General features: G+C 40.3%; 2 protein-coding genes and 3 long non-coding RNA genes across 10 annotated transcripts; 1 reads left to right on the forward strand and 4 right to left on the reverse strand.

Moving 5' to 3' along the window:
* Positions 1 to 16,192: 16,192 nt before the first annotated feature.
* LOC1275876 (calexcitin-1) lies at positions 16,193 to 30,627 on the reverse strand. 2 transcript variants are annotated; one of them, XM_061644012.1, is made up of 8 exons: positions 30,392 to 30,627; positions 29,459 to 29,648; positions 28,474 to 28,563; positions 25,707 to 25,759; positions 25,078 to 25,197; positions 22,295 to 22,371; positions 17,877 to 18,012; positions 16,193 to 16,730 (listed from the first exon to the last, which is right to left on the reverse strand). In XM_061644012.1, exons 3-8 carry the CDS (start codon positions 28,532 to 28,534, stop codon positions 16,620 to 16,622), a joined length of 558 nt encoding a protein of 185 aa, XP_061499996.1. In that variant the 5' UTR covers positions 28,535 to 28,563; positions 29,459 to 29,648; positions 30,392 to 30,627; the 3' UTR covers positions 16,193 to 16,619. The 2 variants fall into 2 exon arrangements, with proteins under 2 accessions (XP_061499996.1, XP_315158.3); XM_315158.4 differs by lacking the exon at positions 29,459 to 29,648 and having other exon boundaries at positions 30,392 to 30,626.
* Positions 30,628 to 42,436: 11,809 nt separating this feature from the next.
* Positions 42,437 to 46,188, reverse strand: LOC133391939 (uncharacterized). 4 transcript variants are annotated; one of them, XR_009765367.1, is made up of 4 exons: positions 45,468 to 46,188; positions 45,279 to 45,329; positions 42,715 to 44,100; positions 42,437 to 42,609 (listed from the first exon to the last, which is right to left on the reverse strand). It is a non-coding gene; the product is annotated as an uncharacterized LOC133391939 (long non-coding RNA). The 4 variants fall into 4 exon arrangements; XR_009765365.1 differs by having other exon boundaries at positions 42,715 to 43,701; positions 43,783 to 44,100; positions 45,279 to 46,186; XR_009765366.1 differs by having other exon boundaries at positions 42,715 to 42,951; positions 43,028 to 44,100; positions 45,279 to 46,172.
* Positions 46,189 to 71,034: 24,846 nt separating this feature from the next.
* Positions 71,035 to 78,972, forward strand: LOC1274395 (uncharacterized). The gene is made up of 5 exons (XM_061646850.1): positions 71,035 to 71,474; positions 77,043 to 77,078; positions 77,153 to 77,313; positions 77,400 to 77,563; positions 77,799 to 78,972. Exons 1-5 carry the CDS (start codon positions 71,405 to 71,407, stop codon positions 78,145 to 78,147), a joined length of 780 nt encoding a protein of 259 aa, XP_061502834.1. The 5' UTR covers positions 71,035 to 71,404; the 3' UTR covers positions 78,148 to 78,972.
* Positions 78,973 to 101,871: 22,899 nt separating this feature from the next.
* LOC133392061 (uncharacterized) lies at positions 101,872 to 106,728 on the reverse strand. Its single transcript, XR_009765423.1, has 3 exons — positions 102,390 to 106,728; positions 102,226 to 102,329; positions 101,872 to 102,147 (listed from the first exon to the last, which is right to left on the reverse strand). It is a non-coding gene; the product is annotated as an uncharacterized LOC133392061 (long non-coding RNA).
* Positions 106,729 to 108,985: 2,257 nt separating this feature from the next.
* Positions 108,986 to 111,442, reverse strand: LOC133392062 (uncharacterized). Of its 2 annotated transcripts, none has more exons than XR_009765425.1 (2): positions 111,299 to 111,442; positions 108,986 to 111,232 (listed from the first exon to the last, which is right to left on the reverse strand). It is a non-coding gene; the product is annotated as an uncharacterized LOC133392062 (long non-coding RNA). The 2 variants fall into 2 exon arrangements; XR_009765424.1 differs by having other exon boundaries at positions 108,986 to 111,238.
* Positions 111,443 to 138,967: the final 27,525 nt, after the last annotated feature.

Genomic DNA, 138,967 nt, shown 5'->3' on the forward strand with positions numbered 1-138,967 from the left:
GGACGGCAAAAGACGGGTGCACCGGAGATAATTATTTGGTGTGTTACGTTTGTACTGACAGGCTTGCATTTGTTATCGAGTATCATGATATCTTTGTATTCGTTTAATAGGTGTGAGAAGATATCGTTTGAACTACATGCGAATACGTGTGCTGGTAGTGTAGTAGTGATGTGTGTTTTGTTTTTGATTAGCTTGTTGCGTTTGATATCTACAAGTAGATCGAAGTGTTTTATAAAATCAGCTCCGATAATATCCGAGTCTACATCTGCTATTGTAAATGGCCATGTGAATGATTGGTTAAGACCGATGTCTAGGGTTAGGTTTTTATGCCGAGCGTACCGATTGAGCTGCAGTTTGCGGTGTTTAGCGTGGTGCTGGCTTGTAGTGGTACGCTGTCGCTGCTGCGTTGCTGTGGTGAGGATGCGTTGTAGCTGGTGCTCACGGTCTTGGCTGGGTTGATGAGAGTGTTTCTGCCAGGATAAGTGTGTGGGTGTAGAGGTTGCCGTACATCTCGTATAGCTCGTCATTATATCGGCTCCTCCATTGTCCTTCCACACATACGGGGCCAAGTATCCTTCTGAGCATCTTCCTCTCGAACGCGGCTAAGAGGGTTTCGTCAGATTTGGACAGTGTCCATGTCTCAGAGGCGTATGTGAGTACTGGTACTGTTCCTAGCTTGTGGAAAACATCTTCGTTAATCCCTATATTCAAGAAAGGTAATAAAAATGACGCAAGTAATTACAGAGGAGTCACCTCTCTTTCAGCATGTGCAAAACTGATTGAAATAATTGTCCACAATGCATTGATAGGACCTTTAAAAAACTATATTGCAATTGCGCAGCATGGCTTTATGCCAAATCGCTCGACATCCACAAATCTAATTGAATTTGTCTCGGAATGTACGAGTAATATCAGAAAAGGGATTCAAATAGACTGCATTTATACTGATCTAAAAGCTGCCTTCGACAGTGTATCCATTGATATACTGATAGCAAAACTCGACAGGCTAGGCTTTCAAGCACACTTACTGTCATGGCTTCGATCATATCTGATCAATAGGACTTACTACATAAAGTTTGGGAATGCTAGTTAAGATATCTTTACAAGCACATCTGGGGTTCCTCAGGGTAGCAACCTTGGCCCTTTATTGTTTTTAATATATGTAAATGATGTCTCTTTTGTTTTACTTGACAGCAGTTACTTAATGTATGCAGATGATGTAAAAATATTTCGTCCAGTTAACACTCACTCCGACCATAACGAACTGCAACGCGTGATTAAAATGTTTTCCGACTGGTACAATCGTAATTTTCTTGTCCTTTGTATCGATAAGTGTGCTATTATCTCGTTTACTCGTGCCCGGCAACCTATTTATTATAATTATGACATAGATGGACAAACGATTAACCATGTAGATACAATTCGCGATCTTGGTATCTTACTAGATCATAAATTAACTTTTACAAAACACATAGAAGACGTTGTTAGCAGAGCCAATAGGACCCTAGGTTTAGTACGGAAAATGACGAAAGAGTTCAATGATCCTTTGTGTATCAAAACACTGTTTAACAGTCTAGTCAGGTCGATTTTAGAATATGGATCAATTGTGTGGTGTCCTCATACCGACCGCTGGATCAAACGCATTGAAAGTGTACAAAGGAAAATGACTCGTTACGCGATTAAAAAGCTTAGATGGCCAAATGGTGACACGCTACCCTATAGGACAAGATGCTTATTGTTAGGTGAAGAATCATTAGAGAAGCGGCGTGAAAAGGCTAAAACAATCTTTATGGCCAAACTGATAAAAGGAGAAATTGACGCACCTCGCTTATTAAGCAAAGTGAACATACACGTTCCTCGCTCTAGTTGTAGAGTCATAGCCACGTTCCTCGTTCATCGTCCCTTTTGTATGTAGATAGGCATAACACTAATTATGCGGCAAATGAACCGATATCAGCAATGACACGCAGTTTTAATTCATTCTATGCAGGAGTTGATTTTCACACATCTATGTCTACTATTAGTGAAGGTCTGCGCTACATTAATCTATAATAACTAACGATATCTTGTGGGGCCATCATTGGTGGACAAGAATTTTACAATAAATAAATAAATAAATAAATAAATAAATAAATAAATATATGTACTTGTTGTATTTCACTCGTATATTTGTACTTCTGTATCTTTTCCGTTTGTACGCTTCTCCCGACGCTGCTCCAGTGGCGCACTTTTTTCCCGTTCCCCCTGTTGACAGCCGCTGTCAGCCAACCGCTACCAGGTTGGTCCATTTGGTGATGTTGACATTTCGATGGTTATGACAGCTCTTCCCTCCGAAATAGTTATTTACAGTAGTAGCCTTTGTGGTGTTTTGATACTCCTTGCTGATCGCCGCAGTTTTGCTTCCGGTGGTATTTCCGCTGAACATGGAGCCTCTGATGGAAAACTCATTGGTGGAGGGTTGGATGGTTGCGCTTGTACTATTGACCTAGATCCACAATCTGTCATTAGTTCTGGTGTACTGCTATTTTTCGGGATGGTATTAGTTTCTGATTCCAAATTATGCGAAGTAGTCTCTCTGCCTTGCCAAGAAGTGTTCCTATTTATGGGTTTTTGCATACTAATACCCACAGCGCGCATTTGATCGATGTGACGTCTCCAAGTTCGTCCATCATCTAACTCTATTTCATAATGCAGTTTACCTAATCTTGCTGTTACTTTTCCGAATTCCCATTTGTTATTTTTAATGTACTCCCTTGCAGCTACTCTTTGTCCTATTTCAAAATCTTTAGTTTTTATGATTTCTCTATTGTTCGAGTTTGGAGTTGGAATCATTATGTCAATACGGCTGCGTATTTGCCTTCCAAATACTAACAAAGAGGGCGAAAAACCAGTGCTAGGATGAATTATTTTTCTGTAAGACAATAGAATATTGCTCAACACTTCTGGAATTTCTGTACGATTACACTTTACTGCCTTCAGCTTTGATTTTAGTGTTTGAATAAAACGCTCGGCCTGTCCATTTGTCGCTGGATGGTAGGGTGCACTAAATTTATGAATCACCCCGTTTAGCTTTAAAAACCTGGTAAATTCCGTTGACGAAAATTGAGTGCCATTGTCGCTAACCAAAACCATAGGAATTACGAATGTACTGAATATTTCCCTGCAGGCATTAATTGTGGTTTCGGTAGTCATGTTGTTGACGACACGGACCTCAGGCCATTTAGAGAAAGCATCCACTAAAATAAAAAAGTAGCTTCCCATGAAAGGACCAGCATAATCCACATGCACCCTCTGAAAAGGCCCTTCTGCTTTCTCCCAGCAATGTATCGGTACTTTTGGTGGGTTTGCTCTTGTCTCTTGACAGGGTTGGCAGTTATTTACAATATTTTCAATTTCTTTGTCTATGTTGGGCCACCAACAATAACTTCTTGCCAAAGATTTGATTCTAGAGATCCCAAAATGAGAAGAGTGAAGCTCCTGTAATACCTTTTCTCTTAATAAAGGCGGAATGTAAACTCTACTCCCCCGCATAATACAATCACTTTGTAAATCGAATTCATTTTGATCAATACCAAAACAGTGTTTCGGTAAAATTATTTTACCCGTTCTGAGGGCACGCAGTAGTTCTTCAACATTTGGGTCTACAGCTGTGGCTTTTGCCAATTCAGGAACTGTTAAAGGCAATGTTTCGATTACGTTGATCTCAACTAAATCGGAATCCTCTATTCATCTATCAGAATCCTCTGACGGTAAAGGCAACCTTGACAATGCATCGGCGTTACAGTGGTTTACAGATTTCCGGTGACGAATGTTATAATCAAACCCTTGTAAAAAAGCTACATAGTGCTGCATTCGCATTGCCGACATCGTTGGTAATCCTTTGGATTCTGAAAATATCTGTGATAAGGGTTTGTTGTCCGTTACCAGAGTAAATTTCCGTCCATATAAATATTGGTGAAATTTATGCACTCCGAAAATGATTGCGTAGGCTTCTTTGTCGATCTGAGAATATCGCTGTTGAGTTTTGTTTAAAGTTTGCGATGCGTATTGTAATGGCCTTTCGGTTCCATCGGCAAATTTATGGCTAAGGACGGCACCTACAGTGGCCGGCAATATAAAGTGGCCACTACTTACAATTTTACATTTTTTACATTTTTTCCGTGAAAAATGAAATTTATTGTACTGCTTTATTTTTTGAAACATTGCTCGTGATATCCTTAAGAATGTGCAGTACCGTAGCATGACAAAAATGAGATGTTTGCTTCAAGAAAAAATATATTTTCCAAAAATGATCTAAATCACTGTGCCAAAATAAAGTGCCCACTTTATTCATTCTACAGAAAATATTTTTCTGAACAAATATAACACCAAACTTATAATTTATATGCGTTCCTCTCGCATTCTTTACACGTTCGAGGATCTTTAGCGTATTTTTTTCTAATTTTTAAAGGTTTATCTAGTTCTGCATCTAGTTTTTGCATCTGGTTCTTCTCAAGCGTTATCAAGAGCATTAAATTTAAATTTATTTGTTTGTGACACCAGTTTTATCCACCTTCGCACATAGAATCTGCCACAAATTCTCGATGGAACCAAGATTTAGACTTCATGGAGGACATGCAAGGTGTTTTATACGATACTAGTTGAGAAATGTTTTTCGTATTGATTGTGTTTGTTGAGATGTTAGCCTGTAGGAACATGTTCTTAGTTTTCAAACCCCATTTTTTTAAATAAATATCCCAAAGTATTGATGAAGAATGTTAAAAAATGTATAAGCCATAGTTGCACTTTCAATTCACACCAGTTTTCCTGCTACTCCTAAAGATAAACACCCCCTAGCTATCCCATTGTAATTTTCGGAATTTACTGCTCGTTAGATGTGGCGTCCTTCAAGTTCCTCGCCCGAGCTACAGCAAGACTAACAAAGCCAATTGGCTTCAATATGATCAAAAACATGCAGATATATCGTTAGATTGTTTAAAACCTGATATTTGGACTGATGAGTCCAAATTAGAACTGATGTTCAAAAATATCTAGACGCGATCCAACAAACCAATATGTATGAAGAGTGCAATGTGATGACCAGGGAGGGGATTTCTATACGAGAAGTGGGGAGCATGTTTTGAATCGACGGCATAATGAAAGCTAATACTTATAAAAGCATCCTGTGTGAATTTATCTGTTTTCTGTGAAAAATACGGAGTTAGTAAATAAATTGATGTTAAAACAGGAAGACGACTCAAGTTATACACGAAGATTTTTTTAATTATTTTTTTCAATCAAATCGAATAAAACTTCTTTAATGGCTCCCACTTAGACCTAACTTTAATCCTATCGAGATTTCGTGTGCAAATTTTGATGCAAATGTGGTGAGAATGACGTGATTAGGAAAAACAAAATATGTTAAAGCTCTGAAATACTCCTAGGAAGAACAAATGCCAAATACGTGCAAATAAAACAAAATAAATTATGTCAAAGGTCCTCGAACATGTAAAGAATGCGAGAGGAACGCATATAAATTATAAGTTTGGTGTTATATTTGTTCAGAAAAATATTTTCTGTAGAATGAATAAAGTGGGCACTTTATTTTGGCACAGTGATTTGGATCAATTTTGGAAAAAAATATTTTTTCTTGAAGCAAACATCTCATTTTTGTCATGCTATGGTACTGCGCATTCTTAAGCATATCACGAGCAATGTTTCAAAAAATAAAGCAGTACAATAACTTCATTTTTCACGGAAAAAATGTAAAAAATGTAAAATTGTAAGTAGTGGCCACTTTATATTGCCGGCCACTGTACCCCGTAGGGTGAGGCATCTGTAGCTAATATGAGAGGAAGGTTAGGATCATAGTGTACCAGTACTCTCTCCGTTTGCATTTCCCTTTTTACCTGAGCGAATGCCTTTTGGCAATGCTCGTCCCAAACGTATGGTATTCCATCTTTTAGAAGATTGTTTAAAGGATAGTTTACAGTACTTAAATTTGGGAAGAACCGTCCGTAATAATTTACCAAACCTAGAAAAGATCTTAATTCATCTACGGATTTCGGAGCCGGCATGTCCTGTATGGCCTTAATTTTTGTATGTAGTTTGTGTATGCCATGTTTATCAACTAGGTATCCACAATATTCTATTTGATCTGCGAAAAACTCGCATTTAGCTTTGTTTACTTTTAGATTGTACTTTCGTAATCTTTTTAGTACTTCTTCTAATCTTTTTAAATGGATTTCATCGTTTGGCCCTGTAATTCTAATATCATCAATAAAAGCAGTTACTCCTGGAATGTCCTGTAGAATCTGTTCGATTAACCTCTGAAATATTGCTGGTGCCGATGCCACCCCGTACATTAGTCTGGTAGGGCGGTACAATCCTTTGTGGGTTGCTAATGTTAAAATATCCCGACAATCGGGGCTTACCTCCAATTGCAGATAGGCTTGGGAAAGGTCTAATTTAGAAAATTTTTCCCCGCCTGCAATATTTGTGAACAATTCCTCAACTGTCGGTAGTGGGTGCTCGTCTACTAATAGGTTTGGATTAACCGTGATTTTATAGTCACCACATAATCTTACATTACCCCCTGATTTTTTTACTGGCACAATAGGTGTAGCCCATTCAGAATGATCCACTTTCTCTAGAACGTTTTCCTCAACTAACTTATTGATTTCATTGGTTACAGCATCTCGGACAGCAAATGCGACAGGCCGCGCTTTGATAAAAATAGGTTTTGTTTCTTTGCGAAGAGTTAATGAAGCTTGTAACCCTTCAATTTTGCCTATTCCTGCCTCAAATACTTCCGAATATTTTTTTAGTAGAGCTTCTAGTATTGAGCATGGAGTGAAATTTTCCTTTTCACAATATGAAACTTCTTGACTGGTATGCATAAATTTATTCAAATCTAACTTTATAGTTCTCATCCAGTTACGTCCAAGCAAAGGATTTCTGTCGGATTTTGTGACAAGCAATGGCAAAGGAATTTCTAAATTTTTAATTTTTGCTCTCACTTCGATCTCTCCAAGAACGTTGATAACACCGTTGCAGTAACTTTTCAATTTTACATTGCTTTTCTTCATCAATGTGTTAGGAAAACAATTTAATCTATCCCTGTTACTTATTAGTGATACTGGAGAACCCGTGTCCACCTCGAAAATAAGTTTTCTATCAGAGATTTCCATTTCCAGCAAAAACTTACCCGCCAGATTTTGCACTCTCAGGTTGAGCACATCCACAACGTCATCGTCACAGGCAGGAAGATCAGGCTCGTACTCCAGTGTGTGTACTCCTGCTCGTTGTAGTTTTGTACGACACACTTTATCGAAGTGTTCCATTTTCTTGCAGTAGTTGCAAATTGCATTCCGGTGTCGACACTTATCCGCAAAATGCTCTTCGTTTCCACACCGATAGCAAGCTGTTTTCCTTTGAACCGTTGTTGGCTTGCTCTTCTTCTTGCTCGTGGTGCTGATGTGCTGAACTGGATACGCTGCACCGGCGCCGTGTATTTCGTCTGCGCCTCGATTTGACATTTCCATACTAAAAGCTATGTCCTTCGCTTTAGCCAATGTTAAGTCGCGCACCTCGAGCAACCGCGATTGGATCGCACGGTTTTGGAGTCCGAATACAAATTGGTTTCTCAAGGCTTTGTCGAGGTAATCCCCAAAATTGCATGTTTGTGCTAGCTTCTCCAATTCCATTAGATACGTAGACAGTGTTTCGTTTTCAGCTTGCTTCCGATTTGCAAACTTGAAATTTTCCAAAATTTCTAAAGGATTTGGGTTGAAATGCTCTTGAAGAATGGAAACAATTTCCTGGAACGTTTTAGTTTGCGGTTCTGCATTCTTTAACTTGTTGCACAACACGTCATAAGTAGCACCACCCATATAATGGAGAAGGTAATCACGTTTGTCTTCTTCGGAAACTCGATGGATTTTGAAGGCAATTTGCAACCTTTCCAACCATCTCTGGATTTTGCAGTTTGTTGGATCAAACGGCTCAAATGAGAACATTGTAGACATATTCGTAACAGCAGTAGTTATCCCCCGGACCGAAACAGACAGAGCGGTACCTTCACCCACACTTGAGCCGGGCACCGATGTGCTGGATGTAGTAGAACTGGATGCCTTTGGTTTTACCGCAGCAGAATGGGCCGTAACAGGGCCTCTAGTAGAAGTGTTCGAAGAAATAGGCTTAGCAGTAGCAGAATTGTCCGTAGCAAGGACGCCAGTAGGAAGGTTTGAAGAAGAATCGGCCGTAGGTGTTCCGGTACTGGCAGATTTAGCAGCAGCCCGTGTGGTGACAGAAGCAGCAGGAATTTCGGTCTTCTTTGACGCCGGATCCATGAAAACAACACAAGCTTAGTTTGCTTAGGTATAATAACGTGGTTTTCGTACTTCCTCGTCGCCAATTTGTTGTATTTCACTCGTATATTTGTACTTCTGTATCTTTTCCGTTTGTACGCTTCTCCCGACGCTGCTCCAGTGGCGCACTTTTTTCCCGTTCCCCCTGTTGACAGCCGCTGTCAGCCAACCGCTACCAGGTTGGTCCATTTGGTGATGTTGACATTTCGATGGTTATGACAGTACTATATAGTCCCAGCTTCGTCCGTCGCGACAGGTTCTTTGAGGTGAACTGCTTTTTCAGGCTGTAGAATGACCTGTTGGCAGCCAGCATCCTTGCGCGCAACTCAGCTTCCATACTGTTGTCGTTCCTGACCTTTGACCCCAGATAGATGAATTCTGGGACGACTTCAAAAGTGCGTTCACCTATCTGTACATCACGCCTACTTAGATTTGGATTATTTATTGGTAGGTCCGCTGATGTTGCCACCATCAGTTTGCCTCGTTTATCTGCAATCCGAGGCTCTCTGCCGCCTGCTCAATCCCTTGGTAGGCTTCTGCTACATAGGAGAGCCGCAGACCAATGATGTCTATATCATCAGCGTATGCCAGGATCTGGGTAGACTTATAGAAGATGGTTCCCGTAGTCTCCACCCTCGAGTCGCGGATGGCCCTCTCTAGCGCAAAGTGGAATAGGAGACAGGCAAGCCCGTCCCCCTGGCGCAGACCTTTGGTGGTAGCAAAAGGTCCTGAGAGTGTTCCATCCATCCTCACCTGGCATGTGACGTTGGTCATAGTCATTCTAACTAGCCTTATCAGTTTGGCCGGGATTCCAAATGAGCTCATAGCGTCGTACAGTTTTACCCTGGCTATGCTATCATATCATGTCAATGCAATGTCAATGAAGAGATGGTATGTGTCGTGTCTGTATTCAGCCATCTTCTCCAAGATCTGTCGCATGGTGAAGATCTGATCAGTGGTTGATTTTCCGTTTCGAAATCCTCTTTGATAGTTTCCTACTATCTCTTCGACGTGCGGGGCAAGGCGATCCTGAAGGATCAGGGAGAATATTTTATAGGCGGTATTGAACACCGTAATACCCCTGTAGTTGTTGCAGTCCAACCTGTCTCCCTTCTTGTATACGGGGTAGATGATGCCGAGATTCCAATCACAATGCATCGATTCGCTATCCCACACTTCAGTAACAATTTGATGAATCTTGTTTTCTAGTCATGCACCTCCATTCTTGACCAGTTCAGCGGTAATTCCGTCGGTTCCGGGTGCCTTGTTATTTTTCAGCCGACGAATAGCCTTTCGTGTTTCTTCTATGCTAGGTGGCAGTAGCATGACACTATCTGCTAGTGGCGCTTCTAGCTGTTCGTTTAGCTGGTCGTTGAGTAATTCATCAAAGTACTGAGCCCACCGCGAGAGGACCTCTGGCTGGTTACTAACCAGATCTCCATCCTTGTTGCGACAGCAGGTTACCTTAGGTGTAACGTTGTTTCGGTGACCTGCTATCGCTTGGTAAAACTTTCGTGTCGGTCCGTACGCTTCTCTGGTTTGCTCGAGTTCCTGCATGTTTTGCTCTTCCAAAGCATGCTTCTTGGAGCGGTGAACTCGTTTCTCTTCGCGTCTGAGCCGTGAATATTCCGCTGCGCATGCCCGCGTTCTATGCCGTTGCTGCATTGCTCGGTATGCAGTATTCTTACGTTCGGTCACTTGTCTGCATTCATCGTCGAACCAGCCAGATTTGGTGTTGCCACGACGTGGTGGGAGTATATTTCTTGCACAGTTTATTATTTTTGTTTTTAGAGCGTTCCACCTCTCGCTCATAGTTTCATATCTGTTTTCTGGTAGTAGAACTCTTCTAAAGCGGCTTTGAATTCCTGTTGGACAGTAATGTCCCTTAGAGAGTCCGTGTTGAGCCGAGGCTGCGTGTTTTCTCCGCCCCCATTGTCGCGGGGGCGGGCGATTCTACAACGTATCACTAGGCCAACCAAGTAGTGATCGGAATCGATAATGGCTCCTCGATAAGTTCTGACGTTTAACAGGCTCGACTGTCGTCGGCGGCTTATTAACACGTAGTCGATCTGGTTTGAAGGATTCTCCATCCGGGTGCGCCCACGTCATTTTGTGGATGTCCCTCCGCACAAATTTGGTACTTCCTACAACCAGATTGTTCGCTGCGGCGAACTGGACCAATCTACTATCATTATCGTTACTGTGCTCATGCAGACTGTGACAGCCAGTGTATTGGCGGTACATTGGCTCTCTACCGACTTTTGCGTTGAAGTCCCCCAGGATGATTTTGAGGTCATGGCTGGGGCACGCATTTATAGTTCTAGCGAGGTGGCCGTAAAAAAGGTCCTTCTCCTCTACCTCTTTATCTTCGGTAGGAGCGTGAACGTTTATGAGGCTTATATTAAAGAATTTGCCTCGCATGCGCAGGGGGCATAGCCTATCGTTTATAGCCTTGAAATCTATGATTACGGATTTCAGCCGGGGACCTACGGCGAAACCCGTTCCGAGCACGTGGTGGCGGTCGTGGCAGCTGTAGTAAATGTCGTAGTAAATGGGCGCGCAAGGATGCTGTAATAAACAATGCTTACCACGCCTGTTGTGCACACCGTTCCCTAGCCACCGAATCTCTTGTAGAGCTACGAGGTCCATGCTCAGTGTGGCTAGGGCGTCATCAAGTTGTTTCAAGGCTCCGGCTTTGCTAAGAGTGCGTACGTTTTATTTAGCGTCGGGTTGCCCCCCCGACGTTCAGGCACCCAGTTTCCCGGGATATCCACCCCCCTCCTGGTTCGCCATAGGCCACCATCCGCCCAAGGGGTTGGATCTAGCCCGTGTACCCAAGCTAGGATATATGGAGGCACATATTACCACTCTGCACGACGAGGACGTGTCGGAATAGGAGTTGGATGGGAGAGCCTGTGTTATCCCTCGGAGGGCTTCGGATCCCATCCCATTACAGAGCAATGCGGATGGCATTGAAGCGATAATAGAACGAACGGTGGTTGGCAAGGCGCGTAACCAAATGTTCGATAGGATGCTATCGGAATATCCTTTTCCTCCCATTTTGCGCATCTCGGTAAGCACAAGTTTACTCGGTTTCCGGTCGCCTAGCGAAAAGTCCGAGAGTAAACTTGTAAGGCATTGATTTTCCGACGGCAGAAAAAAATCGATGATCAATTTTTTTATGGTATAGTATCTATCGGCCAAGGCCGACTTGTTGCATTTTGAAATGGCGGCTTGAAAGAATTTGGCGCGGGTACCGAGTGCAACGATCACTGCGTTAAACTTGTGCTTATCGGAAGAAACGTTGTTAACATAAAATACCGCTTCTAAGCAAACGAACCTTGTTTCCACATCTTCGGAGTCGAATTCAGGAAAGCGTATTTTGGCGTATGAGCTCGCGATCTCTGCCTCTTCTAGTTCCGGTTGTCGGATAATAGGCGCTGGCTGTAGCTATGCAGGCGAATGCTGGGCTGCCATCGCTGGGGCAACCATCACCGGTGCTGGTGCGGGGTCGGTCATTGTCATTCTCTCGCGATTATCATATAGTGAAACACTGAATTTGATAACGCGACGCGCGGAATATTTTCGATAAAATCAATAGCACTTTGCGGAGGTGGAGTACACGGTCGAACACTCGCGGTAATAAATTACACGATTGTAATTTTTGCGATTGAAACTAAACTTCTTCGGTTTTCGCTTTCGGGGTTACCAGGTATAGGGTTATGCGTGTCAACTACTACATACTTCGGATGTATGGATGAGCGGATTAATTTTTACTCAGGTATAGTTCAGCTCAGCTATCCGGTTCGGTACGATTACCGGTTTAAGCCGATTGCTTGCATGCTGTGTAACGCAAGTGTGGTGTGTTAGCCCAACTACACACCTGTGGTGTGGTGCAGCTTGCGTCCGAGGTACGCCACATACCCAACGAAGGATGATGATACTCCTTACTAATTTCTAGCCAGGAACATATCTTTATTTGATTTAGATAAACTCATTCGTCTGGACTTTTCGGACATGTTTTGTTTTGTATGTATGTAAGAAATGCGTAGAAAAATATATTTATCAATGAAATTTTAACTCAATTTACTAGACTTTAATTTTGCCTTGTGTACAATTAACATCATTAATGTTCCTTTTATTTTCATTATTTTATGTTCATGCATGGTTAAAATTTTTATGTCATTTTTTCCTTTTTTCAACCATGAAGAAAATATCTTACATACTTAAACACTTGAACACTTGAATAAAAACTTTCGGAAATTAATTTTATTATTTACTATCGGAATATAATATATCATTGATCAAACGCTTTGTATCTTTTTTCAATTGACATGAAATTGGTGTTAATATTTGACATCTCAATGTTTTGAAGATGATTTCCAACAGCTCACATTTGAAATGTGAACAAGATATGTTTAATTGACAGTCATGATGTAGAATTTCAAAACGTATACAGCAGTGAATTTTAGCCTTTGCTAATTGGAGTATTGTTTGTTTGTATTGTTTGATTCTTGCTCATCGTCTCGTCTTGCTTGTTGTTACAAATTACTATGATTTCGACATAGTTCGATCCGCTATAGCCTATTTTCACGTCGAATCACATCTGCCAGACGACGTTCATACATCGAATCAAGGTTTAAAATTGGTATCATTTTAGTTAACCAGATACTGTGAGAATTGTAACAAGTGAATAGATTTTTATTCTACAGTTAAAAATCGGTTTAAAGAGTAACATTAACAACTAAAACCTCTAATTGTACGGATCACGGATATATATATTTCTGTATTACATGAAATTGAATTGTTGACTTTTCCAATATAAAATGAAGTTTAATTCAATAATATTTGGAGAGCATGGCATCCTCGGTGAATATTGACAATTTTATGTTTTAATAATTATCTTTTAAAGATTAAATCCACTTCGTAAATAAAGACACAACATTTCTGTACATTCTTAAGATTAATTTGATTTTAATGGGTATATAATTTAGTTACCATCTTGACTGCTGTTAACATCTTTGCTTGTCGCATACACTATTTGTTTCAGTTTAAATCTATTAATATTCTTCTTAGATCAAGTTTGAAAAATCATTCCTCATTATCAACATATTGCCCTCAGGTTTATCTACTGAAAGATCTATATTTCATCGTAACGGAACATTATAACAAATCAACGCTCAAAGAAGCGTATGATGTATTTACGATTGTATACATTCTGTTAAAAATTGTTTGAATGTTTTTCAAAATTGGAACGTTTTTTTCCGTTTTCTCCCTCAGAAATTTCTGGCACAAGAACTGGTTTTATCATAATCTTGCCAGATCATTGTGAAGAAATATCCAATGTTACTGTTTTTTGTAGTTGTTGCTAGATAAACTAATTGATTTGTTTAATGTTTATTTGTTCCAATAGCATTATAGGACACATTCTCCAATCGTAAGAAGGAACAATTCGATACGATTCTTCTTTTAGTCATTTTGAACTATATACAGTCTGCTCCCGAGATAAGGAATTTATGCGTTCCTGGGCCATCCACGTAACCCGAATATCCGCGAAAGTAAAAGATCACGTTTCTCAGCCAAATACATTCGAAAACTTTATAAATTTGATTAAATTTAATACTTTTATACACTTTACTATTTATTTAATACGACTCATGCAGGAAATTTAGAAATTTACGGCTTTATAGCGGTTTAAACAAAGATAACTTTAAAGCTTTTGACAAAGAAGAAAATTAGTTCGCTTTGGGAAAATTCGAGAAGCAAATTGTACTGAATTGACTTATGGATTGTCAAATTTAGAAAACCGCGTATCTCCGAATCCACGTAGCTCGGGAACAGACCGTATACATCAAGGATGTTATAAGAGACCAGGTGGTGGAATAGCCCTTCTGGCAGCTATCCATTGGAGAACCCGTGTGTCACTTTTCTCAGGGTTTAAAAAGCAATTTTCAAAAATGCGTTCAATTTATAGAAATTAAATTAAAAAATCATAAGAATTTATTTGGAAAAATTGCAAATTGTTTTTCATATGACAATTGATGGAGATAATTGTACTGATTTGACATCTGAATTGTCAAAAATAAAAATTCGCGTAACTCGAATTCGCGCAACTCGGGGAAAGACTGTATATACGGGTTTTGAAGATGTATGGGATTTGACATAGTGACTCTTGCTGGATCGAGAATCCGCACGTCAAGAGACGGCGTGTCAAATGGTTCTGTATTCCACCACCTGGTCTCATATAACATCCTTGGTATACATGCTTAGTTTTTGGGATAAAAAATTCTGAACATGTTGTTATTAAACAAATGCTTCCGCAACATGTCCGTAGACCTAGTTCTAACGGATATACATGTACTACAATATTGATATTTAAGTAACAATACGAAATATCGTGCAACTTTTGAAATCTCAGAAGTACTTCACAATATCATTGGGACACATATCAATTATTGTATGCTGGAAATAACAACTACTCAGTTTTTCGAAAAATTATAGCAATCGATATTATAAAGTTTATATGAATTGTAGCATTCAACATGTTCCTATAGAACTTATATATATATATCAAACTGTTAAACATTGTTAATAAAGAATATGGAATGCATATATAGGCTAAATAATCGATATGCGAAGTAAGTATCTAGAGCCAAAATTATTAGGAGCCTGAGGAAAAAAAAATACTCGCTCTCAATAATCCTCTTTGCTCGACATTTCAGCAGAGTTCACTTTCGTGAGTCGTCTTCTCATAACAAAAAATAAAAAAATAAAAACTCCACTGTCACTAGTTCAATGGCTACCAATTGTTCGTTTCATGCCGGTCTCGAGGTACAATCGTTAACTAGTATGACTTGATAACTTTTAGCAGGAAATTCAGTACTAGAAAGTTGTTAACAACCCAAGCACCACAGATTAAGCTTAAACAACTGGAAAATCAAATATCCATTGAAAAAAAAAGAAGGCTCAATAGGCTTCACTGGTTTTTGCTCAATAGATGACGTTTTATATTACTTTCCTTTTCTTGCAATGTGTTTCGAAAAGTTTCATCTAACTATGACCTATATAGCCTTCTAACATTCTGAGCAAAAACCTATATGAATGTTCGTGTGGTCAGATATATGGGTATCAACACCAAGGACCATTATTCAAATTTTAATTGCTTCAGTACAAATGCTTTATAATTGAATTTAGTATTTAAACAATCGGATCGGATTAACAGATGGCGCCATTAGCTTTTTGCTAGTTTTAGAATGCATAAGTCGTTCACCGTCTGCTAAACGAAGTCTTTTTATATTCCGTTTAGGTTGAGAGCTTGAGGATTTAGAACCCGTTTGGTAGTCGTTAAGTGGATTTGTGGCACTTGGGAAGTCACTGAAGTCCTGGCCCACTAGTGGTATAGACAGGTCTTACCGACAACGATTTTTGTGCCAAATAAAAATAAGAAGAAATTGGTTTCACAACCAAGACAACGATATAAATAACCTGAAATTATTCGAGTTGGAGATGTTAAATTTAATAGTTCTGCTAGGGTTTCAATGGCGTATAGAGCATGTGTTGAATGCATACTTGTTTGGTTTATGTGTATCATATAAAACTATCTCTTTGCAATAATAAAGCTCGTTTGTCGTGATTAATTAATTAATTAGTTCGATGACCAACTGCCATATCTCAAATTCAGCGGGTTACTCATGAACTTATATTAACGCAAAAAACGACAGAAATCAGATTGACGAAAGTCATCGCCGCAGATAAATATATTTTATTTAGTCTAGCTCTAGTAATCCATATTAGCAACAGTCATTAGCAACATTAGCAATTCCATAAATTTAAAGAACATTCAATATTTTGTTATCAATTTTTTATTACATCGTTTTCCATGCTGCTATTGAGGCAGTGGTAATCGCTACTGCGGGCGTACGGGCGTGCGTGCGGAAAAATCAAATTTGTTTGTGTTATTACGTTATACTGTTACACACGTAACAACAGTTTGATTCTGACGCATGCGGTTGCAAACTGTCACCCGCTGCGGGTGTCAAATTCCATACATTTTCAGAAAACGCACGCACGCCCGCATCAGCGATTACCGCTGCCTGATTGACACATTTGGTTCGGTTGTTGACGTTTAGCTACACATTATTAATGCGTTGTCGCTAACGTCATCATTGCCAAAATCGTTTATTATGATACCCTTGCGCGTGAGTCAATTATTGTCGAATCGGTTATCCCAAAAGCCTTCAGTTATTCAAATATTTAAACACTGAAACTCCGTTAGAAGGATGTTTTGCCAAAAATGAAGTTGCCAGGAGAAGTTGTATCGTCTGAAGAAAAATACTCATGCCATAATTCACCAAACTGCTCGCGGTTTACCTCCAAAGCGCCCTAAATTTACAAAAAGAAAAAAAGAAAAATGTATTTGTTTGCAACACAAAAAAAAAAATTCCAGAAGAAAAGTTACGTCTGTAGCCAAATTCATACTACTTGCAATGTTCCCTACAACAACACTAGATCATTACCGCAGCACAAATAAATGACTAACCGCTAATATTCCCAACAATTTTTTTTTTTCATTTTCGCTATTATTGAAGTTTACCAATCTTGTGAATCTTTGTTTGTTAAATTTTTGCAAACCAACGTGAGAGCTTCAGACTACAGGCGGTCCCCGAGATACACGGTACCTCTTATACTCTTATAGGATTCGGAGATACGCGGTTTTCCAAATTTGACAGTTCTTTGAGCTAATTGCACTGATTTGAAACATCCATTGTGAAATACAAAATAATTTCCGTATTGATCGAATGTAAAATACCATTTAAAAAGGTTTAAACTGTTCAATTCAGTAGAAACATATGAAATAATTAATTTGGTGGCTCCAAACACCCCCTACTTGCAAAATTTCACGAAAATTAGTGATATTTTAGCTGGAAATCACGAGATTCGACTTACGCAGATATTCGAGATACGCGGTATTTTGCGGCCGTTTTCGGTCCCCACTAACCGTGTATCTCGGGGACCGCCTGCATCTCCTAATCCGCTTAAGTCGAGAACCGCGTAACTTGGGAACAGAATGTAGTTAGCCCCTAACATTGGAGGAGGAACACAGTTGCCCAGAAATATCTGTTTCCGATTCCGATTCTAGAATTGGAATCGGATTCGGAATCAAAATATCGGAATCGGCTCCAGAATTGGCCTTGATCCCGACCAAAACTTCAATTTTTCCATCACTAATAAGAATGACCATATTAACAATTTTGACGAATAAAAGGTGGAATTAGATATCGCATGTGTTTTGTTTTGACTCTATTGAATGTTTAATATATCTATAATGAAAAAATGTATATCTAATTGAATCTTCCATGTTACATATATTACGGAAGATTAATCATTAATTTGTAATTTGTTACCATGACCAAGCAGACTTTAAATATTCTTGCTTAGAGCTTCATTGTTGGATAATGCAGAAAACCTATTTTAGTTTAAATAGCAATGAACTATGAACAATTCAGTTGATCCGAATGATTGACAAACCTTTGACATCTTTTTAAACGCCTCTTGGCACTCGTTTTTGTCTACGCCGTAGCTTGAGCATACTATAGAGAATTCATCGCCATCGATAGTGCCATCGTGTGAGGCATCTTCCAGGTCGAACATAAAGTTCATGTATCTGTAATTTTTTTTTATAAAGATGTTAAATTAAACAAATATTCGATGGAAATCAAATATACTAATTATTATTATTATTACTATTCATTACAAGTATTCTTATTCATTCATTCATTCATTCATTCATTCATTGGACATAACGTCCAGTTGAACATTCATTATCCTCATCTTAATGTAGTTTGTTATTGGTATTTTATACATTACTAATGTTGCCTAATTTAGCCTTAATGTCCATGAGAATAATACAGTCTGCTCCCGAGATACGTGGTTTATGCGCTCCCGTGGCATTCACGTAACTCGAATATCCCCGTATATAGAAAATCACGTTTTTTTATAACGAAATGCATCTAATATAATTATGTATATCAGGGGTCTCCAAACTACGGCCCGCGGGCCGCATGCGGCCCTCAATACTTATAATGCGGCCCACGATGACTTTGCTAGAGTTCATATAAATATTACGTTATTATGACTTTTTCAAATAGAATTGTATTTTTTACTTTTCTTAGACAAAAATCAAGCTTTGGTTACTCGAAGCTGTACTAGTAACGTTAGTATTTTGTTATCAAAACGAGATTTAAACGTTCAATCACCATTTAAAGGTAGCGTCAAATGGCTCAACATAGTTATTTTTGAACCAATGCGGCCCACGAGCTGAAAAGTTCGTAGGCCTCTGATGTATATAGTCCGAACTCACTGGTTGAACTTCGATTCCCTGCCAACTATTGAATATGTGCTTTTTAGTTGGCACGTTTTTCCATACAAAAAAAAACTGAAATTTTTCTCGGCAAGCCATGTGATGTTTGTAATTTTTGCAAAAACCGGTTTTCCATACAAACGCAGCCAACTATCGTGCGTTCAATTCAAAAGAATGCCAACTAAAAAGCGTTCAACTCAAAGTCTTTGAAAGAGAACAGGTCGAAGCTTATAGAGTAAATTGACAGAAAGCCATGGGAAAATTTTTGACAGTTAAAGTGAACTTTGTTTATGTTTAGCGATGGACGTTGCTTTGGAGTGAACGTGAGTTTTGTCCAGCATTGTGCACTCATTTCCTTTTAGAATATTATAATAATTAGAATGCAATTAGAATATTACATGGCTGATTCAATCTCTTCTATCATTCGTCCCCGGGTTATAAGCAAAGGACGGTATGCATATTGTACCAGAGTGTGCCGATTGGATGTTTCATTTTACTTTCAGTGTTTAATTGAAAGTAAATAGGACTTCTTTTACCCAGTTGAAACATGTAGCGGAACTTGGGGCAAGTGTGCCACCTAAAGCATTTCAAGTTATAACTCACTAAAACGTGTTTTTTAAAAGCCGATTTAAATCTCATAACCATTTTACATCTATTTCCTCACTTATAAATGAGTTTCGCTTGAAAAAAGTGCAAATAAAACAGTTTTTGAAGCGTTTTAAAAAGGGTCCAAAAAGACGTTGTTTTTTGGGCTATGGGGCAAGAGTGCCACTCGTATGGGGCAAGACGGCCACCTGGTTAAAATAACCGTATTTCTTAGATAATTGGAAATTATTACGTTTGTACCACTAGTGTATGTATTCCTACATGTCTTGAGTCACCAATGAACCCCTTTTCATCACAAACTGTATCGCAATATGGGTTGTTGCTGGTCTGTTTTTCCGGAGTAGAAACCGCTCGTAAAAGCGCACCATACCGGTGAACGCTACAACAATGTTTACATTTTTGACAGCTCGCGCCTATGAAAGATGGTGGCACACTTGCCCCAAACAGAGATGGCACACTTGTCCCAAAAGTTGTAACTTTTTTGAAATTGAATTTTTCAGTGACAAAAAGAAAGTTTTTTTCAACTAACCCCACAAAAAATTTCACGTTTTCTCAGCTATACGGTGGTGTAAATATTTTCTCGGTTGATTGTTCGCATAATTTTTGAGAGCTTATTTGATTGGATTAAAAAATTATAATATTCTGCTCAATTTTGGAGTTCAATATAAATCAGTTCAAAACAACGGGGAATATCGATTAGTCTATATGAAATTCGGCTCAGTATACCTAGTCATTGGAAAGGAACCAACTGTATACACAATTGATCATTAAACTAAAGTTTTTAAGGAAAAATGCTTAGTGGCACTATTGCCCCGTATGGCACACTTGCCCCAAATTCCGCTACTGTGCTGTTTTATGCCTGTTAAACTTTTCGTTCTTCCAACCAATGCAGAACTGATGCAAACGGTAGTGCTTTGTCGTCACGGAATGGCAAACAGTGAAAAAAGATTATCAATGTTTATGAATACAGAACAGACTGCAATTATTTCTCCTATATTCTCCAGAAGTGGTTGACCGAAGAAATTTAACCAAAATGATATTCCTAATAGTAAATTTATCCACTTTTCCGCGTTAACTATTATCCGTTTGTTTGTTGTGAAAATTATGATATTTCTTGCTTTGAGATGATAGAAAAATTTTAGTAGATAAGCAATTTATTGCAACTAATTTGACAGATAAACTATCAAAGACCATTTCCTGGGTTTTCGCATTTGTGTACAAACAAAGATGCATTTTAAAATCATTTCGTTTTCTTTTTTGATTAAAATGGGTTAAAGTACTTTCAATAAATTTAAATGTATCGACTCATCTAGTTTGTAAACTTACTTGACCAAACATGCATGCTTCGGCAATAATTTTTTTTTAAATTTAAATAAAATTAAAATTAAAATTAAAATTAAAATTAAAATTAAATTTAAATAAAATAAATAAATAAATGTCTTGTTTTTTTCTGATTTTCAATAACACAATTGCATTTAAGTAATACAAAGTTTACTGAAAATCAGTAAAATCAAAGTCAAAAGAAGTCGTTTCATTGAATATAACTCACTGTAAAACAATTTACTGAAAATACAGCAATTAATTGCAATTAATTCTACCTTCAATGGCAATTATCAAATCTACCTGTCAATCAGAACATCAAAACAAAACAACGCACATGATGAGGAAAAAGATGATATGGTAGGCGCTTAGAGCCACGCCGATCAAAATTCAGGTGAGATTACGGCTTGCGGGATTAATTTGAACGAATTGGCGGTCGTGTTGGCGTTTAAAATCTTTGCTACAATTGTGCTTACTGAAACTTCGTGGTGCCTAGCACTTACTGAAACATTAAAACTTGTTGCGACAACATACAGTATACAAACAGTAACAAACAAAATAAAACATGGATGAATATGAACTGAGCGAGTGGCAATCTCTGAGTATCAATAAAAAACTAAATTAAAATGAAATATTTCGACACTTTTTTTCGCTACCAACTACTCAAAATGAGAATGGCTTTACTGAGATTTCAGTAATCGAGCTGTCATTTTGATGTGCACCGAACATTACTGAATGATTCAGTACACTTTTTTACTGCAAGTGCCACTGAATTTTTAGCTTAAAAAAGCAGATAAATTTTATTGAACTTCAGTAAAAATGTTTTATGTGAATACTATTTAAAATTCAATGGTCAATGTGATGGACCTTTACGTCTAGTTTTGTAGGGAGTTTTGAAATGATTTCAGCCGTCAACTGTCAAACTTCATGTAATAAAGCAGGCTGGAATCGTAAACCCCCCAAACAATTGATTTGGGGGTTTGAAGATAATAGAGTATTTCCATATCCATGCAAGTTGAGAATCGCATTACTCGGGAACAGACTGTACTTTATTTCTAAAAGTGGTGGCAGTGCCTCATCCGATGCGCTTTGATCGGAAGGCCTGTTAATATTTTATAAAAGATTTGACAGAAAACGTCGGACGTGCTATTTCGTCGTACGACGGAATTAAAATGTTTTGATTCCATCGGATCGTCACAACCGATTTTATCTATCAATGTAATTATGCAGGTCATGTAGGAACAACATCGAACTTTTTTTTCAATAATGTACCTGTGTTAAACTATTAAAATTAATTAAAATAATCGCAATATGAACCGAAATAGCGTTTGACAGCAGCGTCCGATAAAATTGCATCAGGTGAAGCACAGCCACAACCCTAAACAATGATGTGATTATGTTTATAAAACTCGCAAAACATTTTTTCACATTGCGGACACCGGTGTATTGTTAGCATAAACACTGGTAACGCGTAGAATTTGTTCTAAATATTTCTCCAATAAGAGTGTCCGTTCAAGTGCAAACAAAATTTCTAACAAAAATCATCAAGTTGATGATGAGGTCATATATGAATAATCGAGGATATTACTGTAATAACTGCAGCTTATCTTAGTGCATTGTTAAAAAATTAATGACATGGAACGCCATTTCTGATATTCACCTTATCTGCCAATCCATCACTGTACTAGGATCTTTGGCGTAAGCATCCCACATGTTGCACCATTCATCAACAGAAACCTGAAATAAAACAACATTGTAAAAACGTTATGATTGTAGAAAAATATCCAAGCCAAATTGTATGTACATTTGTACTGCAGTATAACCTATTTCTATCGCAATTGGAATAGCAATCGGATCGAAAGAAATATAATTTATTAGCTGGTTCAGAAAACACAGTTATTACCAAAAAACTAAAAAAAAATCAGTTTTGCTTTGTTACATAGGATAATTGGGTATAAGTAATAGGGACGTCACACGATGCGTAAACTGCATTTCAGCCATACATCCCTAAAATCATTTGACAGGAAGTTTACGCTCTCCCATACAAATCAAGCGTAAACTTATTGAGTTTACGCCTTGTGTGACAACCGTATAAGGCCGGAAATACAAGAAGCGAGATTTCCTCAGCCGCGGTTAGCTCGATAATAGTAGAACAGTTCAGTTGTCATACCTGGCTCGCCTGCAATCTCGCTCGCAATTCCTCAGAAGCAAGTTTCCTTGGTAGCAAGATCGAATGACGTTTCATTATATGTGTTATATGTGTATATGTGTGTTTGTTTACTACTTATTGGAAATGTTACTCCAATTTAAAGCTTTAACCGTGCAGGATAACCTCTATGATCGGCATATCCGGGTGTTCCATACATTTTGTATTAGAAATTATTCCTTTTCAAATTAAAACTTAAAGAAATTTTGTTGTATTGAAAATTCAAATTTGTAATGAAGGTACGGACATAAGTCTTATTTAGTTTAGTGAAGAAATGAGATTTTTCTAATCTAGGTTACTAGTTTTAAATATTTTTCAAGTTTGACATCCTGTCTTTTAAATGGAAGATGTTGCTGGTGTATGTAATATACATTGAAAGCATCTTTTTTATTCATTTTTAGGGTGATATTGATTTCAGGATACTTTTTTATTGTTTTTTATTGTTTTAAAGTCCATACTATAAACATATTTGCTTGATAAGTACAATTTCATGAGTATACAATAACATAAAGAATACAAATTCAGCAACACTTTTCTCTGTAGGCAATACGTTTTATAATTGAAATATGATAAAAAAGAGAACATATTTGAGGAAAAAGTTAAACATAACGCATATTTCAAACATTTAAAAAGTATTGTATACGTTTGATTTTTTGCATGAAATAAAATAAATAATGAAATATATGTTTAAAAACATATTTTTATGGAAAATTTCTGCTTTTCTATTCATATTCAATCAAAATAATCAGAATCATCCATAAGGCGCATAATTACTATTTCAATTAATATAGTGCAGCTTTGAATGCTTCTTCTTCTTCTTCTTCCTTGACACAAAAACCGTTGTCGGTCAAAGCCTGCCTGTGCCAGTAGGCATTGAAGGCTGCCCATAAAAAATTGGTGGTCATATATTACAAAATATTTAAAAATAGTAATTAAAACTTAAAAATTATAATTTTTTCAACGAAGTAAAAAATAATATAGTCTTTACCATTCAACCAAATCTAAGATTTTAATATTGATCGTATCAAAACTTAGATTAAACTCAAAGATTAAAATTACAAGCTATCACTCCCATAGGAAATGTAGTATATATATATATATATATATATATATATATATATATATATATATATATATATATATATATATATATATATATATATATATATATATATATGCAATGCATCATATGTCTGTTTGAAAATTTCCTTAAGATAAGCGGAAAATTAAACAGCAACCATTTTTCAATACAAAGTTAAATCAGTTTGAAAATGAAAATCATGATAATACATTATAGATAGAAAAAAAAACATGACTACATAATACAAAAATGTTGCATGAGTATGTTTAAAGACTTGTAGCGTTTAATGTAACGTAGAAAACTAAGGCCCGTGGCATTGCTTCTTCGGATGCGATTTAATCCGAATTTTTTACATCGGATTCGGAAGATAACATTTCATTGATGATTCAGGAGTATCATAAAAAGATCAAATATTTTAACTATCTTAATATAACCAACATCAACAGTTGTAACATTTTTAAGACCTACTATTATAACAACTTAATTAAGCATTATGGCCGAAGCCGTTCTTTCTGAAAAAAAGCTGCTTTAATCATAAAAAATCGTAGAATAATTTAAACAATGTTTTTTTTGCCCTCCTATTGTTATTGTTTAAAACGAGGATATTGAAATCAGAATCAATGTACAAATATATTTTTTTAACCTAATTCAGCGCCCCAATTATAACGCCTTCGCACCTAATGTATTTGTGATTAAACATGACCAAAATCATACTTGGAATAGCAAAATAATATATATACTTATACTTAACATATTTAAACATCTTAATAATAATATATTTTAATGTTTTTAATAATGTGCACATAGGATGTCAAATCCTGACGAAACAAAAGCCTGAGTGCCAGGTAACGCATCGACGTGGTTCCGCGCCATCTATTGGCGGAATTGCCAGTCAGTGGAGCTTTCCTCGCTTTGAAAGCTTTCACGTTTCCTGAGTACTGTTGTATTGTTCTAACGCAGTGGTTTTCAACCTCTTTGCAGCTTTTCCTCCATGTTGGGGCATGTAGGATTTCCCTCCCAAGTTCAATAGCGGGGGTAGAGTGTGGCAACCCAAGATATTTAGCAAAATTTTGATTGAAAAATTGCCCCCCTTGGGCAAAAGTCTATATTCATCCCTTGAGGAATTCGTAGTATAATAGTATGAAGTAGTATTTACCTGCCCATCGTTGTCCTTATCTGCCTTGGAGCGTAAGCCTTCCCAGATCTTGAACATACAGTCGTGCGTTTCTATGTTCTTTGGATTACCTGCAGGCCAACCACGCAATGTACAGATTTTCTAAAAATGTGAATGTGGTGATAAAAAAGATTATGAGAAAAAAACATCGGTATCCAAAACCTGTGTATTCACATAATAGCACAATCACATTTGTTTTATGAAATTTTACGCAATGTAACATAAATTTCCAAATTTATATACAGTCTTTCCCCGAGTTACGCGAAATTGAGTAACGCAAATTTCTATTTTTCACAGTTTATGTGTCAAATCAGTACAATTTTCTCCTACTGCAATGAAAAATAAATTACTATTTGTACAAAAACTTCAAAAAAAAAAAAAGAGACAGAAATAACCGAATTTTCTACACGAATCGAATTAAATAAGTAATAAAGTGCATAAAAGCACTAATTTTAATCAAAAATCATTATTAAACAAGAGTATTTTGGCTGCAAAATATGATATCCGACTTACGCGATAATCCGAGTGCGAATGCAAATGTCTCCGGGACGCATTATTCAAGTTACTCGGGGAAAAACTGTACCACAATAGTATTATGCTTAAGCCCTTACCTCAATAGCTAATTCAAAATCCTTCCGATCAATTTCCCCACTCTGGTTGACATCTGTAAGAAGTGTTATTGTTAAATTATGGTTTATTGAAACGACGCAAATGATTTACTTATTTTATAATTATTTGGTTTGTTGATTGATTGAGCGTAAACGAAACCGTCATAAGTTTTTCACTAATATGAGCAATGGTCCATTGCTAGTTTAAGCTTCCAAGCAGAAACTTTAGCCATTAGGTAATTAGGTAAATTAGGTAAAAGGGTAAAAGTAAGGCTCAGCCCTCTGCGTCACATTGGAGTAGCGTTAAGTTTCTTAAAACATTCCCAAGCACCATTTTTAATACACAGGCGTGCCCTGAGTTACGACCCCCTAGAGTTACGACGATTCGCAGATACGACGATTTCGATTTTGACAGTTAAAAGTTGTCATTGACAAAAAATTTATGTGTTATTTTTTTAATTTCTGGGCTGATAACCGTTATACACACACATTTTCAAAGATTACAAAATTACCCGATCTTGAATATCTATATTGTGTACGGCTTTTGGAATATAATTATTACATTGTCGAACATTACAAGGTTTCACACTTTATCTCAAGACCGCGGAACCCCTTCCCGAATCTGTCTTAGCCAATGCCAAGACTGCGGTATGATGCTTGAAAACGTTGATGATACCTGAATTCATCGAATGCAATGCTGAATCTGCGGCACATTTCTCGAACACACGGTTCCACGACCAGGACATGCGGTCGAATATTTTTTTACATATATATAAATGTTCGTGTAGTCAGATACATCGGTATCAACACCAACGACTATTATTCAAATCTTACTAGCTTCTGTGCCGGTGGTTTACATTAGAGTTTAGTACTTAAACAATCATATCGCCGTTCTAGTTCTAGAGATGCATAACATCAATGCGAAACGATACAACAGTACAGAGAAAATGAGAAAGATCTCCTCCAAGCGAGGAAGCTCCACTGGTTGGATCCAACCAACAGATGGCGCCATCAGCTTTTTGCTATTTTTAGAATGTATGAGTCGTTTGCCGTCTGCTAAATGAAGTCTTTTTATATTCCGTTTAGGTAGAGAGCTTGTGTCGTTTTTTGTGGGTGGTTAAGAGATAGAGCTATGGAGCTTTTTAACTAGCACTCAATTCTCTTTGGAATTTTACGGCTGATTAGCACTGTAGGGTTGACGATGGAACTTGAAGGCTTGTTAAGAAGATGTGCTGAAATTGGTGGTCTTTTATGTAAAAATGTCAAAGACAGACGCCGTCTCGTGGTTTGTGCTCCAGTTATTAGTTGTTATTGAAGTAGTAATATTAAGTGAAGTTATTTTGATTTAACGGTAAATAATTTACCGTTTACCGTGTGTTCGAGAAATGTGCCGCAGAACGTTATGAACATTTATAGTTCACAAATAAACATGCACATAAAGAAAGCTCAAATTTCTCAGATGTTCCCGGATATACGCTTTTAATGCGGACCGGAGACAATAGCATATCTGGAATATTAGCGTAAGTCGATTTTCAACGCTTTCTGTAAAATTATAGCTAATTTTAATATAATTTTGCTTGAAATGGTAGGTTTTAGCCAATGAATTAGTTGTTAAATCTGATTTCAACTGAAGATTACTATTTTGTACCTTTTAAATGGTTTTTATAATTCGACACAAAGGGTGTTTATTTTGCATTTTACATTGGATGTGTCAAATTATTACAATATGCTCCAAGAATTGTCAAATTTAGAAAGTAGCGTATAGCAAAATCGTACATATTGAGTATAGCATATATCGGGGAATACGTGTATTGTTTATTTAAATCATAACGCCTTGCTCGAAAATAAAACACAAAGAAAAATAATCCCCGGCCGTTGGCATACGGAAGCTGCTTAGGCGCTATTTAGAAGGACCACCTGGAACTTTGATGATGTTTATCTACTGCAAAAGGCGAATTCAAGCAGCGATCTTTAGCTTGCCAAAATTGGCTTACTTTAGCAATGAAAAAAAAACTTTCTTTCATAAAAAGCTTTTTATGAATATTTGTGTGCTTATTAGACTGTAAAAAGACTAACTTCAATTGATCGTTCACCATAAACAGCACCATAAAAATTCAAATTTTTCTCACCTCCATCGTTCTTTGCATGCCGAGGAGATTTCTCTCACCACAAATGCTGTCAGTCGCTTTCAAAGCATGCTGTCAGTTATTGTCTCAGCTGCTTTCTTGGTGTATGTAGAACCGCTCAGAGTTAAGCTAATCTTTTTTTGAATGACGCTAATACAGGATCGCAGAAATGCTAAAAGAGATTATCTCAGCGGATAAGCAAACGCGCTTGGAGGTGTTTATGATAACTTCAAGTTCTACGGTATCACAGTAATCTTGAATCAAGTATTTTTAACCTTGAAGTATATCAGCATGAATATAATACAGTGGGTAAAGTGGTGGGAACATTCTCGTAATAGGTATTGAACGAGAATTGATGGAGGCGCTGTGGCCAATAGGAGTCTGGATAACAGGACGCCACATCGTTCTTCCCTGGCCTCCTCCCTTCCTACACACATCAAATAAGAGCCACAACAGTTCTTGCCACTTGGAGCCATCGATACCCTAAACCCGCTGCTGTTAATAATTGTATAATTGTATTAATGTTATGCCTATGGCATTTAAGTCGAATGTTTATACCAATATAAAAACTGTGGTGAACCCCTATAGGAGTGGCGGGTTCGTTGTTGTATGTGTGTTTCATAAATTAGTTTCGGAACACTCACCGAAGAAAACGTTGAACAGGTACAATAGCTTCTTCTTGCGAAAATCTGAGATAGATGACATTGTTGATTATTTTTTAATTTCTAGCAGATCTGAAATTAAATGTAAGTATTGTCTAACTTTAAATACATTATCAAAAATACATAGAATTACTTTACCCAAGGGTATAAATACCAAGGTTTTATTTTTCAAACAAATTAAAGCTATCCTACAGTGGTATTAGCACTATTTGGCAGCTAGCCAAATACACTGTATATCAAATATCGATCCATTTCACATGCTCCTATTTTTAACTGTGTAATATCTGATAATACAATTAGCATTATATAGAACAGTGTTAAACTAGATACTACGGTCCGTGGGGCTGCATGCAGCCTTTGAGAACATATGATGTGGCCCTGACTTTGTAAAATATAAAATAAAAAGTTTTTCATTTGGACTACACAGTAAAAAAATAATTTACTTTATTAAGTTGAAAAAAGTTTTAGGAACCGGTTTGGTAGATTCAATAGGTAATTACTTATCGAAACCAGATTTAAATATTCGCAAACACCACATATTTTCACACTTTATTTATTTTAAGGCTCTCTGGACAGTTCCCTTTATCACGTATCGGAATACTACTTTCCTCACTTCATTGATAATATAAATATGATAATACTCAGTAATATTCCGCTGTGATGTAAAAATCAAACATATATCTTTAAAATTGTAGAAAAACTGTGCAAAAGTGTAAAACAATGCGTCTGATGTATAAATGGGACCCACTGCTAGTCAAATAGTCTGTTTTGCTTAACAAAATGATCACATTTCTGGCCAATATTAGGTAATGAAATGCTGAAATTGTATAGTTGTATTAGTTGTCATTAGTGTTTGTCGAAGGCTGCATGGGTACTTCGTGTGCCTAATTGAATGGCTATGCTCGATCATTCATCGATTCATCGATATGTGAACACGATATTCTTATACGAGGATTAAATAACTTACCAGAAAGCCTTATAGTTATTACACATCTGGTGAAATCCATATGGGGTTTCCCATAATTTTTTAGTTGTTTGGATTTGTTCAACGATTTATTCACAGTTTCCTGTGTATTATTTGATCATTTCTTCGATTTCTTGGAATCGACACATTGAAAACCAATGCAAAAGATTTAAACAGTTTTAACGAATAAGCCCTGATAAATCAAGGAATAACAAATGAGGGAATTAGTAAAAAACTGTAACAGTTACGAAAAATTTATAAGATAGAGCGACCACCACTGAAAGATGATATCATAAGGTGATTTATAGCTATTGAATTTTATTTCCATGCTCCCTTTTTCTTCTACATAGTCAAAGATTTATGACGAAGAGAATTTTAATTAATTTAAAAGATTTGTAATTTGTAAAGAAACAATGTAGATTAACTTATATATCCAAATATAAGTTCTGAGAGATTTTTCAAAAGCCCACGTAATGTAGTGGTTGAAGAAGAAACAAATTTGACCAAACATGCATATTCCCTTGTTCTTTAATTCATCACATCACGTTTTTAACACTTTCATTCGTTAAACATAATTCAGAAATTAAATTTGCTTTTTGTATATCTTATGCATGAGATTATGTTACTTATTTAAGGTCATATTGTATATAATAATAATAAAAAAACTATTTTCACTTAAACTTAATATCTTAATAGACTTTTGGTAATAACAACACTCAAAATGTACAATTGTCTCTATTTTAGAAAATAGCGGTTTTTCTCTGTTTTCAATTTTAGCTTCATTCACTCATTTCAATTATGGTCTTCAAAAATAGCTACTTTGAAAATAATAATTCATTTTGCCTAAAATGCACCAAAGCAGATTGTTCTTTGGAGCAATACCAGAAGTAAAGACAACACTTTTGTATAATTAAAAAAAAACTTTATAAAACCTACCGTATATTTATTTAATATTTGCTCAATTGTTAATTGTTGGTAAAACAATTTAAACTAATTCAGAATACCCGAACACACACACAAGGACACAAACAGAACGGTACAGCTTTAAAAGCACCAAAACGGAGTAGTGTTCTCGATGAACTACGCTGATGCACTAAGGAGCTTGCTTGAGGTTATAGACTTAGGTTGTGTGATCTGTTAACCAGGCACAAGTAAAATACGGTACTCTGTCGCATTGGAGTGGCGCTTTTATAGTTGGGACGAACGCCAACCCCGGCCAATAAAAAAACAGCGTGCTGTGACACTAACAGATAACATAATGCAACACACTGCATACAACGTAGGAGAGTACAAATAAAAGTAGAATCATATTTGTTTTAATATAATCTGCTTAACTTAAGGTTATCATTCATGTAAATATGTTTTAAACAGCATTCTATTACTGAGCAGTATTTAATTTTAAACTATCAACAAATTTCACTTGTAGAAAATTTCTCATTCTTGAATGCAAAGTAAAATTTGTTGAAAAAGTCAAAATATATGTTTATAATATATATGTTTATATATATCTGATAATATGCATTTTTAAGTATAGTTTATTTTTGATCGTTAGTGTACACATTGCTTTCCACGAACAAATAATAGGCTGCACACATGCAAGAGTGAAAAGATCCAGAGTATGGTAGGGAATTTGAGAGGAAAATGAGAGAACGATGCTAAAGAGTCCCAGGCATAATTGTCGAGCCCCAGCCGTTGACGCATAGGACAATCATTCTGGATAGAAGAATCTCTCGTCCGCATACTGATCAAACGGTTCCATGCCGTATTTATGCTCTCGCAAACATAAACTGGTGCTATCGTAGTCACTCAATCCTTTTGTAGGACGATGCTTCTCTGCAGTTTTTGGCACCGTTTGCCACATTTAACATATACTTCGGGTTTCGCATTGCCCCGAATTGGTCGTCTGGGACACAGTTCGGGATTTTGTTTTCGGGACCGATCCGTAATTCGGTTTCCAGATTTGAGTGTTTCAAACTACCCGCAAGAGAAAAAAAAGGTTTGTTATGGTTTGATTTCTTACAAAACCTCACAAACAATTCGTTGAACAACGAATTGATTAATCGTTCAACTAAATCAAATGGATCGATTATAAATACCCATATACACAATTTTCCAAAACAAATTCTCATTTATTACCGCGTATTACAGGGACTATATGTAGTTTATTTACAAAATAATAAACAATAAAATTATTATTTTCATCTTTGTGTAGAAACATCATATTATTTTTATTCTAGATCATATGTGAATATCAAGGTCATTTATACCTAGATTAAAAATATTTTTCGCATTACTAAATCACAACGCATCATTTTGTTAAAACGTGGCGCATGCAAATGAATTTTCAATTAACGTAAAAAAAACTGTCACCATCATCAACGTAATTTGACGCATCAAAAGTCTAATCAAGTTGAATAAACAGATGAAGAGAATTAAAGTATAATTGACCCACAATTATACTCATCTCGAATCTTAGTTTATCTCATGCATTACGCAACTATTCTTCACCAAACTTACCCAGTGAGAATATGCATCTTGTTTCTTTGGTAATATAAAATATAAACAAATATAAAAATATAAAATATACAATTTTGGTAAATATAAAATAAACAACAGCATTCTATGTCACAAAGAGTTGTGCATGTTAATTTGGGCGACTCATAAGCTCCTAATAAATACGGTTTTTTTTATTTGTTTCGAACTCACATTTGGTTCGAATGTATGTACGGATGTTTTGTGTAAGTCTAGTATACACCTAGCATACAAAGTATTTTCCTCTTGATGTGTTATGGTAGAAAACGGTATACAGATTAAAAGCATTAAAAAATGTGCTGCATTGTTATCTTTAAATTATAAACAGATAAGCGTCTATCTATAGCAGGCCCTCCACATACGTCTGTATTTGGGAACAGTATAAAGTCTCGGAGCAAGGTGTAAGTTGAAATACAGTCCGAACTCACTGGTTTAACTCCGATTTCCGATATGTGCTTTTTAGTTGGCACATTTTTCCATACAACAAAATTATGAAATTTTTCTCGGCAGGCTATGAGATTTTTGGGTAATTTTCAAAAACCAGTTTTCTGATACAAACGCATGTTTTTTAATTGTAATGTAATGTAATTGTAATTGCATGCTGACTGTATACTAAATTGTAATTCATAAATAATTTACATCTAAGAAATAAATACAAATGAATGAATTAATGAATGAATGGTCCACCGTTTTAAAACAAAATCTATACAATACAGAGCTTTGAAAATGGTGGACCAAAATCAAGCTATGCATCGCACCTCTGCATTATATAGACCAAAGTCGAGTCGTCCAGAACATTTGATCAAAAAGCGTGGGAAAGTTTTGACAGCTGGACGAAAAAGCTTCAATAGTTTCATCGTAGCATACATTGAGGTTTTAGTTGTTGTGCATGCAGTGGTCTGAAAGCATTTTTGGTCATTTTTACATCGTTTGTGTTGTATACTTAGTTGCCAGACTACGATTTGTTCAGATTAATAGCTTTATTCTAACTGACCATTCTATATGGTTGTACATGTATACTACGATCGAGCAATGGGGCTCTTTCCGTTTGAAGCTCGTAGGCTGAAATTTCAGCCTGTCAGCTGTTTGCATTGTATAGCAGTTTTCGAGCAGCTATCTATGTGAGTATAATATAAAGGTGGGTTTATCCCAAGGTGTATGAATTTAGAAGACTGATTTTTATCGCTTCTGCTTCTTAATGAAGATTTTAAGAGTGTTTCGAGTATTCGTCAAGCCTCCAGAAAGCTCGTTGGAGTAAAAGTTTTCACTCGTTCTGTCAAAAAGTGATATTCAAATTTGGTTATAAAAAAATACTATTAGACCACCTGGACTACATACACTTTGATTCCAGATTCGATCACCTGATTTCTTTAATGCACCTTGGGATAAATATAAACAAACCCGTGTTTTCGAGCAGGTACTCGAATTCTAGCTTTTTGGCTAGAATAATCTAGACTGAAAATTGCAGGCTAGTTTTTTGTGTGGTTTTGTATGGAGTGGTTTGGTGTGGTTTTGGATGTTTACATGATTTCAGTCTCCAACTGTCAAACTCCATACAAAAAACTAACTAGAATCGTGAAGGCCCCCAATAACTATTTTGTATGGTTGTACATGTGTACTGTGATATCCAACATCTCCCCTCTTATGCATTCGGCATCCAGTAAGATTTGAACCGTTCTGGTAATTTGATAACTCTTCGACTTCTTTGCAAATGGTTGATGGTTGCTGCTCTTGCTGTTGAATAACTGGTTCTTCTCCCTCGGATTCTTCTGCGTTGTCATTTTCGGAACTAATGTTGTCTGAGATGCTAATTCAGTATCGCTTCATTTTGTTACAGGTTCGTCACAGGAAACAAATTGTGAAGACGTTGATTGTTGGTCTGACGGTAAAGGTGTTTTCAAACTAAAATTATCAAGCACTACAGATAGTGGTGTTAAAAATTCTGCAATGTTTTGTCCGTTTGCCATTCGAGATTTCAGCTGGTTGGTGTGTGATCGTACTAACTGCTGTTTTTCTTTCAGGAAAACGTTATAATATCCATTGCCGATTTTTTCGATTACGGTTGCTGCTTCCCACTGCCAGGAGTTTCTACGATATACCTTGACATAAACAGCATCGCCCTGTTGATAACATCGTTTCACTGCCCCGTGCTTTTTGTTGAAAAATTTGGCTTCCTTCATTCTGTTCCTCAGCTCATCTTCTCCGTGCTCGCTTGGTTTGAGGAGCGACGAAATAGTTTGTAACGGTCTTGAAAATATACCTGCAGTCAGTGCTGCAAAATCAATGTTATAAAAAAATCTGACTGATACAACATCCATATCAGAGTCACGTACTCAATTGTGATAATCAGAGGTGATACTCAGAACGATTGGTGTGATTAATACATGCTCATGACATGTTTCCGACCAACGCTTGGTCAGTCACTATGTCACGACTTTTTTTTTGCTGTGATCAATTTTGCAAAATGTTACTGACATTGTTGCCTCAAGCAACAGAAGCAACAGAATTTTCTCAACTTGAAAAGTCCGCGAATAGTAAACGCAAAAAAGTTCTTTTAACACTTTATTTACACGAAGGGACTTTTCAAGGAATGTTCGCAAGTTCGCATGTTCGAAGGGAATGTTGCAAACTATTGCAACAGCACTCTTTCTTTCGCCCGTAGTAGTATTAAGTATTAAATAACAAGCGTTTTCTTAAGCAGTCTTATATTATTTTATTATTGCGACGTTAAAAATCAATCGCTTGACTCGGGCTACCGCGAAAGAGTGGCCTTCGGTCATTGCCTTAGCCACGCTGTTCGGGAGCCTTTGAGCGATCGGGAATATTCGGCTCGATCGGTATTGGATGCTTCCCACACTACGCGTTTGTACCGCGCTCTGTCGGGAATCACGGTAGATAACACCGACAGATCGAATCTAACGTTAATAATTATTAGCAGACATAGTCATGGCAAATTCTGGCTGAAACAAAATCATCTCAGCGTCACGAACTCTACTGTAATGATCCGAGGCGAGCCTCAAACAGTCAGTGCGACCATCACATGCTTGGTGACATTGTGTGAAACCAGCTTTTGGTCAGTCACTTGGTCGCGACATTTTCAGTCGGTGATCATCGGTTGACGCTATGAGCTCATTTGGAATCCCGGCCAAACTGATAAGGCTCGTTAGAATGACTTTGACCAACGTCATATGCCAGGTGAGGATGGATGGAACACTCTCAGGACCTTTTGCTACCACCAAAGGTCTGCGCCAGGGGGACGGGCTTGCCTGTCTCCTATTCAACTTGGCGCTAGAGAGGGCTATCCGCGACTCGAGGGTGGAGACTACGGGAACCATCTTCTATAAGTCTACCCAGATCCTGGCATACGCTGATGATATAGACATGATTGGTCTGCGGCTCTCCTATGTAGCAGAAGCCTACCAAGGGATCGAGCAGGCGGCAGAGAACCTCGGATTGCAAATAAACGAGGCAAACATCAAACTGATGGTGGCAACATCAGCAGGCCTACCAATAAATAATCCGAATCTACGTAGGCATGATGTACAGATAGGTGAGCGCACTTTTGAAGTCGTCCCACAATTCACCTATCTGGGGTCAAAGGTCAGCAACGACAACAGCATGGAATCTGAGTTGCGCGCAAGGATGCTGGCTGCCAACCGGTCATTCTACAGCCTGAAAAAGCAGTTCACCTCAAAGAACCTGTCGCGACGGACGAAGCTGGGGCTATATAGTACCTATATAGTACCAGTACTCACATACGCCTCTGAGACATGGACACTGTCCAAATCTGACGAAGCCCTCTTAGCCGCGTTCGAGAGGAAGATGCTCAGATAGATACTTGGCCCCGTATGTGTGGAAGGACAATGGAGGAGCCGATATAATGACGAGCTATACGAGATGTACGGCGACCTCATTGTCGTACAGCGTATTAAGCTCGCCAGGCTCCGGTGGGCTGGATAAGTTGTACGCATAGAAATGGACGACCCAGCCCGTAAAGTCTTTTTAGGCCGTCCACAAGGACAGAGGAGGCGTGGTAGGCCCAAATTGAAGTGGCAAGATGGCGTGGAGGCGTCCGCCATTAAGGCCGGGATAACGGACTGGCAGACGAAGGCGCGAGACCGTGAGCGATTTCGGACACTCCTGAGGCAGGCCAAGACCGCAAAGCGGTTGTAGCGCCGGATAAGTAAGTAAGTAGGGGAAAGTGGGGCAAAATTGTCATGTTAAGCAGTTTACTGAATATTCTTTTGAATATACCACAAAACACAATTTTTCTTTCATTATTGTATGTCTCCACCTTGTATCTATGGATTCAAATTGTCACATAGAATGAAAACAACTGAAAAACATAAAAATATTGTAAAATAAAAGTTGATGTTTTACGACAAGCTATTTTGACACTCGGGGTAAAATGGGCATAGCCCTGAGGCAAAATAGGCATATGTAAACAAACTGTGAAACGTCAAAACACTGGAGCAATACCCAACCCAAGCTCCCGACCACGCTGGTTTTCGCTGGTCTTTTCGGGGATAATTCGTTAACGAATTATCCCCGAAAAGACCAGCGAAATACAGATCATTTTCGGGGATAGTGAACACACGTGAAGGATGAACCCATGCAAAAAAGAGCTAAAAATAGAAATGAACATTTGGATTCACTCCCTTCTCTCATATTCCAATTCATGCTCATGCTTCATCCTTGATGCTACCAACCACATCGCTAATTCTACTTCAAATCACTTTGCCAGTTGCGCCACCATATTATTATTCATGATCGTGCTATTTGCTTGTTTTGTTGTATGAAGGGGTACTGATACTAAATGAATTAAAAGAAATAAATAAAACAATAAAAATAATACATTGACTATTAAACACGCATTTCTAACAATGAGTAAAGGGGTCTGAAGTTACTGGAGCTGCATGTTTTAAAAAGAAATCAAAACTTTAAATCATCAATGAAAACAATAAAAATGGAATTGAACTCATGTCGACCATGGTGCAAACATTACACCATTACCATTTGACCATTACTAGTTCATGAACATAAATCGTTATCTATCAGTTTTAAACCCTTCAAATATAGCACAATGAACAAAGAGATGAGTAAAAGTTCATCGATGCGTGTGAGAGAGTAGAGCTGATGAATTGATAGAGATGACCTGAGTTTATGTTCATTATCCCCGAAAAATTTCGCTTGGGTATTGCCCCAGTGTTTTGACGTTTCACAGTTTGTTTACATATGCCTATTTTGCCCCAGGGCTATGCCCATTTTACCCCGAGTGTCAAAATAGCTTGTCGTAAAACATCAACTTTTATTTTACAATATTTTTATGTTTTTTCAGTTGTTTTCATTCTATGTGACAATTTGAATCCATAGATATAAGGTGGAGGCATACAATAATGAAAGAAAAATTGTGTTTTGTGGTATATTCGAAAGAATATTCAGTAAACTGCTTAACATGACAATTTTGCCCCACTTTCCCCTACTTACTTACTTATCCGGCGCTACAACCGCTTTCCGGTCTTGGCCTGCCTCAGGAGTGTCCGAAATCGCTCACGGTCTCGCGCCTTCGTCTGCCAGTCCGTTATCCCGGCCTTAATGGCGGACGCCTCCACGCCATCTTGCCACTTCAATTTGGGCCTACCACGCCTCCTCTGTCCTTGTGGACGGCCTAAAAAGACTTTACGTCCTGGGTCGTCCGTTTCTATGCGTACAACTTATCCAGCCCACCGGAGCCTGGCGAGCTTAATACGCTGTACGACAATGAGGTCGCCGTACATCTCGTATAGCTCGTCATTATATCGGCTCCTCCATTGTCCTTCCACACATACGGGGCCAAGTATCTATCTGAGCATCTTCCTCTCGAACGCGGCTAAGAGGGCTTCGTCAGATTTGGACAGTGTCCAAGTCTCAGAGGCGTATGTGAGTACTGGTACTATATAGGTACTATATAGCCCCAGCTTCGTCCGTCGCGACAGGTTCTTTGAGGTGAACTGCTTTTTCAGGCTGTAGAATGACCGGTTGGCAGCCAGCATCCTTGCGCGCAACTCAGATTCCATGCTGTTGTCGTTGCTGACCTTTGACCCCAGATAGGTGAATTGTGGGACGACTTCAAAAGTGCGCTCACCTATCTGTACATCATGCCTACGTAGATTCGGATTATTTATTGGTTGGCCTGCTGATGTTGCCACCATCAGTTTGATGTTTGCCTCGTTTATTTGCATTCCGAGGTTCTCTGCCGCCTGCTCGATCCCTTGGTAGGCTTCTGCTACATAGGAGAGCCGCAGACCAATCATGTCTATATCATCAGCGTATGCCAGGATCTGGGTAGACTTATAGAAGATGGTTCCCGTAGTCTCCACCCTCGAGTCGCGGATAGCCCTCTCTAGCGCCAAGTTGAATAGGAGACAGGCAAGCCCGTCCCCCTGGCGCAGACCTTTGGTGGTAGCAAAAGGTCCTGAGAGTGTTCCATCCATCCTCACCTGGCATATGACGTTGGTCAAAGTCATTCTAACGAGCCTTATCAGTTTGGCCGGGATTCCAAATGAGCTCATAGCGTCAACCGATGATCACCGACTGAAAATGTCGCGACCAAGTGACTGACCAAAAGCTGGTTTCACACAATGTCACCAAGCATGTGATGGTCGCACTGACTGTTTGAGGCTCGCCTCGGATCATTACAGTAGAGTTCGTGACGAACTCGAATTATTGATGTTAACGAATGATTTGATTCGTTAACGAATTATCCCCGAAAAGACCAGCGAAAACCAGCGTGGTCGGGAGCTTGGGCATACTGTCATATATTTCTTGTCAAATTATGAGAGTGTATGAGCTATCGTCCGAAAATTTCCGCTTGGGTTGGAGCTAACCTGGACCAGATGCCCAAGCGATCCAAAACGCTGCGAAGTAGTAAGAAAAATAGTATATAATGTAGCCTTCTACATCCCGTTCTACTCTGGTTGCTTAGAGTCAGAAAAATGTAGAACATGTGGGTTCCAGGAAAGAGCAAAAAAATGAGTTCTCGAGAGAGTGTACAGGGTGGCATCGTAGAAGTGATACACCTATTCGAGTGCTCCTGTATTGTGTTTTTTGTCACTGTGTGTCAAACTCATGAGCATATTTTGACTGCTTACTTTGTTTACTATTTATCGTGAAAAACGTAAACTTAGTGTTCACTTCAGTTTTCTCATATATTATAACGGATTCAAGTCGCGAACAAATAAAAATCTTGCATTTGCATGGATTGACAAACATACAGATTAGGCAGAAACTGTCTCATCTCAATTTAAGTCGACTATTCGTCTACCGGACCATCAAGCGATACGAGGAGACAGGCACGGTTGTTCCAAATAAGAAACTGGGCAAAAAACGGAGTGTCCGGACTCCAGCGGTGATCAAAGCGGTAAAGGAACGTGTGGGGCAAAATCCAGCTCGCGCGGGAAGAAAAATGGCGCGTTAAATGAACGTGAGTCACTTTTCCATGCAAAGCATTCTGAAAAAGGACCTTGTTTACAGAGCGTTTAAAAAGCAAAAAAATCACGGCTTAACCAGCAAAACTATTACCGAAAGGGTGACTAGATCTCACTTGTTGCTGAAGATCAACAGATCAACAAGGAGTACTATTTAGAACACGTTTTTCAAGGCCACTTGAAACCATACGCTAAGAAGCTTTTTGGCAACGACAGCTTTTGCTTCCAACAGGATTCACCTCCAGCCCATAAGGCTTCGATCGTTCAGAAGTGGTGCAAGGAGCTTTTGTTATGTTTTATCAGTGCATCGGAATGGCCTGCGTCGTCTCCATATTTGAACCCGTTGGACTTCTGCATATGGGGATACATGCTTGAAAAGATGGGCGACGTCAAACATTTGCATTTGGACGGATTCAAAAAACGGTTGTTAAAGATATAGGACGAAATGCCGGATAAAGATGTGCGTGCGGCCTGCAACGATTGCCAAAAGCGCCTACGGGCGGTTATCAAGTGTAAAGGTGAAAGACTTGAAATAAATTAAGTGAAATGCAGGTTTAGTACCAAGAGAAGCTATTTCAATCGATTCCTAAGAGAAATCAAACCTGGTGTCAATTTCATTACAAAAACAAAGTAGGGGAAAGCGGGGCAAAATGGGCATGTTAAGCAGTTTACTGAATATTCCATTGAATATGCCACAAAACACAATTATTCATGCATTATTGTATGCCTCCACTATTTATCTATGGATTAAAATTGCCACATAGAATGAAAACAACTTAAAATCATGAAAACAGTGTAAAATAAAAGTTGATGTTTTACGAGAAGCTATTTTGACACGCGGGGTAAAATGGGCATAGCCCTGGGGCAAAATGGGCATATGTAAAGAAACAGTGAAACGTCAAAACACTGGGGTAAAATGGCAACAACAACAACTGCGCTTAGGTAATGGTCTATGCTTTTGCGCACCGTTTCGTGAATTGTATTTTCGTTCTATCTTTTGTTTTGCTGGTCAGGAAAGCCCTTAAAATTCTTCCAAAAATATGTTATCAAAATTAAAACAGTTTTTACACGTTCAAATCTACATAATCGATTCTTTTGAAGCTGTGTCTGTTATCATTTTGAGGCGACAAATACAACACCATAGCCTCACCAAGCGCCGTATGCCAAAAACATCTGGCCATTTTGCCCCAAGCGTAACTGCCCATTTTGCCCCACGTGAAGCATTTTTGTTATATTATGTTATTTTATGTTATATTAGTAAAAATACGCATTCGATCGCCTTGCTTTCTTCAGACAAATTGTATAGAAATATCATATCTTTAATAATATATAATGTAAAACTTCAACGCATCCCTGTGACACTGGGTTAAGCTTATTTTCGAAGTGACAAAAATTACATCAATATGCTACTAAACCTTATTTTGCACTTTTCTTGGTTATTTTTTGTGTTAGGGTTATGAAACTTACATGGTGTTCATAAAACACTCTAATGAATACATTTTGAGCATTGGAAAGTAGCTTTGTAGTCAAATAATGCTTAAATAGAGGGTGCCCATTTTGCCCCACATGCCCATTTTGCCCCGCTTTCCCCTATATCATCACTTCTACGATGCCACCCTGTACAACACACACACGCGACGACTCACTCACGCTTACGTTCTTCTGATCTACGCCCCCCCCCCCCCCCTTCTCACTCGCCTCACAAATCTATTTTTAGATCATCACTTCCCATCGACGGCGGTCGATGTGACGATGTGTGTCGTCGCGTGTGTGTTGTCGATTTGATCAGAAAAACTTTTTCTTCACACCAAAATCTGTGACTTGGAGTGTCGGCGTTCCGATTGGACCATCGCGACTTTGTTCAGTGCGCGCAGTTACGACTTTTGTATTTAGTTGTACGTAGCGTGCGCGCCAAAATATTAAGAGTGCGCGAAAAGTGTATGTGGATGTGTGGGGGTGAGGGAGTGAGATATAGAGACAAATTTCGCTGCACATTAACACATACATTCTCGCTGCACGGTTTGAACTGCGAATACAGGTGTTAATTATTATTAACGGTCGATTCGCTGGCACAGTGTTCCCGGCAGGCAATTGACAGCTAAACTGACGGCGCCGGAGGAGGAGAAACGGGCGCCCAACCGTGCATGGCTCAGGCGCCCAACGGAAGACATGATTGGGCGTGGGGGGGTACGGATGAAACGGACCTCCCGTTCTTTCGTGTATTGGTTACATTCGTTTATCCGTGTATTTCTTTCATTCGGGTTGTTTATCAACACAGTGTATTTCAAATTGACCGTTACTTTATTTAAAAATTAAATGTATTTAAAATACACTATTTTTCATACAAACCTAGTTCAGCGCACGAAAACGGTCATCACGGAGATTTCCAGCATTTACCTGTAATTAAATTAAAACATAAAACATAAAATTAGTAAGGAAAGTTATTTGCGTTTCATATAAATTAAGCGTTGAGAATGTAATACATTATCATTAATTATGAGAGGCCAAAACAACATGTTTGTTTCATTGAACATGTTCAAACAATTTGTTGTAGCCGCCTAAACAAACATGCCTCCAGTTGAAATGATAGTATGACGATGAACGTGCAGGAGTTGCGTCGTCATCAAGGTGGATTTAAAAATATCAGGTGGTGGACTCTAGTGCATTTTGACAATTCGTCACTTGACGTAAGATCCCCAGGATTCAAGCTTTGTTTACATTTATTAAATTTGTTCATATAATTTATCTACCCCATTTTTTCGATTAAATATTAAAAAAATATGTCGGATAATTATTTTGGACTTCGCGAGTTCTTATTTAACATTAAAACATGGATTAAAGTGTGTTATTTTGTGTTATTCTGTGAATTTATTCTATAATTCATTGTGTTTTCGACATTTTTGATGATAAAAATTCTCTCGGAACATTACCTCCGTGGCCCAAACATCTGTGCTAGCATTTTCAGAGAGCAGGTATCGCAATCATAACGTGTCTACCACGTCCATTCGTTCGGCGTACGTTTGCTGCAGGTGGTTGCTGTCCGCTTGGGCTTGCTTCAATATGCTGCGCTTCGTGCGGTGGTGATGATCTTGATGTTACCAAATCACTGCGACTTCCGGACGGTTGTGAGAGCCAGCTGTAATCCTCACAGCACAACTGAAATAGACAATATAAGAGAAAAATACTGTTAGTGGAGCGCAATCCATGTTAAGCATTAATTTTAATTATATTACTTTAATCGTCAATTTGTCTTTCTCTTACATTTTACACTGTCGCTAATTTTGCTAATAAGCTAACAGTACGACGATGATCGGGATGATCTCCATAACCGTCCGCCTCAGACGACGAAATTATTAGCAGTTGCGATCTGATACACGACGCCTAAACGCGATGAGAAAAAACACATCAAAAACGTTTTAGATAAAAAATATAATGTCGGTTTAGCTTAATAAACATTAACATTAAAGATTTATTTTGCTTTTTCGCACGGCATATTAGCTGAAATGAAATAACAAACATTGTTAACCAGTTTATCAAACTGTCTTTCTATTACTTTAGATACTGTCAGGCTTACTTCAACTTTGCTGCAATTTATCATGGGTCCAAGTTTCAGCCGATATGCATGTTGTTGGCCGGTGACCCACGGGGTGTTCCGCTGTTTCCAGTTTGTGGTAGTCCGGTGGTTTTTATAGAGCAGTGATTCCCACATTCTGCAGATGGTGCCGGAGGATGAGGAATAGGAACGCGTGCTCTAATTTTGTCTTTGCGTAGGCAATAATCGAAGCAGGACAGGTGCAGTATGATACGACTCCAGCGCGATGGCGAGTAACCCGGAAACACCAAGATTGGGTACATAACTACCACTCATTCATAAGTCTGCGCACCGGCAGCTCGAAATGCAGTATAAAAGGAAGTTGTGGAAGAGTCTCAAGTGCCACTTCCTTTACAAGTAATGCCTTCGGCCATTGCGGGTGTGAATCGTTTCGTCAGTCAGATGTACCAGTCCGTGTTGTTGGACAACTTCCGACGACAAGTGCAGTGCTGACGGTGGTTCCGGTTGCCGTTCCTCGTGCCATTCGTCCTCCCGGCTTTCCGGTCCGTGTTGTTGGACAACTCACGACAACAAGTGCAGTGCCTTCGGTGGTTTCAGTGGCCGGTCAGCGCGCACGGATCAGTCAACAAAGAATGCCAGTTCGTGTTGGTAATCATCATTGGTCAACATTACCTGGTGTTCACGTCGATGGAGCGCTAATGCTCAAATTAATAAATAAACGAATTAATGAATAATTAGATAAGCACATGCATTCATAAGCTATATATAAATGTTACCATCGATTGTTTACAACGATGTTCACAGTGTGCCGTAACTCTCTTCAATTCCCAAACTTGAGATAATATCCGCCTGGAACGAAATGCTCATCAGGTTGTTGTTCTGACCGCGCCCATAAGGCCCTCGCCGACGATCCAAGGTTGTTGTAAACAAAAATAAGGATAAGAAATCTAAAAGTAAAAAGAATCAAAGTTTCCTTACCATCATACCTACTTCTTTGATGGCTTTCCAAATCCTTCGCATGAAATCCGCTGGTTGCATACGAGGTGAATCGGATTTGTGTGTCTTCAGACAGCTTGGAACATTCCTGAAGAACACTGATAACATCGATTATTCATTATGGTTGACGGCAAATTTTTAGGGTAAATGTACCTATAGTGGTGGTATTGCACTAAAATGCGGGTCATTCGGCAAATTAAAAGCAATTAAGTTATTTACGTTAGTGTGAATTGTTCTTTAGCCTTTTACAAAGGGTTTAAAAGTTAAATGGGGCCATTCCGTTACTTTGTGACCGAAAAATCCATTATTTTATGAAATGTGTCAACATTTTTCCAAAATCCTTAGGATTTCATAACGAAACTCATATTTCTGTTAACGTTCTAAATGACCACATAACCACGCAATTACTAGTTTTTCAACATAACTGTTATGAAATGTTATTGTTTTACTAAAATTATTTGCCTTTTGACCATATTTATGCATTTTTAAGTGTTTTTACCATAGTACTATTATAGGTACACAAAACAGGCATGTTCCTATAGTGGTTATAGTTATAAAATCAATAAAAACAGGTCGTTTTCTGTTTATTCGAGGATATTTTCGACATGTCGTACTGTTTTCACTAAAATAAGCAACAGAAATGAGTTTTATGTAGGTAATTTACCAAAAACAGGCCAAAATTCGCTTATATGGCTGGATGAAAAATTGACTTCAAATGAAGCACACTCTTCCGGGTGTAGGTTGACGACAGGTGTGATGCAGTACTTTCGTCAATAGTTTCATCGATTAACATTATACATTTTTTTACGATCAAATTACGGAAAAAACCAATATTATGGCAGTAATCCTTGCTATTCATACGAAAACAGCTTCTAAACTAAGTTTCATTGATATTATACACCGTTTTTGATGCATCTTTGTTTACCACCACTATAGGAACACAATAAGACGACTATAGGAACCATACCACCATTATAGGTACAACGAAGCAGTCACAAAAATTTGTATTTTTTCGAAAATTTGATGTATTTCATGGTAAAAATGGTTGTGATTGCGAAGATAAAACATATAACAATTGCTATGTGTTCAAATATTCAGAAAATGTCCTTTCTGACACTTTAAATCCATTAAAACACATCGGTACCACTACAAATTCAATAGTGGTGCAATTTGTAGTGGTACCGATGTGTTTTAATGGATTTAAAGTACATTTACCCTAGTTATTTAATTTCAGCAAAATGAAAAATTACAAATACATCAACTTTAATTAACATACTTCCTGCGGAGACGAAATAGCTGCACGTATCTAATCTCCAATCTTTTTCTCCTGGTAAACGATAAGGACACCCAAAAATATGGAAAATTAGATGGGTACAACCGAACATTAGACGGATACGTATAAATATTTCTAATTTATAACTCTTTAGCACACATTTTTGCTTCACACTAAGCACAACAAACTAACATAGGAAGCTTCAATATTTCAACGCTTCAATATTTGCCAACAGCACACAAGTGAATAGCACCATTGGTCATTACTTTTAAGTTCACATTACAAACTTTAACACTGAAAATATGCAACTAAAATACATGTTTATCACAAAGACGCTTCTGCATCAAACTCTTTCACTTTGTTAACATAACCTCGATCCATCTTCGCTGCCTAAAATTACACACACACATCCACACACTGTACGTCGTCACATGCCGTTTGGTGCTGTTGCACGCACACAGTTGCAGTTCATCAGCGCTCGTCCGTGTTTCTTCCTGCTCTTCCATGCGTTTCAACACCCCTCACCCTAGTATGAAACGTCAATTGCCTGCCGGGTTATTTCTTGTGATTCCCTAAAGAGAGCGACACAGACAGTGTTCAGTGTGGTCAAAGTCTACTACTGATCGGGTTGAGCATTCCTGAAGGATCCCAATACCGGCTAAGCGAAAGATGCAAACTATTTTTCAGCCAAATTTCGTAAGCCAGTATTGCGTTCGTATAGAAATAGGAAGCACCGGCTGTTAAGATTGAACCAAACCAGGAAGAGTGTTCGTAGGGCTCACAAACACTGAAGGGTAATGTTAATAATAATTAACGTTAGATTCGATCTGTCGGTTTTATCTACCGTGATTCCCGACAGAGCGCGGTACAAACACGTAGTGTGGGAAGCATCCGATACCGATCGAGCCAAATATTCCCGATCGCTCAAAGGCTCCCGAACATCGTGGCTAAGGCAATGACCGAAGGCCAGACTCTTTCGCGATAGCCCGAGTCAAGCGATTGATTTTTTAGCGTCGCTATAAAATAATAATATAAGACTGCGTAAGAAAACGCTTGTTACTCAATACCTAATACTACTACGGGCGAAAGAAAGAGTGCTATTGCAATAGTTTGCAACAACAGGTGTCCTCCGAGCTAAGCAGCAATCGAACACGAAATCAAACATGAAAAATGTATGGGATTTGACATGTTCTATTTGTTGGTTATCAAATCGAACATGTGAAATCCCATATATTTTTCATATTCGATGTTGTGTTCGATTGCTGCTAGTAGTGATGGGCAAAACGGCTCCGAAGCCGGAGCCGGCTCCGACCGGCTCCAGGCAATTTCGGAGCCGGTTCCGGAGCCGGCTCCGCCCCGACGGCTCCGGAGCCGGCTCCGCTCCGACGGCTCCGGAGTCGGCTCCGCACCAACGGCTCCGGAGCCGGCTCCGCACCAACGGCTCCAGAGCCGGCTCCGCACGATTATTTTGCTCTCAAAGTGGGTAGAAAGGAGGTGTTGTCATGTAGAACAATTGGCCATCGAGGCTTTAGAAAAAAAGCACAAATTCAGGATCGACGCCCAATCCCAATGTGGGATACGGTTTTTGTGGTTTGCAACAGAGGGGGAGGGGGGGGGGAGTGTTAAGGAGTATTCGTTAAAGTGGAATATGAGGTCATTCTGTTTTACTCATAATTATATAACATTTCAATGCTTACATCATAATTAGTACAGGTAGTCCCTGAGATACGCACACATTTATTCAATATCAAATCAAATAATTTTGTTAGTGACTATAATTTATGATTGAACAAAACATTGCACGAACATTTGCTTTATTTTTACAGGATATTGTGTGATTCGACTTCGGAAATTCGAGACACGCGGTTTCTTCACGTTCAGTCCGGCAATGATTTCCATAAACTTTCCGTTCCGCCGGCATCTAGAACGCAAGCAGTGGAACCAAACAGGCATGTAGAAAAATAAGTTTTTTCGCTATAATTTAAACTCTACTCTGTACTCTATACTGTTGTGTGTTGGATGGGGTCTTTACCAACCACAATAATTCTTAGAACACCGTTCTTTTACTTGCTCACTGCTGCTATTCATGCGAGTAGAGTACAGTTGTTCGCAATGTTTCTTGTTTCCCTAACAAAAGACCAATGGCAGGCCCCAGGGCCTCCCACCGGCTTTCGGGAAAGTTTGGGGTCTGCCACTGGGCTCAACGTGTTAATAGCGCATCTCGGGGACAGCCTGTCCTAATTTCAATTAAATTGTTTATTGGTTTTGTAGATAATACGAGAATGTGAAAATATTTAAGTTAAAAACAGTGAACTCCCTCTAATCGGCAAATTCTCAAATCAGAAAAATCGCACTTATTTCGCAGTCCCACCAGTTCTCAAATAAAACACGGTTGACTGTAAAACATTGTGTATTGCTCTCCTTAAATATGTCAAAAAATAGTGTATTATACAATGTATTTACGGAATAAAACTGGTTTTATTATGGTAAACTGCAAGACCCTTGACTGTATGTATGTTTAATCCTTTGACAGTCCCACGGTTATGAAATAATGCCATAAAGTTAATAAAAGAAAATAATTTTGGCCCATTCTGCAAACCATTGCTTTACACAAAAGGTAATGTATAAAATGTGTCACTATCATTTTTTTATTTCCTTCCCCCTCTCCCTATGCTACGATTTAATTGAAACGAAGAACAAAAGCACTGCCCGAGTCGCACTCGTGCAATTAACACTGAATGGGTTAAACGTGAAATAATCAATCGTTAAGGCCAATATTAGTTTAACAAGTATTTATTTTTTTATTTTTTATTCAGGAGTAACGGTCCAAACAGGCCGTATTGCTTAAAAGTAGAGTATACAAATATATTTCATAGCGCTCCAATCCATACTGGCTGGGAGACATTTCCTTCTCTGAGCCATGGAAGGGCACCTTATCCCGGGTGTACTCGGACGGTTTGGTTTTAATCAATCCAGTCCATGATTTTGCGGTACTATGAGCGTGGCGAAGGTCTACATCATTCGGGTTTCGAGGTTGTCTATTCCAGTTCAGTGTTCCAAATGGCATTGCCGGGGTCTGGGTGACCCAAATGACATTGCGAGGGTCTGTATCGTTGTAGTCCTTTCCTTCAGTGGTCCGAGTGACGTGGCGGGGGTCTGTATCGTTCCAGGTATCTTGTAAATTCTTGCAAGAACATCGTACAAGTAAAGATCTTCTGTCTGCCGTCAATGCCGATTACTCAGCCATACATATTGCACTCATTCATTCTTACATTCATGCATACATTCATCCATCACAAACATACAAGCGATGTACAACATGTAACACATAGACAAACAAGAGGGAATAACATAGGATGCAAGATTGCTGTTGCCAATAATGTTGGTTGGTTCAAAGACATTTTGCTTAAGGAAAGTCACACAGTTAAGCCGTTTCTCTTACAGAAATCGAATATGGCCTTTAGGAATTCCCAGTCCGATGCCGCTAATATATCCCGAATCGGAATATCAGTACATTTTCCCAGTTTTTCGACCGCATTCAGCAAGGTAGGTCGAGCAGACTCGTATTCCACGCAGGACCACAAAAAATGATCCATGTCGTGGAATCCAAGCCCGCAGCCACATACCTTGGAGTCGACCAGTCCTATACGCTGGAGATGTGCACCCAATGCGAAATGATTAGACCTAAGTCTAGACATCATTCGAATGAACGCACGATCGCCAGGGATGTTATGGAACCAAGGCTTCAAGCATACACGAGGAGTGATTGAATATAGAAATCTTCCGAGTTCATCCGAGTCCCAAAGATTTTGCCAACGTGCCTTGCAAAACGCCTGAGGGGCCTGTAGGAACTCATGAGGAAGGCTAGGCCTATCAAAAAAGGACTCTTCTGCAGCTCCCCTTTTGGCCAAATGATCTGCCTGTTCATATCCTGGTATACCGCAATACCACCGGTAAATAAATAAATAAATAAATAAATAAATAAATAAATACCGGTATACCTTTCCTGCCAGTTGGAAATCTTCCTAGATGACACCCATCTACAAGAAGGGCTGTAAGAATGATGCTGTAAACTATCGTGGCATAACCTCACTCAGCATGTGTGCAAAGGTGTTCGAAATGCCAATCTACGAGCCATTGTTGGCCCCGGCCTGCAACTATATTAGTGTGAATCAACATGGTTTTGTTTCCAAGCGATCTACAATGACTAGTCTGCTAGAATTTGTTAGCAAATGCCATAAATCTATCGATACCGGTTTACAACTAGATGCTATTTATACGGATATCAAGGCAGCATTCGATAGTGTATCGCACTCCATCTTGCTAGCGAAACTCGACTTACTTGGTCTCCCAAACCCTATGATAATGTGGCTTAAATCGTACCTTACAGATCGTCAATATTCTGTGAAGTTAGGCCCGTACATGTCAAGTCCAGTGCATGCATCTTCTAGAGTCCCGCAGGGCAGCAACCTGGGTCCTTTGCTGTTCCTTCTTTTCATCAACGACGCGACGTTGATCCTTCCGGCTGATAATCATCTACTGTACGCTGATGACGCGAAAATTTTTCGTGAGTTCCAGTGTTGGTGCAACCGTAATGCTTTATCCCTATGCACAGATAAATTTGAAGCCATCATTTTCAGTGGTTCTCGCTGCCCATCGCTGTATGAATATGCGCTTGATGGACAGTCCTTGGCGCGAAAACAATGTGTTAAGGATCTAGGTATTTTGCTCGATACAAAACTATCATTTAAGGATCAGCTGGATCACGTAGTAGCCAGCAGCAATAGAATGCTAGGATTAGTTATCAATATGACTCGCGAGCTTAGTGATATACCTTGCACCAAGGCGCTCTATTGCTCACTTATCCGGTCGTTGATGGAATATGCAAATATCGTATGGTGGCCAACTGCAGCGCGTCCGTTAGCTCGATTGGAATCAATCCAGCACAAAATTTCACGATTTGCACTTCGCTCATGGAACCAAAGGCTCGATTACCGGACTAGGTGTTTACTACTCGGGTTACCCACCCTAAGTGAGCGAATACGAAAAGCCAGGTTGTCGTTCATCACGGGACTTCTCGACGGCCGTATTGACTCTCCGTCACTACTGGCTGCCATCAACCTGTACGTTCCGGCCAGGCCGCTCCGGACTCGGGCAATGTTGACCCTCGACGACCGTAGAACGCAATTTCGCCAACTGAGTTTAATGATCGTGTTTCTGTGTTAAATTTGGTTCCATAGTGCACATTTTTATGTTTTATGTTATTGTAATTCATTGTAAAACACTCATTGTAAAACATTGCTAAAATGGTTCGAGAGGGCATTATTGTCCATCGATAGACAAATAAACACAAACATAAACATAAACATTGAGCAGGCAACCATACCAGAGATATGCGAAACGACTTTTCAAACAGTGAGCTTAAAACCTTTACAATTTCTTTCACAAAGTGGTCTGAGCTCTTAGCAGCCTTTACGGATTTTAATGCTTCATTAGCACTTAGGCTGTCTGAAAAAATTACATATTGATCCGCAGGGCATGCACTTATCAATAATAAGGCTTAAAAGATTGCGACAAGCTCCGCTACATATACTGAGCATGGTTGGCGTAATTTAAAGAATGCTTCGGAGCACGTGTTGTATACACCAAATCCAATGCCCTGCTCTGATGAGGATCCGTCAGTATAAAAATGGTTACTGTTGGCATGGCCATGTTTCTCCACAAATTTGCTGGGAATTGTCATCCAGCGAAGGTTATCGGGGATACCTTTAATTTCCTCCTTCAATGAGGTATCTACACTTAAAATGGAACTGCAGGACTCTGGTAAGCTGGCACTAGTTATACTTTGAGAAGTACTAGGGTGCACCTGTAAGGAAACAAAAACATGATAGACCGTGATGATTTTGCATTTAGAACCTATGTTTAATATGTATTTAATATGTTTATTGATTATTCCATCGGGATCTTGAAGATCCTACATGAATGTACTTAAATTAGTGCTTATAGACTATGTAAGGTACATAAATCGATAGGGGAGAACAGGTGCACAAGAATAGAAAATGTATTTTAAAAATAAAATTATTACGTAAGTTGTGTCCTGAGTCTATCTCTAAAAACATTCTGTGGTATGTTGAAATCAAATAAATCAAAGTTATTTATGAAAGTTCGACACATAGCTGACATAGGATCAGACTGGCCAAAACGAGTTCTATAACGAGGGACGGATATGAATTGACGTGTACGTAGATTCCTAGATGGCGCGTTAAATTCTATCGTAGCTAATAAAGTAGGAGCATCAATATGGTGGTTAAGTAGTCCTGATATAAAAAGGCATTTAGCTATCTCACGGCGCTTTTTCAACGACTGAATCCCTAAAAGCAGACACTGGGAATGGTATGACGGTAACACATCGCCCTGTCGCCATGGTAAGAGTCTTACAGCATATCTAGTCGCTTTTCTTTGGATGGCCTCGATTTGATTACTCCATTGTTCGGTACAGGAGTCGCTAACAATACTGCCATATTCTAACACTGATCGAACGTAGGCACAGCAGATGGTTTTTATGGTCATAGGATTACGGAAACCTTGCGTTGATCGAATAATCCAACCCAGTAGTTGGTTCCCTCTGGACACTATATTCTCTAGGTGATCGTTAAATGTTAAACGTGTGTCGAGAATGATCCCAAGGTCGCGGAATGTATCGGTGCGTTCAACGGATATGTTATCGAGCTGATAGTTGAATCGTGTGCAAGACCGAGAACGGTAAAAGGACAAAACACGACATTTTTCGATACATAGCACCATTGTATTATCACGGCACCATATGCTAAATAGGTTGATGGCGTGTTGAAGATTGATGCAGTCATTGGTATCGTTGATAGGAGCGAACAGCTTAACGTCATCGGCGAACAGAAGAAAACGGTGTTCTGCTAGCAATAGTCCTACATCGTTTATATAAAGAATGAAGAGCAGCGGGCCCAAATTGCTGCCTTGAGGCACCCCTGAGGTTCCAAGCACCTCTCTAGAAATATGATCGTTTACCTTGATCTTGTATGAGCGTTCTGTGAGGTAGGAATTCAACCACTTAACTATTTGTTCCAAAAACCCTAACTTCTGCAATTTGACGATTAAAATGTCGTGTGAGATGAGGTCGAAAGCAGCTTTGAGTTCGGTGTAAATAGCATCCACTTGACCTCCGGAGTCGAGATTACGTTTGCAGAAACTAACGAATTCAGTGAGGTTCGTTAATGTTGAACGTTTGGGTACGAACCCGTGTTGGTTATCCATAATGTAATTCGATGTAGCGGAGAGCATAGGGCCGTAAAGCAGAAGCTCAAAAGCTTTTGATACCGCACAAAGTGATGTGATACCGCGATAGTTTGAAGCACATGAGCGATCCCCTTTTTTAAATATTGGAACCATCCACGAGGTCTTCCACAAGCGTGGGAAAATACCGGAACTCAGTGACGTGTTGTATATGTTTGTTAATACAGGTGCTAGCGACTGATATCATTTACTGATGATGTAACTCGGAATGCCATCGGGACCAGGAGCTGTAGAAAGTTTAAGGCTTTTGAGGCACTTTTCTACTGTGCGTATATCAAACGTAGGAATGGTATAATCAATCATGTTTAGAGGTGTGTAAGATGTGGCCCTTGAGATCACCGTTTGATCTACAATTGGGGTGGAGAAGGCATCGGAAAATCGTTCAGCGAAAATGTTGCAAATATCTTCGGGTGACGTGCCCACGGAATCATTATATTTGATTGTGCTTGGAACTACGTTTGAGCGTCGTCTGCTGTCGATGAAGCGCCAAAATTTTCGGGGATGTCGGAGAAGGTACCTTTCGATTGAAGATATATATTGCTTATATCTTGATCGGTCATACTGACGGTATGCGTGTATCGCATTGTTACGGTTTTCCCTAGTGATATTACTTCTCATAAAACGGTGTCGACTAATGGTTTTGTTTTTGGCTGGTTTGAGGATGATAAGTCTGTTATTACTCCATGCTGGAGAGCGTTTCTGCAGAGGCGGATTTATCCATCTCGGGGCCCTAAGCGGGGGATAAAATTGGGGCCCCTAATTTCCTTAAGGCTCGGGTCTATGAAAATGTTGCGGGAACATTTGTTACCAAATCGTATGGACGAACTGTCAAACTCATGTTTCGGAAACATTTTTGTTGCAAGAGAAATAAATAGATTTGTTTCATGTTTATGTGTTGTAGGAACATTTTCGGACTTGTTTGCATATCAAAACGGTAAAACATAATTTCAACTTACTTACTTACTTACTTATCCGGCGCTACAACCGCTTTGCGGTCTTGGCCTGCCTCAGGAGTGTCCGAAACCGCTCACGGTCTCGCGCCTTCGTCTGCCAGTCCGTTATCCCGGCCTTAATGGCGGACGCCTCCACGCCATCTTGCCACCTCAATTTGAGCCTACCACGCCTCCTCTGTCCTTGTGGACGGCCTAAAAAGACTTTATATGCTGGGTCGTCCGTTTCCATGCGTACAACATGGCCAGCCCACCGGAGCCTGGCGAGCTTTATACGCTGTACGACAGTGAGGTCGCCGTACATCTCGTATAGCTCGTCATTATAGCGGCTCCTCCATTGTCCTCCATTGTAGTACAGTCGTCAACTCGTACGACTTAACAACATGCCCGTCATGGGTTCAATCCCCAAATATACCGCGCCGTCATACGTAGGACTGATTATCCTGCTATGAGGGGAATCAATTAGTCACTGAAAGCCAAGCCCACAAGTGGGTACAGGCAGGCCTTGACCGACATCGGTTGTTGAGCCAAAAAAGAAGAGATTTTTAGAGCAAAGTTTGCAACACATTTGTTTGCTCATTCATGTACATGAGCAGTGAAAGCCACTACACGAAGCTTGTGTGATTACCTGTTTTACATATACAAAAATATGCCTGAAATCAAAGCGTCCGACAATGTTTATCCTGCACTTGCGTATTTGTAGTCTTTTCCTCCTTGCAATCGAGACCGTTTAGACCTTTTCTTAAAAAAATATAAATTAATCGTCCCACGAGCTTCTTAATGACTTATTGTCAGAAGAAGATTTATTGTTTTTAATATGGAAGAGTGCGAAAGTATGTAAAATTTGTTTTGGGCTTCAAAATTTATCTCCAAAGTTCGTAACAACTTTTAATTGCTATAAACGTTATCAACACATTCCACACACTTACTTTTAAGAATGTACTACTTTGAGAATGATTAAGTTTTCCGTTCATTTGTGCATTATTAACGAAACATCAATCGCTAATAAAAGTAAACTAACATATGGAGGTTTAGCTCGGGGCCCCCCTTAGGCCGGGGCCCCCCGCGGCCGCTCAGTCCGCTTATAGGAAAATCCGCCACTGCGTTTCTGGTGCATAATTGGTGTACAGGATTGTAGAGCATCTTTCATGAAAATCGTGAAGGCATGAAAAGCGTCGTCAACAGATGGAAAGTTGGAGCAGTTAAAAGTAGAACCGAATAGAATTATTCTTTCCTCCAGTTCGACGATATTAGCCTTTAAATAATTTAATCGTTGCTGATGTGTGTTGCTTGGATGGGAGCTAGACGCATGAGGATCATAGTGACGTATTGACCATTCGAGTGCAAGATGATAATTGTCGAGCTTGAGCAGGGCCGGTTCGAATTTAGACACGGCAGAACAGATCTCAGCGGCGTTGGAGTTAGCAAAAATTAGATCGAGTTGTCGGTCCATGGAATTTCTAACGTTGCTTAATTCATAAAGGCCGTTTGCTGCCATACCATCGATGAAAATATGATTATTTCGAGACTTAGATGACGGTTTATAGTGCATGAAAGTGGAGCGCAATGGTACATCCTCGACATCGTCTGGATTGAGTTTGGACCACGTAATGTCCCATTTGTTAAAATCTCCAGCGACAAGCAGGAGATCGTTATCTCTCATGCGTGATGAAATTTCGCGTATATTTTCTAGATGTTTGTTAACAATTATGTCGTTATATGCGTTGTACGGTGGAATATACATGGCACCGATATAAACAAAAATATTGTCCAATCGAATTTTGACCCATAACTGTTCCATAGTTCGATCCGTCGGTGTAATTTCGCAAGATGAAAGAGAGCGAGAGCAGGCTATTAGAACACCACCACCGATGGAGAAAGTGCTGTTGGTAGTGGTTCTATCGCATCGGTAAATAGAATAGCGATCGTCGTTGAATAACTCATTGTTTATGTTATTGTTCAACCAGGTTTCAGTTAATATTACGATTTTGTATTCAGTTTCGGAAAGTACTAGTCTTAGATCATTCAGTTTTCGCAAGCCTCGAACATTTTGGTAGTACATCGGTAGGTATGTTGTTGTTGTGTTGTTGATATTCAATTGCTATTCATCTGACGGACCGGCTTCCGCAGAATCATCAGTCCGTTTAGTGTTAACTCGTCGCGGTCTTTTTTTAGGAGCGGCTAAGCATTCTGGAGGAGATCTGGTAGGTGTAGTGGTGACAAGCATTCGCTCGTTGAGATCCTGCTGTGGTTCAGTTGTAAACAAACCTGCATCTGTAGTGGTCATAGCAGGAGAGGAAATCGGACCAGGCTGCGAGTGCATATCTGTAGTGGTGGTTGATATCGGAGCGCTTATTCCGGACCGTGAGAGTGGATTGTGATAGCTGTCTACAGCGAGAGTGGCAGGGTGATCGTGTGTGAGTTGATGTATCGAGTTAGTATCGATGACGGCGCGTGTGTTGGGATTATTATTGTTGTTGTTCCGGTAGTCACGAAACTCTCGGTATGTTAGAGCGGCGGGCCATGTCTCAGGTGATAGAGCCTTACTGCGTAAAGTGGCCGGTATGCCCACTTTGAATGAGATGAATGAGAGTGTACTAGTGTTAGCGCCGAATTTCGTCAGGCGGTGAACAAACACATCCCGCTTGTCAAGCGCTAAACGTACTTGCGCCATATGAGAAATTTGCTCAGTGGTAACTGATGGGGCGAAACGTGTAAAAAACAGCCACATAGGCGTATCAGTGTGTGGAATGATATCCAGTGTATCTGAAGCAAGCGGTGACCCCGATCCTCTTAGTAGTGGTGTTTGCGGGTTGTTAAATGGTGTTTTGTTGATGTAGGATGACGGTTTGATTGCACTTACACTAAGTGAGGCCGCCAAAGATGGGAACTGTGTTTGTATTGGTGTAATAGTATCGGGAATATTGTTAACTACTGAGTTAAACATTTCGGGGTATGATGTTGCTGGATTGCGATGAATGGGTTGTTGAGTGGGTAAATCGGTTGAGGTGTGTGATGAAAGCAAACAGGAACGCATCTCATCCTTCAGCACTTCGAGGAGATCGCATTTAATAACGGCAGTGATTTGTCTTGGCAGCTCACTATGGAGGCTCGCTTTAACACTTTAAGCGCCGTGTCATATAAATTCGCATTACGTTTTTGCTCACCGTTCAGCTTTGCATCTGACGCTCAGTGATTCTCTTGAGAACGAACGAGGTAGGAAAGAGAGAACGAGAACGACATGTGCTACGCAGCTTATCGCAATGAAACAAAAGTGTGATAACAATCGCACGAGAAACTGTCGCTCTTATCGCTCTCTTGCCATGCGCTACGTGCTCACTCAAAAACTGTGACGTCAGGCTGGCGGTCAAAGTGTTAAGGTCGGCAATGCTGGACGATAAGTCGACAGTGGTGTGGGTGTAAGGGGTAGACGACCTAAGCACAGCCGAACGCGGATCTCTATGAAACTTTACACAAGCCTTACATGCCCAAAAAAGTTGTGCACAGGACTCTATAATAGCATACAGTTCCTCAGAGAGTCCACTGCATGTGAAATGAAACTCGGCATTGCACCAACCCTGGCATTTCACAATTCGATCAGCAGGTACGATGTCGTTGGCACAAGCGGCGCAGATACCGGCCATTGTAAAATGGTACAGCAATAGTTGAAATGGGGTATTGATTGTAGAGCAGGAAAAATGATTGCAGGTGATTGCAGATGAGCAATTTGACTGTTGATGGAAACCAGGTTGAGGCAGGCAGCACAAGCAAGCAGGTTGCGTTAGGGATAAGTTTTCACTGAATAATTTTATAAAATATCGGAGCGCAAAGAATCTTCGACCAGTCACTATGACGTTTGACGTTATACTATCTCTTGCAGTGTTTCAAAGTTCTCGATTATCAAGGGATTTAATACTGTAGAGCGGACGAAAAGGCGAAGCAATAGTAGCCTAAAATCGTAGCTTTTGCGGCATCACTCCGGACATCACTTCGAGTGACATGTTATGAGTCGACTTCATGCTACCTAGCGCGATTCTAAGACAGCGATACCGAATCCTCTCAAGTCGGATTAAATGCGACTTGGCTGCCCAGTGGAAGCATATGCCACCATACTCCAAGACGGACAGTATCGTAGTCTTATATAGGTTAAGGACGTCTTTGGGGTGTGCACCCGACCAGAGTCCGGTAATCGTTCTGAGAAAATTGATTCTTCTTGTACACTTCTGTACCAGATAGTCAATATGTGTCCTACATACATTTTTGCTATCAAACCAAACCCCTAGGTATCGAAAAAATCTGGCAATGGATATCTTTTTACCATATCAAAGGATATCGACCTTTGGGTCAACCAAATTCAAGCATCTATTACTCTCAGTGTTGTAAAAGAAAGAGAATATCAGCATTTCCGTTTTCTCTGGAGAAAAATCGATAACTAGGTTTGTGGCCCACACTTCTAAATTGTTGAGTGTGGATTGCAAAGGACTTTGAAGGTCGGCGATGTTGTTGCTGGCGATTGATACAATACCGTCGTCCGACAATTGCCTAAGGCTACAGCCAGGTGCATGGCAAGTATCTATATCGTTGACATAAAAATTGTACAACAAGGGGCTTAAACAGGACCCTTGTAGTAGTCCATTAAAGCTGACTCTCCGAATTTTCATGAAGCCATTGTCGAAATTCATTGCCTTTTCCGAAAGGAGGTTGAATAAGACGTTATTCAGTCTTGGGGTTAAGCCCGCAGATTCTAACTTTTGACCCAGAACATTGACTGATCCTGAGTCAAAAGCCCCCTTGATGTGAAGAAATACAGATGCTATTTCTTTACGAGAATGAGCCATCTCGATTTCGGACACAAGCAGCACCAAGCAATCGTTGGTACCCTTGCCTTTGCGAAAGCCAAATTGGGTACTTGACAAGAGGCCTATGGATTCAAGCAAATTGTCCAATCTAAAAAGAATCATTTTCTCAAAAAAATTCGCAGACAAGATAACATTGCTATCGGTCGATATGAGTTGTATTCAGATGCCGGTTTACCAGGTTTCAAAAGGGTGACTACTTTCACTTCTCTCCACTCCAACGGGACAGTGTTATGTAAGCTCCAACATAATGTTGAATAATCTCAACAGGCGTTTCCTCGCCAGATCTGGCAGATTACGGAGCAATTTGTTCCGAATCTGATCCAATCCTGGAGACGAATTATTGCTGGAGTACAGAGCAAGCGATAGCTCAACCATTCAGCCGTACCGGCGAACTCGTTCGTTCCTGGGAATGTTCGCTGCGACGCTCATTTTCACTCATTTCATAGCCCTCTAGATCAAAAATTAGAAAACCGTGTAGATTTTGTACTGGCCAACCTAGCGGTACAACCCTGTCCACTCATGAGCGACGAATGTTTCTCGTCGAACGAGTTCGCCGGTACGGCTGGTTGTGAACGGTGAATCCATTTGAGGATCACTCCCATGAGCACTCTGTTCAAATGGTGATGCTTGAGCGAAATCAGGGCAGACTTTTTGTGCAAATGGCTCTAGCCATGCCCCAGAAACCCTTTCGCTCTCGTTAGTTGCTTTGCTGTTGCGCATCCTTTTCGCCATGCTGTGAAGCTCCGTTAGCGAAGTGGAAGGCTTGAGGTTTTTGACATACCTCGGCCAGTATGACCTTTTTTTGCTTTAAGCAAGTTTTTGCACCTACGCTCCAGGCCTCTATAATGGATGTATAGTTCCATGGAGCCGGTGTCTCTATACCTGGCAAAAGCCTTCCGCTTCGCTGAGAATGCCGCTTTACAATCCGCGTCCCACCAAGGAGTGGGTGGTTTTTAAAAAATCCTTGCCTGGGGGGCGGCCTCGTTTGGGCACCAATGGCGCACTCGTTTATCGCCATAACGAGATTTGTATACTCCTCAGAAAGAGAAACTGGGTTCTACGCGGTTTAGCAAAGCGGTCATTTGGTCGCCGTACTTCGTCCAGTCGATGTTCCTCGTTAAGTCACAATTAACGGGAACTTGATCGACTGTGCGACTCGTCTTGATAATGGAGATCTTTATTGGCAGATGGTCGCTGCCAAGCAGGTCTTGGATTACCTTCCACATAGAATCCAGCCCTAAAGACGATGAACAAAGAGATAGGTCTATTGCGCTGGGTCGTGCCATAGGTGAGGGCACCCTAGATGCTTCACCAGAGTTTAGAATTGTCAAACTGTGTGTGTCGCAGATATCCCTAATGATTGGTGCACGATTATCGTCATGCGTGCAACCCCAATCTGATCCATGGTCGTTAAAGTCGCGCAGGATGAAAAATGGTTTTGGTACTACCGTTACTACTGTCTCAAGATCCTTGTTGATCTTCTTTGGATCCAAATTGGCCCCCGGTGGGTTATAAATTGAGGCAATAGAAACGTCAGGATCCCCTAGCTTTGCCTGGATCGCGACGTTTTCGATTACCTCGGGTGTGATCGATATCTCATGTCGATCTTGACGAATAATATTATATCCCGGGAAGGTAATATTTTTATCGCGTGAGAGCCAAGATTCACTTAGGGCAAATACGTTACAATTGTGTTGCCCTATAAGTACTTTAAAAGAGTCAATTTTACCTCAAAAACTTCTGCAGTATAGTGGTCATTGGAGGCATTAATCATCCAAACGGACCATCATACTAAGACAAGGCCATTTTGATAACCACTGCTTGACCATTCCTCTTAGGAAAGGAAATGCCAAGGGAATCAATCCGGTAAGGGGTTGCGGGAGGTGGAGGGAGTCAAGGAGAGAGTGTAAAATCTCTGTCAGGCTTGGGAGGGATGGCCTGGAGAAAGATCTGGGTTCGCTAGGGAACGCCTTGCTGGGATTGGAAGGGTTACGGGAACGTGGATGGGTGCGAGCGTCACGGGGGGGTTTGGAGCCCTGGGGTTGGCGTGGGGTCGCGTTGTCGTGACGTCGAGGTGCCTTTTTAGGTGAAGCTTTAACATTTTTTTATCGTCTTTTTGTTTGGTACCCGTGTTGTATGCAATCTTTTAACTCCATTTAATGGTGCCAGATTGGGCAACGGTTCATTACCCTCCAATAGGGAAAGGTTATCGAACGGATTCACACTTGAGGTAGACTTCAAAACATCGGCGTACGATCCTCTTGTATTCTGCATGACGACCCGTTTGTGTTCTGATTGTTTTTTTCGGTACACAGAACACAACGACATTTCGTGCCATTCCTGCTTGCAGTGAATGCATTTCTGGGTTTCGGCCTTGCATTCGGATGTTGAATGCGATCCCTTGCATTTGCCACACTTCACGGAGTTTATGCAGTAAGGCTCTGAATGTCCAATCTGGCTATTTTTTGCACAAATGGTCGACGGATGGGCACTCTGAGCCCTTCAATGTACATCGTGTTTGGCAGGACTGTACCCTCGAAGGTGATCCGGAGTGAGGAAGTCTCACGGAACACCTTCTTTCCATCGACCGCACTTGAAGCGTAAAGTTTTTTTAACTTCAAGGACCTTTACTCGAGGGGAGGATTGGTGTAGAAAAGCCCCTTGTCCGTACTTTAGGATGTCCTCTAAGGGGTAATCTAAGTCATCAATGACACCGACGACTTCCACCAATCCACCGGGTATACATACCCGGTAATCCTCCGTATAGGACGAATCGGACGCAATAGCATTGGCTTGCATCCGGTCTTTTGCGGTGACCCGCAGCTTGTTTGGACGCGGGCGAATAATGTCTAAGACACCTGTATATTTTTTTATAAACGGATGCCGTAATTGCTCTTACATCGAGCTGTTTATTTTTCGGCATGAAAACACATCATGCCGGAATACATCATGTATCCCGTTATAAGATGCGGGATACGCTCGAAATCTGGGATTCCCTTTCAACGATTGACCCATGAATTGATCACGGGACGTTGGAGGTAAGCGCTCATCACTAGCCCTTTTATCGCATTCTGTCCTGGATCAGAACTTTTTCGCTTCACTGTAGTAAAGCCCTCCTCCGATTCATCCATCGGCTCCGCCTCCATGAGAGAGTCGGAGGGAGTGAAAGAAACCCAACTGTGTGACGAGAAAGGATATCCCTACAAACAACGAGCGGGATATTTTATCATGGTGTGTGTAAAAACCTAGAGTTAAGCGGAGAATCGGTGTGAAATACACGGAGGCGAGAGCGCGTTTTGGTTTCGACACAGTTTTGGCACTATCACAGTTACACATGTGGAAATGTGTGCGTTCACTTTCAGCCTGCGCGCTCAGTTTGATCTGCTCGCAGCGCTGTGCTGATGTTGGTGTCTCGCTTGTACAGCTGCACCGAAAGTTCCTCTGTGTGCTCTCGTTCTTGCTACCACATGAAATGGTCAGTACAGCGCAAGGATCGGCAGCGAGCGGCCGCACGTGCGTCAGCCTAAGTCCTGGACGATTGGTGTTATGATTTTGTAAAGTGTTCAAGTGTTCAAGTGTTGTGCGAATTCAAATGAAGCTGCGCGAATGATTCGTAATGCATGTTATGTACATCGCGCAGCTTCATTTCGTACCTTTTTACAGTAATCAACGTGTACAAAAGGATCTACGCAGATATTCGGCCATTTCAACGTTTGCATTGGAGCGATCAATTTTATTTCAGTCAAATATTGTGTATCAACTTACGTAAATGTGTGAAATCGTGTAAAGTTAAAATATAAATGTTTCAATAAAGTGATGAAAAAAAATCTACGCGTGTTTGTGTTTTTGTTTAGCTTTAGATAACAAAAAAATACGCAGCGAGTGTGAGCGATCGCTGAACGAAAGAAACGCACACAGCGCAACACGAAAGAAACAAACACATGCACACGAAAGGATGCTCGCGCATGGGCGCGAGCATTGAGAGAGCGCACCGTGTATTTTGTATGGGAGCGGGAGAGAACCGTGGTACCCGTTCCCGCCCCCTTTTTTAAGCCTAGGAAATCTTCCATCGGCTTAACTCTAGGTTTTTACGCACACCATGATAAAAATTACCCGCTCGTTGTCCGTAGGGTAGGCATGTGTAAAATGAACGAGAATCGCACCGTTCGAACAGTTCGGTAAAGTGCACGAACGAACGAGGTTCTTAACAAAAAGAACGACCAGGACTTTTGGAAGAAACTGACTACACCGAACGCGTTCGAACGTTCCGTTCAGTGTTCGACGGCACACATAAATGTGGTAATAAAACGTGCAAAATCATATTGCTTTCTCGCTCTTTCTCGCACCGTGCGAACGGGTCGTCAGAGATCAAAATGTACCCTGTTGGTGTTGAAATCGTACCCATACAACTCAATTCCTCGAACGCCGTCGAATTTGTCCAGCAGTGTTCGATACGTGTGCTGTTGGTGTGGAAATCGTATCTATACTACTGAATTCATCGAACGCGTTCGAACTGGTGTTCGATCTGTGTTCTGTTGGTGTGTAAATCGTACCTACACAACTGAATTCATCGAACGCGTTCGAACTGGTGTTCGATCTGTGTTCTGTTGGTGTGTAAATCGTACCTACACAACTGAATTCATCGAACGCGTTCGAACTGGTGTTCGATCTGTGTTCTGTTGGTGTATAAATCGTACCTACACAACTGAATTCATCGAACGCGTTCGAACTGGTGTTCGATCTGTGTTCTGATGGTGTATAAATCGTACCTACACAACTGAATTCATCGAACGCGTTCGAACTGGTGTTCGATCTGTGTTCTGTTGGTGTGTAAATCGTACCTACACAACTGAATTCATCGAACGCGTTCGAACTGGTGTTCGATCTATGTTCTGTTGGCATGGATATTATACCTATACAATTCAATAGATCGAGCCCGTTCAAACGGATTAGTCATTGTTCGCGAATGAACTGAACTGAATTGATTGCGCTCATCATGTTGATCCATATTTAAGTAGTTTTTTTTTTTTTAATAGAATCCTTAAGTGTGTATAAGGCATGGGGTACAATATATGCAGGAGACAGTTTTGCTCGTATTAGTTTTTTACATGCTAGTTTTTGGTCGGTTTTGCGATGGATTGTGTTGACCAGACAGCCGAGTGTTTAATGTTTTTAAATGATTGGTTTCAACCGCATAATGAGTACTTCTTTGGCTACAGTATGCGTCTATGGTGGGTAAATGAAAAAGATAACGAGCGTTCTTTGTGAATAAAAACCTCATGAAACAAAGAACGAAAGAATCGTCATTCGCGTTCGGTTCTTTTTGGTGAGCGAACTAGTTCGTTCGCGTTCGGTGAAAAGAATCGTTTTGCCCATGCCTAGTATACACTATAAGCACAGATCGCTTTCCGATCGTTCTCGCACGTATTCCTTTGCAGTGCGTATGGTCGAGGTCAGTGACTTGTTGTCCGGCAAAAAATCCATCCACTTGGAGCGCGTATCGATCACGTCGAATATTTGCTTCGTGGTTGGGGACAGGATGAACAAGTATTTTTAATCGGAAATAAATTTGCCATAAAATACATGAACAAGTACAAAAACACGTAAAAAAGGTTTGAATCCCGGAGACCTTATGTCAAGTAACGGATTTTCAAAATACTCTGGTTTCCATCACCTGATCTCTTTAATGCAGCTTGGTGAATCTTCTAATCGTCCAAATTCTGAATTTCTCAACACTAGTGGGCAGTGCGATCATCCGGTTCGTACCAACATGATGACCAACACTGTAAAGGGTTTTTGAGTCACACAGATTTTTTTTATTCATATAAATAATTTCATATAGATTGTACCGCCCTAAATCACTTATACAGTGCTAACGGGGTTTTCAGTTTTGGCTGTTTTTCCATGATTGAAGCACGGTAGTAAAACAGATTCATTGTCAGCGCCTACACGCGGGGTCCAAAACAGCCGAAGTCATACAAAATCATGAAAAAGTCTGCGCCCTTTTGTTCCGACGTCCTCGTGAAGTTTACCGAGCCGAACCGAATAGTTGTGTTCGATAAACATGTGTGCATATCATGTAGCAGCATTTGTACTGCTTCCCAAGTAGCAACCGAAGCCTGTTTCTCCCAGTTTCAACCCCCTCATGTCCATGCTCTTTTACATCCAGTGTGCTCTGAACCGTGAACATGAGAGTATGTGTTTGTGTGCTGCGTGAAGTATTTTTCCTGCGTAAAACACTTTCCTGTACTGCACCATTCGCGGTGTTCTTTTTGCTTTATCGGAGGACGAATTTTTATCTTCTAATTGTTTCGGTAAGTGTCCTTTTCTAAGTGTCTGAGAGTGCTATGTGATATTTATTCTAATTAAAACATTGCATTTTACAAGAGCTTACAGAGCTTTCGCTGTCGCTTTCGATGTGCTGGAGTGATGTGTGATTTGCACGCGCATATTAATCGACGGCTACCTGCTGGCCTTCCCAACTTCCCGCAAAATGATCGACGGAGGGAAAACGGTATCCGGCTTTAAAATGTTAAGGTAAGCGTTGCTATTATCCTATGTGCAAAATATTGTTTAGATGTTTTTTTTAACACATGGATTAATTATTGGTTAATTTTCATCAACAGATTTCAACACAGCTTTTTCGTAGAAGAGCGCACTTCAAGACAGGCAAGTTCATTTCTAGACAGGCGCCGTCTGAACATGCGCAGCATCAGGCGAGGATATTCTAGCGCAGTGGGTGGAAGATGGAACGAGAGAAAAAGGGTAACGGAAAGTTACCGCAATATTTGGAAACAGTGAAGGAAAGAGGAAGTCCAATAAATAGCATACGAAAGTGTGTATAAAGCTAAGGAAATAGCGTCACTACTGCAACCAGCAATTCGTAAATTCGATCCCTATTTTTAACCTAACCAGGTTCAAACTGAACCTATTTCTCCCACCGTTATTTGCGATCCGACATGAACCCACTGCTATCAACGTTCTTATCGATCCGATGTCAACCGGCTACTCTCAACGTTCTCTGCAGTCTGTGCTGGACCGGTTGCTCTCAGTGCTTTTTGCGATGCGGCCAAGAATGCTCAACGGAGAGAGTTGCTCTTTGATTTGATGGGCCGATTTGCTGCAAACAAAGCATCCAGGATCAGCCAGGAGCCTTCCGCAATAATTTACAACAACAACACCGTTTGTCGACCCATGGAATAGCGCTATTCTTATAACCAATTAAAGTGCACTACTGGACAAAGTATAATGTCAACCCTACGGAAAGAACTTAACACTCTATGCATTTGTTATAGACTAGTGTTGGGTCATATTATTCATTTCAGAAATCATAAGCGACTCTGACCCGTTGGTGCGGCGAGTTCGGGTCGAGTCGGGTCAAGGTAGGTTCAATCCGACCCAACCCGACCCGAACTCGCCGCACCAACGGGTCGGAGTCGCTTATGCTTTCTCGCACCTACCGGAGTCGTTGCACCCACTGAAACTACTTGTACCTTTAGGGTCGACCCGAACGACACCGGGTCGCTTACGGATGGCTCCGACCCGATAGGTTCGGGTCGACCCGCCCGTCACTATCATAGACCGATGACTTGATGCTAACTGCTTCTATTGAGAAATATTAATTCAATAAATGTAGTGTGAGTTGTAAAACGTGTCTAATTGAAATCATTAATTAGAAAAATAAAAAGAAAAAAAAAAAGATCAATTTTAGTTAAAAACAAAAACAACAAAATGTCTCGACCTTTTAATACAAAATGCACTGTATAGCGGGATACTTAAGTTAAGCGATTTTCTTTTAGCAGCAGAATAGTTTTACATATTCAATAAGCTATTATTTAGTTCTGCTTGAATTGAAACTGTGTGATTATTGTACATAAAAGATGTTACACAGTATTAAATGAATAATTTACAGTTATCCATATATAAAGTGAGCAACTAAAAAACGCGTAAACATGATAGGTTATCTTCAATTTTCTGAACTATTCCTATCACTAGTTACGATTAGCCGTATTCGATTGTGGGCTCTAAACCATCAAAACACGCATGCCACTATTATTGCAATTAATGCATGCCACTAGAAGCAATGCATAAAACAACTAATTTTATGCTCCTAAAGATTGCAGGACATATTTAAAAACTTCAATAGACGTGGGAAAGGAAAAATAAAATTTAGCTGGTGTACAAATGTGGTGCAAAGGAATAGCGAAATCTCTGAAACGTTTGTTATAATGTATTTGTTTATTACAGCACTACTCCGGATCCCGTTGATTCATTTGAATTGAATATTTCTATGGATGATATTCCTCTGCATAATAGCGGAACTACCCGGTTATGGCCTATTTTGATGCAGCTACATGGTGTTCCTGAAGTTTCAATAATTACTATTGGAATATTTTGTGGAACCTTTGAACCGGACAATGCAGAGGATTATCTTTGCCGCCTGGTATCAAATTAAATGATGTCCTGGACAACGAAGTTATCATAAATGGAAAACGGATATCCATCTTACTTAGAGCGATAATTGCAGACGCCGCAGCTAGAGTACTGAAGGGTAGAAGCGGATATTCCTATAAGCGGACTGAGCGGCCGCGGTGGGGCCGCTAGCTAAACCTCATATTAGTTCGCTTTTATAATTGTTTATTTTTCGAAAGCACTTATGAACGGATAACTAAATCCTTCTTAAGAAGTACATTCTTACAAGCAATTGTGTGGAATGTGTTGATAACGTTTAGAGAATTCAAAGGTTTTTACGAATTTTGGAGATAATTTTGGAAGGCCTAGACAAACTTAACATAGTTTCGCATTCTTCCATATTTAGCCCGGATTACGATTCCAGTGAAATTTAAAAAGAGATTTTTGGTTTTTCTGCTATACTTTTTTAAATATTTATAAGAATATGGCTTATCATACACCGGGCTACAGCTCCAGTGAAATTGAACGTAAAATGTTGGGTTTTCTGCTATACAGTCTTTTTCCGAGTTACACGGTTCTCGACTTACGTGGATTCGGAGATACGCGGTTTTCTAAATTTGACAGATTAAATGTCATATCAGTAAAATTTGCTTCAAGTTCTGTATTCAGGTGGTCCCCGAGATACACGGTACCTCTTATACGCGGATTCGGAGATACACGGTTTTCTATATTTGACAATTCTTTAAGCAAATTGTACTGATTTGACACATCAATTGTAAATTGCAAAATAATTTCCGTTTTGATCGAATGTGAAGATTTATTTCAAAAGGTTTTAAACTATTAGAATCAGTCAGACTCATATCAAATAATTCATAAAGTGACTAAAACTGCCCCCTACTTGCAAAATTACACGAATATTAGTGATATTTTAGCTGCAAATCACGAGATTCGACTTACGCGGATATTCGAGATACGCGGTATTTTGCGGCCGTTTGGCCGATGGGGACTGATCCCCATGAACCGTGTATCTCGGGGACCGCCTGTACATTGCATTTTTGTAACAAATTGAAACCGCCAGAAATATTAGAATTTTCTGCTCGAATCTTATCAAATAAACGACGAAGTGTGTGAAAGTACTAAATTAAATAAAAAACTCCGAGTAATCAAAAGTATTTTAGTAGAAAATGTAAAATTCGACTTACGCGGATATTCGAGTTACGCGGAGTCGACGGGAACGCAAAAACCGCGTAACTCGTGAACAGACTGTATTTCATTACATATTTAACAGAAGATGCACACCAAAAGATAGGAAATTCCCCAACTATTGAGACTATAAAACATATTGAAACAATTAATTTAATGCATTTCCTTGTGATTCCCAGATAACCTTTTTTCACCGTTAACAAAGCAGATGCCGTTAACTTGGAAATGCCTTTAGTTTCGGTTTTTTCGGTTTTTTTTGTTAGGTAAAATTCATTTTTTGTAGGCTTTCAAAATATGCCTTTTAGGTGTATCAGACCAATTATCAAGTTGTTACAATGGTTAAATTGGCCAAGGTTAGGACAACTGAATCAATACCAACTATATCAGTACTGCAATTTGGAAAATCTGAAGTATAAAAACGACAGTTCATCATTTGATTGTTTGACTTCTGTAGAAAATGAAAGTTTTCTTATCCAAAACACTAGTATTTGAATGCAGTTTTGAAAAATTTTCGCTACGGGAAACATCCAGGACAACCTAAAAATATGTAAAATATGTAAGCCTGATTACACAAAGACTATAAATGTTTTTGAAATAATACAATAACTTCCATATAAAAGGACAGAAGAAAATTAATTCCTAACGAATTCAGAGTTATGTATTTGATTTTTGTAAAAACTATTCTTAAAAAGTGTGAACAGTGTGACGTTTGTTGATATTGATATATGTGGGGGACTTTTATGGAAACTATGGGCCATATTTCGACCCCCGCTCAGGGCCCTGAGATGGATAAATCCGCCTCTGCTCGTCGATTTCTCGAATTCACTCCAACCGCTTTATTTGTGCTTAACCAATCCTCCTAATTGAAGATTTAATGCAGTGGAATAGCCGTTCGATCAAACGCTCTCGCGGTACATGCTCGTCCTCGTTAAATAAGTGCTCGGCTATAAAATAAAGTGAAAAAATGGACACTGCTAAGCAAAGCTTCTCGTCCAAGATACTTCCCTAGGCAAACCAAATATTTGCACAGCACGCATAAAATGTATTCGAACAGCGTTAAAATCATGCCCATCAGTACCGTTTGCCAGTGAAATTACACATACGCAACCTCGTCATCCGCTTTTAGCATTCGTTAGTACCATATAATGTATGATGATTGACATGACTGATATATCATTACAAATATTGACCCTGCACTAGTCACACTTGCCTTGTTCATTTAAGTAGCGTTTAATTGTCCATTAAATACCAGCTTTCCTGTAAATTAACACTATTTAAATTTGCATTCACAAACATAGCATGACATAGCTTAAACCGAACACAATTTATACAACAATATAAGAATAAAAAAATCTGTTTTACTAAGAAACCTGTATTTATTTTTATGTTTTATGAATTTAAAAAAGCAATACGGCCTCTTCGGGCCATTCCTCCAGAGTAAAAAAAAGATACTGCAATAAAACATTTGCTTATAGCAAAAGTAAATAGTGTACATTAAATCTGCTACATACAGAGCACATAGTTTTGAAACCGGCACATGCATTTAGTTGACATAGCAAAACAAATCATGTCGCAGGTGTTTCAGGTTTCTTCTTTTTAAAGGTCCTTTTGAATTGAAATTTGTGTCAGAGCTATTTGTGTGAACGTTCTTCAAGCATATTCTTAAAAAGCATAACCAGATGTCAACCAGATAACCAGATGCTCAGCCACGTATACGGCAATCACGTGGCGCGTATTTATAATTTGAAATGAAGAAATGAATAATAAATAAATAAGAACTATTGCTATCGTGAACTATGACACTATAAAGATTTAAGTACGTGATACACATGTAAAACTGCTTAAAAATATTATAACATTTATTTCTTCTACTAGCCACATGCCTCACGCCTCATGGTTAGCATAAGGATACCTCAATGCTAGCCTTCTCCGCCATATAGAATTGTTTGAACCAGTTCTTGCCTTCACATGACCTACGTTCACCTCAGCGTCAAAAATAATCACAATGAATCTCTTATCATACCTTCACCGATAGGAAATGCACCTGGTATGCAGTTATTCTCGATTAGTTGTAGACTATGGTAAATTTATGATCAAACCTGATCATGCAATATTTTATACAATACAAGCTGTAATATAGTTACGGTTTCAAAGCACACACACACACACACACACACACACACACACACACACACACACACACACACACACACACACACACACACACACACACACACACACACACACACACACACACACACACACACACACACACACACACACACACACACACACACACACACACACACACACACACACACACACACACACACACACACACACACACACACACACACACACACACACACACATGTGACAGTTCGTGTTTATGCAGTTGGTATTTATACAGAACAAATTATGTTGTATAATTTATATATATATATATATATATATATATATATATATATATATATATATATATATATATATATATATATATATATATATATATATATATATATATATATACAAAAATTATTAATTATACAACATTTTTTGTTTTTTTTCTTTATTATTTCTATAAAGATATACTTTTACATATATGCAAATATACATACAGATATACAAATATACACACATACACAGATGAAATATAGATTAAAAATATTTACATTCACAAATTCTTTACATTAATATCACATAAGTTCAAATTTTTCATCGTTCACCCAATACTAAACAAAGCCAGATGTATACAAAATATTATCATTTTAAAACTCGACATAGCTACAACACCACGTTACATATCCACCAAAATAACTTTATTTTAACATCAAACTACATAATTTACCTCGCCATTAAGTGAAATAACGTTCTTCTTTCTATCCATCTTCTGCGCATGTTGAATACTTCGAAACCCGCGTATACCTTGTTATCAATGAGGAGAACGGGATGGATCATACGTCGGGTCGATAGGGTTGTAAATTTTCGGTTGTTCCTATATATACTGAAGCTGACGTGAGAAACTCGCAGTAGCTCCCGGTACTTTACCTCGATAACTCGTTTTAACAACTAAAAACAACCAACTTTACTGTTGAAGTGAAGATCTAGTGGATCCAGTGTGCCGCCGTAAATAGTCAGCGTTTGTTGTTGTATTTTTCTTTTAAGTGAAAGCATTACTCTTTAGTTGAACGGAGTTGCGTTGTTTTACTTTAGCTGTGCAGTGCGCTACATAATATAAGATAAAACGCAGCAGTGATGATGGTCTTTGCTAATTTAATTGAGTGACAAATTTTAAAAATTGCATATCACGAGTTTAAAGTATTTAGCAAAATTGATATTGTGCAAGCTGCATTATTTCCTGCTCACAGTAAAATCTAATATGGCCTATCAAATTCGAGGTTTCATTGTTTTTATTATACTCGTCAGTGTGTGTTCAAAACAAATCAAAGGTATGTTCATGTTAAAATATAAAATAGCAATGCGTGAAGCATCATATCCAAAAAATGAAGTAGTAGTAAGCAATTTTCGAAGGCATAAGTATAAACAAATAAGATACAGACTACACAGTCCATTAGAATTTTAAACAGAAAAATCCGATTGATTTTTTTATTCAGTAGGAACGGATCGGTATTGCTAAAAGCTGATTTTTATAAAATGAAAAATAGTTTCTAATGAAAATAAATAAAAACTATATTTCATGAACAGTTTTGCATAGAAATTAAAGAAATTTCAAAGAAATCCTTAAATCATTATTGAATGTCTATAAAGCTATCATCGAGCGGACTGATCCAGCTGTTCGTAACAATACAGTGGGCTAGCATATAAAAGTTTACACAGCTTAATCCGACATAAAGCATTTATGACTAAATAGATCGTTTTGCTCGTTAAAAAATATTAACAAGACACAAAATTGCTAAGGTAAGAACGGGGAAATGCCGATAATGAAAATATTTTAAATATGATACAGTTTGTTCGGCAATTCCTTAACAGTTATTGAAAAAATGAAGTAAACATAAAAAAAATGCATAATATTCAATGAAGTGTGAAACAATAAAGCTGGATGCATTATTTAAAAGCACATTTTTTCTTAAGCGCGATCCATGCAGATTCTTATGGCTTGTACTCGTCATACTACTAATTGGTCGTGTTGAGTGCGGTATGTCTTACCTGATTAATATTATAAATAATACATTTTGGAACATAGATTTGGTATCAATTTTGGTCCAACAGTTAAATGTAACAGAAAGTCTAACATCAAATAAATTACATGTGTTACACAAGTCGATTGGGCCGATCTGGTGGTACAGTCGACAACTCGTACGACTTAACAAATGCTGGTCATGGGTTCAAGCCCCGAACAGACCGTGTCCCCATACGTGTAGGACTGACTATCCTGCTATGGTAACAATAAGTTACTGAAAATCAAGCTCATTTCACTAGTTCACGGGTAGGCCTTACCCAACAACGGTTGTTGTGCCAAAGAAAAAAAAATACAAGTCGATAATTCTATCAAAAACGAAACGTAATTCAACTCTTAGGAATGAGTGAAAATATTTCTTATTTTTCAGTATTTGCTTTATTTCAGTTCTCTACAATTCAATAGCGCGGTAAATAAGCAGTTCCGTTTAGAGATATCACGATTGCTAATAATCAAAAACACAGCCCCTTCATTCATTCAATCAAAAACGAAAAAAACAATTTCTCAAAATTTCAAATTCTGTATCCCGATTTTTTTTCAGCTATACGCGTCTATGTGTATATTGTAGGTTGTCTACAGTTCAGAGTTTATCTAAATATATAGTTGGAAAGAACCTGCAATGATTTTTAAAATTGTTGTGTGATTTCCCCTGTGTTTTTTTCAATCCGTATGACTTGTTTTCTACGTATTTCAGGAAAACAAAAATGCTGTTTGATTAACCAACCAGCTTTTCCTATGTGAAAGAATTCCATTTTTCCGTAATCCTTTTGTTGCAAAGCATTTCCTCTGTTTAGAGATGAAGGGCCAAGCTGCAGGGCTGTGATGATAAGTTGCGCATCGTTGACATTGCATCAAGTACACAAAGTGCCAAAGCCTCCGTAAAACAATCGCTGAAAGGCATATTCGTTTCCATTTCCTTCTCCGAGCCAGAAACCAAGCTAAAAAACATGTTGACACACTGTTGCGTCACTCATTTTATACGTTGTTGTATTTAGAATTTCTGCTACCAACGATGGTATCGATCGATGACGTCACGATATATTGTTCTGAAAATTTAATAACATTATACATATTCGTCTTCACAAACGCTTTACTTCAATTATGCTAAAAAAATACCTTAAGGGGTACATAAAGTACACACATTTTTCGACCAATTTGTTGAAGGGACAGATAAACATGGTCACGTATAAGGCGAGCACAATCGCATTCGTTTATCATTTCACAGATTGAAGCAAATAAAATTATTTGCATTTCAGTTTACTTCTCCCATAAGAAAAACCCTTTTGTGTGTATCATAAACCTATAAGAAAAGGTAAATAACGAATCCTTTCTGAACCCATCTAGCATACTTTTGACATTAAGAAAAAGAACAATAAAAATGCCTGCCGCCTGAGGATTATTTATATTGCGACATTTTTCCGCCATACATTGTCCATTAAACCTTGGTTAAAAATTAATACAGCTTGAACAAACGCTATATTTTGTTTTATAAAATAACTTTTATTGAAAACAAAAATCATTATTTGATAAACTATTAGAAATTTAAATGGTAGAAGTAAGACTTTATAATAATTCGATGCTCAAACTATATTCCTCGACAATTATATTTTTGAAATATTCCTAACGATCTCTCCTATTAGTAATTTCACCATTCTCGAACATGTCACAAATAGACAAAATCATTTTTCTTCAGATATCTTCAACACATTACATTTTCTATAAAAAAATAAAATTGAAATAATATACGTGTTTTGGTTTTTGGATTGTTTTTTTTTCTTCTGTGTTTCATTTTTTTTTACTTTACCCGTTTACATGTGATAACTGATACACGCACACACAATCTAATAGTCCGTAACACCACACCGTCAATATTGTTTGTTAATTGATGACGGGTTCGTCATTCAACTGTCCATTAAACCTAACAATATGGACTCATGTGCGTCAGCTTTACAAAAGATTCTACAGACAACAATAAAAGGATACATATATCCATTCGTAATGCTGAACTTCCAAAATTTCAATTGGAGCAAATTTGCAGAAGCAGTTTCATACGTTTCATCAGATACTATTTCATACCCTTTGGCCTTTTTTCTCCTATACTAAGAATTTGCACAAGAAGTTCATTCGCTTGCCGGTGATACGATACTAAGATGAAAAATTTGCAAAGCAGACTCAATATGCATGAACAATTGATTGTTATTAGATTTATTTGACCCAAGACGCAGGTTATCGGTTTGTTGCCTTTAAAATTGACTATTTCCAGCTATAAAATTGACTATTCGTTATGACCTATCTGTAACAGCTATGGTTATTAGGTTGCTTCCTTTCAAAATTTAAACCAACGACAGTCCTGTTGTTAGGTCGTACGCTTTGATGCCTATCGTAACCGTGAGATTTGGTAAGATATAACCTTGAATCATTAACCAATATACGTAATATATTTACAATCCAAGCAAGGTAATCAACTCATTCGTAACCATTTTGATATAGCACAAAGCAGTTTTAAAAGAAACAGGTTCATCTCTTCAAAAAATCATGACAAAACCATAGTACTCTCTAGCGTTTTATTAGTTTACAGGTTATAATATATAATTATACTTACATTTAACTATACATAATGCTTCAAACTGTGTAACGCTTCAATTATTTCTCGTAGGAACGGTCGTAACTCTCTTAAGTTATGCCTGAAAAAATATACACTTTTGTTTTACTCATTTTATTACTAATACATTTATTTTATTTCTAATACAATACATTTACTCTGTAGGACATCAACGGACCGATGCGTCCTCTTGACGCGTTATCTTGACAATACTAACAAAACATTTAATTATTACTTTTCAAAGAAGAAAATCAAACTTCAATAATACGAATTTAATGAAAGAAATTTGATTAATTCAGTTTGTTTTTTTATTATCAACACAAAATTTTAACGTTCTCCCATCAGCAACAGGTAGTTTCAATGTTTCAAAGGCTGGACTGAATATTTGTTTACAGGATCGCGTAGATCCTTTCATCTACACTAAATATTAAATATTACTAAATATTACTAAATATTACGCGTATAACGCGGACACGATCAACGCGAAGTTGTTTATGCCACGGGAAGAAAATATTACAGATTTTTTTAATGGAACGCTACATGACAGTTTAAAATTAATTGTCGTGGAAAAATGTTTGATAAATACAAAATCATCACTATTTTAAATAACGCAGTAATTTCATGGAATCCATTCACTGTATCCGGCATTATATGACGATATATTTACAGGGCCATAGGATGCTTCAAATGACAGTCAACTTCAACGATAGCATTCTGTTTGAGAGCAAACAAGGCAAGAGGGATAGTGAGAAAATAAAATAAAAAGGCTACCAGACAGACCGGAAGACTGTTTACAAAAAACCCACAGAATTGAATTTTTTTTTTTAAATCCCACTAATAAAATCCACGGAGCCATTCTCGTGACACAGTTGTCAACTCGCACCCCTTAATAACATGCTCGTCATGGGTTTTAGCCCCGTATGGACGAATTACAGGTAGTCCCCGACATACACGGTATTTGTTATACGCGGATCGGAGATACGCGATTTTCCAAATTTGACAGTTCTTTGGGCAAATTATACTTATTTGACACATCAATTGTAAAATGCCAAATAATCCACCCCCTCCCCCCTCCCTTCCCCAATGTCTTGATCGAATGTTGAAAACCATTTCAAAAGGTTTAAAACCATTAGAATCAGTCATAATCATATCAAATAATTAATTAATCGGCTAAAACCACCCCCTACTTGCAAAATTATACGAAATTAGTGATATTTTTTCTAGAAATCTCGAGATTCGTCTTACGCGGAAATTCGAGATACACGGTTTTTTGTAGCCGTTTTCGGTCCCCATTAACCGTGTATCTCCGGACCGCCTGTAAACTACTTCTTCTTCTTCTATTCGGCGTAACGTCCAACGCGGACATGCCTGCATATAATGCTATCGATGCTTAATCCATACCACGCAGCCGCATAGTCAATCCTTGCTACGGGGGAAAGGTCCATTGTAGGCTTGAACCCACGACCGACACGTTATTAACTCGTCCGGTTTGACGACTGTACTACGGGACCACCCCGTAAATATCGTACTATGAGTAATCAATAAGTCACTGATAACTTTTAAAAAGAGTTCCATTAATTTAAAAAAAAACACACAAACACATATAATATATAGTAGGTATTTGTTGTTGTTCTTTTTTAATATTAAAGTCCTTTGACGGCCACATTCGGCTCTGAACAATATCTTCTTCTTCTTCTTCTTCTTCTTTGGCACAACAACAGTTGTCGATCCATAGCTGACTGAACCACTAGTGAGTTTGGCTTTCAGCGACTTATTGATTACCCGTAGCAGGATAGTTAATAATAAGTATGCGGGAACAGTCCATTTGGTACTCGAACCCATGACGAGCATGTTGTCTAATCGTTCTAGGTGACGACTGAATCTTATAGTGAATACTGTAGTTTAACAAACAAAGATCCTTGGACTTCTTTGACTTTCAATAATTTAAAATGAACTTCAATGTTCAACCATTTGAACTTTAAACTTGGTAAATAATCACATTCGGTCCCAAGAGGGCATACAATGGCTATAATGTAAAAAATTGATTTGGGATTTCCTATATGCGTGACTGTAAACTCGGTGGAATCGAACTTGAGCTTTCTAGCGTATCCAATCATATATCAATATTTTTGTACAGTCTGACGATCAAAACAGAAACCAATTAACCAATGTTTCACCTTTTTTTCTCATCCTACCATCACGCTATGCGCCCTGCAGGATCCTGCCTGAGCTACGGACATTCATGCTGGGGAGGTAAGTGTTAGACACAAAACTATGGTGCAACCGAGTGGCGCTGGACAACACACTCTTATGAACATTTCTTGCAGCTCATGGCAAACGCGCGGGCCAACCGGGGCATATGGCTTCCAGTGATGTGCCGGGAGCTGTACAATTTCAACCACAGCAGCAGCTGGACCAATCTCACCCACTCCCAGCTGCTTTAAATGGCGCGGAACGGTGGGCTTTGATAAGAGTTTTGCCAGAAAAGGTACGCTCTTTTCCAACCGCATACAAACATGCCAAGCACATGAATTCATTTCATAATGTGGCGTTTTAATTTTTGTAATCACACAGAATGCATACTACCCTTTTAACAAGATCATATACCCATCACCAGCTATGGAATCATCTACGTATGTATACAGCGACGGTTTAGGCTCATTTGAATCGGATTCCTTGAGGATTGGTTCAGAGTCACCCAGCAGTGCAGAAGGAAAATTAGCGGATAATAGCAATGAGTAAGAATAATTTGTTTCTTTTTAATTTTGTACAAAATTTTTATCATTGTTGGATAATTTAAACGTAACGAGTAACGTAAAATTATGTACATGTAACTTACTAAGAATATGGTTAAAATGCAGCTATTTTATAGCAAAAGAACCAACTATTACAGAAAAAATTAAGAGAAAACAAAAATGTACAGTTTTTTAATGTAAAAATGTATTCACTTTATTTTTTAACATCTATTTACAGTTTGAGATCCCTTGTATCAACGGAACAAAATGTACCACCTGAGGATGAGCAACTTCTAACGGCAGTTGCCGTCCCTAATATACTGCGTAAAGATCACCACCACAATAAAAAGACCCAATCTATTGCTGCAAATCATCGATATACTAGTTCAGATAATGGCTTCGAAGACAATGCGAACATTGCTCGATTTTTACCAAATTATAACGACGTGAGTCAAATATTGCTAACTAATGCAGCCGTAGCAGCTGCGGCAAGGTTGTCAGACAATGATGCATTTCTTAAAAATACGCAGTTCAATCGGAAGCTGTTGACTGATAACAATAAATCCTCGACCCTGCTAAACGCATAAATTATTTGCATAAAATGATTCCATCAATAATCTAACGTAACATTTCAATGATAACGTCAAGTTGCAAGCAGTCAAAGAGCGGCCATTGTCTGGGGTAAAGGGAAATCGGTCAAAAATTCAGTTAAAAACATATATATATATATATATATATATATATATATATATATATATATATATATATATATATATATATATATATATATATATATATATATATATATATAGATATATATATATATATATGTATATATATATATAATTTTTGTATTCAGCGACATACAACTCAGAGCGGGATCACAAGTTTGCGTTATCAAGTAGTGTATTTCGTGACACACAATACAAAGAGTATATTTTTTATGCCCTTGGATTAGGTGTAAGCCCATAATCGGGTACTATCGTTGAATTTTATCGCTTGTTCCACCATCTTCATGCGCCTGCAAAGCATGAATTGCTAGGAAAATGATAGTATTAACGTGTAAATGACGATCTTATCACCAGTGGATGAATATTGCCAAACTTTACTTCTGTTTGCACTAGAGCTCGAAATTTGGCAAGGTTCATCAGTGGCTGGTTTGGTGATAGATATTCATTTGCAAAATACTTATGTACGAAACAAAAATGCCAGAGCATATGAAGAACATTCATTAACGTGCTTTTATGGATGCGTTGTTGGCGTACGCCAACCGTTTATTCCGTGCATAATACGGGCACTGTTATTCCAAAACAAACCCTCACCAACACAATTAATATTGTAAATACACTTAGACAGTAAGCAGGGATTATAAAATAACAATATAAATGTAAAAATTATATTTCAAATTTAAATATCTAGTGATCATTTCAATCAAGAAAGAAATAAATGAATTAAATAAGAATGTCTTTCAGTTACTTTACCATTGAACATACTTGTTAAAAATTAAAATAAATTTTAACGGTCAATTCGATGGCACAGTGGTGTTTTCCTTCAATGAATTTTTAGCTACAATAAACTAACGTTGCTTAAAAAACGTTTGTGTATCTCATATTTATTGTACATTCGGGTGAAAGAAAGAATCCTGTTGATAATGTCTCAACATTCTAAAAATTCGTTCGTTTTCAAATAATTAATTTTCTCCACATTGTGATCCTTTGCTTCACCCGTTGCTGGCTAATAATGATTCCTGAGGCAAATCGGAATCACCGTGCTGAAGTGAAGAAAAGACAAATTACTGTGCAAGGAAATAGATTATAAGGATTACGCGCGTGTTTAAGAAAAGGACTACGGATTAAGTTAAGTAAATTGTGTTGTTTCCTTACGCATCTGATCCGTTGCCAGCGATATAAAGTTCCTGACGAAATTCGGAACATAGTTGTACTGAAGTGAACTTGCAGCAGAAGAAGTGAACCATACAGAGAACTGATTCGTAGTGCTTAAATAGTTTATGCGAATTTATTACGTTTCGCCAAGCGGATATGACATATGTTGTTTCAATAAGTGTTGTGTTGTTAAAGTTGTTTTGGATAATCATTGCAAATGATTTAGCGAGAAGTGAATCGCCATTTCTATCGGGGGAACAAAAAGGGCATGCAGTGCACTTCAACCAGGCAGGGGATGTAAACCTATTAGTGCGCAAGAAAATATTCAGGCGTAAAAGAGCTAGAAAAAAAAGTATTTACGGTCGTGAACAAAAAACTCAACAGCCATCATCGAATTGTACTATTAAGAATGTTTGCCTGGCTCGCAAACACTGGGCCAGTGTTAAATATTAAAATAAATATTAATGGTTAATTCGATGGCACATTGGTGTTTTCCTTCAATCCCAATAGAGGACACTATCGAAGTGTAGTCGTTCTGATAACGATCGAGCCGAGCAGTCCCGATAGCACGAAAATTCCCGAACGTGGCAAAGTTTACGATCTTTAGCCATTCTTTCACCGATCCCCGAGCCAAGCGACTGATTTTTTAGCTACAATAAACTAACGTTGCTTAAAAGACGCTTGTGTATCTCAAATTTATTGTACATTCGGGTGAAAGAAAGAATCTTGTTGATAACGTCTCAACAATACTAAAACATCATTTTATTTCATGTACTTTTTATGTCAGTTAATTTCAGAATCTTCAAGGCTTAGATTATCTGACAAATTATGGCCGAAATTATTTAATAAAATTTTAATTCCAAATTGAACAGAACATTGACATAGATCGAAAGATATATTTTTTATTCAGGAGGAACGGTACAAAACGACCGTATTGCTATAGATCAGCTGTGTCAAACTCATTTGATCAGTGGGCCGCAAGTACAGTTTTTCAGTCATGCGCGGGCCGCACAGTTGAGAATAAAAATTATACCACAATATTTATAAAAAAAAATGTTTAAAACATTATTGTTAAACAAATTGACTTCTAGTACTTCTCGCTTCAAATCTGGAATCGTTTCTTTTTTACAAATTTGCTATGTTTTATTTCATTGTGTTCTTTTTTAGTTAAAAAATGATTAATGTACTTTTAACGTCATATGCAATTTCTTTTATCCTTATTATTAAAATAGGATAAATAATTTTTTCATTAGTCGCGTTCTCACACGGCAGTTTTGTTAGAAAATATCGCTCAACCACACTTTTTTCATTTTGGTAGGGGAAGTCTAGCAGCCTGTTGCGAATCATTTTCAAGGAATCCAAGCTATCCATCGCAGGATGAATAACATAAATATTGGCCAGCAATTTTTCGGCAGATCAAGAGAAAATTTGTAATATAACGTGTTTAAACATTATTTTTCACTAATTTCCAAGTTCCAAGTGGTGGTATATTCATTTCTTATAACAAGAACTCGTATTATACGAAACTTTTTGGTAAATTACGATAATTTTATCTGACGAAGATTCGTGGTGTGTGATCGCATAAAGCTCGGCAAATATTTTTTAGCACTTGAAGTGTCTTGAATGATTCGCGAATTGAGGTATGGACTGTGTGAGCTAATCTATTAATAAGCTATCGATTATTTGAATCCTTAATCTAAACCCCTCTATCTTAAGCGTAATCATTTCATTTTGGTTTTGATTTGGGGAGGTTGGAAAGTACATTGATTCATCTTGTAGAAGGGGAGTGCAAATAATTTTAACTTGGCTACAATCGCTTTCAATGAGTTATAAATATTAGATATTAACATTTTATGATGGCATGGTTATGAAAAAAAAACAGAAATGGCTCCAATCGAATATCAAAAAATGTAATCGGTAGTCGTACGGAGCGGCTAGTCTGCAGTTATAAATGTCTCTGGTTGGTCTCACCGATGCTGGCAATCTCAATGCCTTCGACTGCCGAGTAAAGGCTTCGGCTCCGAATTGTTCTGTAACAGCGATCTTCTAAACCGTTCGACACCAAAGATTAACCTTCCCAATAGTTGCTCTCTCAAATAATTTGATTAGCCTATGCCGCAGAAGGGGGTGAAGAGGGAAGAGAGATTTCTTTCGTGATCCGAATATGCAAAATTAAAAAAGACGAGGTTTCTTAGAGTTGCAAAATCCAAATGGTTTGTTTATTAAAAGTTCGGTCCCTTATATGCCCCCGGAAGCCCATACATTTTAGGGTGTTAGTGTATCCTTTCTGAGGATAAATAGTACATAAGTGTACGTACGCGTGAGTGTCGCATGTTAGTATTTGTGTCGCATATTTATTACGCTTTTGCACACAGCGTACCCGGTTTCTAGATTAAGGTGATCGTACACCACACAAAATTACAGTTAGAAACATTTTGAATAATCGCACAGCGCTTACCCTATCTTCTCATTCACTTCTTTTTCCTTGGCAAAACAACCGTTGTCGGTCAACGCCTGCCTGTATCACTACAATATACCTCGAACAATCCGCAGTCATAAGTCATTTATATACTAATTACGATGTATATCATATCGAATTCTGCTTAAAATGGTCACTACCACGCAAACAATGAGACCCCAAATTTTGAGTTATTCTGGCCGAGGGGTATGAGGAAGCTTGAGGAAACAAGGAGAAACGCGCTGCGGTGAGAGCTCGCATTCTGTTTTACACGCGCGCTTCACTAACACCAATACAAATACCGTGCTTTGACGAGCCGTCTGTGAATGTGTGTGTGTGTGTCTTCTTTCAGCGAGCTCAACTTGGAGCTGCTCGTCACATTGTGTTGTCTCGCTTACACTACAGCATCGAACCATCGCGGGTCGAAGAGACACTGCCACGCAAACAATGAGACCCCAAATTTTGAGTGATTCAGGCCGAGGGATATGAGGAAGCTTGAGGAAGCAAGGAGAAACGCACTGCGGTGAGAGCGCGCTTTGCTTTTTGAGTGCGCTTGTCACTAACACAAAACGAACTCAGCGTATTGGAACACGCCGTGTGTGATTGTGTGCGTGCGTCGACGGCTATTTCAGTTGGAGAACTCGTTTTTTATTTGCACCCAATTTTTGCCGGTCAGTCTGTTTCATTCTTACTACCACATTTGTCTTCATACAAAGTGGCAAAGTTTGACGTTTCGAATGATGATGTTTTTAATCTCCTTGATTCTGCGTGATAATGTGTACAAAAACTTGTTATAGTGAAGTGTATTAATGTGTTTAGTGTTACTTCGACTTGCACAGTTAATTTAAATATGAAAAGTGTTGGAAAACAAAGTGTTGTAGTGATATTTATGCCTGTTTGTACCTCGGCCAAAGAGGTAAACATCATGTTAACAAAGTTAACAAAAAGGTAAATAACAACAAAATGCATCGAGGTATATGCTCTTTTTGCAAATGTAAAAGAATTATGCCATATGCAAATATTATGTTAGATTTGTGACAAAAGTGTTTTTACTATTATTTACCCGAGTTATTCGATTTCCCTCCCCCGCCTATCCACTTGTGTACCGGTAAAATAATAAAAATCGTGGCATATCGTTGTGCATATAATGTGTTTTATGTTTATATAGTTTAATATGCGGCTAGTTAATTTCGCTGCCGTGGCTAGCATACCGGACATGCAGATTATGGGGTTGCGGACGCCAAACGAAATCCGGGATGCAGCAATAACCTGGATCGCACGTGTACATCTTGGCTTGTACGTCGTGGCTTTGTGATGAGCGGGTCGATCCGAACTTACCGGGTCAGAGTCATCCGTAAGTGACCAGTAGTCGTTCGGGTCGACCCGAAAGGTACAAGTAGGTAAAGTAGGCCCAAGCACCGGGTCGGAAATGCTTATACTTTTACGTACCTACTGATTATTCGGGTTGGCCCAAACTCGCTGCACCCACAGGTCGAATTTGATTACTAAAGTGATCTAGCAACCCTTACTGCAACCATGGTTCGGGATCGATTCCGTGAGACTCCGGATCGTATCGTAAAATTAATCGTATGACCCACCCCAAGTATAGCTGAACCCACGAGAGCAGTAAAGGACAGTTAACACTTTTGTTAGAAACCCGGTTATGAATGCCCGCCTGGCTGGAGGAATTCAAGCGAGACCACCATACAATGCATGCATAAATTATATTATGACATAACATAAACGATCAAATTTTATTATGAGCGAGATTATTACAATCTAAATTAAAATTAATTAATTAATTAATTAATTAATTAATTAATTAATTAATTAATTAATTAAGCCTGTCTCGTGGTACAGTCGTCAACTCGTACGACTTAACAACATGCTCGTCATGGGTTCAAGCCCCAAAAAGACCGTGCCGCCATACGTAACACTGACTATCCTGCTATGGGGGGTTATCCAAAAGTCACTGAAAGCCAACACGACAAGTGGTACAGCCAGGCTTTGATCGACACCGGTTGTTGAGTCAAAAGAAAAAAAAAATAAAATAGTTCGATCTGGACTAGTCATAAGGTAAAATTTTAATAAATAATTTGAAATTTAACAAACCCTGTTTTCCATACAAACGCATGCTTTTAAATTGAACTGTCAACCAAGTATCAAGTGTTCAATTAAAAGCATGGAAACGAATAAGCGTTCAACTACAGTCAGAATTCAATAGTTTGTATCAGAATACCGGTTTTTTTTTTTATTTAACAAAAATCTCATGGCCTGCCGAGAATAATTTCATTTTTTTGCATGGAAAAACGTGCCAACAAAAACATAGTCAATAGTTGGGATGGAATCGAAGTTCAACCAATGAGTTCAGATTGTTCTGTTAATTTGTTCTTTTGATCAAATAGCCATTGCCCAAGAGAAATGTAATAATAATTTTCTTTACGTGTGTATCTGGCCTGCATAATTGTGTTGCTAAAAATCAAAGTATTACCCTGGTTTATACAAGGATTCAATGGGTAAATATCTAAACATTACACCTGCTAGTGTTTATCCTGTTACATAAGTACCTTAAAATAAAGGTACTAAATAGTCCGTTACATAAGAAAATATAAAATCCTACCTCTTTTCTATATATATATATATATATATATATATATATATATATATATATATATATATATATATATATATATATATATATATATATATATATATATATTTATATATATATATATATAAATATATATATATATTTATATATATATATATATATATATATATATATATATATATATATATATATATATATATATATATATATATAAATACATATATATATATATGTAGGATGAGAGGGCTACCCCCCGAAAACGACCGATGACAGCTAGGTAGCGAGGGCATGACAGCAGGCGATGAGCGCCACAATCTTACCGCGAGCGTCACCGTAAACAGAAGCAAGAATATACGAATTTCCTTTAATCACCTACACCGCTCGTTTCCTTATTTCTTACATGGGGGCTCGTCCGGGAACGGGCTAAGTACGGTGATAAAGTGAAACCGCGAAAAACCAAGAGTGAATAATGACGACAATCGAAGAGCTGTGCGAAAACCTTACGAAGATCGGCCTCGCACGCAAGTGCCAGCAGCTTGGTTTGGCGACGTCCGGCGGTAAGCAGGAGATGGCCAAAAGGATTATTGACCATACGACGATGGCCACAAACGACGAGAACGACGGTGATCATCAGAATCGTGAAATTCGTGAAGCCGTGAACGCTAGAGAGCAGAACGCCGTGCTGCAAAACGACGACGGTGTGAGTGAGAACGACGACTTACACACACACAACGACGACAACGACGATCGAGAAGATGGCGGCGCGCGTGCAAAATGTTCATGCAACGACGACGACGAACGATACGATGATGATGGTGTTGGTGACAACGACGACGGCGGCAACGATGATTACAACGATGATGACGACGATGAAGACAACGATGATGACGACGCATTATTGTTCCAAACGGCGATCAGAACTTCGACCCCAGCGGCAAGGAAGGAACGGAAATTTCATGGAACATCGATGGTTTATTCTTTCCGCGACATGGAAGAAAGCATCGACACTTTTGGTGCTGATGAAGGTGAGGACGTACGATTATGGCTAAAACAACTTGAAATGATTTCTAGGTCGGCACGATGGAACAATGAGCAAATGCTGATTATGTGTAGAAAAAAACTGACAGGTACGGCGAGACGTTTTGTGTTTTCCTTACGCGATGCTAGCAGTTATAGTGTTGTGAAGAAAGCGCTAATCAAAGAGTTCGCTCCTTTTGTTCGAGCAACTGACGTGCATAGGGCATTAGCTAATCGGAAGAAGAAGCCAACGGAGACGATGCGTGATTACGTATATGAAATGCAGCGCATTGCTTTGCCTATTGAGTTAGATGAACCTAGTTTATGTGAGTATATTGTGGATGGCGTTACTGACGACGAATTTTATCGCTCCACATTATATGAAGCCAATACGGTACAAAGGCTGAAAGAGAAATTAAGCATTTTTGAGAAGGCAACAAAGAATGCCAAGGTAGCTAAGAAGAATCGACACGATGACAATGCTGACGTTAAGAAAGAAAGGCAACGCTTTGAAGGGAAGTGTAAAGGTGAAGTGAAACGTAAATGTTTCAATTGCGGCGGTACCACACATGTTGCTTCAGAGTGTCCGAAGAAAAACGATGGTCCGAAGTGCTTTAGATGCAACGATTTTGGACATCTTTCCAAAGAGTGTCCCAAAGCACAAAAGACGAACAAGAAAGACAATGACGCACGAATCAATGTAGTGAAAGCGGCTGTGAATGAAAAACTCAGCGTATCAGTGGAATTGTTTGGACGGAAAATCAAAGCAGTTGTGGATACAGGTAGCGATATTTCTCTAATGAGATTTGATCTTTTTGAAGAATTGAAAAGTAACCACATTCAGATGCATGAATCGAACTTGAAGGTACGAGGATACGGTGGCGGCGTAAGCTCAGTACGTGGTAAAACGACGATATCTGCAACAATCGACGAAGAGATTTTTGATATTCAATTCTATGTCGTTCCATGTGAAGCTATTGATTCACCAATGTTGATCGGAATGGAATTTCTTAGTTCAGTTGACTATTCTATCACTCCAGAAGGAGTAACGATAAAGAAATATCGAACAGACGAGACAGTTGGTATAGAGACGAAATGGATTCGGCGTATTGCAGGATACATTGATGAAAATGAATTATTGGTTCCAACCAAGTATCGCGAAGAAGTAATGACGCTAATTGAAGACTATAAGCCACAAAAGAATATGACTGATAGAAATCAGCTGACGATTACTTTATCAGATTTGAATGTTGTTTGTGAGAACCCTCGACGATTGGCTCAGTTGGAGAAAGAGGTAGTTAGAAAGCAAATCGATGAATGGCTTGACGAAGGAATCATACAACCATCGCAAAGTGAATATGCAAGTCCTATCGTCGTTGTGCCAAAGAAGGATGGTTCGTACCGCGTTTGTGTTGACTACCGTGAATTGAATAAGAAGATCGTGCGTGACAAATTTCCGATGCCAAATGTTGAAGAGCAAGTCGATCAGCTCGCTGAAGCTCGAGTTTACACCACTCTCGACTTAAAGAATTCCTATTTTCACGTACCAGTTGATGAAAGTAGCAGGAAATATACGGCATTCGTGGCGGATAGTGGTCAGTATGAATTTTTAAGAGCACCATTTGGACTGTGCATTAGTGGAAGCGGTTTTGGTAGATTTATTAACGATGTGCTTCGAGAATTTATTCGAGATGGAACAGTTTTGGCGTTCGTTGACGACATAATCATTCCTTCTAAAACTGAAGAAGATGGGCTGAACGCGATGAAACGTGTATTTGAAGTAGCAGCGAAGGCTGGATTGATGTTTAACTGGAAAAAGTGTGTATTTCTACAGCGACGGGTAGAGTACTTGGGGTACACAATTTACGATGGAAAAATAGAACCAGCACCCGCGAAGATCGAAAAGTTGAAGCAGTTTCCACAACCGACGACCGTGAAGCAACTGCAACGATTCTATGGGTTAGCAAGCTATTTTCGAAAGTTTGTCCCATCATTTGCTGGTATCGCACGACCGTTATCGGAATTATTGAAGAAAGACCGTTTTACTGAATTGAACGACGAAGCGATGAATTCTTTCCTATGTTTAAAGGATATACTTGCAGCTTATCCAGTACTACGCATTTTTAGAGCTGACGGAGATGTAGAATTGCATACAGATGCTAGTAAAACAGTGATAGCAGGCATTTTAATGCAACGAGCAGAAGACGATGGTAAATTTCATCCGTGTTATTACTTTAGTCGACTCACAAGTAGTGCTGAGAAGAATTATCATTCGTTCGAGTTGGAGGCATTAGCTGTAGTGGAGTCAGTACGGAAGTTCAGATGCTATTTGCTTGGACGTACATTTAAGATCGTGACTGATTGCATGGCATTCAAGGACTCAGTTAAGAAGAAGAAGTTGAACGCAAGAATTGCCAAGTACGTATTAGCTCTTTCTGAATTCGATTACGTAATGGAACATCGACCAGGAGAAAAGATGCCACACGTTGACGCATTGTCAAGAGCTAATGTGATGATCATTTCAACAACCATCTTATCGAAGATACGAATGGCTCAGAATAAGGATGACCGAGCTAAGGCTATTATAGCAACATTGGAACGAGGAGATACGGTTGACAAATTTATTTTGAATAATGGCGTTATTTACGAAAACGATGGCGATAAACGACGACTTTACGTTCCAAAATCAATGGAGATAGACATCATAAGGTCTGCTCATGAACAAGGACATTTTGGGGTCCGCAAAACAAAAGAACGCATTAACGCAGATTATTTTATTGTTGGATTAGACGAAAAGATTAAGAGTTGCATTGACACGTGTGTTCCATGTATCATCGGCGAAAAGAAAAGAGGTAAACCAGAAGGTGAACTACAACCGATACCTAAAGGAGACGTACCATTGGATACGTTACACGTTGACCACTTAGGACCGATGCCGTCGACGAAGAAGTCATATGGATATATTCTTACAGTCATAGACGCTTTCACAAAGTTTGTCTGGTTGTTTACGACTAAATCAACAACTGCAGAAGAGGTCGTAAAGAAGTTTCAGGTGATCACGAGTACGTTTGGCAACCCACGACGAATCATCAGTGATCGAGGTTCTGCCTTCACGTCAGGACATTTCACCAGGTTTTGTGAAAACGAAGGCATTGAGCATCACACGATAGCAACAGGAGTTCCGCGAGGAAATGGACAAGTTGAGCGTCTCCATCGTATCATCATCCCAATGATTACGAAGTTGTCCATGGAGAATCCGGAGGAATGGTTTAAGCACGTAGCGCGAGTTCAAAAATGTTTGAACAATAGCTGGCAGAGAACAATTAACATGACACCGTTTGAGCTAATGACCGGTATCAAGATGCGTACAAAGGAAGATGCTGTACTACACGAACTACTATCACGCGAGATACAGAATGATTTCACTGAAGGAAGAGATGAGTTGCGCAGGACAGCGAAGCGTAATATTGAAAAAATGCAAGAGGAGAATTGTAAGTACTACAATCTGCGTAGAAGACCCTCACGACAGTTTAAGATCGGAGATCTTGTAGCTATACCGAAGACGCAGTATGGAGTAGGGCAAAAGTTTAAACCGCGCTTTTATGGTCCGTATGAAATCACGCGTATTTTAAATAACGATCGATATGAAGTAAAGAAGTTAGATGAGGAGACAGAAGGGCCTAAGAAAACATTAACAGCAGGAAGTTGTATTAAGACGTGGATACTTCCGGGGCGGAAGTAATGTCAGGAAAGGCCGTGTAGGATGAGAGGGCTACCCCCCGAAAACGTCAAAATGACAGCTAGGTAGCGAGGGCATGGCAGCAGGCGATGAGCGCCACAATCTTACCGCGAGCGTCACCGTGAACAGAAGCAAGAATATACGAATTTCCTTTAATCACCTACACCGCTCGTTTCCTTATTTCTTACATATATATATATATATATATATATATATATATATATATATATATATATATATATATATATATATATATATATATATATATATATATATATATATATACATGTAGGAAATAGGAGACAGTTGACAGTTGTCAGACAAGGGATGTAAGGCGAATGTCAAGGAATGAATTTAGGATCACCCTGTGCTGGTGTCAATCGAACTGACGACGCAGTAGGTTTAGCTAGAGCGAAACATTCACGCGGGAGAAGCCAAGCGAACCAGACGAAAGTGAATAAAGTGGATTGTAAAACCATCGCTTTCCGCGTATCCTCTTTTCTTCATCGTTCTACATGGGGGCTCGTCCGGGATGAGGCTAGGCGATGCAAAGTGATGAGTTTACAGTTATGAAAAGTTGCATAATGTGTTAAAGTTGATAAAGTTGTTCAAGTCGTAAAGTTGATAAAGCTGTAAAGTTGTTAAAGTCGTTCATGTCGTAAAGTTGATAAAGTTGTAAAGTTGTTAAAGTCGTTCAAGTCGTAAAGTTAGTAAAGTCGTTAAGTTGCAGTAGTGGTTCGAATTGGAAAAGTTGACTTAGTCGGTGTTTCACCTGATGTGAAAGTGTGAATTTGTGACGAAAAGTTGACATTGTGACGCATAAAGGATGTTAAAGTTGCGATTGTGACGTTGTAAAGTGTGTTTAAATAAAAGCTAAAGTTGTGCAAAACGTTAATGAGAAAATGGAGAACGCGTTGATTGCAGCGATGGTCGAAGACCATACGCGGTTGGATTTGGTGAAAAAATGTGAAGAGCGTGAATTAAGTACGGTCGGAACAAAAGAGGAGCTGGCCGCACGCGTCGTTGCGTATGATCGAACCGATGCAGCTGATTTTGCGGATGCTGAGTTGCCCACGGTTGACAGAGTGCAACCATACTCCTTCCGCGATGTCGAAGATGGTGTGGATGCATTTGGCGCCGGATCTACGCAAGACGTGCGCGCATGGATCAGAAGTTTTGAGGAGATTAGTACGATGGCTGGATGGAACGAGGATCAGAAATTGATCATGTGCCGTAAAAAGTTGACCGGAGTCGCACGTGGTTTTCTAAATACGCTGAAAGGTGTGACGACATATGCAAATCTACGTAGAGCGTTGATTAACGAGTTTGCTCCAAGTGTGCGTGCAAGCGACATACACAGGCAGCTATCGACGCGTCGCAAGAAAAAAGAGGAGACCGGGTTAGAATTTGTTTATGCCATGCAGCAAATTGCGCAGCAAATCGATTTAGACGAAGCCAGCCTCGTAGAATATGTGGCAGATGGAATAACTAACGACGAAAGGCAGAGGTCAATGTTCTACGAGGCAAAGAATATTAACGAACTTAAGGAGAAAATACGTTTGTTCGAGAGAGCGGCGGACAAGTTTCAACAGGAACGCCCAAAAGTTGTCGGGCAACGAATTCCGGATAAGTTAAAACAACGCCATTGTTTCAATTGTGGCAGCGCTTCTCATCGACTTATCGAATGTCCAACAAAACAAGAAGGTCCGACTTGTTTCAAATGTGGAACAAAAGGACATTGTGCAAAAGATTGTACGACAGCGCAAGGAAGAAGACCGCATTGTTATGCTTGCGGCGAAGTTGGGCATGTTGCAACACGATGCCCGAATAACAGTAATAATAATAGAGTTCAAACAATGACGAGCTCATTTCCAATTGTCTGTGTGTCAGTTGGAAACCAGTTGTGCGAAGCGGTGATCGATACGTGCAGTGATGTGACGCTCATGCGCTGGGATTTGTTCCAGGAATTAAAACTCAATTGTAATGAGTTGAAACCGTCTGCACGGGTAATAAAAGGCTATGGTGGAAAACAAAGCAACGTGTGTGGTGAGCTGACGATCCGTGCTACCATCGATGAAGTTGAGGAAATAATTCGTTTCGTGGTGGTACCTTCGAATTCTATCGACACCAAAATGCTGATAGGAATCGATGTGCTCAAAAGGGTTAACTACGTTATCACAAACGGTCATGCAAAGATAACAAAGCAACAGGAGGAAGAGGAAAAACCCACGGGTGTTGATGATCGTTGGGTGTATCGTATAGTTTGTGAAAGTCATCAAGAAATAGACGCACCGTCAAATTATCGTCGCGTGATTTGTGATATGGTGAATAATTATGAACCAGCAAAGATTTCTAACGTTGAAAGTGAGATGAAAATATTAGTGAACAACGAGGAGGTAGTGCGTACGTTGCCAAGAAGAATAGCTCCGCTAGAGAAAGAGGTGGTAAGGAAACAAGTTCGCGAATGGTTAAACGACGGAATAATTCAGCCATCGCGAAGCCCTTACGCTAGCGCAGTTGTGGTTGTACCGAAGAAGGATGGATCTCACCGTGTGTGTGTGGATTATCGTGAGATGAATAAGAGGATCGTGCGGGACTCTTATCCGATGCCCAATATCGAAGACCAGATTGATCAGTTGGCAGATGCTCGTGTGTACAGTGTATTAGATCTGAAAAATTCGTATTTTCACGTCAAGGTGGAGAAGGAAAGTCGCCAGTATACATCTTTCGTAACAACGGATGGGCAGTATGAGTTTTTACGTGCTCCGTTTGGATTGTGTCTCAGCGGCAATGCGTTTGGACGCTTCATCGATGCAGTACTTCATGAGTTGATCATAGACGGTACCGTGATGGCCTTCGTAGATGACATCATCATTCCGTCTCGAGACGAGGAGCATGGTTTGGCGTCTTTGCGGCGAGTTTTGGAAGTGGCACAGCGGGCAGGACTTCACTTCAATTGGAAAAAGTGTTCGTTCCTCAAACGGCGTGTAGAGTATTTGGGGTATACCGTCTATGAAGGTAAGATTGAACCAGCACCCCAAAAAATAGAAAAAGTTAAATATTACCCGCAGCCAAAAACGGTGAAACAGCTGCAATGTTTTATAGGGCTAGCTAGTTATTTTAGAAAGTTTATAGAAGGTTTTGCGCGTATTGCCAGGCCATTGACCACAATGTTAAAAAAAGAGAGTGTTTTTGAATTTAATGAAGAGGCAAGGGCAGCTTTTGAATCGATTAAAGAAAAATTAGTGGAATATCCTGTATTACATATTTTCAAGGCGAGTTTGGTTACCGAATTGCATACTGATGCGAGTAAAGATGCTCTGGCCGGCATATTGTTGCAGCGTTCTGAGGAGGATGGTTTATTACATCCTTGCTATTATTATAGTAGGTTGACAAATAAGGCCGAGAAAAATTATCACTCATTCGAATTAGAATCATTAGCCGTTGTGGAATCCATAAAGAAGTTCAGGTGTTACTTGCTAGGTAAGAAATTTAAAGTTGTGACCGATTGTATAGCGTTTAAACAATCCTTAAACAAAAAAGTTCCCAATGCGCGAGTGAGTCGTTGGTTTGTAACGTTGTCCGAGTTTGATTTTGAAGTAGAACATCGTTCAGGTGAAAAGATGAAACATGTTGACGCTCTTTCAAGAGCAAACGTATTGAAAATATCGGCAGGTGTATGTGAGAAAATAATACAAGGACAATTGCGCGATGAAGATCTTATGGCAATTAGGACGGCGCTTGATCAGGGCGAAGAAAGAAATGGTTTTTGTTTGATAAATGGAGTACTTTATAAAAATGAGAATGCTCATAACAAAATATGTGTACCTCGAGCAATGGAGACGGGTATGATAAGAGAAGTACACGAACGAGGACATTTTGGAATTAAGAAAGTGAAAGAACAACTAACAGAGGATTATTTTATTCCTGAAGTAGAAAAGAAGATAAAATATTGTATTGATAACTGTGTCCGATGCATAGTGAGTGATAGAAAACGAGGCAGGGCAGAGGGAGAACTTCATCCAATACCGAAAGGAGAGGTTCCGTTGGATACCTTTCATGTTGATCATATTGGCCCTATGCCATCTACTCGCAAATGTTACAATTACATTCTTACCGTTGTCGATGCGTTTACGAAGCATGTTTGGCTATTTGCTACAAAAACTACTAGTGCGGAAGAGGTTATAAAAAAATTGACGATTATATCTGATACGTTTGGAAATCCGCGAAGGATAATTTGCGATGGAGGATCTGCTTTTACCTCTAGTTTATTTACAAAATTTTGCGAAGAAGCCAATATAGAATTGCATCACATTGTTACAGGAGTCCCACGAGGGAATAGCCAAGTAGAGCGTGTACACCGCATAATTATCCCTACATTAGCGAAGTTGTCGTATGAAAATCGTAATGTCGTAATGTTCAAAAGGCGATAAATAATAGTTGGCAGCGATCGAATAGGATGACACCTTTTGAATTGATGATCGGAGTGAAAATGAAAGAGAAGGAAGATATTCGAATTAACGATATTTTGCAAGAAGAAATCCAAAAGATGTTTACAGATGATCGTAATGAAATAAGGAAAATAGCATGCAAAGGAATTGCCAGAATCCAAGATGAAAATCGTAGGACGTACAATTTGCGGCGTAAATCGATTCAAAAGTATAAGATAGGAGATATCGTAGCGATTCCAGTAACTCAGTTCGGAATAGGACGAAAAATTAAGAGGAAATTCTTTGGGCCGTATAAGATTGTCAAAACATTTTCAAATGAGCGTTGTGAGGTACTGAAGCTAGATGAGCAAACTGAGGGACCAATGAGAACGACAACTGCATTCGATCAAATAAAAATATGGGCAGATTCAGGAGAATCATGATGTCAGGAAAGGCCGTGTAGGAAATAGGAGACAGTTGACAGTTGTCAGACAAGGGATGTAAGGCGAATGTCAAGGAATGAATTTAGGATCACCCTGTGCTGGTGTCAATCGAACTGACGACGCAGTAGGTTTAGCTAGAGCGAAACATTCACGCGGGAGAAGCCAAGCGAACCAGACGAAAGTGAATAAAGTGGATTGTAAAACCATCGCTTTCCGCGTATCCTCTGTTCTTCATCGTTCTACATACATACATATATATATATATATATATATATATATATATATATATATATATATATATATATATATATATATATATATATATATATATATATATATATATATATATATATATTGTAGGAGGCGAGCTGAACGTAGGGACATAAGGACGTAAGGACAGCAGACACAGATTCACGTGTTTTTCTATTAACAGTTCAGCGTGAATTGAATTCTTTATTATTTTTGTTGACAGTTCACATCTTTTTTTGACATTTGTATAAATGCAAAGGTATGTACATATGTGTCATTTGACGTTTAATGCCTACTTATGACAGTTCGGATTCTGTTTGTCTACAACTCGGCTATCCTGAGTATTTAATTGCCCTCAATTAAATCTAATTTTAAGTGAATGTTGCCGTTAAGTTTCGTTGGTCTCCTATCCATTTTCTTAATTTATTAGCTTCTAAAACTCCATCGTATGGAATTTGGGTTATCTGACAACCTTCTATATCCTTAATAACATAGCGATCGTTGGGTAAAATCTTATGTACAATGTATGGCTCTTTAAATTTTGGAATCAACTTTTTGTTTTGGTTCACGGTGGTGTCAACGTTTCTTATTACAACAAAATCACCTATTTCGAATTCGGGAGCGGGTTTGTGGTTTTTACGGAAGTAGGTTTCATTAATTTCCTGAGATCTTTTTATATTTTCTGATGCTTTATTACGATTTTCAGCTAGGTCTCGAGCTATATCGGTATATTTTTTCTCATCAAGAAACTCGGTCAATTCATCAACATCATGACCTCTTTGTTCGACGCCAAAGAGGAGAATAGAAGGGGCAAAATTTGTAGATGCGTGCTTGGTATTATTCAATGCATATTCGGCTGCGCGTAAATGTGAACTCCAATCACAATGATCAGGACTATTTGAGAGTTTACTAAGAATTGGGCGAAGAATGCGGTTAACTCGTTCGACCTGTCCATTCGCTTCAGGTGAACATGTTGCATTTAAGACGTGTTTAATGCCATTATTTTCTAGAAAATTTTCAAAAAGATTGGAAGTAAAACATGTTGCTCGATCGGTAATAATTCGCTTCGGACGACTGTAATAAGACATATATTGATTGAGAATGTTACAGACTTCTTGAGCATTTGTAGAGCGAGTAGCATAAATTTTAGTAAATTTTGTAAAAGCGTCGATGACCACCAAAATATACTTTCTCTACGACCTCACTGATGGCAAGGGACCCAAATGGTCAATATGAAGTGTATCAAATGGTGTTCCTTCCTTGGGGATGCTATGCAGATTTCTATTATTGATGCGGGGAGGGGCGGAATATACAATACATTTCAAGCAATTTCTTATAAAATGTTCCACTCGAGGCTTCATACAAGGAAACCAGTAATGATTGCTTATTTTGTCACATGTCTTATCTACTGCTAAGTGGCCGATCTTTTCATGGGTATGTCGAATGATGTTATCTATCATCTCATGAGGCACATACAGTTGAAGTCCCTTGGTTGGAGATTCTCGATACACTAATCCATCTTGCAACGTATAACCATCAACAGCTCCTAGCTCCAACTTGGACTTCATCTGTTCAATAGCACGATCTCTCGCTTGAGCTAATTGCAATTGAAAATCTAAATCAATTTAATGAACAGCACAACTAGCTTGCAGTCTGCTCAGGGCATCGACATGACACATTGAAGCACCAGAACGATGTTGGATGGAGTATTCATAATTTTCGAGAAAAAGCGACCATCGAGCAATTTTTGCAGAGGAATTACGATTTTTAAGGGTTTCTACAAGTGAATTACAGTCTGTGATGATTTTTATCGGAATTCCGTGGACATAAACGTGAAATCGTTTTAATGCGTATATAATAGAAAGCGTTTCCAATGCATAACTGTGAAGCTTAGCTTCATCTTTTGTTGTGTTTTTAGAGAAAAAAGCTAGAGGATGGAATTTTCCATCATCTTGTTTTTGTAATAGAACTGCTCCAAAACCAGAAGAACTGGCATCGCAGTGTAGTTCCGTTTCACGCTTCGGATCAAAAATTGCCAAGACAGGAGACTGTATAAGTTTGTCACGTAGCGAACGGAATGCTTCTTCACATGATGAATCAAACTCAAAACGCTTATCATTTTGCAATAAATTGGTCAAGGGTTTTGCTATGTTGGAAAAGGAAGGGACAAATTTGCGAAAATAGGAGAAAAGTCCCAAGCACCTTCGTACTTGTTTGGTATTTGTTGGCATAGGATAATTTTTTATAGCCGTTATATGCCTATCGCTAGGGCGTATTCCACATGAATTTGCTCTATACCCCAAGTAATCCAGTTCTTGTTGAGCAAACTGACATTTGTCTAGTCGAAGCTCCAATCCGTTATGTCGTATTTTTCTAAGGACGGCACTAAGTGTGTTCAAATGGGACTTAAAATCCGTTGAAGCAATTATAATATCGTCTAGATATACAACTAGTTTATCTGCTTCGATAAATTCCCGGAGTATCGTGTTGATGAAACGTTGAAACTCAGAAGGAGCATTTTTCAATCCGAAAGGCATTTTTAGATACTCATACTGACCATCAGGAGTCACAAAGGAAGTATACTTGGTGGAATCCTCGTGCATTTTTACTTGGTGAAAGCCGCTTTTTAGATCCAGCAGAGAAAAAACTCGTTTATTACTCAAATGCTCTAGACATGTCTCGATCAACGGCAGGGGGAAATTATCTCGGATCGTAATTTTATTAAGAGGTCTGTAATCAATACACATACGGAATTCTCCGTTCTTCTTTCTAACTAAAACAAGTGCCGAGGCATATGGCGAATTACTGGGACGAATAATTTTTTTTTCTAAAAGATCATTTACTATTTCTCGTACTTGATTCCGTTCTCCGTAAGACAATCAGCGAGGTTTTGTATATAGAGGCATATCATGAATAAGACTGATTTTCATAGAACTGCTCCAAAACCAGAAGAACTGGCATCGCAGTGTAGTTCCGTTTCACGCTTCGGATCAAAAATTGCCAAGACAGGAGACTGTATAAGTTTGTCACGTAGCGAACGGAATGCTTCTTCACATGATGAATCAAACTCAAAACGCTTATCATTTTGCAATAAATTGGTCAAGGGTTTTGCTATGTTGGAAAAGGAAGGGACAAATTTGCGAAAATAGGAGAAAAGTCCCAAGCACCTTCGTACTTGTTTGGTATTTGTTGGCATAGGATAATTTTTTATAGCCGTTATAGCCGTTATGATCGGGTGAAATGATTTTATCAGGCGGGTAATTAATGTAATTTTGATGAATGGAACTTAATAGAGCAGTATTTTCATCGCTACTAATATGTTTGCCTATTTTTAATTCTTCCACGTCATTCACGTCAGGTAAATCAATAGCACAAATTTCTGCAAATGCCTCACTTTGACTGTCATGATACTCTTCAGGACATAGTCTTTCTAGCTTAGTCGGTTTTGATTCTAGTGTATATTGAGCCAACGAAATACTGTGAGCAGGTGAAGACATGCATACATCGCTATTAGGAGTGAGATTTTCTTTATTGAATTCATTGTTTAAATTGCGTTGACAAAGAAAAATATTAAATTTTTTTAATAGATCACGACCTATGATCATCGGCCAAGCAATACATTCACTGGGTAGGATAATAAATGGATGTTCTAATTGATTCTTCTGAAACTTGACTTGGCATAACACCTCACCACAGACGACTAATCTCTGGTTTCCGAGTCCCTGATATAGTGAAATTGAAGGTGGTTGCAAAAGAGTTTTGGGCACTACAGCAGAATCTATAAAGCTCACTGGGCTTCCTGTATCGAGAAGAGAACGTATGCATGTCATCACACTACTCTGACCTTTTTGATCTTTGAAGGCAACACTCACCTGTTGAAATTCTTCAAGATCCGTATTAAATGTTTCCTTCTGTACGTTATCCTGAACTGAGTGATGAGCTGCTGCCGATGGAATGATTATGTTGTTCGGGCAATTACGAGCAGCGTGTCCAGCTTGGTGACATTTGAAGCACGATCCTGGTGGTCTACGCGGCATTGGGCAGGAACTTTTATAATGCCCGAATTTCGAACAGTTGTAGCATCTTACTTCACTTTGTTGGTTGCTTGATGATCCTAACGGCTGGCAGATGGACCCTGATGATGATGGTGTGGCAGCATTACGTGGACGAATCTCCTCATATCTTTTCAGCAGTTGTTTTAAATCGCCCATACATTTTGCAGAAAATCTAATCCATGCCTCGTTGATGGGATCACCGATTCCATCGATGATAATATTAATTAAATCCATTTCTGGGATGGGTACATCGCATGCCATAGCTTGCATGTCCAAAATATACCTTATGACGGGTTCGTTTCGTGCAAGTCGTCGTCCTCTCAGTTGCTTGTACACACTCTCTAAAGATGTGGTTGTGCCGAAATTTTATATCAGATGGTCTTTCAACTCATGATATGTTGTAACGTCTAGGGATTTAGCAAACAAAGCAGCAGTACCGGTAAGCAATTGGCGTGTACTGTGGAACTTCATAGTATCATCCATGCGATAGGGAAGAAATGCACGCTCAAGTTCCTTGAACTATCGCATAACATGCTCTCTTTTATCACCGCTGCGTTGTATGTGTAACAACCGGAGCATCGAGGAGACTAATTCGCTGCTTTAGTTCAAGTATTTCGAGTTTTTTCTTGAGAAGTTCTATCTCTTCATGTACACTTGGAGCGGTGTTTATTGGGTTTGGAACCAAATGTGTGACGCTTTCTAGGGTTCCGACTAAAGTTGAATCATGCGATACCGCATTGTTCTCAGCATGCCTTACAGCACTTCGCAAAATTGCGGCGCCATTGTTCTCAGCATTGACCAGCTCGGTTGGCAATGCTAATTTGCCTTCTGCTTTCGGGGTTTCAATATCCGCGGGAACATCGCTTAACACGCCTGGTTCATCGATATTTCCAACGTTGCATTGTACAATTCACGTAATTGTGAAATTGTAGCAGTCGGTGGTACATTTACCTTGGCGTACTCGAGCGCGCACAGCATTTCCTCTTTCGTTGGCATTTCGAACCGCAGGCTTTCAAACACAATCACAAATACAGAAACTGCGTGGAATTTTATCTAGTTATCGTATCCCACTTCTGAGATGTAGGAGGCGAGCTGAACGTAGGGACATAAGGACGTAAGGACAGCAGACACAGATTCACGTGTTTTTCTATTAACAGTTCAGCGTGAATTGAATTCTTTATTATTTTTGTTGACAGTTCACATCTTTTTTGACATTTGTATAAATGCAAAGGTATGTACATATGTGTCATTTGACGTTTAATGCCTACTTATGACAGTTCGGATTCTGTTTGTCTACAATATATATATATATATATATATATATATATATATATATATATATATATATATATATATATATATATATATATATATATATATACATATACTACATATACTATATACTATATATATATATATATATATATATATATATATATATATATATATATATATATATATATATATATATATACACATATAAACACATTAATACACTTTACTATAACAAGGTTTTGTAAACATTATCACGCAGAATCAAGGAGATTAAAAACATCAACATTCGAAACGTCAAACTTTGCCACTTTGTATGAAGACAAATGTGGTAGTAAGGTATATATATAACGCATAACTCTGAGTCAGTAATTATCATTTCTTTCAAGTATCTTTCCTAAACCACTTAATACGAGATGTGTTGCATAAAGTAATTCATTGGTTTATTCATATTAATTCATAGTTCATAACGTCACAGCCAATCACTGTGTGGTGATATAAAAAACAAACTTGTCTGAACTAACTATATTTTTAATTTTTTTGTTACGCCGTCCTTTGGGCTTCCGTGTGAATGAACCACGAGTCACGCTTTTAATCACACCAGATATAGTTGAACTGTTTTTTTGCATTCTGAAGTTTTCCTTGAATAAATTTCTCAAGGAATGCTTTCTCAACGTTTTTTTCACCGACATCACCTATGCGACCAAATAGCCGCAACAGCTGATCGCACTTCCGAAAAGCTATTTTGCCTCCTCTTCCACTCCAACTACATTGTATTAGAAACAACCTATTGAAGATCAGATATAAGGCCTCATGAAGTCGTGCCTTCGTTATTGTGGCCTTTATTTTAGCCTCCAGCTTTAGCCTTTCATATCATTAAAATAATCCTCCATAGCTAAATTCTGCTGCAGATCATCCAACTCTTTCTTAGTAGCTATCAAGGGGATAATTTCCTCGTCGGCTTCCGTTACTTGTTGTTGTTCGGGTGTTTCTTGCTGAGGTACATTTGGTTGGTTTTGTTGTTGCCACTTGATTATCGTCTCATTTTGTATTATGACGTCAGTAATTATGTTCTTTAATGTATGTATGTCCTTGCTGTTTTCCAGGGCTATCGCTGCGCAATTGCATTGTCCCCCAGCAGCCGCGCAACAGGAGACAACGGAGACAATGAGTTACCCACTCACGCGAGCCCTCCCCCACCCCACCCGTAACGCACGGTGCGCTCTGCAGTTGTCAATGTGTTTGTGTTCTTTCGAGCCATGCTACGAACACATGTAAAGATAGTTGTTTCTTTCGTTTCTCGTTTTCTTTCATGAATAGACACGATCGCAAATGCGCACTTATTCTAAAAGCAAACACAAACACGGTCATTTTTGGTTACATTAAACACTTTATTGAAACATAAATTACACTTTCACAACACATTTGGAATCCTTCATACTCACGCATGGCGTCATACCGTAAAGTACCGGGAGCCAGGCTGCGGGAAACTTGTCGACAATCTGCGTTGCCTCTGTTCAGCAAATTCTTACCTGTCGATGCATGCACTGCATGTGCATCTGTACACACTGTTCACTTCACACTTCATCAAAACACACCGGCGCACGAAATGCGCATCAACGCACAAACACTGCGCGCGGGACTTAGAACGAAACGCGCACAACCATCTCCGACAAAGCGTCGCGCTGTACTGGTGGTTTTGCACGCGTAGGAGGGGGGGGACATACGGAGCGATGGTTCGATGCTGTAGTGTAAGCGAGACAACACGATGTGACGAGCAGATCCAAGTTGGTGAGCTCGCTGAAAGAAGACACACACATTCACAAACGGCTCGTCAAAGCACGGTATTTGTATTGGTGTTAGTGAAGCGCGCGTGTAAAATAGAATGCGAACTCTGTACTGTACACACTATTTTTTTACTTCACACTTCCCAAGGACGCAAAAACCGACGGCGGCCTGTGTAATCTGGGCTCCCTACAAAGCTCTCCACAAAGCTCTCGTTTGCAGGCTTGTCGAGAGCTTCGCCACAGGCGCCCGAACCATCCGTCACGCACACATCTAAACGTTCTGGTTTCTTCAGCCGCTCACGCATACCAATGTGTTTGCTCCACCCCCTTTTTCGGATTGCTTATAGAAATGATGAGGCTGTTCACATTTGCTTTATGCACACATTCGCATGCTGTTTATTGAATAATATCCCTCTCCCTTCCCACATGTGTTTTGGCATACTCCCGCTGTGTAGACGGCAGAACGCTTTCCCCCTTCCAAATTTACCGTTCTTCCTCCTCTCGTTCTTCCTTCCTCCTACTGCGTTCGGGGTACCATCTGTGCTGCGCGTGTTCAGCTGGCTTCAGTTTTATGATGACGACATGAACAGGAGCTGTGCGTGTTGAACCGGCTTCTGTTAAGTAATGACGTCCTCACCGGGGGCTGAATGAAGCAATAATGAATGTAAGTAGTATGTATTACTATGGAGAGTTTAGCGCAGAGAATTAGACCAAAACTTACCTTAATATTTTAAAACTGGAAAACGTTTTCTTTCCGTCGCTCACTTTGAAGATTGTTGACGAGGCTAGCATGTAGTCGTTGATAAATAGCGCACACACCTGTAACTTTTTAGACGCCAAGGGTTAGTTGAATGTACCTGCACAAGCACACAGCAAGAAACTTACCTCAACAATTTGCTAGGATAAATCATTTCATAACTGAGGAAGAAGGAACACGGCACAAAACGTAAATGAGCAAAGTACGTTGCACAAGAAATCGCACCTCACTTCAGTACATCCTTCCACAGGGAAAGTTCTGGACAGACTAAGGATGCCTAACACCCGGATGAGCGCGATAGCAGAAAAATCATGGTGGATCGAGAGAGATGGGTAGACTCGGTCCAGCGATATCCGCTGGTAAATGCATGTGTGTGTGACGAACGAAAGACTCCAGACCCCGCTTCCCCCGTATTTCATCCATAATTTTTCGGCACACGCGCACACCTCTGCACGGGCGGCGGTTTGCCGTTCAAAATCTAGAGAGAGAAGACAGAGCCTCTCGCTTTGGCTCACAAAAAAACCTCTCAATAACTTCGGCTCTGCTACTTGGGTTCACCAAAACACACCAGCGCACGAGACTTTGACGAAATGCGCACCAACGCACAAACACTGCGCGCGGGACTTAGAACGAAACGCGCACAACCACACATTTTACAATGTGTTTTGTCGTCAGTTTGTGGTTCAGTGCAATTGGAGAGGTGTTTCGCGAAATGGCTCGGAAAAGGTAGCGTTAGTGGCATACCGAAACATTCTGAATGTCTTCAAACGGGTAGGAGGTGCCCAGACAACAGAAAAAGATGTCGAGCAATTCTTAAAAAACAAAATTAGTAATGCAAAAAGTGCAAGCTTAACAAGAGGAATAACTAAAAGCGTAGTGCATAAAGCGCACAAGCGAAACAAAAAACAAACGAACTAGTTTAGTTATTTTAGTATTGTTGACTATTACTTTGTTAGGAACATATTAGTTTTATAAGAGATGGAATAGACCTAGGCTCTATAAATAATGTTTAGTTGAATATACGTGAACTATTAAAACATGTTCGTTCGTTTACTTTTACAGTTGGTACCCATAAGCTCTTTTCTATTTTGAGTTCGATGCGGTGCCGCAAAAACCAAAGTTATTTATTTAACTGAAATTTTAAATTAATAAAAATCATGTCATTTATTAAAGTTAAAATCACGATAAGTAAATAAATAAATGGCTTGTTTTTGTTGAATAATTTTTAATAAACTATTTTACATATTATGCGTTCCTAAACGTGTGTAACAAAGGAAATAAAACTATTGAATTTGGCTGGGGTGTTGTCCTTACAGGCATTTGCAATAAAGACCGCGATGGTTTAAAAATTGGAACAAGCTTACATAGCACAGATGTACAGGGGACCTCTACCCTTATTGTAGGAACATTAAGCTTAACTTTGTAGATACAAATTTCAGTCGATGATAAATGTATATCTGTTATCACATTGTCCTCATCAGACACTACATTAAAAAGTTCCTCACATGATTCGATTAAATCGCCAACAATTATAAAGGAATCACAAGCATCTTTCTTTGCTTTTACAAATTTAATAATATTACTTTCTTCAGTTAAAAACCATTGCTTCTGGAACTGTGTGTGAAGGGAAAAATCCTCGGTAATAAAGAAATGGCCGTTTGGTCTAAGTCTCTGGTATATAAGTTTCGCGATGTTTTTGGCTTTTACTACTTGACTGCGTTCGGTTAGACGACCACCTTCTTGTTCAACTATATTAGTGCCTGATTTTACGTCTTGCTTAATAAATCTTAAATTATTTTCATAATCGTATGCGGAATATAAATCCAGAGGCCCAAGCTTTTCAACTTCATGAGCAACATGCTGAAGGTTATGAACATTGCTAGTTATGTTAGACCGTCCATAATATTTCCCAAAGTGTCTAAAGAATTCGTCCAACATTATTTTTGCCAGAGACCAATATTGTTGATGGGCCCTTGAAGAAAATATTGTTATTGCAGAAAATAACATCAAAAAATGGTTAAATGAACCTTCATATTGATAAAAATCTTCTAGTATAACTACGCTTAAATAATGGAAGAAGATACGGTATTCAGTAGCTTTCCATTGCGCAATTTCATCAAGGGACCGGATTCTACGAGGTATTTCATAGGGAAGCCTAATTTTGATAATATAGGCAGATACTACTTCCTTCTGACGAAGATAAATATGGCCTAATAGTTGACTGTATTTCGACAGCGTCACTCAAATCACTCAAAAAATGCACTCATTTTGCCGAAAGGGATCACTCAAAAAATACACTCATTTTGCCGGACGGGCACCCGTCCGGCAAAATGAGTGTATTTTTTGAGTGATTTGAGTACCGTCCCCCGTTAGCAGTTACTCTTGGAGGAATGAGTTACACCCTCGCGCGAGCCCTCCCCCTCCCCACCCGTAACGCACGGTGCGCTTTGCAGTTGTCAATGTGTTTGTGTTCTTTCGAGCCATGCGTGGTATGCTTAGCAGTGTGCGTGACATTTCAACGCGGTGCCATAGTTGTTTATTTTTATTGACAGCGGTAAACGTTCACAGTTCAATTTTCATGTCGTGAACAACAAGCAAATTTATTTGTTTGTATACGGTTTACTTTAACAAAATATATAAAAATCCAATGAAATGCATTCACTTCCTTATACATCACAGATAGTTTTTCAAATACTTCCCGACAGTTTCTTCTAACAAAATGTTTGTATTTATGTTAGAAACTTACAGCCACAAAATTACTTTTAAAGCGTAGCAACCGCGTCATAATCTCTTAATTTTACAGATGTTAGTATCATGTTATGAAGCATTTAAGTAGTACTTTGATGGCACATTTAAAGTTAATATAAATTTGTGTATGTTAAGGCAAGAATTCATAATATTTATCATAATAGTTCATATTAGCTATGTCATAAAAAAAAACATTACTTATAATAATATGTACATGTTATAATGATAGTAGTGCAGTGCATAATTTTTCGACTAGAATTCAAATAAACTTTGGTATCAATATGATCATCTTATAATAACGCTACTTAAGCTCATAATGATAAGACTAAAGTTTGAATTATACGTTAATTTAAAAATATTCATATGTACATATGTGACAGCTTATAGACGTTTAGGAATACATAACATATGTAAACAGGTTAACTATCTTAATTAACTAAATTAACTAACTTAAAAATTTTCTATTGTGACAAGTCGATTTCCTTGAACCCTCCAAATTCAAGCGTTGAGTAGCATGCTCCAACTTTGATTTCATAAACTTTTCTACAAAAAGGTCATCGACTTCTATCCCTAAGTGATTTTTTCCGACAGCCCTAAGCAAACGTAATACATGCCGGTAATTACAAAACGGTATTTTTTCCAGATGATCCTTTCCAACTGCAAGAAGCGAAAAATGTTCTATCGAAAAGGATATCCAAAGCCTCATGTAACCTATTGAATGCATCCTGACTTGTAATATCGGCATCGATTCTTTGTACATAACAAAAAAAAAAAGAATTCATTATTTTCCAAATTAGCTTCCAGCTCATCTAGCTACTGCACGTTGGCCACTGCAGTAATATTAAATGTATTTACATTCCTTCGAAGTCCTTTCATAGGATTCATTGTTAAGGAAAGTCCATCTAACAGAGCAAGTATTTGTGCATTTCGAGCATCCTGTCTAATAAGCAGCTTTCGGCAAAGCGGACAGCAGCAAGACGGGTGGCTTTCTTCTTGCGGCTGTGTTGCAGCAGAAGCATCATCGCTGGAAACTTCCATCATTGATACAGCTGATGTTGGCTTGAGAACATCTGCGCTGACAATCCTTGCTTGCGGGCGTGTCGCAGCAGAAAAACCACCTCCGGATGCTGCAATAACAGTTGCAGACGACGATAACCGATGTCCTGCGGAGCATTTAGCCATTCCTGGCGGTTTTGCTGCAGCAGCGACAACACCTCCAGATGCTGTCACCACCGCTGAAGACGACGTCAACTGTTGCAATCCAGCATCAACAGCATTTCCTGGCGGGCGTTCCGTAGCAACAACAACGCCACTGGATGTTGCTTTTGGTGATGTAGACGGAAGCCGGTGTCCTCCAGTATGAACAGCAGCAACAACACCACAAGATGCTGTCCCCACTGTTGCAGCCGACGGCAACCGTTGTCCTCTGGCGTGTACAACACTTCCTGGCGGACGTGCAGTAACAGGAACAACACCGCTGGAAGTTGCGTTTGTTGATTCAGACGGCAACCGTTGACCTCCGGCGGCAGCGACAACACTCCTAGATGCTGTCACCACCGTTGCAGCCGACGGCAGCCGTTGTCCTCCAACATGGACAGCATTTCCTGGTGGGTGTGTTGCAGCAGCAACAACGCCTTTGGATGTTGTGTTCGCCAACGCAGATGACGGCAAACGTTGTCTTACGGCATGGGCAGAATATCCTTGCGGGCGTGTCGCAGCAGCAAAACCACCTCCAGATGCTGCAATCACTGTTGCAGACGACGACAACCGTTGTCCTCCGGTGCGTTTAACCCTTCCGGGCGGGTTTGCTGCAGCAGCGACACCTCCGGATGCTGTCACTATCGTTGAAGCCAACGGCAACCGTTGTCCTCCGGCGGCAGCGACAACACTCCTGGATGCTGTCTCCACCGTTGCAGCCGACGGAAGCCGTTGTCCTTCAGCATGAACAGCAGCTACAGCACCTCCAGATGCTGTCCCCACTGTTGCAGCCGACGGCAACCGTTGCCCTCCGGCGGCAGCGACAACACCTCTGGATGCGGTCACCATCGTTGCAGCCGACGGAAACCGTTGTGCTCCGGCATGCACAACACATCCTGGCGGGCGTGACACAACAACATTATCCGGACTAGAGGATGCCATCACCAATGAAGATGATGGAATTTGCTGTCCACCGGGGCAAACACTGTACCAGCTGGCATCATCATCGAAGATTTGGCTGCTGCATTGCAACACAAGTAACGTTTCTTGACAAACGTGCAAGTGCAGCAGCAACATCATCGGAAACGTTCAACGCCGACGACGGAACAGATGATATTGGTGGCTGTTCATTGGGGGCAGTATGAAACGTAACTGCCGAAACATTACCGCCGGAAGATGTCAACGTATCCCGTTCGGCAAAATGAGTGTATTTTTTGAGTGATTTGAGTACCGTCCCCCGTTAGCAGTTACTCTTGGAGGAATGAGTTACACCCTCGCGCGAGCCCTCCCCCTCCCCACCCGTAACGCACGGTGCGCTCTGCAGTTGTCAATGTGTTTGTGTTCTTTCGAGCCATGCTACGAACACATGTAAAGATAGTTGTTTCTTTCGTTTCTCGTTTTCTTTCATGAATAGACACGATCGCAAATGCGCACTTATTCTAAAAGCAAACACAAACACGGTCATTTTTGGTTACATTAAACACTTTATTGAAACATAAATTACACTTTCACAACACATTTGGAATCCTTCATACTCACGCATGGCGTCATACCGTAAAGTACCGGGAGCCAGGCTGCGGGAAACTTGTCGACAATCTGCGTTGCCTCTGTTCAGCAAATTCTTACCTGTCGATGCATGTACTGCATGTGCATCTGTACACACTGTTCACTTCACACTTCATCAAAACACACCGGCGCACGAAATGCGCATCAACGCACAAACACTGCGCGCGGGACTTAGAACGAAACGCGCACATCCATCTCCGGCAAAGCGTCGCGCTGTACTGTTGGTTTTGCACGCGTAGGAGGGGGGGACATACGGAGCGATGGTTCGATGCTGTAGTGTAAGCGAGACAACACGATGTGACGAGCAGATCCAAGTTGTTGAGCTCGCTGAAAGAAGACACACACATTCACAGACGGCTCGTCAAAGCACGGTATTTGTATTGGTGTTAGTGAAGCGCGCGTGTAAAACAGAATGCGAACTCTCATCGCAGCGCGTTTCTCCTTCCCAGATAGCAAAGCCGAAGGCCTTTGTATGGGAGCCATCGCGCTGATCAACCCAAGGACGCAAAAACCGACGGCGGCCTGTGTAATTTGAGCTCCCTACAAAGCTCTCCACAAAGCTCTCGTTTGCAGGCTTGTCGAGAGCTTCGCCACAGGCGCCCGAACCATCCGTCACGCACACATCTAAATGTTCTGGTTTCTTCAGCCGCTCACGCATACCAATGTGTTTGCTCCACCCCCTTTTTCGGATTGCTTATAGAAATGATGAGGCTGTTCACATTTGCTTTATGCACACATTCGCATGCTGTTTATTGAATAATATCCCTCTCCCTTCCCACATGTGTTTTGGCATACTCCCGCTGTGTAGACGGCAGAACGCTTCCCAACAGTCAAAAGCCGAAGATTTTATATTGACCTTTCACTTTTTCTATCTGTCTCTCGCTCTAATTTGAGCGATTTTCCCCTGATGAGTGTCCCCGAGCCTCCTCGTGTGGTTGTTGTTGTTGGAAGTTGAAACCGAACCCCCTTCGTGCGCTGCCAAAATCAGCGAAGAACGAAATCGAGTGGCTCCCCAACCAACCAAACCGTGCTCTTTCGAAGTAAATTTGCTTCGATATAGCTTCGATAGAAGTTCTCTACCGAAGGTGTACCAACTTTGATAGGCAGTTCCTACCGAAGTTAAGCTCGGGTGTTTAGCCGAAATGTTACAAAAGAGAAAGAAAAAATTCTCTCGTTTGCTGCCGCGTTTCGCTCACACGCGCGCCCTGCCCCCTTTTATTTACGTACGTGTTTATAGCCCCTCCTCCTCCTCCTCCTCCTCTCATCTATCTTCCTACCTTATGTGCAGTGGTTATGTGTTTTTAATTGAAATTGGAAGGAGATATATTCGATTTATTTATAACGTGCGATTTAATCAGAGAATTGAAACATGGTACATGGTGGATCTACTGTTCATCACAAGCGGGCCTAACACTTTAACTATTTGTGAATTCGCGCGTGAGGACGTAAAAGGCGCAATAATAATGGAGCGGTTCTAACGTAAACAGACAAAATCGCTCAGCTGAAAATTTGATAGAGCGGAATAGCATTTCATTGGAATAGCATTGCTAGTATATCATCCGCGCACCCTATGAACCGTACTTTTCCAAATATCTTAAAAAGTACGCATTGTATGAAAAACCCGTCTTTACAAGATCGATTCAGAATTTCAAAACACATTTGGAAAAAGTTTTTTGCTAAAAGTGACTTTTGAAATTTTACTCAGATTAATGTTTATTCCTTTAAATTAATTCATAAATGGGGTAAGGGAAATAATTTATACTAATACTAATAGACCACGACTCCATTGCCTGAAATATTTAGTGCCTCAAAGTAGTATATTCTCTTTGCCAAGCGTTTGAGTTGAACTGATTCTTCGCAAAATGTGAAGAGAGCGTTCGGCCCCCCTTCAAATGCTTCGAGAGAGTGAAGCTCCTCCCCTTCCTCCATTCGTCATCCATCAATTTTTCTCCGCGCACTCACACATCTACACGCGCAGCTGTTCGCATGGCAACACGTGAGATGCGTGACATGCTTTCTCGCTCATCACGAAGGATTTGCTTCGAAAGAGCTCGGCTTGGTTGGTTGGGATCAAGCGAAAAAACGAAAAAAAATGACGAACGAGTGTGCTGTGACAATAACACACACACGCACAAGGCGACACCCGAAATCTGGTGCGATACCGGCTTTCAGTGGAGCAAGTACACACATGCACACATTTGGCCACACCACGGTGATACAACACACAGCCACGCACTTGGCGATACACGCTGTGTGGTGCGGTGCGGCGGACGTTCAGAATTCAGTGGTGCAAATACACACATGCATACACTTGGCGACACACGCTCTGCTGTGCGGTGAGATTTGTGTTCTGTGTCCAGTAGTGCAAATATACACACACACGCACTTGGCTACACACACAGTACGGCGCGGTTGGCTTGGCAGAAGCGCATACACACATTCACGCAGTAGGCTTTACTTTCAGTCCAGTGAGGTTGGTGCTTGTGTGGTGTTTCAGCGCTTGGTAGTCAGCGGATAAACCCCGTAAAAAATAGAGTTTTGTTTAATTTGAGGTAAGTAAAAGTGATTAAAATTTTCAACCAACATCCCCCTTCTAATTAATATCATTTTTCTTCCATTTCATGTGTGTTTCACGGCGAACGGAGACAACAAAACCTGTGGCTGTGTCGTGGTGTTGGAGATGGTGGGCCGTACAGTGCAGCGAGAACTAGGCGCGACAGCGATGAGGAGCAGAAAGTGTTGTGTTAATTTTTCTCTGTGCGAGTGTAAAAAGTGTTTGTTAAATTATATGCGTTAATTTAGAATTAAGTGCAGTGGTTATTGTGCATGTGTTGTGTTTTTTTTTGTATTTATGTTATATAAAATATTCAATAAATCGAATCATATTGATATAATGGTTCGCACTGTATCATTTCGGAAAGAAATCCTGGCAAAAAAGGGAGAGGGGGCTATTTTAACGAAGGGTCGTGCTGAACCCCGTTCGGGTTTTGCTTCGGCTTCGGGTTTGCTTCGGCTTCGGGACCCGACGGATCGGTTGAATAATTTCGCCAACTCAGCTTCAAAGTCAGCTTCAATCTCAGCGGATCTCTGAGTGCTGGTGACCGGTGGGTTTCCCCCTTCCGAATTTACCGTTCTTCCTCCTCTCGTTCTTCCTTCCTCCTACCGCGCTCGGGGTACCCTCCGTGCTGCGCGTGTTCAGCTGGCTTGAGTTTAGTGATGACGTCATGAACAGGAGCTGCGCGTGTTGAACCGGCTTCTGTTAAGTAATGACGTCCTCACCGGAGGCTCAATGAAGCAATAATTAATGTATGTAGTATGTATTACTATGGAGAGTTTAGCGCATAGGATTAGATCAAAACTTACTTTAATATTTTAAAACTGGAAAATGTTTTCTTTCCGTCGCTCCTTTGAAGATTGTTGACGACGCCATCAGGTAGTCGTTGATAAATAGCGCACACACCTGTAACTTTTTAGACGCCAAGGGTTAGTTGAATGTACCTGCACAAGCACACAGGAAGAAACTTACCTCAACAATTTGCTAGGATAAATCATTCCATAACTGAGGAAGAAGGAACACGGCACAAAACGTAAATGAACAAAGTACGTCGCACAATAAATCGCACCTCACTTCAGTACATCCTTCCACAGGGAAAGTTCTGGACAGACTGAGGATGCCTAACACCCGGATGAGCGCGATAGCAGAAAAATCATGGTGGATCGAGAGAGATGGGTAGACTCGGTCCAGCGTTATCCGCTGGTAAATGCATGTGTGTGTGACGAACGAAAGACTTCAAACCCCGCTTGCCCCGTATTTTATCCATAATTTTTCGTCACACGCACACACCTCTGCACGGGCGGCGGTTTGCCGTCCAAAATCTAGAGAGAGAAGACAGGGCCTCTCGCTTTGGCACACAGAAAAACCTCTCAACAATTTCGGCTCTGCTACTTGGGAAGGCTCACTTTTTCGCGCGCGTAAAGCAAAATGTGCGCGAAGGCGAAAAAAAACCCGAAAGCGCTTCGTGTCCTCTCTCGTGTTTCTAGTTTTATTCTCTCTCGCATGTCATCACTCTCTCCCAGTTTTTCGGATTGAAATGAGAATTCACTCTCTTGATTTGGTTGCGGCAGTCTAGCTGCTTCACGCTCTTTATTCTCTTCTTTTTGCAGTTCCCACAAGAGGATTCACACATGTGTTCTCACATACTTACATACACACACACACGGTGGTTGGAAGCCTGATGCGGCTGTTTCCAATTCTGTCTTTTCTTCTTCCCTCTTCACACCGCGCTGGAGCCCGTGGTGGTGCGCGTGTTCAGCCTGCTTGGTTCAGGAAAGATGTCATCAGATTTGGCGCGCCTCAACCGCGGTGTTGTATGAAGGCTGTTGATGAAAGTACACAATTAATAGACACACTTTGTTAAAAAGATTACACTTCATTTAAAGATGTGACAAACTTACCTTTGTGCTTGAGGATCAATTGAAACTTGAACACCTGTGCACACAGTGTCACACTTTTTAGGTGTTGTATGAAGGCTGTTGATGAAAGTACACAATTAATAGACACACTTTGTTAAAAAGATTACACTTCATTTAAAGATGTGACAAACTAACCTTTGTGCTTGAGGATCAATTGAAACTTGAACACCTGTGCACACAGTGTCACACTTTTTAAGTAGTTTGAGGAACAGCTAGCGGTAGCAGCACACATCTGAAACTTGTAATATGCAAAACATTGCATATTAGAATAATATTAGAATTAGAATAAATGTCACATAGCACTACACACTTAGAAAAGGACACTTACCCAAACAATTAGATGATAAAAATTCGTCCTCCGATGAAGCAGAAAGAACACTGCGGATGGCGCAGTATGGAAAGTGTTTCACGCAGGAAAAATAGTTCACGCAGCACACAAACACACACTCTCACATCCACGGTTCAGAGCACACTGAAGTCGCTCTTTGGCTTGGATGGAAAAGAGCAAACACCCTGATGAGTGCAATGGAAGAAAATGACGTATGTTCAACAGGGATGGGTAGAATCCAACACACGAAGTGTGCAGGAGAATTCTCTTCGTGTGGCAAGAGAGAATTGACTAACACCCTGATGAGCGAGAACGCAACAAACGTTGTGGAATGTAGAAAAGAGATAGGAATAGTAAGCGAAGGCAGTTTGTGGACATGAGGGGGTTGAAACTGGGAGAAAAAAGCTTCGGTTGCTACTTGGGTTGCTTCCTCAAGCTTCCTCATACCCCTCGGCCTGAATCACTCAAAATTTGGGGTCTCATTGTTTGCGTGGATTGGTCGAAGGGACACTGTATTTCGACAGCGTCACTCAAATCACTCAAAAAATACACTCATTTTGCCGAACTGGATGAGTTACCCGCTCACCCGAGCCCTCCTCCACCCCACCCGCAACGCACGGTGCGCTCTGCAGCACGGTGTGTTTGTGTTCTTTCGAGCCATGCTACCAACACATCAAAAGCTTCTTGTTTTTCGCTTTCTTTCATGCACTTACTCTAAAACTAAACACAAACACGGTCATTTTTTATTACATTAAACACTTTATTGAAACATAAAGTACACACTAAAGTACACATTTAGAATCCTTCATACTCACGAATGACGTCATATTGCAAAGTACCGGGTCGAGCCAGGCTGCGGGAAACTTGTCGACAATCTGCGTTGACTCTGTTCAGCAAATTCTTACCTGTCGATCCACGCACTGCATGTGTGTCTGTGCACACTGTTTATTCACTGCACACTTCACCAAAAGACACCAGCGCACGAGACTTTGACGAAATGCGCACCAACGCACAAACACTGCGCGCGGGACTTAAAACGAAACGCGCACAACCATCTCCGACAAAGCGTCGCGCTGTACTGTTGGTTTTGTACGCGTAGGAGGGGGGACATACGGAGCGATGGTTCGATGCTGTAGTGTAAGCGAGACAACACGATGTGACGAGCAGTTCCAAGTTGGTGAGCTCGCTGAAAGAAGACACACACATTCACAGACGGCTCGTCAAAGCACGGTATTTGTATTGGTGTTTGTTGTGAACTGCACTATTCGCTCTTTATTTATACACTTAGAACTTTACATTTATAAATAATATACACGAAATACAAACACGTTAAAACGTACAACACTTTACAACGTAGGCCGCGCGCCATCCGCACCGAGCGCCCCTGCCGAGAGCTCCTGCTCGATCGGCCTTCGTGCACACTCTGCTCGGCGCTCGGCACACACTAAGCCTTGCGCGCTTAGTGTGTGCGACAGTGTGCGTGTACACACTGTCGTCCCCCTGGACGTTGACCGGTGGCAGCGCAACTGCCACGGCAAGTCCAGGGGTCGGCACGCACGGCTGCCCACAACATCTCCCCCTTTATTTATCCGGAGGGGTCGAACCGACACGGGATATTCCACTGAGGGAATACCGGTGTGGTGACACCCCCCCGGCCGATGCTGGTGTATTCGGTGGATGCTGTGGCGCGGACGCTTCTGCTTGCCCTACGGCTACCGGCACCCCTTTTCCACACTGCATCCAGGTCGGCGATGACGATCTTGTAGCGGCGGTGCTGAAGATGAACCACGGGCGGCATAGACTCTCGCCCTTCTCACGAACGAAGCTGTAGCCGGGGCGGCATGACCACCTCGCCCCCATTCCAACCTGCGATACTGCTGTTGTTGATCCTGGGCGGCATGGACCGTTGCCCTACCTTTACACGTTCCTGTTGCTGTTGCTGCTGCGCTTTGCTACTGATGCTGATGCTAGTGATGCTGCATCCAGGGCGGTATGACACCCTCGCCCTCTTGGTCACTATGCATCCAGGGCGGTATGACCCTTCGCCCTTCCTTTGCGCGTTGCTGTTGCTCATAGTGCTGTATCCAGGGCGGCATGACAACTTCGCCCTCTTTGGACACTGTGGCTGCCCCCGGGGCGGCATGACACCCTCGCCCCCATAGTACAGGGCAGCACCCGGGACGGCATGGGTCCTCGTCCCTTTTCCACACTGCATCCAGGGCGGCATAGATCCCTCGCCCTCTTAGGACACAGTGGCACGACTGCTGTTGTAACTGCAGGGCGGCATTGACCCTCGCCCGCTGAAGTTGGGGCTGCAGCCTGGCGGATGACGCTCTCGCCTATAGCCCGGCAGCAAGGCGGAAAGCTTCCTCGCCGATGACGCTGCCGGCGTTGCTTGGACTGCAGCCCGGCGACCTTCACATGTCGCCGAGAGTGTGCAGCGCTGCCTCTACGGTCCCCTTGATGGGACGGCAGCCGGGGGCCTCGGTCTTGGCGGTCGCGGCGGTCCAATCCTTCCAATCCTCCTGCTCGATCGGCCTTCGTGCACACTCTGCTCGGCGCTCGGCACACACTAAGCCTTGCGCGCTTAGTGTGTGCGACAGTGTGCGTGTACACACTGTCGTCCCCCTGGACGTTGACCGGTGGCAGCGCAACTGCCACGGCAAGTCCAGGGGTCGGCACGCACGGCTGCCCACAACAGTGTTAGTGAAGCGCGCGTGTAAAACAGAATGCGAACTCTCATCGCAGCGCGTTTCTCGTTGCTTCCTCAAGCTTCCTCATACAGTATCGGGCATAAAGATAGAACCCTGGTGTTTTCAACGCAGCATGCACCTGTTGGGACAGGTTTATGTGTGGTTTGTGTGTTTGTGTGTGTGTGTATGTGTGTGTATGTGTGTGAACATGTGTGTGTGTGCATGTGTGTGTGTGTATGTATGTTTGAATGTGTATTGGTGTGTGTGTTTGTTTCACAAGTATGTCGTTTCGTATAGATTTGTTAGTAGTTTTTTTTGTGTTTTGGGTAAGGTTTTTGATGTAATAAGCAGAACCACCGCCCTCGCGATCAGTGTTTTTTCGATCTATTAACAACTTTACGGTCTTCTTTCGCCGTGGTCTTCTGAGGACGTCCGGTTGACTTGCGCGTTTCGGTTGTCCAAGCGCGTTTCAGTTGTCCAAGCGCGTTTTGGTTGTCCAAACACATTTCGGATGTCCAAAGCGCGTTTGCGACAAAAGTGCGCGATCGTTCCATTACAAACTCGATCGTTTTGCGCTTAATGCCAGCAGCCGCCATTCGCTTTATTATATGGCGCTGATCATCGGTACAATGTTTACCTCGACCCATTGTTACTAACATTGCTTGCTTGGACCGTCAAGAACGCGCTGGTTAAAAACTTGGACACGGCTGATCCCGTGCTCAGCCTTCGTTCTGCTTCTACACGTGATGAATTACATCGTTGTAGAGCAGCAAAAAAAGCGTATGGATAAAAACTATCAATGAGTAAGCGAGTGAGTGTCTACAGTATCGGACAGAAAGATAGGGCATTGGGTTTTTAACGCACCGTGCACCCGTTGGGCCAAGTTTATGTGTGGTTTGTATGTGTTTGTGTTTTTGTGTGTGTGTATGTGTGTGTATGTGTGTGTGTATGTGTGTGTGCATGTGTGTGTGTGTGTGGATGTATGTTTGAATGTGTATTGATGTGTGTGTTTGTTTCACAAGTAGGTCGTTTCGGATAGATTTGTAAGTAGCTTTTTTGTGTTTTGGGTTAGGTTTTTGGTGTGATAAGCAGGACCACCGCCCTCGCGATCAGTGTGTTTTCGATATATTAACAATGTTACGGTCTTCTTTCGCCGTGGTCTTCTGAGGACGTCCGGTTGACTTGCGCGTTTCGGTTGTCCAAGCGCGTTTCAGTTGTCTAAGCACGTTTCGGTTGTCCGAAGCGCGTTTGCCACAAAAGTGCGCGATCGTTCCATTACGAACTCGATCCTTTTGCGCTTAATGCCAGCAGCAGCCATTCGCTTTTACATATGGCGCTGATAATCGGTACAACGTTTACCTCGACCCATTGTTACTAACATTGCTTGCTTGGACCGTCAAGAACGCGCTGGTTAAAAACTTGGACACGGCTGATCCCGTGCTCTGCCTGCGTTCTACTTCTATACGCGATGAATTACATCGTTGTCGAGCAGCGAAAACCTCGCATGGATAAAAACTATCAACGACTACGCGAGTAAGCGTCTTCCCTTCAAAATCGAGAACAGAATACTGCCGCGCTCATGAAACAAAACGCCCATTGAAAAGAACAACTGCGCGTCAGCTCAATGCACGCACAAAGTTTACCATTCGCACACAACGTGCAACGCAGAGATGCACGAAGGCCTTTCAATGGCGTGCACTGGAGAAACACCTGTGAGAGAATGCCGAGTTCATTGCTATTGTGCGTGTGTCCATTTCGCACCGGTGTCGCATTCACATTCATGAAACAGCACACCTGCGTTTTCGTCCGAGGAACAAGGGCTGCTGTCGATGCAAACTTTAGTTTTTATCCAAGTGTAAACGCACAATGTTTCACATGATAACACACATAATAAGAATAATTTCAACGCAATATGACATCATGGCAAGCTATGTTTTTCAGACACAAACACGCGCACTTGCAAATACACATTAAAAAGCACACTCACTTTCTACTACTACACACACACACACATGCACACACACACACACACACACATACACACACAAACACACACATACACACACACTCACACACATACACACACACATACACACATACACACACACAAACACGAGTAACGTGGCAAAACATGTGCACGGTGCATTGAAAAAAAGGGTCCTATCTTAATGTCCGATACTGTACCCATTTAAATCGAGAACCGAATACTGCCGCGCTCATGAAACAAAACGCCCATTGAAAAGAACAACTGCGCGCCAGCTCAATGCACGCACAAAGTTTAACATGCGCACACAACGTTCAACGCAGAGATGCACGCAGGCATTTCTATGGCGTGCACTGGAGAAACACCTGTAAGGGAATGCCGAGTTCATTGCTGTTGTGCGCGTGTCCATTTCACATCGCTGCGCATGCACATTCATCAACCAGCACTCCTGCGGTTTCTTCCGAGGAACAAGCGCTGCTGTCGATGCAAACTTTAGCTTTTATCCAAGTGCAAACGCACGCTGTCTCACATGATAACACACATTATCAGAATACTTTCCATGCAATATGAAACCATAGCAAGCTACGTTTTTCAGACACAAACCCGCGCACTTGCAAATACACATTAAAAAGCACACTCTCCTATTATATTAGTCACCTAAAGATATTAGTCAGTTTCAGTCATTTTTAGGTCTGTTAAACTACTACCACAGATTTTTGCAGAATTTGTCATCGGAGTTACATCTCACTATACATAAAATCGAAAATCGCCACAATGACGTGAGAGTAAACATTCAGCGAGAGAGAGAGAGAGAAAGCGGTGAGAGCAGAGCTCTCTTAGCAACGCGCGTTGCTGCGAAAGGTCTTGCTGCATGCCACACTGCCAGCCCGCGGGTAATGAGGGCAATGGTTACTTAGATTTTTTGTTTACACAAACCGATTTGAAAACACATGGTATTGGATATAATGATTTTTTTTTTAATTAAAGTTGCAAATTAGCCACCTGATGATAAAGTGTCCCATCTCATACCCCTTCCCATTATAAATCAAGATATTCAAGGCAATATTAAAAAAAAAAAAATTTGAAAACTGTGCAACATAGCTTATTTGTGACATGGCTGATATTCCAATTCATTCAATCATTAATAAAGCCAACCATACTCATTATTGGTGCTTAAGCACCTCGCATACTACATACACCGTCGTCATCGGCAGATAAGTGTGCTACAGAATATCCTGTAAAACGGGTTGCTATACCCAGGACGTCGAACATGTTCACTCCCTCAAATCTTTTTCTATTTGGCGTAACGTCCTGTGCGGACATGCCGCCCTGTATAGGCTTTCGAGACTTAATTCATTACCACGAAGCCGGATAGTCAATCCTTGCTACGGGGGGACGGTCCATGGGCTTGAACCCATGACGGGCATGTCATTGAGTCGTTCGAGTTGACGACCACGTACCACGGGACCGCCCAAAATCTACTACTCCCTCAAATCTACTACTTCGCAATATTGGCTGAGTCGGGACAAGGAAAACGCACGACAATTAGAGGTGGATGTAGCCGAAAGACCCTAAGCGGCCCATGCTAAAAAGCCTTGCTGAAATTCCGAGGAAAAAAAGCGGCGGATGTTGATGGCTTGAAAGTTAAAATTGAATTTGTAACGATTTGCTCGCGGGCGGGAAGAACTACTTATTTCAGGATGTCTTTCCGAAACAAAGCACTACAGGGAGAGATGATTCATTGCGCAACATGGCTGCAACATACTGCGCGTTAGGTGAGACAACCGTGCACACTGCATTTAGCCGGATCAGCATCAACTGCAGAATGATCCACAATGAAACTATGCTTACTGTAACGTGCCCAAGAGGGCTGAAAAGATTCTGACTGTATCTATCAAGAGTGATGGCGATATCTACCATGTGATGCTATCACCGTACTATGGTGTTGATTAAGAACAACCACGTTATATTCAAGGACACGTCAAATTAGAAGCAAAATCTGAAAAATGTGGGTCGTCAAGAGTAAATAAAGTAGTTTGCAAGTAAACGTGAATTTAGTTAATTGATGTGGAAAGGCTATAACAGTGTTGAACCAGTCTTTACTATAACAGTATAGATTGGAATATTAGAACTACACATTTGGAATGGTTATTTGAGGGGATATGTTCACTGTCGAAATCTGATATTTGGCACAACAATAACAATTGTCTCATACACATATACCCATTCCATTGAATACTTCAAACCCAGTTTCAGGATAATAAAATAAAATTTTGACGGCGTTTTTGGAAATGACCTTTTTGAAATTTAAGACTGGGAAAATTTACACTGAATATGTTCTAAGCATCTATTACTTATTACCTAACGTATGAAACATAAGTCGAAAAAAAGAGTAGAAATGGAATTCGAACCACGTGCAATATCATATTTTTATAGTTCAATCTTACATCTATGGGCACAAAAAACACAAAATGGATTGAAGCAGAAGTGAGCATTTCAAAAATTGTATGTTTTTAAGTACGCAATTGGGATTGGATCTAAACATGTTGTATATGTATTAGCGGCACCCTAATTTTTTTAAACCACTGCACATCAATACGTTATTCAATGAACGCGTTGTTGAGGTTACTACTTAGCTATGCTTTCCATAAAATCACGCCGATAACTAAAAACTAATAATCAAAAAATTATACATTTGTGTCAACAGAGGCATAGAACGTATCAGTTCGAAAATACAAAATTGCGTGACTTTGCTCAAAAGTAGCCTCATCGATATTTAACGTTTCTGCAAAGTACAGTAACTGTCCAAGAAGTTACAAGGTTAACACATTTGTGGTGTAACGCATAAGAACAAATAGGTCTTTGAGTTATGGTTGTTGCCACTGAACGTGTAGAGTTTGAAAATAATTCTTAATTTGAGGACATCCGGTAGATTTTACCGGGCCTTAACTAGTAAAATAAAATTTTGATGGCGTTTTTGGAAATGACCCTCATGAAATTAAAGACCAAGCAAATTTACATTGAAATTGTTATAAGCATCTATTACTTATTACCTAACGTATGAAACATAAGTCGAAAAAAAGAGTAGAAATGGAATTCGAACCACGTGCGATATCATATTTTTGTAGTTCAATCTTACATTTATGGGCACAAAAAACAGAAGGCACCCTAATTTTTTAATCCACTGCACATCAATACGTTATTCAATGAACACGTTGTTGAGGTTACTACTTAGCTATGCTTTCCAAAAAATCACGCCAATAACCAAACAATAATAATAAACAAATTATACATTTGTGTCAACAGAGGCATGGAACCTATCAGTTCGATTGAAAATAAGTAGGAATGCAGCTACTGAACTTTCTGTTTTATCAAAATGGCCACAAAACTCGCCAATCATGATTATCATTGTTATTACTTATAAGTGTAAGTAAATAAGATTCATTGGTACTTTACGTGCGTAACAAATAACCTTATTTTTGAACACCAGTTAAAAAAAATGACAAAATTGCGTGACTTGGTTTTTTATGGTTATTTAAGATTTAAGATTTACATTTAGCCTCATCGATATTTAACGGTTCTGCAATGTACAGTAAGAACTGTAACAACCAGGAAGTTACAAGATTAAAACAGTTGTAAGAACAAATAAGAACAAATAGGTGTTTGAGTTATGGTTGTTGCCACTGAACGTGTAGAGTTTGAAAATGATTCGAAATTTGAGGACATCCGGTAGATTTTACCGGGCCTTAACTAGTCCGTTATATAATTTGCTAAAGAGAGATAACAAATTCACATGGTCCAACGAGTGCGAGACAGCGTTTAAAAAATGTAAGGATCTCTTGGTTTCTAATCTAGGCGCTTTTGGAGTTATATGGACAAAAAACGAAAATCTGCTGGGCTACCAAGCATTATACGTTATGACGGTGACAGTGCCTGTTCCCTGCCAGAAATGTGTAAATTGTTTGCCTTGCGCTTCAAGGACAACTTCGCTTCTCAAACTACTGGTCCAGAAGATGTGGCCGATGCTCTCTCTAACACACCTGTTGGTGCACTGCTCCCTATGCTACCAGTCATCACTGTCGATACGATCACCTCTGCCATCAAACGTGTCAAATCCTCATATACGCCTGGCCCAGATGGTATACCGGCCGTTATCCTAAAGTGGTGTGCTTCTGCGCTTGCTCCCTCGCTGATGAAGATTTTTAAGGAGTCCCTGAAATGTGGAACCTTTCCTGCCACTTGGAAATTTTCCTGGATGACACCCATCTACAAGAAGGGCTGTAAGAATGATGCTGTAAATTATCGTGGCATAACCTCACTCAGCGTGTGTGCAAAGGTGTTCGAAATGCTAATCTACGAGCCACTGTTGGCCTCGGCCTGCAACTATATTAGTGTGAATCAACATGGTTTTGTACCCATGCGATCTACAACGACTAATCTACTAGAATTTGTTAGAAAATGCCATAAATCTATCGATACCGGTTTACAACTAGATGCTATTTATACGGATGTAGCGACCAGAGCGCCATCTGATGCGCACACCTAGAACTTAGGTGCAGGGTTAGGCAGGGACTGCACACAAAGCTAGAGCAGGACAAACAGTGGTAGCATGCTTCACCGCAGCTATAAAAACGGTGGCTTACTCCATACACGTGTTCTCCCGTCCTAAACGTTTCAATACCGCCACACGCATATCCGTCCGGCTTAACCAACACTAATTTTCGCGTATCTCCCGAACTCACCGTTCCGCGGCTTAAAAGAAAAAGGAATAAATCGAATTCTACCAAAACGTAGTTCGCAAAGCGTGTTGCATATCTTTAAAAAATAAAGGACCACATTTGTGGCGCCCCTAAAACTGGTGACCCCGACGTGATCCGCAACCGACGCCGCGAATTCGTACGTGAGTGTGTGTGTGTGTACTACGCATCGCAAACTTTTGTTCCGCGTTGAACGTGTTCAAACGTGCCACCGGCATCGGAGATCGACGCAGAGAAGACAACGCGTGTGTGTGTGTGTGTGCCTACGACCGGGAGTGAAGTGTGCAACGAGCGCCCTTTCATCATTCACAGGACGTTGAGTGTCGCCATGTTAGTGCGCCCGTAGCTACACGGAGCGTTCCTGCATTCGGCGAACAAAAGAATCGCCCGCACACGCGCGCCGCCTCGAAGCGCACACACACCATCATCGGCGCAGCCGAAATTTTCCATCGAGCTTTCGACGGCTGACGCAATCGACGCAATTCCTGGAAGCGGATCGACGACAATCTCCACTGGTGGTCTCCTCGACGCCGATAATGGCCTCGCAAGCGGTTCCTACACCTCGTGCTACTGGGAATTTTCCGTTTGTGTGCGCTTCCATCTACGGGTGCTATCAAGAAGGAAGACACCAACGTCGAGTTGCGCACGCAAATTACCCAGCCGTAGCAGTAGTGACACATTGCCGCCATCACGATTTTTTCGCTCGAAGGCGAACCCGCTTGGATCCAGCCGACAAAAAAACGACGCCGCCATTTTGTGTGCACCATTTCATCGCAAGTGAGAAGATGCCATTTGCTGCTCGCGAAAAAAGACGACGCTCGCCATCATGCGAACCGACGCTCTTCATCGTTCTCACCTCTACCCGTGCATGAATGTGGACACAACCAGGAGTGTTCGCGTCATCATCACCGCTGAACACCATAGACGAGAGAGCCGCTGCCGCCATCATCGTGTTCGCGTGGATCTACCCGACCGGGAGTGCCGCTGACAGCAGACCCCACGAAGACGCCACGACGCTGTCACCACCACAACGATCATACGTCATCATCATCGTACTACTAAGGTAAGATCCACCCTTTTACGACTAACTGCGAACATTCTGCAGCGATAAAAAATGATGTGCTACCCCAACGTCAATGAGAAACCGCCGCCGACCGCCGACCATACGGTACCTCGCAACCGACCGATAACCGACCTCGCATCCGGACCGCCGAAGACGACTACCTTCCAGTCCGCGCCAGGCATCCAAGCTTTCTATTAGCTTTCGAACAACCTACCGACCACTCCTATTCGGTCAGGAGGCGTTAACTGCCGGTGTCTTTGCTCGTGCCACCATGGACTGCAACGAGGCAGTACGCAATCGACCTAACCACGAATAATCGAAAACTTCCGACGATAAGTATCAACGGCAAACGATCGCCTTGGCACGTTTCCTCGTCACTACCGATACCGACATCTGAGCGATTAATTGAATCGATACCGAATCTGCCGCACAGCGGCCCGACCGAAAACGCTATGCGCTACGTATGTCGACTGTTGTGTTTGTACTTTTACTACTTTATTACACGTATTACAACTATAAAATAAATAATAAAACATAATGAACAAACAATACAATTTAAAATAACAAGTGCGGTGGCCGCGCACCAGCCGCACCGAGCGCCCCTGCCGAGAGCTCCTGCTCGTTCGGCTCGCAAACACACTCTAATTGTGCGCTCGGCACACACTAAGCCTTGCGCTGCTTAGTGTGTGCGACAGTGTGCGTGTACACTGTCGTCCTCCTGGACGTTGACCGGTGGCAGCGCAACTGCCACGGCAAGTCCAGGGGTCGGCACGGCTGCCCACAACATCTCCCCCTTTTAATAGCGAAGGGCTCAGAACCGACGCGGAGGTATTCCACTAAGGTAATACCGGCGTGGTGAACCCTTCCGGCCGATGCTGCCAAGATGTGGGTACCCCGATGTTGGTGCGCTGAGCAGCGCTTGCTGCTGCTCTCAGCCCTCACCGCGATGGCGATGACGCGGTGGTGATGCTGCTGCTGTGCCGCTCCCTGGGACGGCGGCGATGGTGTGACGGCGATGATGATGACGATGATGATAACGATGATGATGATGCCGCAATGTTAAAGATGCCACGATGATGATGATGCCGCAATGATAAAGATGCCACGATGATGATGATGATGCCGCGATGATGATGACGATGGCGATGATGCCGCGATGATGATTACGATGATGATGATGATCCTTGCCCCAGGGCAGCAGCGATGTATTTTTTTTTTTTTCGATGACGGGCGGCAGAGATGAAAATACTCGGGCGGCATGGTTCCTCGCCCTCCTAGGATGCTTTGGCTGCAGCCGGGGAAAAATGTGTGTCCCGTTGCAACTGGGCTGCAGCCAGGGCGGCATGGCTCATCGCCCTTCATTTATGTTGAGGCTGCAGTCGGGGCGCAATTTTCGACGCCCGTTCGACTACAGCCAGGTCGAAAACTTTCGCACCGATGAGGGGCTGCTGTGTTGCAGCCGATGCAACCTGTGCGTTGCTGATCCTTGTGTGCTGCCGAGGCGGAATATTACGTCGCCGTGGTGAGAGGCAGGGCTCGAGCCGCGGCGGAATTGCTGCCTCGCCGATGATGTGCTGAGCTCGAGCCGGGGCGGTATTGCTCGTCGCCGATGGATCCTTGTTGTGCTGCCGAGGCGGAATGTTACGTCGCCGTGATGTGAGGCAGGGCTCGAGCCGCGGCGGAATTTGTGCCTCGCCGATGATGTGCTGAGCTCGAGACGGGCGGTATTGCTCGTCGCCGATGAATCCTTGCACTGCTGCTGCTGCAGCTGGGCGGAATGCGTCCTCGCCCGATGAAGCTGGGGCTGCAGCATGGGCGAATGTGACGCCCATCTGATGTTCCAGCAGCAAGGCGGAAAGCTGTCTCGCCTGTGCACAGTGGGCAACGGCCATACAAACGCCGGGATGAAAATCAATTCCTCGTGCTATTGCAGTTTTTCTTCATTTAATACAATTGTTCTTACTATACAGGGTAGTCCTACACTAAAATCGTCAAGACAGCGAATAAAACTTAATAATTATCGCTCACAACATTGCATTCTTGCGTATCAGTTAACAGCATCAACAGTAAGTGTTAGGAATTAAAACGAAGGTGCAATAAGTTTCTGACTGAACATGAATTTTTAAAGTATTACGCACTTAAAAGTTGTGTTTTTTTATGGTTTGTTTGGAAAAGAGCTGATTCCTATCTTACGACCTTTTTTAAACTGTTTTTCCTCTCTTCAGCTTTGTTTTTTGCCTGTTTGTTTCAAATGCCCGTTTATGACAGGTAGTTGGATACTGGTGGTTAATGGCTCATACAACAACACGTCAAAATCGCTCGCGCTATTTTCAAGAAAAAGTTTAATAATTTTCGGGGTCGCAGATGGTCGCAGCTAATTTCAACGTCAAAACGTAGGAAAAATGTTGATCTTTCCTATGATATACGATACACGAGAGAAATCGAGTCGAATCATAAAAAAATTCACTCTCCAAAATGAAAATATCCAAAAATTCGGAAGTGATGTTTGGTTTTCAATCATTAATGAACTTTAACAACAAGTTTTTGCAAAATATTCAGACATTACATCAAAGTATGACAAAAAACCTTTCCAATGACACATTAATTATTAAAATCTAACCATCATATACTAAAATATGATGGTTTATGTTCGGTCGAAAAATAGCTCAAATTTGGGACAAAAAACACAAAGTTTACACTTTGATGGCCTATATCTCAGTAAGTTTAAGATAAAAACGTGAAATATTTTGGTTTCAACTAAGTTTAAGTATCTATTTTACGAAAATGATTATGGTGTTAACCTGCGATGAAGTTGGTTTTTCGATTTTTATACAGGCGTTTGCCCAATGTGCTGTGGTGCTGCTGGCGTTGCTGGGGCTGCAGCCCGACGACCTCCCTTGTCGCCGAGAGTGTGTGCTCGGCTGCCCATGTGGTCGCCAATGATGGGACGGCAGCCGGGGGTCTCGGTGTTGGCGGCGGTGGCGACCCAAACCGTTCGCGGTGTCCCGCAAGCACGGGGACCGGTGCCAACGCGATGGCCGCTGCGATGATGCAGCAAAAACGAGATGGGCCCGATCGCGATGGCGTCCGCGGGTTCTTGTTGTAGGATCCCCCTTACGCAGGAGGATCCCATCCTCGTCGCCACTGTTGTGTTTGTACTTTTACTACTTTATTACACGTATTACAACATATAAAATAAATAATAAAACACAATGAACAAACAATACACTTTAAAATAACAAGTGCGGTGGCCGCGCACCAGCCGCACCGAGCGCCCCTGCCGAGAGCTCCTGCTCGTTCGGCTCGCAAACACACTCTAATTGTGCGCTCGGCACACACTAAGCCTTGCGCTGCTTAGTGTGTGCAACAGTGTGCGTGTACACTGTCGTCCTCCTGGACGTTGACCGGTGGTAGCGCAACTGCCACGGCCAGTCCAGGGGTCGGCACGGCTGCCCACAACACCAACCTCAAAGCAGAATCCCCACACCGACCGCTACTCGAACCCTAAAGCGAGATCCTTCGCCAAACCGATGACTCTACGGTTCGGTTGGCAGGACCGTAAGGGGGAACAGGATTCGTCTGCTTTTATCATCCACTTGCCCAGACATCATCGGATACTTTTCCGCTCAACCAGGGACACCGTCTGGCACCTTGATCGATTGGAACAGTTGCTCGCCCATAGCAACATATCATTCGACCGTCGCCGCAACAAACGTACCACGCTTCATACCAAGCACTCACACGAATTTCCGAAGTCGTTTCAGATCTTTGTAACGGACAGCTACGCTAATCTCCGTCAACCGCCTGAAACCAACCCGAACAACGAACGACCACGACCTCGTGACACCGTCACTCGATCGCCCGCCGATGACCGGACGCGCACATAACTCCGATGTCCCAACTGCCATCGCCCGAACAACCGTTGACGAGCCGGCAAAACACGACTTCGATGTCTCCGCCGTCGACACCGACCTGAACGCCGAAAGCCCGAAAGTGCACTTAATCGATTTCGAATGCACCGTCGCTACCTGCAGCTACGTCGACCGCCAGCAGCATCGACCGCCAGCTGCACCAACCGCCAGCTGCACCCCACCACCACCTATCCTACGACATATGGAATCGATCGTATCGACCGGTGTTACCAGGGCTCAACGGAAACTCGCCTTCCTCTACGATACCAGTAACACCGCTCTAGGAGGGGAATCCTGTAGCGACCAGAGCGCCATCTGGTGCGCACACCTATAACTACCGACAGAAAATGTTTAACGGGCTAGTTAGGCAGGGACTGCACGCAAAGCTAGAGCAGGACAAACAGTGGTAGCAAAAACGGTGGCTTACTCCATACACGTTCTCTCTCGTCCTAAACGTTTCAACACCGACACGCGCATATCCGTCCGGCTTACCCAACACACACTTCTTCTCCGGCAACTCTCAAACGAACAACACTAATTTTCGCGTCTCTCCCGAACTCACCGTTCCGCGGCTTAAAAGAATAAAATAAATCGAATTCTACCAAAACGTAGTTCGCAAAGCGTGTTGCGTATCTCTTTAAAAAATTAGGGACCACTTTTGTGGCGCCCCTAAAGGGTTATAAGAATGAAAATGATTGGTCGATCATATTTTTGGTGGAAAGGTTTTGACAAAGATGTACTAAATACACTTAAATCTTGCCCTATTTGTCAAAAAACACAAAAGGTACCAAAAGAGACAGTTACGTCAAGTTGGCCTTCAGCTACATATGCCTTTCAACGCATTCATTTAAATTTATTCTATTTTGACGAAAATACTTTTTTGATAGTAGTGGATGCTTATTCAAAATTTATAGATGTTAAATCATTACGGAAAACGTGTACAGAAAGTGTATTGGAGCGTTTAGATGAAATTTATACGTATTTTGGGTTCCCAAATGAAGTGTGTTCAAACAATGCACAATGGGCAGTTTAGAACAAATTGCGGGATAAAATTATTTTTGCAGAAATTGTTAGTTTTTATCGTTTGTAGTAAAGTGTTATGATAGTAAATAACATTTTATATGTAGTTTGCATCCATACCACCAGGTGGCGCTACATAAAATAGTGTTTTAAGGGATCTTTGCTTTGTTTTTTTTTAATTTTGTGTGTTTTTTTCTTGTATTTGTTGTTTCTAATAGTATAAACCATTTTAAAATATACTGTGATGTTCCATAATATATGAACAAAGCATAATAATTTTGAATAAGATAATATTTTCTGCTTTGTATAGGACAATTGTAGCTAATTCTCATCACTTTTACTCACAGGCAGTACAAATATTAAAAATGTACATATACAACCTAGGTGGATGCTATTACAAGCTCCTAACGTCTAGTTCACATTTCTAAAGACATGAATAAAGGCATTTAAATACAGTGGAGCGCCGTTTATCCGGGTACCTTTTATCCGGCTTTCCGTTTATCCGTGCTGTTGAGAAATGACAGTTCAATACAAAAATGACATTGGGTTATGAGGAGGATATTTGAAATAGCGGTTATAAGAGCACATTGTCATAACAAAAAACACTATAATTCATAATTTTAAAAATTCTCTTTCGGAAAACATGAAGTTAATAAAAACTGGGTTGTTTTTATCAAAAAATAAGAAAAATTTCCAAAAAAATAACCAGGAATTGGTGATAAAATATATCATTTGACTCATTATCCGTGTTACTCGCTTATCCGGGCGAAGCTAAGTCCCGAGAAACCCGAATAAACGGCGCTCCACTGTAATTAGATAGAGCAGGTACATTGAAATAAAGTACAGGCGGTCCCCGAGATACACGGTACCTCTTATACGCGGATTCGGAGATACGCGGTTTTCTAAATTTGACAATTCTTTGAGCAAATTGTACTGATTTGACACATCAATTGCAAATTGCCAAATAATTTCCGTTTTGATCGAATGTTAAAAACTATTTCAAAAGGTTTAAAACAGTTATATTCAGTCAGAATCATATCAAATAATTCATAAAGTGACTAAAACCACCCCCTACTTGCAAAATTACACGAAAATTTGTGATATTTTAGCTGTAAATCACGAGATTCGACTTACGCGGAAATTCGAGATACGCGGTATTTTGCGGCCGTTTTCGGTCCCCATTAACCGTGTATCTCGGGGACCGCCTGTAGTTCTCAAATTCGTAATGAAAAGCTGCACATATTTTTTGTCTTTAAAGGTTAAAATTTTAAATCTGTTGTTTAAAAAAATAGGAATTACACATTTTTCTGGGCATTGATATCACACAATATTCATCCAATACTTTTCCAAGTCCTGAACTGCCTTCAGAAGGGATAATAAAAATAAAAATCTGATGTTCTTGGTTTTACAACTATCTGAAAAATCAGAATTCAACTATAGCTACAAACAAAGTATTTACTTAATTTGTAAAGTTAAACCCTGTCTTTGTTTTAGTGTGTGTAGCTACTGATATTGAACTGGTTAACGAATCAGAGTAATACAGCTCATTGTACAAAATGTCCTTCTGGATGCATTTTCTTTCTTGCAAAATATTCTTTGTAGCATATTCCCCTCTATCCTTATACTTAGTTTGTCATGACTTTTGGGAGTTTCTTTCCCCAAAACGGCAATAGATGCTCGAGTATTCATAATATTTTGCTGTTATGCGTATAGTTTTAACATTATTTTCCTTATATCCGTCTATAATCTGGAGCAGTACCAAAAGGTGTTTGGTTCTGATTTGCTTCATTATATTTAATAATAAAGTCAGCAATACGGCTGAAGCCGTTCTTTCTGAATAATAAATTTAATAATAAAGTTAGGTTAGAATAGAAATTTACATATTAGATAAGCACATGAGCTGAAACTAAGATACACAGCTTCGTAATGGAAATTAAAGGTAATCAAAAGCACGTAGAATATATTTTTGTAGAATACACACTAGGCACCTATGGAGCCGCCTAGTTACGCATGTGTCTGTTTTTAGAAAAGTTGATATGAAAAAACTTCAATAAAATTCGCGTTCGCAAACTTTCGCAGAATATTTCTTCACAGATTGATAGTATATATATTACACTATTATGCGACATATATGAGACAACGCCACTCTACGCCACTTCCATAATGGCATCAAGTCAAAAATTAAAATGATGAAAATTTTCGGGAAGTTTTTTCAGTTATTATCGTATATTTTTGCAAAAAAATAACATAACTCAAAATCTTTAATATATTTATAAAGCTGACTAAATATCCTTTTTAGAATGTCTAAACTTATCAAAATCGATTCATATTTGCAAAAGTTACAAAGGTTCAAAGTTATCCAAAAAAGTGAAAATTTTTCTGCGTTTTTTTTAACAATTCTCGACTTTGAGAGGTCTTTTCTAGAGAACCAGAAAAGATAAAGAGCTTATATTTGGTATTTTTCTTAGTTTAACCCTTAGTATTAAAACCTATTATTTGGAATTGCGCTATTACAAAGTTGATTTTTTGAATTTCATCCCGGCAAATGCCCATTGTGCAATGGTCCACCCTTCAACTCCTCAGGGATTATAGAAGTCTGTAAGGCAAATAATATAAAGGTATTGAAATTTCATCCTTATCACCCCCAGTCAAATGGATTAGCAGAGAGGGGAGTCCAGACAATTAAAAAAGTGTTGAAAAAGTATCTGATTGACAAGCGTTTGAAACAAATACCACTTCAGAAAAAAATAACAAAATACTATTTAATTATTGCAATACTCCATCTACATCTACTGGTAAACTCCTTCTTCATTATTTTTCAGCTATGTGCCACTCACATTATTAAATACGAGCAACCCGGTTAAGCTATCTATACAAAACGATAAAAGATGCGTAACTATACTTCCCAAAACGAATTGCATACCTAAACAAGTAAGTCCCACGCATACATATAGCCCAAGCGCCACAGATTAAGCTTAAACGACTGGAAAATTGAATATCCATAGAAAAAAATGAAAGCTCCACAGCTTCATTGGTTTGATCAATAGATGGCGTATTACAACTCATCATTATATTGCTATCCTTTTCTTGCAATGTGTTTCGACAAGTTTCATCTTATCATGACCTATATAGCCTTCTAACTTTCTGAGCAAAAATCTATATGAATGGTCGTGTGATCAGATACGTGGGTATCAACACCAACGACCATTACTCAAATCTCACTTGCTTCAGTGCTGGTGGTTTCCATTGGAGTTTAGTATTTAAACAATCGTATCGCCGTTCTAGTTCTAGCGATGCATAACTTCAATGCGAAACCATACAACAGTACAGAGGAAATGAGAAAGCTCTCCTCCCAGAGATGAAACTCAGCTGGTTGGGGTATCCCACCAACAGATAGCGCCACCAGCTTTTTTGCTATTTTTAGAATGCATGAGTCGTTTACCGAGTGCTAAACGAAGTCTTTCTATATTCCGTTTAGGTAGAGTGCTTGAGTCGTTTAGAAGCCGTTTAGTGGACGTTTAGTGGAATTGTGGCACTTGGAAGCCGCGGAGATAAGGTATTCTATAGAAACCATATGGAAGAATATGTTGGATGGATACCAGCGGTGGTATCCGAGAAAATAAGCCCAAACACTTATTTGATTAATTTACATGGCAATGTGAAAATGGTTCATACAAATCAGATTCGGTTTTCTGAGCTTGCAGATCAATACCATCCAACCCTTCCGTTAATAGAAAGTAATTCAGTTCCAGAGACAGTTCCAATCACTAATCAAGTACCAAGCATACCTTTAGCAAAACAAAAAATAAGAACTACAAAGAGAAAACGAAGTGAGTCTTCTTCACCCAAGTTACGCAGGTCAAAAAGAATCAAGGATAGGCAAAGAAGAAATAGCAAAGTATCTCTAAAATGTCATTTAAAGCTGGGAGAAGTGTTATATAGTGAACTACTACTAATATGATAGGAACTATCTATCTATATATATAAAAATCTCGTGTCACGGTGTTTGTTGCGAGCAACCTCCGAAACGCCTGGATCATTTTCAACGAAACTTCGCACACACCTTATGGTGGTATGAGAATAGGTTTTAAGATTTAAAAATCGTTCAGATGTTACACTAAACTTAATTTAATAATGATTTTCTAACTCCCATACAAAGAGCAGGATTGTTGTTGTGTTGTATACAGCACTTTGACACTTGGTGTAAGGTGCCTGGCGGTTTACACTCGATGATCGGATCCTGAGGGGATACGGGCACGATACAACAATCCCAAGTAACAAAGCAATAATGGAATATATTTTTTTTTTTTTGGAATTATTCAGTTTGTCGGGCCAGCTAGTATTAGTATAAGTTAGAGTAGTAATGTGAGTGCGGACTGTTTCTGGCTATTGTTGGAATTAGTATAAAAAGGGTTCAATCCTAATTTCGGGATCATTCCCCGACAGTACGTCGAATAAAACACATTAAACCATAACACTGAGCATGGTTTGTTATGATAGGAGGAACAAACTGGTGAAAAATTCGACCGGAATTGCCACAGGAAAGGGAAGGAATAGAACCTGACTGGTTGTTGGACGTGCCGAACTAACCAGGTCGAGGGAGGGGGAGGAAGCGACTGATCGTTGGACTAAGCCGAACTGATCAGGTCGAGGGTGGGAAAAGGAGAGGAAGCGACTGATCGTTGGACTATGCCGAACTGATCGAGTCAAGGTGAGAGGGTGAGGAGGGGCCAAGGGGGGAGTAAGCAAATTGACCAACTGCGCCAGAGAGCGCCCAAGAGTGTCCAGCTGTAGCTACCCGCCAAGGACTACCGAAGGATTCTAGGGCTGTGTCGAGTTGAGGATATGAAATAAATTTCGACTCCGAACAATTTGCCTTTTCTCTCTAATCTCGTTTGGATTTATTTCTGCGCATCCTATGGACTAAACACAGACATGCGCTTCTAGCGATTGTTACATTTGATTACAAGGTTACAAATTACATCATGGCTCCTTATCGAAGGAACAGTGGTAATCTGCCATGATGTTAAGTTTCGCATCTATTGGTAGTCCTGCAGGTTGCATATCTGCAGGCGGATATTTGTTACAAATCCAACATCCTGCCACCTAAAATTTCTAAATTTTACTATCGGTTGGATCTATATGGTCTATTTCAGGAATCAGACATATTTTGGTTATGGGTCTAGTCAGTTCCCTTTCTTTGCTAGTCTTGATAGTAGAGACGAGTGACACCATCCTTTCCTGGATGGATTTTAGTAATCCTAGCGAGCGGCCATCTAGAAGGTGGAACATTGTCTTCATGAACAATAACTAACTGCCCTTCCCTTATTTCATCATTCCCCTTAACGAACCACTTGCTTCGCGTTTGCAATTGCTGCAAGTATTCAGTATGCCAACGTTTCCAAAAACGTTGAAGTTGTTGTTGGATAAGCTGCCAGTGGTTGAGTCGATTGGATGGAATCTGCGAGACGTCAATCGAAGGTAGCAGCTGCATATGGGACCCAGTTAGGAAGTGCCCCGGGGTTAGAGCTGTCAGGTCGGATGGATTGTCGGACATCGGAGTAATAGGGCGCGAGTTGAGACATCCTTCTACCTCCGTCAGTATCGTCATCATATCTTCAAAGGTGTACGAAGTGGTGCCCATGGTACGGAGAAGATGGTACTTGGCTGATTTTACGGCTGACTCCCAGAGTCCGCCGAAATGGGGTGCGCGAGGAGGGATAAACGTCCAATCGATGCCACGCTCCAGGGTCCACGAGTGCATCTTGCGCTGATGTTCATCAGAATGAAGGAGACGGTAGAGGTTGTTGAGCTCGTTGGAAGCTCCCTTGAAATTGGTCCCGTTATCCGAATGGAGCTCGGACACCAGACCTCGACGGCCTATGAATCGACGTAAGGCTGCAAGAAAAGCTTCGGTAGTTAAATTGGAGACGAGTTCGATGTGAACTGCCTTTGTTGTAAAACAAATGAAGATAGCTACGAATGCTTTTGTGGGTACCGCTCGACGGTGTGCACCCTTGACAAAAACAGGCCCACAGTAGTCGATGCCGCTTATTGAGAACGGCCTGGAAGCAATCACCCTCGGCGGTGGTAAGTCACCCATGAGTGTGGTAAGCATCTTGGGTTTAGCTCGGAAGCAAGTTAAGCATTGGTGATAAACACGCTTTACCAAATTTCTGCCACCGATGATCCAGTATTGTTGCCGAATTGTATTTAGCATGTGCTGCGGTCCAGCATGGAAATATTTGAGATGATAATAATTGGCTAGCAACACTGAGTAGGGATGTTTGCTTGGTAGAATTATGGGATGTTTTTCGGTTTCGGGGAGAATCGAATGTGTGAGTCGACCTCCGACACGAATGAGGCCATCAGAAGATATGATACGATTAAACCATTTCATGCAGGACGATGACGGTACTGAGAGTCCTGCCTTTAATGCTTTCAGTTCTGCTTTGAAGTGGCTTTCTTGTACTAGACGACATAAATATAAATCAGCTTCTATTATGCTTTGCACTGATAGAAGCTTGCTGGGAGGAATTTGCTTGCGAAGTATTTTGTAATACTGAATCCAGTAGCCAATCATGCGTCTAAGGGTAAATAAAGATGAGTATTTAGTGAATAATTCATGCACTGGTGGCTCAACTGCTACGTGAGCTAGTACGGGTAGCGATCGTCTTTGTTGTTCAGCATCGACGTTTTCTTGTACCGTAGGAGTTAATGGCCAAACATTTTCTGAGCATGGTAGCCAGGTTGGACCCTCCCACCATTTTATGTCGTTGATTAATTCAGAACCAAAGCAACCGCGAGAAACTAAATCTGCCGGATTGTCGCATCCTGGAATGTGTCGCCAGGAAAATCCTTTGGTCACTTTTTGTATGTGAGAGACACGATTTGCGACAAAAGTTTTCCAGCTCTGTGGTGGAGATTGTAACCAGTGATAAACTATCATTGAATCGGTCCAAAAATAAACATTCGAAAATGTTGGAATTGCTTCCCTTACTTTCGCAAATAGATCGCTGCCTAACTTTGCTGCGCACAGCTCTAGTTGGGCAATAGTTAGTTTTTGGCTAAGTGGAGCTATTTTTGACTTAGAAGTCAATAGTTGTGAAGTGATGTTTTCTTCATCGTTGTCGTCACGGATGTAACAACAGGCGCCATACCCTTTTTCTGAAGCGTCACAAAAAACATGTAATTGAACATTATGAATGGATGTATGGACAGCTGCTCGAGGAATCTGAAGGTTACGAAGAGGTTCAAGGTGTTGTTGAAAGTGAACCCAAGCTTGTTGTAGATCCGACGGAAGTTCATCATCCCAATCCCAGTTCTTCCCATCTGTTTTCTTTAGCTCCCAAATCTGCTGCATTATTTGTTTTGCCAATGCCTTTACAGGATCGATGAGGCCTAATGGGTCATAAATTTTAGCAATTGAAGAAAGAACGAATCGTTTTGATAGGTGATGAATGGTTTCAGGAATGTGCACCTTCATGCTAAAAGTTTCCGCACGGGGTCGCCAAATAAGTCCTAGGGTAGTCACATGTCCATTGACGTCGTCCGCAGGCATTGTGACATTTTTTATGTTGCCGATTTCAATCAGCGCTTCAGGATCGTTTGAACACCATTTTCTGAGGGTGAATCCTCCCTTTGCCAACAGTGTTGTTGCTTCATTGTACAATTGTTGTACATCAGTAATCGAATCAGCTTCGGAAATAAAATCGTCCACATAGAAGTCGTCCATTCTTTCTGCCGCTTTTGGAAATTCTTTCCCATGATCAATTATTATCTGTTTCAATGCTCTTACAGCAAGGAATGGAGCTGATGCTGTTCCGTAGGTGACGGTGTTCAGTTGAAAAGTTCGAATTGGCTGATTTGGAGAATCTCTCCAAAATATACGTTGCAGTGGGCGATCTTCAGGGTGTACCCACACTTGCCTGTACATTTTTTCTACATCAGCGATGGCTGCAATGATATGGTAACGAAAACGTAGTAAGATTGTAAACGATTCCTGTTGAATGGTTGGTCCAACCATTAACGCATCATTTAGAGAATATCCAGAGGTGGTTTTGGCAGACGCATCGAACACTACTCTGCATTTCGTTGTCGTGCTTTCAGCTTTGAACACTGGATGATGTGGGATGTAATATTCCACCTGGTGTGATACAATTTCATGTTCGACAGGACTCATATGACCAAGTTGTTCGTATTCGGTCATAAATTGAACATAAGCTGCTCGTGTCTCTGGTTCGCGCTGCAATCTACGTTCAAGGGAAAGAAATCTACGAAGGGCCATCGATTTTGAATCGCCCAAAGCATGCGCTATGTCTGACTTTACTGGTAGTCGAACAACATAGCGACCTTGTTCGTCACGCGTTGTGCTATCCAAAAACGAAGTCTCGCAATGTGTTTCTTCTTCACTCCAGCCGGAGCTGGTTGCCGATAGTTCTTCTACTTCAAAGAATCTTGCCATAAGCTGTTCTATGGGTGTTATGCATACTGCACTTATAATAGGTGTGGACACATTTGTTGATGCCACCTTTCCGCTAACCAACCATCCTAGTTCGGACTCTTGAAGGGAAGGAAGTACGTCGTTGATTTTCAAGCGACCACCCTTAATGATTTCAGCGAAATGCTCGGCACCCAGTATAATATAAATTTTTCCTGAACAATAGAAATTAGGATCTGCAAGCGTGATGGCTGATGGTAATAGATTCTGATTGAAATTGACATTGTTACAAGGCAGATTAGCAGCGGGTTTTTTTAGCACTAAAAGTTCTGTTGTTGTTTTATAATTAGTGCAACAGGAGTGTATTGTAGTGCGGACTTTGCTTCGCACAAGGCTATCGATGCTGCCTCCTATACCAATCACTGGTATTTCTACTGATATTTTTTTAATGTTTAATAATTGAGCCAAATGGCTCGAAATGAAATTAGATTGCGAACCGCTATCTAAAAGTGCTCTAGCTGGATGTGTTTTTCCTGTTTTGTCTTCTACATAAACAACAGCAGTGGCGAGCAAAACAGTTGGCTGTGTTGTGGTGTTTTGCATGCTGATCGTTGTAGATGTAGTTGGATGTACAGGCTCTTTATGCAACAGAGTGTGATGTCTTTGCTTGCATTTGCGACATGTATATTTAGACTTGCATCTGTTTGCCGCGTGATTTTTTCCAAGGCAATTTTCGCACCGTGCTAATTGTTGAACACGATTTATTTTTTCGTGAACAGATAGCCCAATAAATACTGGACATTTATCCAGCCAATGGCGTTCTGAGCATAGCTCACATGCGGAGAAGGCTGAAGATACTGGTGTGTGTTGCGCTGGTACGGCAACGTGTGCCCGAGTCTCTTTATTGCTTTTGTAGTGGCTCTCAGGTTTGCACCTTTCCAGCACTTCACATTGAGTGGTGAGAAATCTTAATGTATTGTCAAGGTCTGGAAAGTCATGGTGAGGAAGTGTTCTTTCCCATAATTTGCGTGTTTCAGGATCAAATCGTGATGTTAATAGGTAGTTAATTATCAGCTTGCTTAGTGTATCAGGTGCCTTGTTCATATTTTTCAACCCATTAATATAGTGTGTGCACATTTTAAGGAGACTGTGTAATTCCTTTGCAGATTCACTGCGAACGTGTGGCATGTTGAGCAGTCCCTTAATGAGTTCGTCCACTATTACTCTTGGGTTGTCAAATCGGGCTTCGACAAATTTCCAAGCTTGATCGAATGTAATAGTTGTTGTTAAATGTGCATTTAATGTGCCTGCTGCTTGGCCCACTAGCGCTTTATCTAAATGATGGATCTTAACAGCATCACTGTCACTGCTTCTTTTTATTATATCAAGAAACATTGCCTTGGATTTTGGCCAGGCTTCATAATTCCCGTTAAAAGAGGGAAGCGATGCAGGAAGCGGATATTGCTGCACTATAACTGAAGCTGGTTGAACTTCTGTTATAGATGGAGAAGGTTTATTATTTATTTCGCAAATAGCCTCTTCCAATGCATTAGTTAATTTTCTATGTAGTGAGTTGTATTTTCGCTCGCGTTGCTTGTCTTCATTAGTATAATTTTTGCTATCATACAACTGTTCTTGAAGACCATTGTATTTCTCTGCCATTGTGTTTACTCTAAGTTTCACGGCAGGAACAATTGATGCAGACGGTTTTGTGACGAATTCGTTTAGTTCGTCTTCGAGTTGTTCGATCACCATTTGCATTTTTGTTCTTGCAGTGTCGAACTGCATTAAAGTGGTTTTCGATAACACGTCATCGACGAAGCCAGCAAACTCATCCACATCGTCCTCATGTTCTCCCTTCTTACTCGGTTGCGGTAATGGAGTGACTGGCATTGTGGTGGCTGGTAAAAAATTGCTTCACTTGTCCTTACACCCTTGCTTACCTGTGACTTTCTATACTCACCAACCGAGGGGATGCTGACGTCTTGATGGTCCGCTTCCCGGAATCGAGCAGGAACACAGCAAATACAGGAACGGGCCTTAATGCACCAACAGCATCCGACAGCACCAAGCAGGAACACAGGAACAAGCAGGAACAAGCAGGAGTAAACAGGATCAGGCAGAAACAACAGGAACAAGCAGGAACAAGCACTAACCAACTTCGCAAGAATTATTACTTTAATGTTAATGTTCACTCGCGGAGTAGGGTTGTACACTGAAATCGAGCGCAGTTTTCACTAATTGTTTCTCGGAAGGCAATTCGCGTTCACGGTGGCGGGTATGAAAAGAAACGTTCTTTGCAACTTGCAAATGTTAATATTGGTAAATTAGTACAAGCTGATACGCACTTGTACTCGCGAACTACCTACACTTGCACTTCACAGCACTGATTTTTGTAGGATCGTGTAAGCTGATGTGCACTTACACATGCGCACGGAAATTCACTTAGGCTGATACGCACCTAAGTAAAGTAAACGTAATTTGCAAAGCACTCTACACACACGTGAATTGTCTGCTTTACCCGCG

Source organism: Anopheles gambiae, chromosome 2 (assembly GCF_943734735.2).
Source record: "Anopheles gambiae chromosome 2, idAnoGambNW_F1_1, whole genome shotgun sequence".
Taxonomy (NCBI): domain Eukaryota; kingdom Metazoa; phylum Arthropoda; class Insecta; order Diptera; family Culicidae; genus Anopheles; species Anopheles gambiae.

Excerpts from the sequence above, each read along its gene's own strand:
- LOC1275876 (XM_061644012.1), bottom strand. The coding sequence starts at position 28,534 with ATGTCATCTATCTCAGATTTTCGCAAGAAGAAGCTATTGTACCTGTTC. Across the intron at positions 25,760-28,473 it reads CCTGTTCAACGTTTTCTTCG|ATGTCAACCAGAGTGGGGAA; the intron begins GTGAGTGTTCCG and ends CACTTCTTACAG. Across the intron at positions 18,013-22,294 it reads GTGATGGATTGGCAGATAAG|ATACATGAACTTTATGTTCG; the intron begins GTGAATATCAGA and ends AAAAAATTACAG.
- LOC1274395 (XM_061646850.1), top strand. The coding sequence starts at position 71,405 with ATGGCCTATCAAATTCGAGGTTTCATTGTTTTTATTATACTCGTCAGT. Across the intron at positions 71,475-77,042 it reads GTGTTCAAAACAAATCAAAG|GATCCTGCCTGAGCTACGGA; the intron begins GTATGTTCATGT and ends TGCGCCCTGCAG. Across the intron at positions 77,564-77,798 it reads TTAGCGGATAATAGCAATGA|TTTGAGATCCCTTGTATCAA; the intron begins GTAAGAATAATT and ends ATCTATTTACAG.